This window comes from Aquarana catesbeiana, linkage group LG06 (assembly GCF_042186555.1).
Source record: "Aquarana catesbeiana isolate 2022-GZ linkage group LG06, ASM4218655v1, whole genome shotgun sequence".
Lineage (NCBI taxonomy): Eukaryota > Metazoa > Chordata > Amphibia > Anura > Ranidae > Aquarana > Aquarana catesbeiana.
The window spans coordinates 29,951,728-30,095,906 of record NC_133329.1 but is presented as its reverse complement, the minus strand read 5'-3'; the positions used below and the strand labels follow the sequence as shown (position 1 = coordinate 30,095,906).

Genomic DNA, 144,179 nt, shown 5'->3' with positions numbered 1-144,179 from the left:
GTTAAAGTCTATGGGACACGAACATGAATAATCAAAAGTGCTAATTTTAAAGGCTTATATGCAAGTTATTGTCATAAAAAGTGTTTGGGGACCTGGGTCCCGCCCCAGGGGACATGGATCAATGCAAAAAAAATTTTAAAAACCGCCGTTTTTTCAGGAGCAGTGATTTTAATAATGCTTAAAGTCAAACAATAAAAGTGTAATATCCCTTTAAATTTCGTAGCTGGGGGGTGTCTATAGTATGCCTGTAAAGGGGCGCATGTTTCCTGTGTTTAGAACAGTCTGACAGCAAAATGACATTTCGAAGGAAAAAAGCCATTTAAAACTACTCGCGGCTATTGCATTGCCGGTCCGACAATACACATAGAAGTTCATTGATAAAAACGGCATGGGAATTCCCCACAGGGGAACCCCGAACCAAAATTTAAAAAAAAAATGACGTGGGGGTCCCCCTAAATTCCATACCAGGCCCTTCAGGTCTGGTATGAATATTAAGGGGAACCCGGCCAAAATTTAAAAAAAAAAATGACGTGGGGGCCCCCCTAAATTCCATACCAGACCCTTCAGGTCTGGTACGGATTTTAAGGGGAACCCCGCACAAAAAAAACAGCGTGGGGTCCCCCCAAAAATCCATACCAGACCCTTATCCGAGCACGCAACCTGGCAGGCCGCAGGAAAAGAGGGGGGACAACAGAGTGCCCCCCCTCCTGAACCATACCAGGCCACATGCCCCCAACGTTGGGAGGGTGCTTTGGGGTAGCCCCCCAAAACACCTTGTCCCCATGTTGATGAGGACAAGGGCCTCATCCCCACAACCCTGGCCGGTGGTTGTGGGGGTCTGCGGGCGGGGGGCTTAACGGAATCTGGAAGCCCCCTTTAACAAGGGGACCCCCAGATCCCGGCCCCTCCTGTGTGAAATGGTAAGGAGGTACAAAAGTACCCCTACCATTTCACTAAAAAACTGTCAAAAATGTTAAAAATGACAAGAGACAGTTTTTGACAATTCCTTTATTTAAATGCTTGTTCTTTCTTCTATCTTCTGTCTTCCTTCATCTTCTTCTTCTTCTAGTTCTTCTGGTTCTTCTGGTTCTTCCTCCAGTGTTCTCGTCCAGCATCTCCTCCGCGGCATCTTCTTCCCTTCTTCTCCTCGGGCTGCTCCGCATCCATGGCATGGAGGGAGGCTCCCGCTCTTTTCTTCAGCTTCTTCTCTTCATCTTCTTCTCTTCATCTTCTTGTCTTCATCTTCTTTTCGGGCCGCTCCGCATCCATGATGGCATGGAGGGAGGCTCCCGCTGTATGACGGCATCTCCTCGTCTGACGGTTCTTAAATAACGGGGGCGGGGCCACCTGGTGACCCCGCCCCCCATTATTTAAGAACCGTCAGACGAGGAGACGCCGTCACACAGCGGGAGCCTCCCTCCATGCCGGCATGGATGCGGAGCGACCCGGAGAAGAAAATGAAGAAGAGAAGAAGAGAAGAAAAGAAGAAGATGAAGAAGAAGATGAAGAAGATGAAGAGAAGAGCGGAAGCCTCCCCCCATGCCATGGGTGCGGAGCGGCCCAAGGAGAAGAAGATAGAAGATGCCGCGGAGGAGATGCTGGACGAGAACATCGGAGGAAGAACCAGAAGAGCCAGAAGAACAAGAAGAAGAAGATGAAAGGAAGAAAGAAGAAAGAAGAAGCATTTAAATAAAGGAATTGTCAAAAACTGTCTCTTGTCATTTTTAACATTTTTGACAGTTTCCAGATTCTGATAAGCCCCCTGCCCGCAGACCCCCACAACCACCAGCCAGGGTTGTGGGGATGAGGCCCTTGTCCTCATCAACATGGGGACAAGGTGTTTTGGGGGGCTACCCCAAAGCACCCTCCCAATGTTGAGGGCATGTGTCCTGGTACGGTTCAGGAGGGGGGGGCGCTCTCTCGTCCCCCCTCTTTTCTGTGGCCTGCCAGGTTGCATGCTCGGATAAGGGTCTGGTATGGATTTTTGGGGGGACCCCACGCCGTTTTTTTTTTTTTTTTTTGGCGTGGGGTTCCCCTTAAAATCCATACCAGACCTGAAGGGCCTGGTATGGAATTTAGGGGGACCCCCATGTCATTTTTTTTTTTTAATTTTGGCAGGGGTTCCCCTTAATATCCATACCAGACCTGAAGGGCCTGGTATGGAATTTAGGGGGACCCCCATGTCATTTTTTTTAAATTTTGGTTCGGGGTTCCCCTGTGGGGAATTCCCATGCCGTTTTTATCAATGAACTTCTATGTGAATTGTCGGACCGGCAATGCAATAGCCGCGAGTAGTTTTAAATGTTTTTTTTCCTTCGAAATGTCATTTTGCTGTCAGACTGTTCTAAACACGGGAAACATGCGCCCCTTTACAGGCATACTATAGACACCTACGAAATTTAAAGGGATATTACACTTTTATTGTTTGACTTTAAGCATTATTAAAATCACTGTTCCTGAAAAAACGGCCGTTTTTAAAACTTTATTTTGCATTGATCCATGTCCCCTGGGGCAGGACCCAGGTCCCCAAACACTTTTTATGACAATAACTTGCATATAAGCCTTTAAAATTAGCACTTTTGATTTCTCCCATAGACTTTTAAAGGTTGTTCCGCGGCATTCAAATTTGCCGCGAACACCCCAAATTGTTCGCTGTTCGGCGAACTTGCGAACAGCCAATGTTCGAGTCGAAGCTCATCCCTACTGATTTAGGGATTTTACAGGGGGAATTGGCCAGAATATATAGTAATTTCGGTAGGTAAACCATTTTGAGTAAATGTGCCCTTCCCATAAGATCCAGAGGTAGGTCCATCCATTGTTTAGTTTGTTCCTGTAGGCGAATTAGTAGAGGATATAAATTATTGGCAATATAAGTGGATAAAGGTGACTGTACCAAAACCCCGAGGTATCGAAAAGAAGACACCACCTGCAACTTGGAGTCCGAGTGGATCTGGGAAATTCGCAGCGGAGTCCAGGGGAAAAAGACTAGATTTGTCCCAATTCACCCGGAATCCGGAGAAATCTCCGAACGTATTGATCTCGGCCAACAAGGACTGGAGTGACTCATTGGTATCTCCCAGATACACCAAGGTATCATCCGCATAGAGCGAGATTCGCTCCTCCATGGTGGCAATAGGAAGGCCCTTAATAGATGGGGAGGAACGAATGCGTACTGCTAACGGCTCCATGGCCAGGGCAAATAGGAGTGGGGACAACGGGCACCCTTGCCTTGCACCCCTATTAATTAAGAATTACCCGGTGACCAAGGAGTTGACCCAAACACGGGCCCGAGGGGAAGTATAAAGAAGCCTCGTGGACCAAAACCATACAGCTGCAATACCCGAAAAAGATACGGCCATTCCACGCTATCGAACGCTTTACAAGTGTCCAGGGATACAATGGCTCCTGTAGGAGGGCAATCATGTGGGTATTGAAAATTGTGAAACAATCTACAAATATTCATTCTAAGCCCCCCTGATCACTATTGACCAAGGTTGTAACTACAGCATTGAAACAATTAGCAAGCACTTTGGCCAGGATCTTAACGTCCACATTTATGAGAGATATTGGGCGGTACGACTCGCATTTAAGTGGATCTTCGTGGGGTTTCAGTAAAAGTATGATCAAGGCCTCTCGCATAGTGGGGGGGGACTCCAGTATCTAAAGCTCTGTTATATGTACGTAATAGAAGTGGGCATAGTAAATCCCTAAATTGTGTGTACCATTCGGTAGGGTAACCGTCCAGTCCCAGAGTCTTATGGGTTGGCATTTGTGAAATGGCCACCGCAATCTCTTCAACCAAGATGGGTGCCTCTAACTCATCTCTCCTCTCAGCCGAAAGGGAGGGGAGAGATATGTCAGCAAGGTAGTCATTTAGCTGGGGTTCGGTGTAGTCAGCCCTGGATGTGTATAGGTCTTTATAGAAGTTTAAAAAGGTTTCCATGATATCCTCAGGAACATCACTTATTTGGCCTTGTACAGTAAGGATATGTGGGATAGATACAGGGGAGCGGTCAGGTCTGGTCAGGTATGCTAAGAGGCGTCCAGCCTTGTTACCGTGCTCAAATGATTTCTGTGCAATGTGTAACAGTTGCTTTTGTGTAAGGTCTAGTAAATGGAGTTCATACTCCCTGCGCTTCTGTAGCCATGTTTCTCTCGTGTCAGGGGCCGGGTTGGTGGCATAAACAAATTCAGCCTGCACCATGGCTGTTTCTAGTTCCCTGGTAAGCTGCTGATTATTTTTCCTTATAACCCCAGTGACGGACATAAAAGTGCCCCTCAATGTAGTTTTAAAGGCTTCTCATTCTGTAGAGGGGTCCACTGTTCCCAGGTTGTCCTTCCGATACTCTGTAATACCCTTCCTGCATGTCCCCTGCACCACCTCGTTCTCCAGCCAGTAAAAATTTAGGCGCCAAATGGTAGGGCCCGAGCCTGGGAGGATGACGAGGTCTACAGACAGAGGAGCATGGTCTGAGACACCTCTAGGCAGGTAGGAAACCGCAGAGACAATGGGAAGGGTATCCGCTGGGACAAATTCCATATCAATCTGAGACATGGTGCGGAAGGAGTCCGAGTGACAAGCAAACTGGCTTTCGTCCGGGTGCTTCGAGTACCATAGCTTGGTAAGGTCATAAACCTGCATCCAGTCCAGAAAGAAGGGAAAGGATCTACCCCCACCCCCCCAAGCGGTCCATAGCTGGATCTAATATGGTGTTAAAGTCACCCACATAAAGTAAAGGTCCAGGGGGTCTATTCAACAATTGAAGTGACAATTTGGACAACACTTCCACCGAAAATGGGGGAGGAATGTAAATGTTTACAAGAGTAAGCGTCACAGATGAAATTTGTAGGGTAAGTATAACAAATCTCCCATCTGGGTCTGTCTTGACTTGTATAGTTTCAGCTGGAAGGGATTGGCCAGTAAAATAGGGACTCCCCTGGAGTAGTTTGTGTGGGTAGCATGATAATACTGAGCCAGCCATGGATGCCTAAGGGCCCGCACCTTAGTATCAGTAAGGTGGGTTTCTTGGAGGCATACAATATGTGGACAGCTTTTTTTTAGGACTGAAAAAACTAGGGACCTCTTCTGGGGTGCATTCATACCGCTAGTGTTCCATGACACTATCTTTAGGGGCTTTGTCATTTTAAAGTAGACATTATACCATAATCACAGAGAAATGTAAATACACTCATATCTAATACCTCACAGGCCGTGCCATTCCGTATATATTCAATTGCATCCACAGTATGTTGCAGATATCTATTTCTACATAAGTATGTGCTATTAATAGATAAGACAGAAAAAAACAATGAACTGCTCTGAGCAGCAAACTTAAAAAGTGTAAAAAGTGAAAAAAGGAAAAAAAAAGATGAAATAAAAGGGATAAAAAAAATAGAAAATGAACATTTTTTGAAAAACCCGTATCCCCCACCCCGCTTGGCCATCTCCAACTTAGCGAGCCTTGGATCCCAAAACCCGGAGAACCCCTCTTACCCCGTAAGAAAAAGAAAAAGAGGAATGTTAGTGAGGGTCCAACTATTCTGTGGCCATGCCACTAACCGGTAAGGGGGTAATGTGGAGACCGGTGTGGCTCCCAACTGAAGGTAAGAAAATAAAATTATGTCCTGATCCAGGATGTTTAACCTCTGCAGTCACGTAGAAATTCAGAATTCATTCAGTCTTTCCTTATGGCAAATAAAAGAGATGGTAGGCCAGTTAAGGAGTAATAATAATTCCGGGCGTATGAGAAGGGCCTGGTGTATAGGTAAATTATGTCCTTTAGTGCGCAGGGGAAAAACAAAGTTATTACAGATCTTGTGGCTCACCTAGTATAGGTGGTTGACATCAGTAAGTTGAGTCAAGCACAGGGTAGATAGAAGACTTCAGAGTTGTGGCAGGAAAGCAGTCAGCAAAGGGGTTTAATGAACAGGTGTTGCTATCAGTTACCTCTGCGTCTGGATGCAGGTCCATAGCAATCATTCAGCCACGCCATGGCTTCCTTGGGACTGGTGTAAAAGTAAGCTTTACCATCGTGGATGACGCAAAGCTTGGCGGGAAAAAGCATGGCATATTTCAGTCCCTCTTCACGTAGGCGGTTCTTCACTGCTGAGAAGGAGATAGGCTGGCGCTGAACTTCAGCTGAGAAATCAGTATAGATTGATATATTATTGCCATTATACTTGAGCGGACCTTTCTCTCTTGCTTTTCGCAGGATGGCTACCTTATCCTGGAAATTGAGAATGCGTGCTATAATAGAGCGAGGAGGTGCTCCCTCTGGGGGAGGGCGTGGAGGGGTGCGGTGTGCCCTTTCAATCTCATAAGAGAATGAGGGTGCATCTGTGCCAAAAATGTCCCTCAACCAGGAGTAGAGAAATTTTTTCAGGTTGTGAGTTTGTGCGTTTAGGGAACCCAACAAAGCGGAGATTGTTCCTGCGCGAACGATTCTCCAAATCATCAATTTTTGTGCAAAGTGTGACCAGCTCCCCAGTATTATCACGCATATTAACAGAGAGGGGGTGCACAGTATCCTCTAAGGAACTAATGCGTTCCTCCATGTCCCCGGCCCTATCGCAGAGGTTCTGAACGTCCTGTTTCAGGAGTGAGAAGTCCATCTGTATAGAGGCTATTTGATTAGTGAGTGAGGCCTTGCAATCTTGTATAGCCAGCATAATGGTGGCCAGTGTAGGTTCATCAGGGGGAGAAACCCCTTCCTGGCCATTTTCAGCAAATTGCTGGGGGTCCTGTAGTGACTGGGATTCTTGTGGTAGCTGGGAGTCTGTTTGTGTGTGGAAGATAGCTGGAGTTGAAGCACTCACCCCACCAGCAGAGCTTCGTTCAGCAGAGAAGGATGCCTGCAGCGTGCCTGCCTGAGGAGCATGTGTCCCGGTGCCATCTTGCCTCCGGAACCCCGCCAGCTGGTCTGATGTGGATGGGGACCAAGCCGGTCCGTATTTCACCATATCAGCCAGCCTGCTGAGTGCCCACCGCCATGGGGAACATTTAGAGCCCTTCGGTGAGGAGATAGGACACAGGATGCCTGAAGGATGGTGGTTGAGAGCCAGAGCGGTGTAACTATGTGGCCGCTCGCTCCACCATCAAGCCACGCCCACTCCTAGACCTTCTTAGTTAAAGAGGTCATGGCTATCTGGTGAGCAAGGTCTTACTTAAGCACAATGGGTGTGATTTGGACATCTTATTCAGCGGTGGAGGAACCTATACTTTTTGTATGAATATATTACAAGTTTTATGGTCATGGCACTGAAGATTATGGACTATTTGTCTATATCTTTAGACTTTTTTTCACTGTTAATTATATTTTACTAGTTTATGGGCATTGCACTGAAGTATATGGATTATTGTATTATAGATATTTTTTATACTGTCTAATCATATGTTGGCATAAACACGTCTACAATTTTAGCGCCCCTTATCTACATTACATAGTTCTCCCATTCTATACAGGTGTCACATGTTTAAAACTGGAATTCCATATAAAAAAAACACAATAGCATTTTTTTTCAAAGTTGTACTTTGCCCCTTTTCCTTACTCTTTCGCCTAACCCCACTCAAGTCTTGTGGTTTTCATCTATTACTAACTGCTATAGAACAATAAGTTACACAATAAGAGAGAGAGATAATGACTGTTAAATGAAACGTTCTCCTGTTGTAAAACAAATAGAAACTTTATAAAACACAAAAAAAGACTGAGGAGGCAGAAATGGTTTACACAGAACAGAAAATTCTAAGTAGTTCACCCAAAAGTGAACAAAGACAACCAGGCCGCAATTAGCTGCTCATTATCATATCTGAGAACTCTCTGTCCAATCTTGATACACCAACCTCAAGATTCTTGAGATCATTGTATCTAGGGGTGATTTTAGCCAATATGATTTTGCTGTCAAATTTCTGATTTCACCCTCTTTAATCTTTAATCTGCCATTATGCTGTTATCACATTCATTTTAAATACCTTTCCATTCCATGGCCACTCAAGAGGCATTTAAGTTGCCCTTTGTTAGGTCTGCCCAATTACACAACCTTTTTGTGAGTAGTGTTGGATGAATAGTTCGAACCGAGCGCCCCGCAATGCACTGAATGCAGAACAGTGCATTCTAAGCCTTGATTGGCTAAAGCACTGAAGGCTTTGCCTAATCAGGGCACAGAGCACTGTCAGAGCCATGATTGAAGAAAGTAATGATGACTTTTCCCAATCATGGCTCATTGCTAATAGACCCACCCAACACTATAAAAGGTTCCTTCCCAGAGTTGCCATTTGCAGTGTGATGTTGGAGTGGAGATAGATAGAACATGGCTCTATTCATTAATATAAGCGAGTTAGTGTACTATAGTGTGCTATTGTGGTTCTATTGTGAGTGTAGAGTGTTAGTGTAGTGTGAATATAGTGATAGTACAGTGTCAGTGTATTGTGACCTTCCTTATTTACTTTAGTGTCAGTGGAGTAAGTCAGGGCAGTTTTACTGCAGTATATTGTAGTGTGTCAGTGCACTTTTACCGCAGTATATTGTCATGCATCAGTGCACTTTTACACAATTTCCAGCAGCACACCAACAGCTTTAGAGTATAGCAGGCCCTGTCACCCACATGCCCAGCATCTAAATTCTAGCTTGCGTAAATTGCTGGTTTTACAACCCCTACCTTTCCATCTGGTGGATTCTGCCCCCTTCCATTAATTTGCAGCATGTGCTGTACCACAATGGCCGGTTCCCAGTGGCTATATCTTTGTACGTAAGGCCATTCCAGCTCTGTATCATCATGTGGAAGGAAATGTTGTGGCATTGATGTGCAAGGAAGTCAGCAGCAGGTTCCACATTATTGCTGACTCCACTGTAACACCCTTAACAAAACATATGATCCAAAATCACACTACATGCTATTAAAGTGGTTGTAAACCCTTTACAACCACTGTCACCTACAGGTAAGCCTAGATTAAAGCTTAACTGTAGGTGCTGGTAAAATCTATTACAATTTATATTTACAATTCCCCGTACGATGAGTTGTTCTGCACATGCGCCCATGTATTCAGTGCATGCACACTTAAGAAAGAGCATGCTGTGCCGTTTATAGCTGGGGTCATGCCGTGACTGACGGCTCCCGCGCGTGCACGGGAGTGACGTCAGGTGACTGCGCCATTCACAGAACCGGAGTTCGCTGCCCCGGAAGGAAGAGGGGCGAAGATTGACTGTTCCAGCCAGCGGGGACATTGGGGACATCGCAGGCTTCTGTGTCAGGTAAGTGACACATAATGGGCTACTATGCGATGCATAGTAGCCCATTATGCTTTACCTTTGCAGGGAAACAAAGAGGAAGTAAAGCTTATCAGGGTTTACTTCCTCTTTAACCACACTGGTCCCTTACATGATCCAGTTGGATAAAGGGGACCAACACACCAATGTCCTAGGCTTTGGGCTCATACAAATACTGTATCAAACCGTATTAAGATAGCTCGCGCAAGAGAGGGCAGTCTGGAACTCCTCTCCCCCCCCCCATCCTTCTTCTCTTCTTTCTTTTCTTCTTTTTCCTCTCTTTTCTCTTTTTTTTCTCATTCTATTACATTAATAAATGCGACCTAACCTCCAGATAAAATATATCATAAAAAAAAAAAAATGACCACAGGATTCGATATGACAAGAAGAGACGTATGGGAACCAGTCAATCTAACTTTACACATGATAAGAAACAAATTTCCATGCTGAAATGTTATTAAAATGTATACATGCAACTACTATTTTGGAATCATACGCGGTTCGTAGAAATCCAAAAGTTCAAATGTTATAATGAACAACTTGTTAATTCACAATGTATTTTTGATAAAATGTATTTGTGATACGGCACATTACTGCTGACACATGGTCCAGCAAGCATGGTCAGGGATGCTATATTTAATTCACAGCATACTAAGTAACTTCTTGCAACTAGGAAGGATGCAGGACAGGGCTCAGTGCTTGAGTTTGTTTTGCTGCCACATCTCCGTACAGCTGGTGGTGATGATGCAAGATTTGTCAGCTTCATCCCCTCCTCCTCCTCCATACCCTCCTCTGCTGAATTGTCCTATCAATCACCAGTACCCCCTAAGCGTTCAAGGGGCTATTCAACAAGACAGGCTAAAAGGTGCCATGCATTGCTTCAGTTAGTTTATCTAGGGGACAGGAGCCTCTGTGACTAGAAGGCGCCTTTGTCACATCACTTCAGGGTCCCAGCTTCCGGTTTATTCTCCAGTGGCGGTGGAACACACGCCAACTCCCGGCACAAGCAGGGCAGAGTGCGTCTTCCTTACAGCCCATAAGTGAATCGTTCCTAGTGCCGGGATACAGGCACGAAAAAATGTAAGCAAGCTCATTTATGTTTTATCCTCATTTTACAATAAAAATAGAATTATGCTATTGGTGCTTCCTTGTTTTTCTCATCCCATATGTCAAACTGTGGTGGAGAGGAGAGCACAGTCTGGAATTTTCCTAATTCAACACCAGGTTGCAAGATTGCACACTCAAGAGCATTTAGACCTTCTTTTTAGTTAAAGAGGTCATGGCTATCTGATGAGCAGGTCTTATTACTTGAGCACATTGGGTGTGATTTGCAGTTTGATTAAGCAGTGGAGGAATCTATACTTTTTGTCTGAATATATTATGAGTTTTACGGTCATGGCACTGAAGATTATGGACTATTTGATTTAGACTTTTTTTCACTGTTAATTATATTTTACGAGTTTATGGTCATTGCACTGAAGTTTATGGATTATTGTATTATAGATATTTTTTATACTCTCTAATCATTTGTTGGCATAAACACGTCTACAATTTTAGCGCCCCTTATCTACATTACATAGTTCTCCCATTGTATACAGGTGTCACATGCTTAAAACTGGAATTCCATAACAAAAAAACCACAATAGCATTTTTTTTTCCAAGTTGTACTTTGTACCTTTTCCCTACTCTCTTGCCTAACCCTACTCAAGTCTTATGGTTTTTATCTACTACTAACTGCTATAGAACAATAAGTTACACAATAAGAGAAAGAGATAATGACTGTTGAATGAAACGTTCTCCTGTTGTAAAACAAATAGAAACTTTATAAAACACAAAAAAAGACTGAGGAGGCAGAAATGGTTTACACAGAACAGAAAATTCTAAGTAGTTCACCCAAAAGTGAACAAAGACAACCAGGCCGCAATTAGCTGCTCATTATCATATCTGAGAACTCTCTGTCCAATCTTGATACACCAACCTCAAGATTCTTGAGATCATTGTATCTAGGGGTGATTTTAGCCAATATGATTTTGCTGTCAAATTTCTGATTTCACCCTCTTTAATCTTTAATCTGCCATTATGCTGTTATCACATTCATTTTAAATACCTTTCCATTCCATGGCCACTCAAGAGGCATTTAAGTTGCCCTCTGTTAGGTCTGCCCAATTACACAACCTTTTTGTGAGTAGTGTTGGATGAATAGTTCGAACCGAGCGCCCCGCAATGCACTGAATGCAGAACAGTGCATTCTAAGCCTTGATTGGCTAAAGCACTGAAGGCTTTGCCTAATCAGGGCACAGAGCACTGTCAGAGCCATGATTGAAGAAAGTAATGATGACTTTTCCCAATCATGGCTCATTGCTAATAGACCCACCCAACACTATAAAAGGTTCCTTCCCAGAGTTGCCATTTGCAGTGTGATGTTGGAGTGGAGATAGATAGAACATGGCTCTATTCATTAATATAAGCGAGTTAGTGTACTATAGTGTGCTATTGTGGTTCTATTGTGAGTGTAGAGTGTTAGTGTAGTGTGAATATAGTGATAGTACAGTGTCAGTGTATTGTGACCTTCCTTATTTACTTTAGTGTCAGTGGAGTAAGTCAGGGCAGTTTTACTGCAGTATATTGTAGTGTGTCAGTGCACTTTTACCGCAGTATATTGTCATGCATCAGTGCACTTTTACACAATTTCCAGCAGCACACCAACAGCTTTAGAGTATAGCAGGCCCTGTCACCCACATGCCCAGCATCTAAATTCTAGCTTGCGTAAATTGCTGGTTTTACAACCCCTACCTTTCCATCTGGTGGATTCTGCCCCCTTCCATTAATTTGCAGCATGTGCTGTACCACAATGGCCGGTTCCCAGTGGCTATATCTTTGTACGTAAGGCCATTCCAGCTCTGTATCATCATGTGGAAGGAAATGTTGTGGCATTGATGTGCAAGGAAGTCAGCAGCAGGTTCCACATTATTGCTGACTCCACTGTAACACCCTTAACAAAACATATGATCCAAAATCACACTACATGCTATTAAAGTGGTTGTAAACCCTTTACAACCACTGTCACCTACAGGTAAGCCTAGATTAAAGCTTAACTGTAGGTGCTGGTAAAATCTATTACAATTTATATTTACAATTCCCCGTACGATGAGTTGTTCTGCACATGCGCCCATGTATTCAGTGCATGCACACTTAGGAAAGAGCATGCTGTGCCGTTTATAGCTGGGGTCATGCCGTGACTGACGGCTCCCGCGCGTGCACGGGAGTGACGTCAGGTGACTGCGCCATTCACAGAACCGGAGTTCGCTGCCCCGGAAGGAAGAGGGGCGAAGATTGACTGTTCCAGCCAGCGGGGACATTGGGGACATCGCAGGCTTCTGTGTCAGGTAAGTGACACATAATGGGCTACTATGCGATGCATAGTAGCCCATTATGCTTTACCTTTGCAGGGAAACAAAGAGGAAGTAAAGCTTATCAGGGTTTACTTCCTCTTTAACCACACTGGTCCCTTACATGATCCAGTTGGATAAAGGGGACCAACACACCAATGTCCTATGCTTTGGGCTCATACAAATACTGTATCAAACCGTATTAAGATAGCTCGCGCAAGAGAGGGCAGTCTGGAACTCCTCTCCCCCCCCCCATCCTTCTTCTCTTCTTTCTTTTCTTCTTTTTCCTCTCTTTTCTCTCTTTTTTCTCATTCTATTACATTAATAAATGCGACCTAACCTCCAGATAAAATATATCATAAAAAAAAAAAAAATGACCACAGGATTCGATATGACAAGAAGAGACGTATGGGAACCAGTCAATCTAACTTTACACATGATAAGAAACAAATTTCCATGCTGAAATGTTATTAAAATGTATACATGCAACTACTATTTTGGAATCATACGCGGTTCGTAGAAATCCAAAAGTTCAAATGTTATAATGAACAACTTGTTAATTCACAATGTATTTTTGATAAAATGTATTTGTGATACGGCACATTACTGCTGACACATGGTCCAGCAAGCATGGTCAGGGATGCTATATTTAATTCACAGCATACTAAGTAACTTCTTGCAACTAGGAAGGATGCAGGACAGGGCTCAGTGCTTGAGTTTGTTTTGCTGCCACATCTCCGTACAGCTGGTGGTGATGATGCAAGATTTGTCAGCTTCATCCCCTCCTCCTCCTCCATACCCTCCTCTGCTGAATTGTCCTATCAATCACCAGTACCCCCTAAGCGTTCAAGGGGCTATTCAACAAGACAGGCTAAAAGGTGCCATGCATTGCTTCAGTTAGTTTATCTAGGGGACAGGAGCCTCTGTGACTAGAAGGCGCCTTTGTCACATCACTTCAGGGTCCCAGCTTCCGGTTTATTCTCCAGTGGCGGTGGAACACGCGCCAACTCCCGGCACAAGCAGGGCAGAGTGCGTCTTCCTTACAGCCCATAAGTGAATCGTTCCTAGTGCCGGGATACAGGCACGAAAAAATGTAAGCAAGCTCATTTATGTTTTATCCTCATTTTACAATAAAAATAGAATTATGCTATTGGTGCTTCCTTGTTTTTCTCATCCCATATGTCAAACTGTGGTGGAGAGGAGAGCACAGTCTGGAATTTTCCTAATTCAACACCAGGTTGCAAGATTGCACACTCAAGAGCATTTAGACCTTCTTTTTAGTTAAAAAGGTCATGGCTATCTGATGAGCAGGTCTTATTACTTGAGCACATTGGGTGTGATTTGCAGTTTGATTAAGCAGTGGAGGAATCTATACTTTTTGTCTGAATATATTATGAGTTTTACGGTCATGGCACTGAAGATTATGGACTATTTGATTTAGACTTTTTTTCACTGTTAATTATATTTTACGAGTTTATGGTCATTGCACTGAAGTTTATGGATTATTGTATTATAGATATTTTTTATACTCTCTAATCATTTGTTGGCATAAACACGTCTACAATTTTAGCGCCCCTTATCTACATTACATAGTTCTCCCATTGTATACAAGTGTCACATGCTTAAAACTGGAATTCCATAACAAAAAAACCACAATAGCATTTTTTTTTCCAAGTTGTACTTTGTACCTTTTCCCTACTCTCTTGCCTAACCCTACTCAAGTCTTATGGTTTTTATCTACTACTAACTGCTATAGAACAATAAGTTACACAATAAGAGAAAGAGATAATGACTGTTGAATGAAACGTTCTCCTGTTGTAAAACAAATAGAAACTTTATAAAACACAAAAAAGACTGAGGAGGCAGAAACCGTTTACATTTATGAACAGAAAATTGTGCTGTTCCCAGATCGGAGAGAGAACGACGTGTACTGAATATCATTCACTGTGCAGGAATGGGGACACTCACTGTACTCATCCTTATTGCCACAGGTAAGTAATTCACTTAACAGTGAACAAAGACAACCAGGCCACAATTAGCTGCTCATTATCATATCTGAGAACTCTCTGCCCAATCTTGCTACACCAACCTCAAGATTCTTGAGATCATTGTAACTTCCATGAATTTGCAGCATGTGCTGTACCACAATGGCAGGTTCCCTGTGGCTATATCTTTGTACGTAAGGCCATTCCAGCTCTGTACCATCATGTGGAAGGAAATGTTGTGGCATTGTTGGGCAAGGCAGGCAGCAGCAGGTTCCACATTACTGCTGACTCCACCGTAACACCCTTAACGAAACATATGATCCATAATCACACTACATGCTATTAACCCCACCGGTCCCTTACATGATCCAGTTTGATAAAGGGGACCAACACACCTATGTCCTATGCTTTAGACTCATACAAATACTGTATCAAACTGTATTAACATAGTTCGCTCGGTAGAGGGCAGTCTGGAACTCCTCTTCCCCCCCATCCTTCTTCTCTTTCCCCCCCTCCTTTCTTTTCTTCTTTTTCCTTTCATTTCTCTTTCTTTTCTTATTCTATTGCATTGATAAATGCTTTACAACCACTTTCACCTACAGGTAAGTCTAGATTAACCGCTTCAGCCCCAGAAGAATTTACCCCCTTCCTGACCAGAGCACTTTTTGCGATTCGGCACTGCATTGCTTTAACGGACAATTGCGCGGTCGTGCGATGTGGCTCTCAAACAAAATTGACGTCCTTTTTTCCCACAAATAGAGCTTTCTTTTGGTGGTATTTGATCACCTCTGCGGTTTTTATTTTTTGTGCTATAAACAAAATAAGAGCGTCAATTTTGAAAAAAACGCATTATTTTTTTACTTTTTGCTATAATAAATATCCCCCAAAAATATATAAAAAAACTTTTTTTTTTCCTCAGTTTAGGCTGATACGTATTCTTCTACATATTTTTGGTAAAAAAAAAATCGCAATAAGCGTTTATTGATTGGTTTGCGCAAAAGTTATAGCGTTTACAAAATAGGGGATAGTTTTAAGGCATTTTTAATAATAATTTTTTTTTACTAGTTTTGGCGGCGATCAGCGATTTTTATTGTGACTGCGACATTATGGCGGACACATCGGACATTTGACACATTTTTGGGACCATTGTCATTTATACAAATGCATTGATTCCTGTGTAAATGACACTAGCAGTGAAGGGGTTAACCACTAGGGGGCGGGGAGGGGTTAAATCAGTACTAGGGAGGTGTTTCTAACTGTAGGGAGGTTGGGCTGTGTGTGTCAGTACACTGATCCCTGCTCAGATGACAGGGAGCAGAGATCGAGTGACACTGTCACTAGGCAGAATGGGGAGATGCTGTTTACATCAGCATCTCCCCGTTCCTGCTCTCCGTGAGACGATCGGGGGTATCCCCGCGGCAATCGAGTCCGTGGGACCCGCGACCCGACTCACGGAGCTCCCGCCGGCGGCGCACTTGCAATGACACGGCGGGAAATTCAAATGGACATACCTGTACGCCCATTTGCCCAGCCGTGCCATTCTGCCGACGTACATTGCCGTGCGCCGGTCGGGAAGCGGTTAAGGCTTACCTGTAGGTGCTGGTAATATCTCCTAAACCTACACAGTTTAGGAGAAATTTACAGTTCCCCTATGGTGAGTTGTTCTGCATATGCGCCGATGTATTCGGCACATGCGCACTTTAGAAAGGGCCATCAGGGTTTACTTCCTCATTAACCACACTGGTCCCTTACATGATCCAGTTGGATAAAGGGGACCAACACACCCAGGCCCTATGCTTTAGACTCATACAAATACTGTATCAAATCGTATTAACATAGCTCGCGAGAGAGAGGACAGTCTAGAACTCCTCTCCCCCCCATCCTTCTTCTCTTTCCCCCCTCCTTTCTTTTCTTCTTTTTCCTTTCTTTTCTCTTTATTTTCTCATTCTATTGCATTGATAAATGTGACCTAACCTCCAGAAAAAATATATCATTAAAAAAAAAAAAATAATGATCACAAAATTTGATATAACAAGAAGAGACGTATGGGAACCAGTCAATCTAACTTTTACACATGATAAGAAACAAAATTCCATGTTGAAATGTTATTCAAATGTATACATGCAACTACTATTTTGGAATCATACGCGGTTCGCAGAAATCCAAACGTTCAAATGTTATAATGAACAACTTGTTAATTCACAATGTACTTTTGATAAAATTTATTTGTGAAACGGCACATTACTGCTGACACATGGTCCAGCAAGCATGGTCAGGGATGCTATATTTCATTCACAGCATACTAAGTAACTGCTTGCAACTAGGAAGGATGCAGGACAGGGCTCAGTGCTTGAGTTTGTTTTGCTGCCACCTCTCCATACAGCTGGTGGTGATGATGCAAGATTTGTCAGCTTCATCTCCTCCTCCTCCTCCATACCCTTCTCTGCTGAATTGTCCTATCAATCACCAGTACCCCCTAAGCGTTCAAGGGGCTATTCAACAAGACAAGCTAAAAGGTGCCATGCATTGCTTTAGCTAGTCTGTCTAGGGGACAGGAGCCTCTGTGACCGGAAGGCGCCTCTGTCACATCACTTCGGGGTCCCAGCTTCCGGTTTATTCCCCAGTGGCGGTGGAACGCATGCCGACTCCCAGCGCGAGCAGGGCAGAGTATGGCTTTCTTACAGCCCATACGTGAATCGTTCCTAGTGCCGGGATACAGGAATGAAAAAATGTAAGCAAGCTCATTTATGTTTTATCCTCATTTTACAATAAAAATAGAATTACGCTATTGGTGCTTCCTTGTTTTTCTCATCCCATATGTCAAACTGTGGTGGAGAGGGGAGCACAGTCTGGAATTTTCCTAATTCAACAAAAGGTTGCAAGATTGCACACTCAAGAGCATTTAGACCTTCTTTTAGTTAAAGAGGTCATGGCTATCTGATGAGCAGGTCTTATTACTTGAGCACATTGGGTATGATTTGGACATCTTATTCAGCGGTGGAGGAATCTATACTTTTTGTCTGAATATATTACGAGTTTTATGGTCATGGCACTGAAGATTATGGACTATTTAATTTAGACTTTTTTTCACTGTTAATTATATTTTACGAGTTTATGGTCATTGCACTGAAGTTTATGGATTATTGTATTATAGATATTTTCTATACTGTCTAATCATACGTTGGCATAAACAAGTCTACAATTTTAGCGCCCCTTATCTACATTACATAGTTCTCCCATTGTATACAGGTGTCACGTGCTTAAAACTGGAATTCCATAACAAAAAAATACAATAGCCTTTTTTTTTTCCAAGTTGTACTTTGTACCTTTGCCCTACTCTCTCGCCTAACCCTATCAAGTCTTATGGTTTTTATCTACTACTAACTGCTATAGAACAATAAGTTACACAATAAGAGAAAGAGATAATGACTGTTAAATGAAATGTTCTCCTGTTGTAAAACAAATAGAAACTTTATAAAACACAAAAAAGACTGAGGAGGCAGAAACCATTTACATTTATGAACAGAAAATTGTGCTCTTTACAGATCGGAGAGAGAATGAGGTCTACTGAATATCATTCATTGTGCAGGAATGGGGACACTCACTGTACTCATCCTTAGGCCTCATGCACACAGGCTGTTAAAATAATGTTATGAAAACGCCAGTATCTTTGCAGTGATTTTTTTTTTACTTTTTTCAGCTTTTTTCAATGTTCTTGCAATAGCGTTTTTGAGCGTTTTTGAGCGTTTTTCTGCATTAGCGTTTTTTAGCATTTTTTTTCACATTTTTTTTTTTCAATGGATCAAAAACTAAAAAAACGTTGGTGAATGACGTTTTTGAGTGTTTTTGAGCGTTTATCAGCGTTAGAGCATTTTTACAGCTGAAAAACATCTCTCAGAACCCACTGATCCTGGGTTTTTTTTACAGCTTAAAAACGCCTATGCCATTTGCAGCTCAAAAATGCCTAGGTGGGCATGAAGCCATAGACTAACATAGACAGGCTTTTTTAAGCTGAAAAAAAAGCTCAAAAAGCAGCTGTAAAAACGTCCGCGTGCATGAGGCCTTATTGCCACAGGTAAGTAGTTCACCTAAAAGTACAACCAGGGTGCAATTAGCTGCTCATTATCATATCTGAGAACTCTCTGCCTAATCTTGCTACACCAACCTCAAGATTCTTGAGATCATTGTAACTAGGGGTGATTTTAGCCAAATTGATTTTGCTGTCAAATTTCTGATTTTGTGAGTGTAGAGTGTTAGTGCAGTGTGAATATAGTGTTAGTGCAGCGTCAGTGAAGTGTGACCTTCCCTATTTACTTTAGTGTCAGTGGAGTGAGTCAGGGCAGTTTTACTGCAGTATATTGTAGTGCGTCAGTGCACTTTTACTGCAGTATATTGTCATGCATCAGTGTACTTTTACACAATTGCCAGCAGCACACCACCAGCTTTAGAGTATAGCAGGCCCTGTCATCCACATGCCCAGCATCTAAATTCTAGGTTGCGCAAATTGCTGGCTTTTCAACTCCTGCCTTTCCATCTGGTGGGTTCTGCCCCCTTCCATGAATTTGCAGCATGTGCTGTACCACAATGGCAGGTTCCCAGTCACTATTTCTTTGTAGGTAAGGCCATTTCAGCTCTGTACCATGATGTGGAAGGAAATGTTGTGGCATCGTTGGGCAAGGCAGTCAGCGGCAGGTTCCAAATTACTGCTGAAACATGGTCCAGCAAGCATGGTCAGGGACGCTATATTTCATTGACAGCATACTGAGTAACTGCTTACAACTAGGAAGGATGCAGGACAGGGCTCAGTGCTGGAGTTTGTTTTGCCGCCATGTCTCCATACAGCTGGTGGTGATGATGCAAGATTTGTCAGTTCCATCCCCTCCTCCTTCTCCATACCCTCCTCTGCTGAATTGTCCTATCAACCACCATTACCCCCTAAGTGTTCAAGGGGCTATTCAACAAGTCAGGCTAAAAGGTGCCATGTATTGCTTAAGCTAGTCTGTCTAGGGGACAGGAGCCACACCGGAGCAGAGATTATTTTAGCTCTGCAGGGGCAAGCCCAAAGGTGGTTAATGCCACACCAGCTTGAGCCAGGAATGGTGGTGTGTGATAATGGCACTAACCTCCTGTCTGCCCTACAACAGGGAAAGTTGACACATGTGCCATGCTTGGCACATGTCCTCAGTTTGGTGGTGCAGCATTTCTTAAACATGTACCCAGGGTTGTAAGATCTTCTAAAGCAGGCCAGAAGAGTCTGTAGCCATTTCAGGCAATCATACACAGCCAGTGTTCGGTTGGCTGAAATTCAGCAGAAATTCCAAATGCCCGTAAACCACCTGATTTGTTATATGCCCACCAGATGGAACTCAACTTTGGCAATGCTGCAGCAGATGCACATGCAGCAGATGGCCATCAACAAGTACCAGTATGAGTATGGAACAACGACAGACTCAGGACGGCTCAGCTTTTTTCCCCACACCAAAGGCTGCTGATAAAGGATGCATGCGCTGTACTGTCACCATTTGAGGAGGCGACAAGGATGGTGAGCCGTGACAATGCATGCATCAGTGACACAATCCCTCGAGTGTTCCTGCTGGATCAAACTCTGCATGGCATTATGGACAGGGCACTCGAGGCAGAGCAGCAGGAGAAAGAGGAGGACTTCCTTTCCTCTCAAGACCTGCTTTATGGAGAGACCATTCTTGCCACGCCACAGAACACACAAGAGGAGAGGGAGGAGAAGGAGGAGGATTCTGGCAGTTTTGGAGGTATTGAAGCAGAGGTAGACATACATCAAACCTTAAGAGATGGTTTTCCATCCCCAGAACCCTTGGGAGTAGTACGTGGCTGGGAGGAGGCAGTTCCAGTTACTGTAAACCTCAGTAACCTCGCGGACTCTGCTTCTCATGCCTCCGCAAACTTGCGGTGCATGTGCTCCCTTATGCTTCAAAGCCTGAAAAAAGACCCGTGAATTTGTGGCATCAAGGAGAAGTAACATTATTGGTTGGCAACCCTCCTTGACCACCGTTACAAGAAGAAAGTCTCGGAACTCATCCCATTCCCACAGAGGGAGCAGAGGATGAAATATATTTTATGTAACGCCTTTCCAGACTCTGCTAGGTTACAGTCTCACGGAAAAGCTAGTTTTGATGCTTTTGTTGGTCAAAGAAGTAGCCATGGAGAAGGGGGCCGCTTCAGTATCTCCTTTTTAAAAAATGTTTAGTGCTCAGCACCCAGGGCTGTTAGCTTCCACATCCCATCAGCAGTGTCTGCATAATATGGGGGAGATTATTTAAGGCCAAAAACAACCCAGTATGCAATTAAGGTGCTGAGCTGCCCTGCATCCAGTGTGCTTTTGGAATGGCATTTAGTGCTGCCAGAGATTTTGTGACAGATAAAAAATTGCGTTTGTTCACAGACTCTGTTGATCGGCTGACTTTTATCAAAATTAGTTATTTCTGGATTAGCAGCAGTTATCAAGCCCCTAATGCCGAAGTCGCGATTAAGTGTTTTTGGGATATGGAATGTTTGCAAGACTGTCTAGGCTGCCTAGCTTTGTGAGCATTGATTTTATCGGGAAGAATTTTTATGGTATAGGTTTCATGGGCTCAATTAACACCCAAGGACCCATTTTTCTGCACCTTTTTGACAGGTGCATACCCTTTCAATTATTTACAGCAAGGCCAATTCTTACTTTCATCAAGAGTATCTCCAGAAGGTTAGGGGGTGAAGGCACCACCAACATTCAAAGCCCAATTTTCCCCCCACTGTTTGACCGGGCATATAATAAAATTTTTTTTACAGCAAGGAAAATTCTTTCTTTTATCAAGAGTAACTCTATAGGGTTACGGTGTGAAGGCACCACCAACACCCTAAGCCAAATTTTTCTACACCTGCCACTTCTATCCAAAGTCTGGGAAACAGAAACCAGAACTTATCCAAAAAATCTGTGATGTGACCGGAAGGTGCCTCTGTCACATCATTTCCGAGTCCCAGCTTCCGGTTTATTCTCCAGTGGCAGTGGAACGCACGCCGACTCCCAGCGCAAGCAGGGCATAGTGTGGCTTCTTTACAGCCCATACGCGAATCGTTCCTAGTGCCAGGATACAGACACGAAAAAGTGTAAGCAAGCTCATTTATGTTTTATCCTCATTTTAAAATAAAAATAGAATTACCCTATTGGTGCTTCCTTATTTTTCTCATCCAATATGTCAAACTGTGGTGGAGAGGAGAGCACAGTCTGGAATTTTCCTAATTCAACACCAGGTTGCAAGATTGCACACTCAAGAGCATTTAGACCTTCTTTTTAGTTAAAGAGGTCATGGCTATCTGGTAAGCAGGTCTTATTACTTGAGCACATTGGGTGTGATTTGGACGTTTGATTAAGCGGTGGAGGAATCTATACTTTTTGTCTGAATATATTATGAGTTTTATGGTCATGGCACTGAAGATCATGGACTATTTGATTTAGACTTTTTTTCACTGTTAATTATATTTTACGAGTTTATGGTCATTGCACTGAAGTTTATGGATTTTTGTATTATAGATATTTTTTATACTCTCTAATCATATGTTGACATAAACACATCTACAATTTTAGTGCCCCTTATCTACATTACATAGTTTTCCCATTGTATACAGATGTCACGTGCATAAAACTGGAATTCCATATCAAAAAACCACAATAGCATTTTTTTTTCCAAGTTGTACTTTGTACCTTTGCCCTACTCTCTCGCCTAATCCTACTCAAGTCTTGTGGTTTTTATCTATTACTAACTGGTATAGAACAATAAGTTACACAATAAGAGAGATAATGACTTTTAAATTAAACATTCTCCTGTTGTAAAACAAATAGTAACTTTATAAAACACATAAAAGACTGAGCAGGCAGAAACAGTTTACATTTATGAACAGAATATTGTGCTCTTCACAGATCGGAGAGAGAACGACGTCTACTCAATATCATTCACTGTACAGGGATGGGGAGACTCACTGTACTCATCCTTATTGCCACAGGTAAGTAGTTCACCTAAAAGTGAACAAAGACAACCAGACCACAATTAGCTGCTCATTATCGTATCTGAGAACTCTCTGCCTAATCTTGCTACCCCAACCTCAAGATTCTTGAGATCATTATAACTAGGGGGGATTTTAGCCAATTTGATTTTGCTGTAGCTCAATTTCGCCCATTGAACTACTTAGACAAAATCTACTAAAAATAAGTCAAACAGATGTGTATTTAGATCAGACAGATGTCTGTTTAGAGCAAGGCTTCAGGCTGATCACATGACCAGCAAGGTCCTCTTTTCCTTCAGATCTATACTTTGGTGGGCTGTTTCTAATGACACAGACATAATGAGGACAGAGTCACTTTCTGCATTGCTGCATCCTGAATGAAGGTTGCTATGGTCTCAGTCCTCCAGATAGAATAACGCTGGGTGTCAATTAATCTAAAAAACTAAGAATGGCTTGCACTCTAAAGGGGGGGGGGCAGCACCAGAGAAGTGGTGTGTATTGCAGCCTGAGCTCCTTTTTGCATTCTAAACACTGCCTGGTGGTGGACATTAAAAAAAAAATGTGTTGGGCCTGATGGTGAAAGTACAAGGATGAAATCTGTGTCATCAAAATCTTTTATGCCAGAATGGATCATGGATTTGTAGCACTTGAAAGCTAACATACAAATGAATATAGTTTCATTTTTTGTGTGTATTTTTTATGTATCTATGTTTATGTATTTACAGTATGTATATCATTATTTTATTGTAGAAGATAAATACATTCAAATTACGTTTTTTTTTTTTTTTGCTTGTGGCAGCCGGCAAGGCTTTTGGTGCTGCAGATTCAGTGTGTGGTTCCCCGTTGGTGTCCAGTCGGATAGTTGGCGGTACAGATTCATTGGATGGGGAATGGCCCTGGCAGGTCGCTGTTATAGATAATGTAGTAGATGGAGAATATTTATGTGGAGGCTCCCTGATCTCACCGGAGTGGGTTATGACGGCAGCACATTGCATCAACCAGTGAGTATAACATGTTACATTTATAAACCAATTCTTCTATCAGACACCAATCATTCTGCTTTTGGAAAAATGTTTCTAAAAATCTATGAGTTCAGGGTATTGTATAGTCTACACGTGATATCTATCTATCTATCTATCTATCTATCTATCTATCTATCTATCTATCTATCTATCTATCTATCTATCTGGAACTCATAATCCTTAGTCATTTACATGTGAATAGATTCAGTGTACATATTTTATACTTTTTAATTTACTTTTAATTTACTTTAAAACTGCCAAGTGTGCATCATTGATCCTCATTGATTGGTTTACATCACCAACACTGCCTAGATTTGAAGTCTCTGATGTGCTGAACCTTTAGCCTGAGCCATGGGATCATTTATTGCAGTGTGAAAATGCAGAAAAACACAGTGCCTCTGCTAAGGAGCAGGACTCCCGAACAGGGGAAATGTTCTAACCCAAACTGCGAACCCCATTGAAGTCTACCGGAGCCGAACAGGAAAAAATTGAAAGTGCTAATTTTGAAGGCTTATATGCAAGTAATTGTCCATAAAAGGGGGATGGGGGTCTGTGTACTGCCCTGGGGGACATATATCCATTTTTTTTTTTTCTTGAGAATTTTTTTTAAGTACCATATGCTTAAAATGCAACAAAAGAAATGAAAAATTCCTTTAAATATAGTGCTTGGGGGGGTTCCCCTCATTGTGCCTGTAAAGTGGCACATCTGTAGCATGCATAAAACATGCTACAGCAAAAATGAAATTTCGAAAGAAAAAAAACAAGTCAAATACCATGTAAAATGACTCACAGTTACAATTGTCGGCATCCAGCTATTGAAAAAATAAAGAAAAAATGGCATAGGGTACACCATAGTCCATACCAGGCCCTTTGGGTCTGGTATGGAGTTTAGGGGAACCTCACGCCAAAATGAAAAAAAAATGTTGTGGTCAAAAACATCCAAAAACATCCAAAATCCATACCAGACCCTTATCCGAGCATGCAGCCAGGCAGGTCAGGAAAGGGGAGGGGACGAGCGAGCACCCCCCCCACCCCTCTCCTGAACCATACCAGGCTACATGCCCTCAATATAGGGGGTGGGTACTTTGGAGCAGGGGAGGGCTCTGTCCCTCCTGGTCCAAAGCACGTTGTCTCCATGCTAATGGGGACAAAGGCCTCTTCCTGATAACCCTGGGCTGTGGTTGTTGGAGTCTGCGGGTGGGGGGGCTTATCAGAATCTAGAAGCCCCCTTTAAAAAGGGGGTCCCTAGATCCCCCCCCCCTATGTGAATGGGTATTGTGTACATCATACCCCTACTGATTCACCAAAAAAGTGTCAAAAAGTAATAACCACAATAAACAGTTTTTGACAAGTCCTTCATTTTAAAAATAAAAAAATAAAAAAATAGTGTCCCATGATGTAAATCCACCATCAATCACGACGCCCGCTGGACCCGAAAATATAAAAACTCTGTCTCGTGGGAGGCCTCCCCCCGACTGCCTGCTCTGCGCTTTGACAGTCCTTATATAGGCAAGGGGTGGGGCCACCTGGCTTCATTACCCGGTGGCACCCGGTGGCTACGTCATGCATGACTTCAGAAGGGGGCGGTGCCACTGGTTGACGTAGCCAGGTATTCCCGTCCCTTGCCTATATAAGAACTGTCAAAGCACAGAGCGGGCAGTCGGCGGGAGCCTTCCAGGAAGCGGAGCATTTTTATTCTATATTTTTTCTAGGGACACTAATTTTTATTTTTTAATAAAGGATTTGTCAAAAACAGTTTATTGTGGTTATTACTTTTTGACACTTATTTGGTGAATGGTTAGGGGTACCCATTTACATGGGGGGTGCAGGATCTGGGTTCCCCCTTGTTCTGATAAGATAAGATTCTGATAAGCCCCCCGCCCGCAGACCCCCCCTGCCCCAAAGCACCCACGCCCTAATGTTGAGGGCATGTGGCCTGGTATGATTCAGGGGGGGGGTGCTTGCTTGTCCCCTCCCCTTTCCTCATCTGCCAGGCTGCATGCTCTGATAAGGGTCTAGTATAGATTTTGGGGGGACCCCACGTCGCTTTTTTTTTGGTGTGAGGTGCCCTTAAAATCCATACCAGACCAGAAGGGCCTGGTATGGACGGGAGGGGGGGGCACGCCAATTTTTGCTTAATTTTTTTATTGGCATTTGTTTTTATATTTTTTCAGCTGTCAGCGGGGAAACCCATTGTCAGCTGATGACTCATCAGTTGTTAAGAACTCCGTGGCCGGCTTCCCGGCCCCCGCTCCATAACAATCAGCTTACACTGCGCCCTGATTTGGCAAAGCTTTTCCCAATAAGGATGCAGAATGCAATATGCAGCGCTCAGTGCATTGCAGGGTGTTCGTCGGAGGGAACATCCTCCAAATTCGGGTGTTTGGTGAATGGCAGAAAAGGCAAATGTTCAGCCCAAACTCATGCTTGGGCTGAACCGTTTGCCCATCCCCATGCAGGAAGTATGTGCTTTCATAAACCTGTCCTTCATCAAATGAGGATGCAACAATGATAAACTTCCTTCTACAGACAGAAGTTTGCCAGCCTATAGCATACTCCCAACTTTCTGAGATAAGACAGAGAGATACAATGTAGCACAAAGTATGTATGCAAAGTGAACCAAGAAGAATTAAATGAAAAAAATGAATGGACTTCACCAGTATTTCTTTTCCTTTATGCTGACTTTTCATAACGATAAATGCCCACGATAACTGCCAGCAGTTGCATCTCCTGACCATAGAGACGGTGAAGGAAGATCCGTTCCCTCATCATCTCTATGGTGTATGAAATCAAAAGCGACAAAGATTTTTCAGCTAGTTAATATCAATAAATTTCTATAAAAAAAAAAAAAAAAAAAAACATAGAGATCCCAGTCTCTGAAGGGAGGGGATCGTGTTCTGCTTCAGTATGTCACAGTACATGTTGGCATTCATGGTTCCCTCAATGAACTGTAGCTCCCCAGTGCGGGCAGCACTCATGCAGCTCCAGACCATGACACTCCCACCACCATGTTCGACTGTAGACAAGACACATTTGTCTTTGTATTCCTCACCTGGTTGCCGCCACACACGCTTGACACCATCTGAACCAAATAAGTTTATCTTGGTCTCATCAGACCACAGGAAATGGTTCCAGTAATCCATGTCCTTAGTCTGCTTGTCTTCAGCAAACTGCGGGTTTTCTTGTGCATCATATTTACAAGAGGCTTCCTTCTGGGACGACAGCCATGAAGACCAATTTAATGCAGCATGCGGCGTATGGTCTGAGCACTGACAGGCTGACCCCCCACCACTTCAACCTTTGCAGCATTGCTGGCAGCACTCATACGTCTATTTCCCAAAGACAACCTCTGGATATGACGTTGAGCACGTGCACTCAACTACTTTGGTCAATCCAAGGCGTGGACTGTTCTGAGTGGAACCTGTCCTATTAAACCGCTGTACGGTCTTGGCCAGCGTGCTGCAGCTCAGTTTCAGGGCCTTGGTAATCTTCTTATAGCCTAGGCCAGGGGTAGGCAACCTAGGCCCTCCAGTTGTTTTGAAACTACAAGTCCCATGAGACATTGCAAGACCTTGACAATCACAGAAGGCAGGATGGGATTTGTAGTTTCAACACAGCTGGAGGGCTGCGCTTGCCTATCCCCTGGCTTAGGCCATCTAAAAGAAGAACAACAATTCTTTTTTTCAGATCCTCAGAGAGTTCTTTGCCATGAGGTGCCATGTTGAACTTTCAGTGACCAGTATGAGAGAGTGAGAGCGATAACACCAAATTTAACACACCTGCTCTCCATTCACACCTGAGATATTGTAACACTAACGAGTCACATGACACTGGGTAGGGAAAATGGCTAATTGGGCTCATTTTGGACATTTTCACTTAGGGGTGTACTCACTTTTGTTGCCAGCAGTTTAGACATTAATGGCTGTGTGTTGAGTTATTTTGAGGGGACAGCAAATTTACACTGTTATACAAGCTGTACACTCACTACTTTACATTGTAGACAAGTGTCATTTCTTCAGTGTTGTCACATGAAAAGATAGAATAAAATATTTACAAAAATGTGAGGGGTGCACTGACTTTTGTGAGATACTGTATGTGATAAATGTCAGAATTGGCTTAGTTCTGTTAACCTTTTAGGTCTTATTTGTTTACTCACAATTGTATTTTACTACCGAGGCATCAATAAGTGATTACTATGACTTAGCATCTCAGTAAGCTCTGATGATCCTGTCTAAGTTCTTACCTTCTCTACATACAGTCCATTCATAGAGAACACATTATGAACAAGTTGTATTTCATTCTTTAGATTCTGTAGTTCATTGATAGTAATGATATTGCATTGCCTTCTGCAGCAGATGGATCCTCATTTATACATGTTATGTTCTGTTGTTTTTTTTTTACAGTCCTATCCAGCTATCGAATTATAACGTATATTTGGGCATGTATATGTTGGGTGTGATTGACTCTAATACAGTGATTGCCAATGTAAGCTTTATCATCACTGGTAGCAAAAATTTCAGCGGTGGAGACCCTGGGGACATCGCTCTGTTGCGGCTGGCCACTCCTGTCACCTATACTCAGTACATCATGCCGGTCTGTCTGCCATCTTCCAACACCACCTTCCCCTGTGGTACGGAGTGCTGGGTGACCGGCTGGGGTACAAGATCTTTAAAAGGTGAGTCTGTGAAATAATAAGCAAAAGTGATTTCACTCATTGTCCATACTAAGCAGCCATTTCTGTAATTTACACCCAATGCATCATGTTAAATAGGGATTTGCAGTTTTACTTTGGTTAGATTTGCAGGGGGTTTTTTGAATCCTGTTTAATCCCTCTAAAAGTGCCAGCAGTCTTTTGTAAGTGTGTGTTAGAGAGACCTGGAGTAAATAGGGAGACCAGGAAGAGATAGTTGCTGCTAACAACTATATGTTGTTATGCTACATTGCTTTGAATTACAGTGTGTTGGGCTACATATTATTGTGTACCCCTTTCTGCATGGACCCAACAGTCCTTTCTTTTTTTTTTCTTTTACATGGTAGGGCCTTACCTACCATGAACATAAAAATAAAATAAAAATTGAGCTTCCAGTGTTGTAGCTCGGCGATCTGGGGTCACAGAGACCCCAAATTTGGGGTTTATGTATCCTAAGTCCTACCCCGCCACTGGGCTCATACGACCTATGGTTCTGGAAATACGGGGCTCCTTGCACAGCCTGTCAGAAGCTACATACAGAGCAGCCAGTTTCAAAACAAGCTGACACACTCTGTTTGCAGCAGACTGAGAGGATGAGCTCACAGTGCCTCTCCTCACTTCTTGTCAGAGACACTGAGCTCATTGGACAGCTTGGAGTCTTGGACCAATAGTAAAGTACCATTGGTCCCAGCTGTCCAATAAAAATGCTGCAGTGGAGGCACGTCATAGAAGGGGAATGTGTCTAAAAGACAAATACTCCCTTCCAGCCCAGCCCTCTTAACTACAAGGAAAATGGATTTATGTGTATAAGATTTACCCACAATCCCATGTTTTTCTCACACAGCTAAGAGGGAGCTGATTCTGTTGAAAAGGTACTGGTATATTCAAGCTTAATCATACATTTATATGCTATATGTTATAACATATTAATTTATTTATTTACTGTGAAATTACTGGTTGGAAGTTATAACTTCAAACTTCAGTAATGTGTCCGTTAAGTCACCTGCTTGAGTACAGATTTTGAAAATATAGTAAATTACCTTAAAAACAATATATAATACTCCATTGACCAGGTAAAATTAAATTGGGAACGTAAGGAATCTAAATGAGATGGTGGGATGTTTATTGGCATACCAATGATTTGGAAACATTCACTGTTATGCCGCATACACACCACCGGTTTTGTCGTCGGAATAAACTCTGAAGGTTTCCCTGACGGAACTCTGGCGGAATTCCATTCAATCGGTCTTGCCTACACACGGTCAAACCAAAGTTCGACCGTCCCAAACGAGGTGAATTACAGTACGTACGACGGGACTAGAAAAAGGAAGTTCAATAGCCAGTAGCCAATAGCTTCCGTCTCGTACTTGCTTCAGAGCATGCGTCGTTTTTGGTCTGTCGGAACAGCATACAGACGAGCGGTTTTCCTGATAGGAATTGGTTCCATCGGAAATATTTAGAACAAGTTTCATTTCTAGGTCCGTCAGAATTTTCAAAAAAAAAAAAGTCAGATGAGGCATACACACGATCGGAATAGACGATGAAAAGCTTCCATCTGACTTTTTCTGTCGGACATTCCGCTCGTGTGTACGTGGCTTTAGGCCTTAAAGTGATGAAAATATTTTAAGAGTATGTAATTGGTTTGGTAAAGCTATATTGGGTTGTGTGAGGAATAAAATCATATTGTCTGCATACATGCTCAATTTATAGGTGTTATTATTAGAATGATAACCTTTGATGTCTGGATGTAGTAGTATTGCTGTGGCTATGGGTTCAATCGCTAAAGCGAATAGTAAGGAAGAAAGGGGACATCCCTGACGTGTGCCCTTGCCCAACTTGAAAAAGTCTGAATTACATCCTGGTAATCTTATCCTAGTAGATGGGTTATGATAAAGAGCTTGAAAGGCGTGACAAAATTTGCCTTTGAATCCATATCTTTTTAGTATTATATCCAGGAAATTCCAGGATACACTGTCGAATGCCTTATTAATATTGAGGCTTAGTAATAGGACTGATCTAGAGTTGGTATTTGCATCTTGAATTATGTTTGTTACTAATCTAATATTGTCAGTAATTTGTCTACCTGGTATGAAACCTGATTGATAAGGGGAAAGCAGGGAGGGGATTATTGATGCTAATCTATTGTCTAACAATCTGCAAAATATCTTAAGGTCATTGTTAATTACCGAAATTGGTCTATAATTTTGGGGCAATGTATGGTCTTTGTTTGGTTTTGGGATGAGAGACATATTTGCGAGTAACATTTCTTCTGGGAATTGATCTCCTTTAAGAATATTTAACATTTCTTCTGGGAATTGATCTCCTTTAAGAATGTTGATGTATAATTTTGTTAAATTTGGTATTAGAAGATACCGGAGAATCCGTCTGGGCCAAGAGACAAATTTTTCTTAAGGGATTTTAGCAGTAGTTCTTCTTTTGTGCATGGTGCATTTAGTTTATCTGTTTATGTTTCCCCTATCACTGGACTCACATCCCATAATATGAGACTGATCCACACAATATGTGTTGCACTACACTGGTTGATAGCATTCCACTGGAAATCCTCATCAGTTCCATTAACATACTTGAAAACCAGAATTAACAATATCCATCTTATGGAAAAAATATTCCACACACTACAGAACACTAATCATTTTTATAACAAAAAAATGGGACCCATGGCTTAATTTCTCCAATCTCTTTTTCGACCCTGAATGATATTACTATTAATATATATCAGAAAAACATTATAAGATGTATATATTTACAATATACATAGAGTACAATATTATAATGTTAATTTACTAAAGCAAACTATATCCCTCAAATATCACAAAGTATATTTTGTTCTTTCCTATGTCTAAACTACCTGTATTGTACTTTCCTTTGGCATATGACAAAGCTTTTTGTGCCACATTTTGTACCAAATAAAAATAGTTTGTAAAAAAAAAACACAATATATAATAATTATTTGTATATTACTTACTTTTGGTAATTAACCCCTTGCCACCCAGGCCAATTCTGACACTTCTCTCCTAAATGTAAAAATTATAATTTTTTTGCAAGAAAATTACTCAGAACTCCCGAACATTATATATATTGTTTTAGCAGACACCCTAGGGAATAAAATGGTGGTCATTGCAACTTTTTATGTCACACGGTATTTGCACAGCAATTTTTTTAAATGCGTTTTTTTTGGGGAAAAAAACTGTTTCATGAATAAAAAAAAAAAAAAAACACTAACGTTAGCCTGATTTTTTGTATAATGTGAAAGATGATGTTACGCTGAGTAAACAGATACCTAACATGTCACATTTTAAAATTGTGGAATGGCGCCAAACTTCAGAACTTATAAACCTCCATGGGTAACGCTTTAAATTTTTTTAGAGATTACATGTTTTGAGTTACAGAGGAGGTCTAGTGCTAGAATTATTGCTCTCGCTGTAACGTTCATTGCGTATGTAACCTGCCTGTATCTGGCTCTGATACTAGCCAGTGCCTCACCAGCCACTGACCTCACTGCACATCCCAGGTACTCACACAGTACTCTCTAATTCTTGTTTTTAATAAAACCTGCCAGGCTTCTCCCTCTGAAAATACAGCCTAGTAAAACTGTTTACATACTCTACATCAAGTCTGTATGATATTTCCAGCTACCATCAGGAAATGTGGAAAAGAGTTTCTTTGCTACGAATCCTCATACTGGGCGCTTTTCATTCTTCCATGATACAAGGCGGAGATCTACTCTTAGATGGTGGTAGTAAATCCCTGCATGATTTTCTCCCAGTATCAAGGAAGGGTGAGATATCACCCATGAAGCCTCCCCAAAAATGTGTTCCTCCAACACTCTTACTCAATCCCCTTGCATCCCTCCTACATCCTCATGGCATACCACATGCAGGTGGGCAAGGATTAATATTATTATTATTATACACGTTTTATATAGTGCCAACAGTTTACGCAGTGCTTTACAATGTAGAGGGGGACAGCACAATTACAGTACAGTTCAATACAGAAGGGACAGGAGGGCCCTGCTCGTAGAGCTTACATTCTAATGCGAGGGGGGTGGTGGTACAAAAGGTAATAGCTGCGGGGGATTAATTGATGGGGTGATTTGATGGGGGCAAGGATTGCCTTTTGTACAAAATTAATGGTGCTGGAGGCTTGGTACCTGCCATTTTGATGTAGCACAGGTGACAAAAATATGCATATACAGTAAGCACCTGAAAAAAATATTGATGCTATGAACTCTTAAGGAGGAAGGAGAGGAAAATGTGGTGCTGGTGTAAGAGTTGAAAAAGGACAAATTAGATGTTAAAAAAACATGGATTGCTATTCACCCTAGATGAGGAAGGGGAGGAGTAAAATTCTGCATAAGGAATCCATAGAATTGGCTGGAGAGGAGGCATGCATTAGCAACACTTGTAGGCAAGTTTGGTTTGAGCATGAATTTGGGTCGAACATTGGCTGTTCGCCCATTTGATGAACACCTAAATTGTTGGGGCGTTCGACCAGCCAAGCGCCCCTCAATGCACTTGCCGCCACACAGTGCATTGGAAGCCCTGATTGATTGAACCAATGAAGGATTTGCACATTCAGGACACAGAACATTGTCAGAGCCATGATTGGAAAAAGTAATGATGACTGTGCCCAATCATGGCTAATTTCTCATAGACCCACCCCTCTATTTAAAAGGATCCTTCCCACAGCAGCTATTTGCTGTGTGGTATTGGAGTGGAGAGAGATAAAACAGGGCTCTGTTCATTGCTACTAGCAAGTTAGTGCGCTATAGTGAGATTAATAAATTGAGGCACAATCCCACAGTATATTGACATGCATTAGTGCATGTTTACTGCAGTACATTGACGTGTGTTAGTGCACGTTTACTGCAGGATATTGTTGTGCGTTAGTGCACATTTACTGCAGTATATTATTGTGTGTTAATGCACATTTACTGCAGTATATTAATGTGCGTTAGTGCACATTTACTACAGTATATTGTTGTGCATTGGTGCACATTTACTGCAGTATATTGTTGTGTGAATTAGTGCACATGTACTGCAGTATATTGATGTGCGTTGGTGCACATTTACTGCAGTATATTAATGTGCGTTAGTGCACATTTACTACAGTATATTGTTGTGCGTTAGTGCACATTTACTGCAGTATATTGTTGTGTGCGTTAGTGCACATGTACTGCAGTATATTGATGTGCGTTAGTGCACGTTTATTGCAGTATATTGATGTGCGTTAGTGCACGTTTACTGCAGTATATTGATGTGCATTAGTGCATGTGTACTGCAGTATATTTATGTTCGTTAGTGCACATTTACTGCAGTATGAAACGTTGCTCAACAAGGACAGCTTTACAAGTGAAGAAATAAAAGGTACAAATTAAAAAAAGTTTAAAACATGTAAACAATATGTAAAATAATTGTATTCTACAGTCACAAACAAAACTTTCAGTCTATGACAGCTGAAAACTCCTCCAAACTGCCTCTGCATGCTTACCCATCATAGAAAAATTTGGCCATATAAAGCTCCACTCCATATCATGCTGCCTGCCATTCCCCTGAGCAATGGGCAGCCTTTTTTTTTCTCCTCCTCAATGCCAGAACCTCAATGCCCATGTGGTACTATGGCTCACACTACTTCATCGCACAATGCTTAAAGTGAAACTTAACTTAAAGTGCAAATTTCCTTTTAATAAGATACCTGGGGGTTTCAAATATTTTACATATTGCTCCACAATCACACCTTAGATGCTGGCTCGTTCATCTCCACCAAAGCAATTAATTGTGCCAGCAACCGGAATCCTGCACACTGAGATGCAAAATGATATTCCTTCTTTATTACCCACTTCAGCTCTGGAAGGTTTTACCCCCTTCCTGACGAGGTCATTTTTTGTGATACTGCACTGCGTTGCTTTAACTGACACTGCACCCAAATAAGATCAATGTCCTTTTTTTCCCCCACAAATAGAACTTTTGGTGGTGAACACCTCTGGTGTTTTTATTTTTTTGTGCTATAAAAAAAAAAGAAGGACAATTAAAAAAAAAAAAAAAATATATATATATATATATATATATATATATATATATATATATATATATATATTTTTTTTTTTTTTTTTACTTTCTACTATAAAACACATCCAATAAAAAAATGTAAAAAATCGAATTTCTTCATCAATTTAGGTCAATATGTATTCTGCTACATATGCTAATAAGCGTATATTGATTGGTTTGTGCAAAAGTTATAACGTCTACAATCTCTGGGATAGATTTATGGACTTTTTATTTTTTTATTGTTTTTAACTAGTAATGGCGATGATCAGCAATTTTTAGCAGGACTGTGACATTTTGGTGGACAAATCTGACACTAAATGACACTTTTTGGGGACCAGTGACACCAATACAGTGATCAGTGCTAAAAAAATTGCACTGTCACTGTATAAATGACACTTACAGGGGCGATCAAAGGGTTAACTGTGTACCCTGGGAGTGCTTTCTAACTGTGTGGGGGGTGGCTTAACCAAAGAAAGACAGAGATCTGTGTTCCTACTTAGCAGGAACACAAGATCTCCATCTTTCTATCTAGCAGAACGGTGATCTGCCTTGTTTAAATAGGCAGACTGCCGTTCTGCCTCTCTCCGAAAGACCGCCGGACCCGCTTATTGGCTCCCGAATGCTGGGCTCCGGTGGCACATGCGCGCGCCCTCCAGAGTTGAAGAAAGAAATTACGTACAGGTAAGTGATTTTGCGTTTAGGGGCCACCATGCCGGATTATATGTACATGGGGCGGTACTTAAACGGTTAAAATAGCTAACAGAAACCAGTTCTGTTCCAACATATTTTGTTCTAGGCACAATATTTTTGCAAAGGATGACAAAGCCACTACCCATACAATTTGTCCTAGGAGCTTCCTATAATAAAGACCGGTCAGTGCAGGGTGACTGGTTCTGTCTTGCCCCCTCCTATAGTTTTCTGCAGGAAGCCTGAAGTGGGTGGAGCCTGCAGGGTCCCTCCCACAGCTCTGCACAGGCTATGTATGGCACAGTGATGATGTCACTTCTACTTCTTCAAGATAATATCTGGGTTTGCAAAGACATTTGGTACACAAAGTGGATTGCTATCCTTTGTGGCAACTGAGGAATATATTTAGTTAAATCTTTTTGTGCCCATAATGCAGCTCTAAAGGTGATCTATCTATGTATAACTTTGCTATAGCTATGACCTTGTAATCATTTTCTTGTCTGTTTCATCACCAGGGGATGTCATTCAAAATGGGGTCCTCCAGGAGGCCATGGTTCCCCTAATAGATCACAATACATGTCAAAAATTGTATGACCATGCAGGAAATGACTTCACTATCCAGTATGATCAAATCTGTGCTGGCTACAAGAATGGGCAAAGGGATGTCTGCCAGGTTAGTGACACCAAGAACATTCTAGCATGGCTTGCCTTTATGTCTGGATCTCTTCATAGAAAGCAGAAGCAATGCATAATAAAATGTTCTTTTTTTACCTGGAATGGATTGGAAAGTTTGAGATGCTCTTATTATTGTCTTTGTCCTGGGTGGGGACATTTCTCCTCACTTCCTGCCCTGTATTGATTTTTTTTTTTGTAACTGCATTGTCTCCCTTTATTTTTTAAGTGTTGTACAAACTGTCACAGGAAAGGTCCAATGATGCATCTGTCCCTGCGGCTTCTAAGACCGAGAACTGAGCAATCAAAGACCACTGATCACTCAGTGAGATATTGGGGGTCTATAAACAAACAATCAAACAAACAATTGTAGACATTAAATGCAGACTTCCTAAAGCCTGTTTACTATTCTATATTCCAGAGGGAAGCAGATCACATGTTTTGAAGGACACATTTTAAAATTATGTTAAAGGCTCATTTTTTATTATTTGTGTTAACAAACATGTTATATTTACCTGCTCTGTGCAATGGTTTTGCACAGAGAAGCCAACGTACTCCTCTTCTTGGGTCCCCTGCAGGTGATACTGGCTCCAAGCTGCTTGTTATGGGGGTTACTCGTGCTAACTTGCTCCTAAGCCCCACTCTGTATGCCCATAGGACACACAAAACAGGACTCAGCTCTGTCCCCTGCTCCCTCCTCACTGGCTCTGATTGATAGCAGTGGAATCCAATGGCTGCTGCTGCTGTATCTGCGCAAATGAGGAGCGAGAAACCCAAGAAACTCTTGGCTCTCATGCACATTGCTGGATTGAGATTGGGTTCAGGTATGTAATTAGGGGTGGCTGGGGGAGAATCTGCATGCAGAAGGTTTCTTTACCTTACTGCATACATTGTAGTAATGTAAAAAACCATCTGCCTTTACAACAACTTTAACCCTTTATCATATAGGCTGCATTTTTTGGAAGAAGAGAGAGAAATCAAATTACGCCTTGAAATCTAAAATGTTTCTTTTCTTTGGAAGACTAAAAATGGAAAACAAATATGAGACTTTTATAGCACAAATATTAAGCCTCTATGGGCAGCTTGCAGTTTAGATTCAATGGAACAGGCATTTAGCAACTTTTTGGGGTTCGGGTTCAGGTTTTTAGATACTGAAGATGAAAATAGCATACAGGTTTGCACCACGGCTAAAAAGTCTTTTTAAACAGGTGGCAATTTTTGAGAGCTTGAGCAGGAATTTAGCATCTGAAAAAAATTGTGTCTTTTTTTGGACACTGATAATGGAAATAGCATACAGGTTTGCACCACAGCAAGATAGCCTGTTTGGACCAGGAGCTTCGAGTGCTCTCCAAGGTAAGCTGGGTTCTACAAGAATCCCACCCAAAGTGACTCCCATCCCACATTACTTTTTTATAACTTGAGAGACATAATTGTCTGGTAAGCCTTTGCTGTGCAAGGTGGTGGAGTCACTTGGAGGTGGATTTACAGTGACTGAATTTTGAACATTCATATGCACATTTGGCTTCTGGGAATATTCACAAGTGTGGACATTCATTGTTTTATTTTTATTTATTTATTTTTTTCTGATATTTATCAGTATCTTGAAGCCCCCAAATACCAGTCCTTACCTGTGTAAATAAGTATGGAGTACACAGGGGTCACAAAAAAAGGATTAAAACCTAAAAATCTAAAATCTAAAAGTTTGAGTAGTTCTTTATAAAAAATTTAAATCTCAGAAAAAGTACCAGGGACAATATGATGTCCCAGCACATGCGGCTAATCTTGACAGTATCACTAGCCAAATGATATCTCTTGAGCTCTTATCATCTATATCAGGGAAGAGGTGGGGACAACAGTGATGTCATTGCCCAAATATGTAACTATGTAAAGAATCAATAAGGCTGTAAATGATCTTCATTTTATTATCAGATGAATGCCAACACATATGGGGGATAAAGAATCCCTCTTCTTCAGGGCTTGGATCTGAGAGAAGGTGACTAACTCAGCAAAAGTTCACTCCTAGTCTTGCAGCAGTACAAAAGTCTCTCTTTTAAGACTTGTACACACGATCAAATTTTTGTCCGAAGGGCGTGGGCCAGGAACTTGTCTTGCATACAAACGGCAAGGAATTGTCGGCCAACAAACACGAACGTAGTGATGTACTACGCGATTTTTCAGCTCTTTAGCGCCACACTTTGGGCATCTTCTGCTAATGTTGTGTTGGGTGAGCATTGCTTCCGAGCATGCACTTTTGTACTTTGGACTTTTGTCTGACGGACTTGTGTACACATGATAGGAAAATCTGGCAACAGACCGTTGTCCGTGGAAAATTTATAAGCCTGCCATCCAACATTTGTCTGCAGAAAGTCTGACAACAATTGTCTGATGGAGCGTCGGATTTTAGGCCAACAGTCTGTCATCACACAAATCCGATCATGTGTACGAAGCTTTAGACTTCCAGCAGTAGCACACTTTAAGGCCTCATGCACACTGGACGTCTTTTGACGTTTTTACAGAAGCTGTTTTTGGCTGTAGATGTTTTTTTTCTACAGTCATTAAACTCTCCATCATGTTATCCTATGTGTCCATGCATACATAGGCTGTTATCAGTAGTTTTGGGCAATGGTGTTTTTGAGCAGTAAAAACAAAAACCCCCAAAACTAGTGGGTTCTGAGAGACTTTTTTTAGCTGTAAAAACGCTCTAACGCTGATAAACGTTGATAAACACTCAAAAAACGCAGCTCACCAGTGTTTTTAGATGTTTTTGATCCATTGAAAAAATACATAAATAAATACATTTTCACAAAAAAAACGCTAAAAGACGCTAATGCAGAAAAATGCTAAAACCGCTAATAAACGCTAATAAACACTAAAAAAACCCTATTGTAAAAACTTTGAAAAACTCACAGCAAAGCTACTGGCGTTTTTAGGTTGGCTCATTCATGGTCTTTCGTCTTGTTTTTTGGTTTAGGTACATTTTAAAACAAAAAAAGAAAAAATATTTTTTAATAACTTTAATTTGGTCTTGACCAAAATTAATAAAGAGAAAATTACATGCTGCACATTCACCAACTTTGCCAAATTAAACATATGTTGATTGCCTATTTTTTTCAGTTCTGGAAAAATGTAGATTCAGTATATGTTCACTAGGTGACCTAGTTTGTTTGAATACCCGTTTACGAAAATGTACAAATTGAATGACATTTTTTAAATTATTCTGAAGAAACAGTTGATAGGTAGACTCTAGTGTAGCTAATGGCTGTTGCTGTCTTCCAGGGTGACTCAGGAGGACCACTGGTGTGTAAGGTCCGAGAAGTCTGGTACCAAGTTGGAATCGTAAGCTGGGGAAATGGCTGTGCTGAACCATATTCCCCTGGGGTGTACACTTCGGTGATGGACTACCAAAATTGGATCAGTAGCCACCTGAACGCAACCTTCAGTGATGTCCAAGATATCCCACCACCAACACTAAAATGTGGAGGAGACCTCAATGGCCATGGAGGAAGCATCCATCACTCCCACCTTCACTTTATGGTTATAGCTATTCTTCTGTCCTTTTATCTATAACCAGTTAGAGCCGGTTCACACAGGGGCAGCACTACGACTTGCAGCGCGACTGCCCTAGGCGACCTGCACTCGACTGCAGCGGCGGCTTGCAAAATTACTTCTGTATAGAAGTCAATGCAAGTCGCCTGAAGTCGCCGTAAAAGTAGTACAGGAACCTTTTTCTAAGTCAGAGCGACTTGAGTCGTTTCTATTAGAACGGTTCCATAGTACAGAACGGAACGCAACTTGTCAGGCGGCTAAGTCGCCTGACAAGTCGCCCTGTGTGAACTGGGTCTTACTGTTCACCTTTACGATCGGTAGACTGCAATAGAAGGTTTATTGGACCACAGCGAGTACATCCAAACTGCATTCTAAAGTAAAAGGAATGAACACAGGTTGAGATTAGTTATGGATGTTATTTTTTACTTGTTTTTAATGGGTATGAATAAAATGGATTGTTTTATTTTTGGAAATGTGCTGATGGTCCGGGTATTACTGTTACAAATAAATATATTAATTTCCCAATAAACGTAGTCACAGCCAAAAAAATTACACTGTGTCTATGTTTGACTTCCATTGTGGATGTAAGTAACTTGGTGTTTTACACTCCAAGGATATACTTGTTTCCTTTTCCCTTCGAATGATGAGCCTTTTAACCACTTGAGTCTGGAACAAGTTTTTAATGTTTCACACATGTAAAAATCAGACATTTTTTTTTTTTAGAAAACTACTTAGAACAGGATTTATTTGTAAAATATAAATGATGGGGTCGTGTGACATAAATAGATCCCAAACATGTCAAGACTCAAAAATGTGTGTCCGTGAAAATGGCGGCAAACTATGGTGCCTACAATTTTTTATAGGTGACACGTTCAAAGTCTTTACAGGTTATCATTTTATAGTTAACCATGAATTATGGCCTTAGAATTATTGCTCTTGCTCTGGTGTTCGTGATGACTCCTCACATGTGTGGTAAAATAACTGACGCTAACACCGACCCTGATAGATGGGTGACCTGTCCCTACACTACCCACACGCGAATATGTGCCAAACCCAAGGGCCAGGCTCTGAAATAGCCCCTCACGTGTGGTAAAATTACTGTTTGCACATACGTGCAGGACCTACATGCATTTTTGCACTTGCATGTATATTGAAATTGAAATGTTTATTTATTTTTTGTTATTAAAAGGAGAAGTACAGCCAAAGCTGGTTTGGCTGTACTTCTCCTGTGGATCTCAGGAGTGCAGTTCGTTTAGCACTCCTGTGACCCCTTTTCAGCAGAGAGCGGGCTGAAGTTCCGCTCTCTGCTGACATCACAGAAGTCGGTCCAGGCTCCTCGTCACCACGACCACGGAGTCAGGATCCGCCAGATCCCTGGACTGACACCCGGCTCAGCTTCTCAGCGGGCTGCTGAGAGCCTGAGCCGGCCGCCCCCCACACCTCCACACAGGGGCGGATCCAGAGCCTAGTCTCGGGAGGGGCACTGGCAGAAAATACACTAACTGACCATTATACTACACTAACTGACCACTATACTACACTAACTGACCCCCATACTACACTAACTGACCCCCATACTACACTAACTGACCCCCATACTACACTAACTGACCCCCATACTACACTAACTGACCACTATACTACACTAACTGACCCCCATACTACACTAACTGACCCCCATACTACACTAACTGACCCCCATACTATACTAACTGACCCCTATACTACACTAACTGACCACTATACTACACTAACTGACCCCCATACTACACTAACTGACCACTATACTAGATTAACTGACCCCCATACTATACTAACTGACCCCCATACTACACTAACTGACCCCCATACTACACTAACTGACCCCCATACTACACTAACTGACCACTATACTACACTAACTGACCCTCATACTACACTAACTGACCACTATACTAGATTAACTGACCCCCATGCTACACTAACTGACCCCCATACTACACTAACTGACCCCCATGCTACACTAACTGACCCCCATGCTACACTAACTGACCCCCATGCTACACTAACTGACCCCCATGCTACACTAACTGACCCCCATGCTACACTAACTGACCCCCATGCTACACTAACTGACCCCCATACTACACTAACTGACCCCCATACTACACTAACTGACCACTATACTACACTAACTGACCCCCATACTACACTAACTGACCCCCATACTACACTAACTGACCACTATACTACACTAACTGACCCCCATACTACACTAACTGACCCCCATACTACACTAACTGACCACTATACTACACTAACTGACCCCCATACTATACTAACTGACCCCTATACTACACTAACTGACCACTATACTACACTAACTGACCCCCATACTACACTAACTGACCACTATACTAGATTAACTGACCCCCATGCTACACTAACTGACCCCCATGCTACACTAACTGACCCCCATGCTACACTAACTGACCCCCATGCTACACTAACTGACCCCCATGCTACACTAACTGACCCCCATGCTACACTAACTGACCCCCATGCTACACTAACTGACCCTCATACTACACTAACTGACCCCCATACTACACTAACTGACAACTATACTACACTAACTGACCCCCATACTACACTAACTGACCCCCATGCTACACTAACTGACCCCCATGCTACACTAACTGACCCCCATGCTACACTAACTGACCCCCATGCTACACTAACTGACCCCCATGCTACACTAACTGACCCCCATACTACACTAACTGACCACTATACTACACTAACTGACCCCCATACTACACTAACTGACCCCCATACTACACTAACTGACCACTATACTACACTAACTGACCCCCATACTATACTAACTTACCCCTATACTACACTAACTGACCACTATACTACACTAACTGACCCCCATACTACACTAACTGACCACTATACTAGATTAACTGACCCCCATGCTACACTAACTGACCCCCATACTACACTAACTGACCCCCACACTACACTAACTGACCACTATACTACACTAACTGACCCCCATACTACACTAACTGACCCCCATGCTACACTAACTGACCCCCATGCTACACTAACTGACCCCCATGCTACACTAACTGACCCCCATACTACACTAACTGACCCCCATACTACACTAACTGACCACTATACTACACTAACTGACCCCCATACTACACTAACTGACCCCCATACTACACTAACTGACCCCCACACTACACTAACTGACCACTATACTACACTAACTGACCCCCATACTATACTAACTGACCCCTATACTACACTAACTGACCACTATACTACACTAACTGACCCCCATACTACACTAACTGACCACTATACTAGATTAACTGACCCCCATACTATACTAACTGACCCCCATGCTACACTAACTGACCCCCATACTACACTAACTGACCACTATACTACACTAACTGACCCCCATACTATACTAACTGACCCCCATACTACACTAACTGACCCCCATACTACACTAACTGACCACTATACTACACTAACTGACCCCCATACTATACTAACTGACCCCTATACTACACTAACTGACCCCCATACTACACTAACTGACCACTATACTACACTAACTGACCCCCATACTATACTAACTGACCACTATACTACACTAACTGACCCCCATACTACACTAACTGACCACTATACTAGATTAACTGACCCCCATGCTACACTAACTGACCCCCATACTACACTAACTGACCCCCATACTACACTAACTGACCCCCATGCTACACTAACTGACCCCCATGCTACACTAACTGACCCCCATGCTACACTAACTGACCCCCATGCTACACTAACTGACCCCCATGCTACACTAACTGACCCCCATACTACACTAACTGACCACTATACTACACTAACTGACCCCCATACTACACTAACTGACCCCCATACTACACTAACTGACCACTATACTACACTAACTGACCCCCATACTATACTAACTGACCCCTATACTACACTAACTGACCACTATACTACACTAACTGACCCCCATACTACACTAACTGACCACTATACTAGATTAACTGACCCCCATGCTACACTAACTGACCCCCATACTACACTAACTGACCCCCACACTACACTAACTGACCACTATACTACACTAACTGACCCCCATACTACACTAACTGACCCCCATGCTACACTAACTGACCCCCATGCTACACTAACTAACCCCCATGCTACACTAACTGATCCCCATACTACACTAACTGACCCCCATACTACACTAACTGACCACTATACTACACTAACTGACCCCCATACTACACTAACTGACCCCCATACTACACTAACTGACCCCCACACTACACTAACTGACCACTATACTACACTAACTGACCCCCATACTATACTAACTGACCCCTATACTACACTAACTGACCACTATACTACACTAACTGACCCCCATACTACACTAACTGACCACTATACTAGATTAACTGACCCCCATACTATACTAACTGACCCCCATGCTACACTAACTGACCCCCATACTACACTAACTGACCACTATACTACACTAACTGACCCCCATACTATACTAACTGACCCCCATACTACACTAACTGACCCCCATACTACACTAACTGACCACTATACTACACTAACTGACCCCCATACTATACTAACTGACCCCTATACTACACTAACTGACCCCCATACTACACTAACTGACCACTATACTACACTAACTGACCCCCATACTATACTAACTGACCACTATACTACACTAACTGACCCCCATACTACACTAACTGACCACTATACTAGATTAACTGACCCCCATGCTACACTAACTGACCCCCATACTACACTAACTGACCCCCATACTACACTAACTGACCCCCATGCTACACTAACTGACCCCCATACTACACTAACTGACCCCCATACTACACTAACTGACCACTATACTAGATTAACTGACCCCCATGCTACACTAACTGACCCCCATACTACACTAACTGACCACTATACTACACTAACTGACCCCCATACTACACTAACTGACCACTATACTACACTAACTGACCACTATACTACACTAACTGACCCCCATACTACACTAACTGACCACTATACTAGATTAACTGACCCCCATACTACACTAACTGACCCCCATGCTACACTAACTGACCCCCATGCTACACTAACTGACCCCCATGCTACACTAACTGACCCCCATGCTACACTAACTGACCCCCATGCTACACTAACTGACCCCCATGCTACACTAACTGACTTTCTCTCTCCCCCCCCCGGGCCAGTAACAGGACTGTCACGAGGGAGTCTCACTCACCTTCGTGTCTGCCTGGCCTGACAGTCCGGAGGAGGAGAAGACAGCGGCGGCTCACAATGCTTCTCTCCCCCGCGCTATAGCTGCCATGTTTAGTGTCCGGCGCAGCGCTCTGTGATTGGGTGTATGGCGGTCATGTGCGGAGGCGGGACTTCAGGAGCAATCACGGACAGGCCAGCTCTAGCCTCACGTGACCCCCATATGCCCAATTACAGGGCGCCAGACACTGAACATGGCGGTCGGAGCCCGGGGACACAGGAAGATAAAATTAGGAGGAGGCAGCCAGTGACACATACTGGCGCCCCCCTAAATGTCACTCCCAGGGCCACGGCACCCCCCACGCTAGGAGCTCACTCACCTGCCTACTCCCGCTGACTGGCCCGCCCGCACACTCGTCCCTGGGCCCTGACTGGCCTGTTCATTGCACTCATTTCTCGGAGGGGGCAATTGCCCCCCCCCCTGGATCCGCCCCTGCCTCCACAGCATAGCGCTCCAATGAGCGAGAAAGAGGGCAGAGCAAGTAAACTGTGACTGACAGTCTGCAGCTCTCTGCTCATGGAGCTGTGAGAACCGGCCGATCTGCGGTGTTCGATCGCTCGGTTCTCAGTGTAGAGGCTCAGTGGGGACAGATGCAGCATTGAACCGATGCTGCATCCACCTAGGTAAGTATGGATCTAAAAAAAAAAAAAAAACATACTTCTCTTTTACCGAGACATGTGCAATTCATATAATTTGTGTTTAGCGAATTTCGACAAATTCGTTCATTCGGAAATATCCGAATTAACAAAAACCTGTTTAACGATTTTTTCAGATTATTCATAAATTCAAATATTTAAAAATTAGTTAATTCGTAAATTCTAAATTCAAAAACCTGAAAACCCGAAAACTTGAAAATCTGAAATAATAACTAACTAATAATAACTTAACTATTACTAACTATTAAATTATAGGTATTAGAAATTAGAAAATTAGAAAATAAGAAAGAAAATCCAAAAATGTGAAAGAAAAATTAAATAACTAATAATAACTATTAAATTATAGGTATTGGAATTTCCTTTCAAATTTGTCTGTTAGTGAACGTAACAAATTTGAATTTATCCGAAATAACGAATGCGCATCTAAGGAAATGGAAAGGAACAAATTATTAATAAATAATAAAAATACAACTTTTTATTATTATTGTTATTTATTATTATTATTAATTTGTTACTAACTAACTAATAATAACTAATAAATTATAGGTATTGGAATTTCCTTTCAAACTTGGCTGTTAGTGAATGTACTGAATATGAATTTATCCGAAGTTACAAATTATCTGAAATAACGCAATGCCGTAACAAATTAATAACAATAATAATGAATAACAATAATAATAAAAAGTTGTATTAGTATTATTTATTATTAATGTGTTCCTTTCCATTTGTTTACATGCGCATTTGTTTTTTCGGATAATTCGTAACTTCGGATAAATTCGTATTTGTTAGTTTCACTAACAGCCAAATTTGAAAGGAAATTCCAATACCGATAATTTAATAGTTATTATTAGTTAGTTAGTAACAAATTAATAATAATAATAAATAACAATAATAATAAAAAGTTGTATTTTTATTATTTATTAATAATTTGTTCCTTTCTATTTCTTTAGATGAGCATTCGTTATTTTGGATAATTCGTAACTTCGGATAAATTCAAATTTGTTACGTTCACTAACAGCCAAATTTGAAAGGAAATTCCAATACCTATAATTTAATAGTTATTATTAGTTAGTTAGTTATTCTTTCAAATTTCCGGATTTTCTTTCTTATTTTCTCATTTCCGAATTTCCGAATTTTGGAATTTTGGAATTTCCGAATTTTCTAATATACGAATAACAAATGACTCAGAAACAAAAAAAAACCCGAACAAATTTTTTGGCAGTGAACATGTCTATTTTTAACTTTATTACTATCTTAAGGGGGGGGGGTGAAAAAGCCCCCTATGTGATGGCATTAACAGGTGATAGGCACTTTTTACAGAGACATTGGGGGTCTTTTAGACTTCCAATGTCTCCCCTGTCCTTCAATGCAGCTAATCACACACACATCATGAGAGTCCACTGAGATAGAAATGTCTTGGCAAATTGTCTTGGCAGACCTATATCACTGCATGATGTGATTGATGATGGAATAACACTTATTCTTTTTTTTTATAATAAATTTGTTAAGGTCTGTATAAGTATTTATTTTCATTGTATTTTTTATTAAAGTGTAACATGTACCTCTTACTCATTCACATAGGGGGAGATATCTGGGGCCCCCTAAAATAAAGGTGACTTCCATAATCCAATAATTCATTTCCAAAGAAATCTGCATTAATTGGGTCAGAGATATCCCTTGTCCCCTCAAGGTGCCCTGCCATGTTGAAGGTATGTGGCTTGGTACAGTTCAGGAGTGAGGGACACACATTCACTGCTCCTCCAGGCTGCATGCTCTGATAAAGGTCTGCTATGGATTTTGGGGTGTCGCAATTGAATTTTCAGCGCTGTCGCAATTTGAATGACAATTGCGCGGTCATACAACACTGTACCCAAACAAATTTTTTATCATTTTGTTCCCACAAATAGAGCGTTATTTTGGTGGTATTTGATCACCTCTGCGATTTTTATTTTTTGCGCAACAAATAAAAAAAGAATGAAAAGTTTTTCTTTGTTTAAATTTTTTGTAATTAAGTACGTTTTCTTCTTCAATGATGGGCACTGATATGGCTGCACTGACGGGCACTGATAAGGCGGCACTGTGGGCACCAATGAGGTGGCACTGATGAGGTGGCACTGATGGGCACTGATGATGGGCACTGATAGGCAGCACTGATAGGTGGCACTGATGGGCACTGATAGGTGGCACTGATGGGCACTGATAGATGGCACTGATAGGTGGCACTGGTATGCGGCACTGATGGGCACTCATAGGTGGCACTGAAGGGCACTCATAGGCGGCACTGATGGGCACACAAAGGCGGCACTGATGGGTACTTATGGGTGGCACTGATGCATACTTATGGGTGGCACTGATAGATGGCATGGATGGGCACTGATGGGCACTGATAGGTGGGCACTAATGGGCATAGATGGGCAGTAATAGGTGGCACTGATGGACACTGATGGGTGGCACTGATGACACTGATGGGTGGCATTGCTGGGCATCCCTGTTTTGCAATGTAAATATGAGGTGCCAGTCAGTGCCCATTTGTGGGCACTGATTGGCATATTTTGGGCATTTTTTTTTACATGTGGATGGCCATGGGGGATGTACCTGGCCAGCCACAATCTTGGGGCTTCCCTGGTGATCCTGCGGGCCTCCCTGGTGGTCTAGTGTGGGCATCTGAGGGGGGCTGTGCTGATAAACAATCAGCGCAGACCCCCCCTGTCAGGAGAGCCACTGATCTGTCAGAGGCGAGTGAGGAAAAGCCGATCAACGGCTCTTCCTGTTTACATTGTGATCAGCCGTGATTGGACACGGCTGATCACATGGTAAAGAGCCTCTGCCGGAGGCTCTTTACCAAGATCGGTGTAGCAGTGGCGCGGCGGCTGTTATCCTGAAGGATGTCACATGACGCCCAGTCATAATAACTGAACCACCGCCCGGCCGTCATTCTGCTATAGGCCGGGCAGGAAGTGGTTAAAGTATAAGTAATGCCAAAGCTCTTTGGCTATATTTCTCCTGGGGTTCACAGGACTGCAGTTCTTTCTGATCCATTTTCAGCCTTAGCCCGCTGTTGGCTGATGTCACAGAGCCAGTCCAGGTTCCATCCAGAAGCCAGGACCAGAAACTGGCTCAGCCTCTAAATGATCCGCTGAGAGCCCGAGCAAGCCGCTCCCACCCCCTCCACAGCTCAGTGCTCCAGTGAGCGCAGGAGGGGTAAAGCAGGGAGCAGATGGCTGACAGTCACCAGCTCTCTGCTCACAGAACACTGAGAATTGAACGTTCTCAGTGGTCTTTGATCGCTCATTTCTCAGTCTTGGAGCTGGCAGGGGACAGATGCATCATTGGATCAATGCTGCATCCACCTAGGGGAGTATGATTTTTTTTTTTTGATTAACCCATACTTCTCTTTTACCTTCCATACCAGACTCTCATCAAGGACAAAGGTCCGGTATAGATGTTGAGGGAAATCGCCAGCTGCTTTTTTTATAAACAGAACAAAGCAGACAGGAAATGTCATTTAGCAGCAATAGTATGGCTTAGGGCATTCCTAGGCATGTTATTTAAAGGCATTGTGTATTTTTTGAATTGCCCTTTAAAGCGTAATTCCAGTCAAATTCTTTCTTGTCAAAAACATTTTATTTAGTACAATAAAATATACCATACAGATATATTATATAACGTATAATGACAAATACAATGTTGTTCAGGGTTAAGAAATTTGGTCAGAGTACAAAACAATAGATAGAAAGTTATATATATGATGTATTATCATCAACCTGTTAGAAGGTGGTCACTAAAATGTGAAAATTTCCTGCACAAACTAGAGTTGGTGGGGTGTCTATAAGTTCTAAAGCTATAATCTGTGATTTGAGGAGCTTCAAAACCGTAAGAGAGATAGAAAGACAGAATAGAAAGAAGGAGAGTGAGGAGCAAGGAGGGGTCCATCAGGGTGATCAAAAAGTCTCAACGAGGTATAGTATGATCAATGGAATTTCAAATCTTCTACCACGGCACAAGTCATTAAAGGATGACGGTAGGTAATGTTTAATCCAAGGCTGCCATTTTTTATGAAATTTGGGAACTTGGTTATTGTCAATAACCACCATCTTAGCGTGTATCATAGCATTTTTCATTCTTTGTTTTGTTTCAGAATTCCAGTCAAATTCTAAGCTTAACCACTTCAGCCCCCGGACCATTTGGCAGGCCAAAGACCAGAGCACTTTTTGCGATTCGGCACTACGTCATTTTAACTGACAATTGCGTGGTCGTATGACATTGCTTCCAAACAAAATTGACGTCCTTTTTTTCCTCATAAATAGAGCTTTCTTTTGGTGGTATTTTATCACCTCTGCATTTTTTATTTTTTGCGCTATAAACAAAAAAATAGCGACAATTTAAAAAAAAAAAACACATTATCTTTTACTTTTTGCTATAATAAATATCCCCCCCAAAAAATATAAAAAAACATTTTTTTTCCTCAGTTTAGGCCGATACGTATTCTTCTACATATTTTTGGTAAAAAAAAAATCGCAATAAGCGTTTATTGATTGGTTTGCGCAAAAGTTATAGCGTCTACAAAATAGGGGATAGTTTTATGGCATTTTTATACATTTTTTTTTTTACTAGTAATGGCGGCGAACAACGATTTTTATCGTGACTACGACATTATGGCGGACAGATCGGAAACTTTTGGCGTTATTTTGGGACCATTCACATTTATACAGCGATCAGTGCTTTAAAAATGCATTGATTACTGTGTAAATGTGACTGACAGTGAAGGGTTAACCACTAGGGGCTTTGTAGGGGTTAAGTGTGTCCTAGGGAGTGATTCTAACTGTGGGGGGGATGGGCTATGTGTGACACGACACTGATCATTGCTCCCGATCACAGGGAGCAGTGATCAGTGTCATGTCACTTGGCATAATGGGGAAATGCTTGTTTACATTAGCATTTCCCCGTTCTTACTCTCCGTGAGACGATCACCCGCGATCACACTCACGGAGCTCGCGGCGGGCATGTGCACTGCAAGCCGCTTCTTAAAGGGCAACGTAACATACAGGTACGTTGATCTGCCTGTATGTGCCCTTCTGCCGACGTATATCAGCGTGAGCCGGTCGGCAAGCAGTTAAAACCTACTCCCACCCCAATTCTAAGGCTATTCTACACTGAAGCTGGCGCTGGGACCCAATCATGTGACCGGACCAGAGTGACATAAGAATAGCTAAGTATACAGATCTTTTCTTTCACAGAGTAGTTACTATAGGACTTAGAATGGGGGTGGAAGTAGTTTTAGGCTTAGTTAGAATTTCACCGGACTTCTACTTTAAGTCTTATTAAAAAAGCTGCTCCCACTGAATGGTATCTTCTAAAAAATATTTTTACATGACATATCCCCTATGGGTGTGCAGAACTTCCCATGCCTTTTGTTTAACGATCCCTTGGGCCTATCAGCCTTGAAAATGGGCATAACTGATTTTCAAGATTCAACCCCTCCCCCCATTGATCTCAGTGTGGTTTGCATTCATTTCAGTTTGATGGATGTTCCATGAATGGAACCCAAGCACATAAGTTCATCATTGCTGACAGGACAGATTTATTGTAATAATTGTATGATGAATCCAGTATGCTTGAGGAGGCTGTGACCCCTGTCATTAGACTACTTAACTACTTCAGCCCCGGAAGGATTTGCCCCCTTCCTGACCAGGCCATTTTTTGCGAGACGGAGCTGTGTCGCTTTAACTGACAATTGCGCAGTCATGAGACATTGTACCCAAACAAAATTGATGTCCTTTTTCCCCCCACAAATAGAGCTTTCTTTTGGTGGTATTTGATCACCTCTGCGTTTTTTTTTTTTTGCGCTATAAACAAAAAAAAAACAAAACAATTTTGAAAAAAGAAAAAACAATATTTGTAACATTTTGCTATAATAGATATCCAGAAAAAAAATGTAAAAAAACAAATTTCTTCATCAGTTTAGTCCGATACGTATTCTTCTACATATTTTTGGTAAAAAATCTCATTAAGTGTATATTGATTGGTTTGCACAAAAGTGATAGCGTCTACAAAATAGGGGATATAATTATGGCATTGTTATTAATTTTTTTTAAATTTTACTAGTAATGGCGGTGATCAGCAATTTTTAGCGGGACTGCGACATTGCAGCAGACAGATCGGACACTTTAGACACTTTTTTGGGACCGGTGACATTTATACAGCGATCAGAGCTAAAAATAGCCACTGATTACTGTATGTGTCACTGGCAGGGAAGGGGTTAACACTAGGGGGCGATCAAGGGGTTAAGTGTTCCCTAGGGAGGTGTTTCTAACTGTGGGGGCAGTGTAGTGACTAGAGGAGGAGACAGATCACTGTTCCTAATCACTAGGAACAGCATATCTGTCTATCCTCTCCTGACAGAGCCCAAAAAAAACCCATCATGTCACGCTTCAAAATTGCACCCGCTCGTGGAATGGCGTCAAACTTTTACCCTTAAAAATCTCCATAGGCGACTTTTAAAAAATTCTACAGGTTGCATGTTTTGCGTTACAGAGGAGGTCTAGGGCTAGAATTATTTCTCTCGCACTACCGGTCGCGGCGACACCTCACATGTGTGGTTTGACCACCGTTTTCATATGCGGGCGCTACCCACGTATGTGTTCGCTTCTGTGTGCAAGCTCGTCGGGACAGGGCGCTTTTAAAATTTTTTTTTTTCTTATTTATTTTACTTTATTTTTTCACTGTTTTTTTTTTTTTTTTAAATTTGGGTCACTTTTATTCCTATTACAAGGAATGTAAACATTCCTTGTAATAGAAAAAAGCATGACAGGTCCTCTTAAATATGAGATCTGGGGTCAAAAAGTCCTCAGATCTCATATTTACACTTTAATGCAAAAAAAAAAAAAAAAGTCGTTTGAAAAAATGACACAAAAAAAATTTGTGCCTTTAAGACAAATGGGCGTCACTTATGGTATGGAGACAGGTTGGGGGCCATCTTAGCCTCACTCGTCTCCATACCTAAGAAGTGAGAGGACCCGATCGCCTCTGCCGCTACCGACGGCTCTGGTAAGTGGCGGAGGGCGCGGGACAGCGGCGGCAGGGGGGGTGGCACCTCTCACGCCGCCGATAACGGTGATCTCGCGGCAAACCCACTGCAGAGACCACCATTATCGTGTACAGAACTGCCCTAAAAATGGATACCTCGGTTGTGGCAGCAGCTGCTGCCGTTACCGAGATATCCATCTTCAAAGTAATGACGTATATATACAGTGGCCGGTCGGTATTCTGCCACACCTAAGTTGGCCTCCAGAGTCACATGGTCAACCAGCATCCAATCGTATTGCTGAGCCAGTGACTAAGGAAACCACAGAGGAACCATGTTCCTCATCGCTTTCTCTTCCTCTGCAGGAGTCTGCACCTGCCTACACGTTCACTGTCATATCCTCTACACTTCCCTCCTGTATATACTGCTCACTGTCATATTCTCTACACTCCTGTCCTGCACATACTGCCCACTGTCATACCCTCCACACTCCACTCCTCTATATACTGCTCACTGTCATACCCTCTACACACCTTTCCTGTATATACTGCTCACTGTCATACCCTCCACACTCCTCTCCTGTATATACTGCTCACTGTCATACCCTCTACACACCTTTCCTGTATATACTGCTCACTGTCATACCCTCCACACTCCTCTCCTGTATATACTGCTCACAGTCATACCCTCCACACTCCTCTCCTGTATAAACTGCTCACTGTCATACCCTCCACACTCCTCTCCTGTATATACTGCTCACTGTCATACCCTCCACACACCTCTCCTGTATATACTGCTCACTGTCATACCATCCACATTCCTCTCTTGTATATACTGTCCATTGTCATACCCTCTACACTCCTCTCCTGTATATACTGCCCACTGTCATACCATCCACATTCCTCTCTTGTATATACTGTCCATTGTCATACCCTCTACACTCCTCTCCTGTATATACTGCCCACTGCCATACCCTCTACACTCCTCTCCTGTATATACTGCTCACTGTCATACCATACACATTCCTCTCTTGTATATACTGTCCATTGTCATACCCTCTACACTCCTCTCCTGTATATACTGCCCACTGCCATACCCTCCACACTCCTCTCCTGTATAAACTGCTCACTGTCATACCCTCCACACTCCTCTCCCGTATATACTGCTCACTGTCATACCCTCTACACTCCTCTCCTGTATATACTTCTCACTGTCATATCCTCTACACTCCTGTCCTGCACATACTGCCTGCTATCATATCCTTGGATCCCCTCTACTGCACATTCAGCACATCAAACTCCCTGCCATCCTTGTCTGTTTGCTCACATGAAGAAGTCCTTTTCCAGGTGGATATGAGATAGCAGAGAGGAGAGTGTCCTGTTCTATGCTCCCCAATAGTAATTGTGCACCTTCACTTTCTGTACCATACTAGGCCACATGCCTTTCAACATTGGGAAGGGGGAACCATGCAAGAAAGTTAGTAAATGATTACCCTTTAGGGCATCTACAGATGTTCTTTCAGAGTAAATAGAGGTGGTCTTTTTAACATTGTCTTTTAAATGTTTTGTTTTTATTATACAATAAAATTGGATTGGTTTAATAATTTGGCTACAAATCAGCCAATCAATACTCGCCATCTTCTTCCGGCTTCTCGCCCCAGCCAATCAGGACAGGAGGCTGAAGTCCAAGAACCAGGAAAAAAGACCGGGTCAACACAGAAGCCACTGTGCCGGGCACCAGGGGAGCCGTGACCGCTGGAGGACTCCATCAGTAGGGTGAGTGCGGACCTGGAGGGGCCCGCTTGTGCCCCCCCAAAATCCTCCAGCACCAGCCGCCACTGGTTGAGTCCATAACTAGTATTTTTGTCTTTGTTTTTCTAACAGCATCCAGTAATGTAAACCCTCATCAAATAAAACCCATTTCACTCTGTGAGTGGGCACAACATGGTGCCGTGGCAGAAATCACTCTGAGTGCCAGTGCAGAGAAACAGGAATATACTGTAACTGAAGTTTGGTAATACAGAACAGGCCCAGCGGTAAGGCAACCCAACCGGAAACAATCACAGCATGTAACAGCGATGTGTCCGAAAAAGTAGGCCTCAGGTGTGTCAACAGCATCTGTCTCAAAGAGTGGAATGTTGCCTGGCCAGTCCATTTCCAAGGCTGGAGGCTTCCAGATAGGATGGTGTGCCCCTGCACTTTCCCTACTTCTCTGGAACCTTTCTAAGACGCTAAGCACTTTCATTGTCAGACTGGTGACCTGTCCCTACTCTAGCCACACGTGAAATGCATGCCAAGCCTGGGAGCCAGAGTCTTAAATAGACTCTGCCTGACCCAATACGGCTGCCTGAGTCACATGGAGCTCCAGCATCCAATTGGATAGCTGCTCCCTGTGAGCCAGGAAACTGTATAGGACCGAAGGCCTCTTGAATTGCTTTCCCTCTGCAATGTTGCTGCGGTTGAGCACCACCTGCAGTAGAGAAAGCAGACCGCCCCTGCCTACAAAATGACAGATCCTGGCACTAGGCCAGGGATCCTTCATGACATCATAACCATATTTGGTTAAAGTCATCTACCGGGATCCCTAGTTGCCTGTTCAAATTTCATTGTCTAAATACAGACTTTTTCAAAATTATCTTTATAATCAGGAAACCATTTGTCAACGACCACCTATAACATCCATGGCCCACTCACCTTCCTCAGTGAGGCGTGTTAGTGATGTGCAATGTGTCAGCTAGCACAGAAAAAAGGTTGCAGGTGGAATGCCAGACCAAGACTTGACTAACTGGAATGTTATTGTCAATGCGGGGCTGGAGGCACGACTGAGGGCCACTCCTACTGATGCGTGCAAGCCAAAAATGTATTCTACAATGACGTTATCTGAAAGAAAACCAGAGCTTTTCTATCCAAACTACATTATTAAGCAGAATGCGGAAGCTGAAAAGGTTTACATTCATGAACACAAAATTGCACTCTTTCTAGATCAGAGAGAGAGAGAGAGACAGATCTGCTGAATATCTTTCTCTCTGCCGGGATGGGAACGCTGATCGTACTCATCCTAATAACCACAGGTAAGTAGCTCACCTAAACGTCTGCACTCACCCAAGGTCTCACAGAGGGCTGCCAAAAACAAAAAGTTAAACAAAGAAAATTGAGGCCACAGACAGCTGCCCATTTAATATCTGGGAACGCTCTGTGTAAACTGTTTTGCTGACCAGAAGATTCCTGAGATAATTGTAATCAGGGGGGAGCGGAGTGATTTCAGATAAAATAATTTTGCTGCAAAATTACTGATTCTGCTGTTGGTGAAGTTTTGCCGAAGTTGTAATTTGTCCCACTAAGCTGCTCAGGCAAAAGTTGGTGGAAGGTAAGATATTCTACTCCTTTCTTTTATTTAAAAGATTTGAAGATCCAGGAGATCATTGTAACTTGAGATGAACAAAGTGATTTAGCTAGACTGAATTACTATAGAATTACCAATTTCGCTCATGATATTATTCCAAAGTGGGAACTCTCAATTTCGTGTCTTGAGCCGCTTAGATAATTCTTGCTAGAAAGTAAGATAATACTCTTTCCATTTATGTAGACTGTGCCTCTCTTCTGTAATGTTTTTTTTTTTTACATTGTTGTTTTGTATTTTTTTTTGGCATAAGGAGATGTACAGGATAGTTAAACTTCACATTTTAAATTGACTCCAATGTGTTTCGCTAGAGTGAAAATTTCAGAGAAACAAGTCATTTTCACTGAACTCTAAAGTCTCGCACACACGGTACGATTGTTGGCCAACCGAGCGTCTGATTTTTGTCAAAAGGGCGTGTGCCAGGATCTTGTCTTGCATACTAAAGGTACACAACTGTCATGCCACAAACACGAACGTAGTGACCTACTACGAGGAGTTTCAGCTCTTGAGCTCCACCCTTTGGGCACCTTCTGCTACTTTTGTGTTTGGTGAGCATTGATTCTGAGCATGCGTGTTTCTTTCGACTTTTGTGTGACGGATTTGTGTACTGACCATCCGAAAATCAGACGTGGAGCCGTTGTCCGCCGAAAATTTAGTAGCCTGCCATCCAACATTTGTTGGCCGAAAATTGGAAAACAATTGTCTAAAGGAGCGTACTAACGGTAAGAATTTAGGACAACAGTCTGTCAACAGACAATCCCCTGCCAACAATCGAACCGTGTGTACGAGGCTTAAATTACACCCCTTTAAAGGCTGCGTGGGGGGATGTTAAAGCGGAGTTCCACCCACTTTTACATGGTGAACTTAAACTGAAGACCACCCCTCCACCCCTCGTTTTTTGGATAACTATTTTTAATTATTTTTTGTTGCCTATCTTTTTAGAAAGAATAAATTTACTTCCGTCCTAGTGCAGCTGCAGAACAGTTTGTCACATCCTCTTCTGCGGCGAGCCCTCCTTCTCCCCCCCTCTGCCTTCTGGGACCTGTGTGTGTCCCAGAAGACGAGGTAGCCAATCACAAAGCGCTGCGCAACTCGCGCATGCACAGTAGGGAACCGGTTTTGAAGCCTGAAGGCTCCATTGCTGGTTTCCCTTAGTTGGAATGGCGGCAGTGGACGAATCAGCTTAGGGGGGCCAACATCACCGCCTCCCTGAACAGGTAAGTGTTCTTATTAAAAGTCAGCAGCTAAAGTACATGTAGCTGCTGACTTTAAAAAAAAAAAAAAATTTGCAGCTGGAACTCTGCTTTACATTAAAATAGGAGGAAAGCTTTATAAACTTGCATAAGGTTTTATACATTTTTTTAGGATTTCTTGGAAGCACTTTTCTGAGAAGAGATTCCAAATTTTTATTCAGTCTCAGAACATGGGGTACATGTCACAGATCTGCACGTTTGCTGCTGTCTCCTCTATTCCAAAAGACCAACAGGCATGTTTGTACATGTAGTTCCATAGCTTTAAAGTGGAGCTCCACCCAAAAGGGGAGGCTCCTCTTATCTGCCTCCTCCCCCTCTGCTGCCACATTTGGCACCTTTCGGGGGGGGGCAGGTAACTGGTTTTGACAGATACCTGCTCCCACTTCTGGTTGATTTTGCTGTGGCCCCAATGGCGGGGCCATTCACAAAGTAGAGTACGCTTCACACATGCACAGTAGGGAAGTGGCAGTGAAGTCTTGCCTTCCCTTAGCCAAGATGGCGGCAGCAGCACTTGGGAGCTGATTGGATTAGTGGACAGGTAAGTGACCTAATATTAAAAGTCAGCCACTACAGTATTTGTAGCGGCTGACCTTTAATTTTTTTTCTGAAGGAGCCTGGAGCTCCGCTTTAACTTGCAAGGTTCTGCTTTTACCTGTTATCTCACAAGACTTGTGTTCAAGACTGGTTATCCACCTGCTGTTGTTCCAATTAGCTACACACCCAGTCCTACAAGGCCATCTCTCTTTCTATTTAGGCATGACTTATTGCCTCAGTCATTGCCTGAGCAACAGTTAGGCTAGTGCGACTTGTCATGCAACTTTGGACACATAAAGTCGCATGACAAGTCACAGCCCATTGATTTAAATGGCACCTGTTCCAATCTATGCGACTTAAAGTTGCAACGACTTTGAAAAGGTTCCTGCACTACTTCGATGTGACTTTTGATGCAACTTTGATGCAGAGACTGTAAAGTTGGATAAAACTGCACTCAAAGCTGCATCAATGTCGGACTCTAAATTGGGAGACTCTAGGGTCACAAAAGTGAAAATGTAGCCTTATGCCCCGTACACACGGTCGGACATTGATAGGACATTCCGACAACAAAATCCATGGATTATTTCCGACGGATGTTGGCTCAAACTTGTCTTGCATACACACGGTCACACAAAGTTGTCGGAAAATCCGATCATTCTGAACGCGGTGACGTAAAACACGTAGGTCGGGACTATAAACGGGGCAGTAGCCAATAGCTTTCGTCTCTTAATTTATTCAGAGCATGCGTGGCACTTTGTGCGTCGGATTTGTGTACACACAATCGGAAATTCCGACAATGGATTTTGTTGTCGGAAAATTTTATATCCTGCTCTCAAACTTTGTGTGTCAGAAAATCCGATGGAAAATGTGTGATGGAGCCCACACACGGTCAGAATTTCCAACAACAAGGTCCTATCACACATTTTCCGTCGGAAAATCCGACCGTGTGTACGGGGCATTAGGCTGAGTTCACATATGTCTGGGCACGATTTCCTTGTGGTTTTTCAAAGGAGTCTGGTGTGGTTTTGTTTACCTGTTCAGGTGAGAATTTTTAAAGTGCATGACACATGAATTGGGACCTTAACTGGACTGAAAATCATACAGGACTCTTTTTAGAAATAGACTGTGGCTGTTCTGGACATATGTTCATAGAAAGCTGGTTTGGTTCACATGTCATGAGAATTGGCTGCAGTTCAAAACAAATGAGCCTTATGCCGCGTACACACGGTCGGACTTTTCGTCTACAAAAGTCCGACAGCCTGTCCAACAGACTTCCGACGTACCTTCGGCGGACTTGCGGCAGACTTTCTTACGAACGGACTTGCCTACACACGACCACACAAAAGTCCGACGGATTCGTACGTGATGACGTACACCGGACTAAAATAAGGAAGTTCATAGCCAGTAGCCAATAGCTGCCCTAGCATGGGTTTTTGTCCGTCGGACTAGCACACAGACGAGCGGATTTCGGGGTCCGTCGTACTTACGACGTAAAGATTTGAAGCATGTTTCAAATCTAAAGTCCGTCGGATTTGAGGCTAAAAAAGTCCGTTGAAAGTCCGGAGAAGCCCACACACGATCGGATTACCAGCCAGCTTTAGTCCGTCAGCGTCCGTTGGACTTTTGTAGACGAAAAGTCCGACCGTGTGTACGCGGCATTAGTGTTCCTAGTGCCAGGTCCACAAGAAGATTCCAAGTGGCCCCTTTGTTTCGTAGGGGAGATTCCCTAGTGTAAATGATTGCTAGTTTACCCCCAGTTCTTCCTTATGTCCCTGGCTTCCTGAAAAGATTTGCTAATGTGCCCCCCCAGTGTTTCTTCCCGCCCTAGTTTCCTGAGAAGTCCCCCGATGATCTTCCTAGTGACTTTGTAGCTGTATATAGTGGCAGGTGGTGGGTTCTTCTTTTGGGGGGGGCGGCAAACAAACAACCCCCGGCATGGCACTGAAACAGCACACACCCCCGCCTGTGGGTGGTCCGTCACTTACCCGCTTGTGTGGCGGGACTGTGGTGTCCTCTCCTGCTCTCCTGAAGTGCGAGCAGTGGCTGCGGTGTCTGCTCCTCCAGCTTTCAGCTTCCTCTGCCGTGTCTCCTCTTCCGCCAAAGCACTAGGCGTCCAATGGGATCACCTGATGCTTTGGCCAATCGGGAAACAGGTCTCACAGACCTGTCTCTTGATTGGCGAGGAGGAACTTTAGTGTGATAATAACGAAAATTAATTTGCTATGGTCACACAACTGGGTGGCCTTGGAGCGCAATGCTTTGCATTCTGAGGCCACCCTTTTTTGAAGCCTATTAGAGCATCTGGCTCTATTCAGGTGCTTCAAAAAAACACTCACCCCACATTGGAAACCATGGCCCGGATATGTAGATCAGGGGTCGGGCGCATGGATAGGGGAGGCAGCGCCCATGCTCTCTCTATGGACGGGCCGCCACTGGCTGTATCCATCGTATTGCTAGTGTCTGTTTGTAAGCATCTCCTAGTATGACCTCTGTACCCACAGTGTCTTCTAGCCTGTCCCCTGTGACTTTCATTGTGTCTCTTCTTGCATACGTTGTGTCCTTTGAGCATTCCAGTTTTCTTTGTCCACCTCTGCCAGCCTTCAGCCTTCTAGCCCCTCTGTGATAACCTGTGTATTCCTTTACGCTATGTGTTAGCATTACCTGTGTCTGGTCTGCAGTCTAATTCAGAGTCCCCCGATGTATTTCTAATCTGTTTCCTGTTAAGTATCCTCCAGTGTATTTCTAGTTCTTGGTGTCCCCGTCCACATCTACATGTTTCTAGAGATTCCTGTTTTGTCTCCATGTATTCACTCCTAGTTATCCTGTGTGTCTCTGTGCACCTGTCAGCTATAGCGTGCACAGGTGCGTTCCCTGAGCAAACCACACAATGTGCAAGCTGCATGGAGGCTTCCCAAACCCAGGTGAAAATTAAAAATAGCCCCAGTAAGCAAGTGGTTAAAAATGGAAAGAAATCCTCACGCGGCAGTACAAAAGTAACAAAAAATGATGCTACGCTGCAAAAAAATAAAAAAAACTCTAGAGGTGCTAACTTGCAATCGTGGGGAAACCCCTCAAGAGGCAGAAAATGTAAATAAGATAGTAGATAAATCCAAAAACAGTATACAGATATACTATAAAAAAAAGTGTGAACATACAGTATCTCACAAAAGTGAGTACACCCCTCACATTTTTGTAAATATTTTATTCTATATTTTCATGTGACAACACTGAAGAAATGACACATTGCTACAATGTAATGTAGTGAGTGTACAGCTTGTATAACAGTGTAAATTTGCTGTCCCCTCAAAATAACTCAACACAAAGCCATTAATGTCTAAACCGCTGGCAACAAAAGTCAGTACACCCCTAAGTGAAAATATCCAAATTGGGCCCAATTAGCCATTTTCCCTCCCCAGTGTTATGTGACTCATTAGTGTTACAAGGTCTCAGGTGTGAATGGGGAGCAGGTGTGTTAAATTTGGTGTTATCGCTCTCACTCTCTCATACTGGTCACTGGAAGTTCAACATGGCACCTCATGGCAAAGAACTCTCTGGGGATCTGAAAGTAAGAATTGTTGCTCTACATAAAGATGGCCTAGGCTATAAGAAGATTGCCAATACCCTGAAACACAGCACAGTGACCAAGACCATACAGCAGTTTAACAAGACAGGTTCCACTCAGAACAGGCCTCGCCATGGTCGACCAAAGAAGTTGAGGTCACGTGCTCAGTGTCACATCCAGAGGTTGTCTTTGGGAAATAGACATATGAGTGCTGCCAGCATTGCTGCAGAGGTTAAAGAGGTCAGCCTGTCAGTGCTAAGACCATACGCCGCACACTGCATCAAATTGGTCTGCATGGCTGTCATTCCAGAAGGAAGCCTCTTCTAAAGATGATGCACAAGAAAGTCCGCAAACAGTTTGCTGAAGACAAGCAGACTAAGGACATGGATTACTGGAACCATGTCTTGTGGTCTGATAAGACCAAGATAAACTTATTTGGTTCAGATGGTGACAAACATGTGTGGCGGCAACCAGGTGAGGAGTACAAAGACAAGTGTGTGTTGCCTACAGTCAAGCATTGTGGTGGGAGTGTCATGGTCTGGGGCTGCATGAGTGCTGCCGACACTGGGGAGCTACAGATCATTGAGGGAACCATGAATGCCAACATGTACTGTGACATACTGAAGCAGAGCATGATCTCCTCCCTTCAGAGACTGGACCGCAGGGCAGTATTTCAACATAACGACCCCAAACACACCTCCAAGATGACCACTGCCTTGTTAAAGAAGCTAAGGGTAAAGGTGATGGGCTGGCCAAGCATGTCTCCAGACCTAAACCCTATTGAGCATCTGTGGGGCATCCTCAAATGGAAGGTGGAGGAGTGCAAGGTCTCTAACATCCACCAGCTCCGTGATGTCATCATGGAGGAGTGGAAGAGGACTCCAGTGGCAACCTGTGAAGCTCTGGTGACCTCCATGCCCAAGAAGGTTAAGGCAGTGCTGGAAAATAATGGTGGGCACACAAAATATTGACACTTTGGGCCCAATTAGGACATTTTCACTTAGGGGTCATTACAACAAAGAGGGCGGCCTCTGTAGAAAACCATAGGTATAAAGATTAATAACGGTATGTACCATCATCCAAGATTTTAGTGGAATAGAGGTTTTTTGGGAACCTGGTCCCCTATCAAGGTTCACCAAGGGCAAGGGAGCAAGTGGACTATGTCGGTACAGTATAGAAAACATACAAATTGAATATGTAAACAGTCGTAAAATTTTACAAAAAGTTTTAATAATACAAAAAGCAAAGCAATAAAGTTAAAACAAAGGTGACTTGGTCAAACATAGTACTTCAACTAGTTTCGCGGGGTGCACCGCTTCAGCAGGAAATACATCTGCAAATGGACACACAGTCAATGACAATAAGGTCACATATAAATATAAGATTCAATATAAATAATACAATTAAATGGAAAAGGGGAGAAAAAGTTTTTTATGACAATAGACAGCTGCTTACCCAGATCCCAGTGCAGCTAGAGCACAGGGCGTACCCAGAGGAGCCACACTAACATACTGACCATTCCCTGATTTCTGGTCATTCTCAATGCTAATATGAAGTGAAGTCTGTGTTTCTTATATTGGGTAGGGTCAGGTGATTATGTAGTTAAAAAAAAAAAAGTAGGTTAAAAAAAAAAAAAAAAAAAACAGATGACATTTGCAGCAAAGGTGCCCAAGGGAGAGTTGTCTTTGGCTTAGACCCAGGACATCGTTGTGTGAAAGTCAACGTATACGTGACTTTTGGATTTTAGTTTGCTTGTAAATTTTTATATTTGTTTTATATACAGCTTTGTAAAGTTTCCACCCAGTGGCCGGTCTGTATATTAGGAAATATATCACAAAATCCTCCTGAACCAATTCTGACATTATAGGACAGGCACAATAAAGCACAGTCACTTCCTAGTAGGGGTAAGTGGAGTCATTTCAGCAAAACTGATTTAGTTATTTGTGAAATTGTAATTTAAATTTTTGGGCTTCTTGGGTGAAATAGTTGATCCAGAGAAAATCCGATTGCCTCTTGGGGGAATCAGGACAGAATTTTTTTTCCCCTACTATAGCAAATTGTAACTATGAAATATGCTTCATTGGCACGTTTCCCTCTTCTTTTCAAAATATATACAGCTATGCCATATTTAGAGTCATGTAGCTAATTTCATTTGGTGTTCTTTTTTTGTGTCCTGTTTATGTGTGCATGTATTTGATTGCCTTTGTGTACTGTTGACTTTTTTTTGCTTTCCAAAAAAATACATTAACCACTTCCCACCAGGCCTATAGCAAAATGACGGCCGGGTGGTGGTTCAGTTATCCTGACTGGGCGTCATATGATGTCCAGCAGGATAACAGCTGCCACGCGCCTGTGCATCGCGGCAATCGGTGGTGCGGTGTGTCAGTCTGACACACCGCTACACCGATCTCGGTAAAGAGCCTCCGACGGAGGCTCTTTACCATGTGATCAGCCGTGTCCAATCACGGATGATCACGTTGTAAACAGGAAGATCCATTGATCGCCTTTTCCTCACTCTCATCTGACAGATGCGAGTAGAGGAGAGCCGATCGGCTGCTCTCCTGACAGGGGGGGTTACGCTGATTGTCTATCAGCGCAGCCCCCCCTCGGATGCCCACACTGGACCACCAGGGAAGCCGTCAGGACCACCAGGGAACCCTTCAACATGTGGATGGCCAGGTACATCCCCCATGGCCATCCACATGTGCCAAAATATGCCCAACATATGCCAATCAGTGCCCACAAATGGGCACTGGCTGGCACCATTATAGTACTAACAAAAACAGTGATGCCCAGCAATGCCACCCACCAGTGTAATCAGTGCCACTCATCAGTGTTCCTTAGTGCCACCTATCAGTGCCCATCCGTGCCCATCAGTGCCCACCTATCAGTGACCATCAGTGCCTATCCGTGCCACCCATAAGTACCCATCATTGCCACCCATAAGTACCCATTAGTGCCGCATACCAGTGCCACCTATCAGTGCCCATCAGTGCTGCCTATCAGTGCCCATCATCAGTGCTTATCAGTGCCACCTCATTGGTGCCACCTCATCGGTGCCCATTGGTGCCGCCTTATCAGTGCCCGTCAGTACAGCCATATCAGTGCCCATCATTGAAGAAGAAAACATACTTATTTACAAAAATTTTTAACAGATACAAATAAAAACTTTTTTTTTTTCTAAATTTTGGGTCTTTTTTTATTCGTTGCACAAAAAATAAAAATCGCAGAGGTGATCAAATACCACCAAAAGAAAGCTCTATTTGTGGGAACAAAATGATAAAAAATGTGTTTTGTTTGTTTGTCATTCAAATTGCGACAGCGCTGAAAGCTGAAAATTGGCGTGGGCAGGAAGGTGTATAAGTGCCCTGTATTGAAGTGGTTAAAAAATGCTGGTAATGAGATTCAATTTTTTGTAAAAAAAAAACAGGTCTAGGATAGTTGAAAATAGGCTTCTGTAACCCTCAGGAACCATTGAACCTTTTTCACTGCCAGATTTATACTTGTGTTTCTTTATGACACGGGTTTAAAAAAAGCATTTTTATGCCTGAAGATTATGTAAAATCCCCCAACACATATTTTCTGAAAGCAGAGATGCAGAACAATAAAAGGGTGGCAGTTCCAATTTTTTTTTGTATCTCATGATATTATGTTAATGGTTTCTCAAGCAATAAAAGTTTCGTAAAAATACATTAAAGGTAGTTTTATGCCACAGAATTCTGATATACTGTATTTCCGCATTTTTGGTCAAATATAAAAGTTTGTGGTGAGTAAATACCCAACATGTTAAGCCTTAAAATTGTGTAAAATATTTGGTACCCTAAATTGTCCATGGGTGATGCTTTAAAAGCCCCTACGAGTCATTAGTTTAGAGTTAACGATCAAAAATGACCCTAAAATGATTGCTTTCACTCCAGCGGGATATAAAGCACGTGTCTCACTCTGGCATGTGCTCCAATATGTAACAATCAATGTTTTTGTGTATAGACACCTCCTGTGTAGAAGCCCCTGATGTGAGCACAATATGGAAAGTGTAGCACAATTCTCTTTCTTCCTTTTGTGCATAGGTGCCCCTCACACTTATGTGTGTATGTGGGGGTCAGCGGAGCCTAAAATTGTTGGTGGGGTTATAGGTGTCTGGGTGTTTCGTTTTTTTTTTTTTTTTTTTTAAGGCATTTTTTTTATTTTTCACTAAATTTTATTTTTTATCGCATATGAGACAAAAATGTCTGATATATTATTTTGCTCTGGCAAATTATTTTTATTGAGCCGTCAGGCATCTTTTAGACCCCTGAAGTCTCAACTGGCCTTCACTGAAGATAATGGAGCACAGATCATGCTCCGTTAGCTTCTTCCCTGGCCACAGAAAAGCGACCAGAAATACCCGACAGTGGTGTAATAGATCTCGTTCACATCTATGCGAGGGCTGTGTTTACCCATGCAGATGACGTTCATTCGGGGGGCCATCACCTGGACCCACATAGATGCCAAATTAGGAGCAGAGGTTGTGTCCATGCAGCCCCTATAGAGAATATATTTGCCAGCACACCTCAGATCTTCAGACCAAATGTTTTTTTTTTTTTTTTTAGCATGATCACATCACAAGCAAGAAAGTGGAATGTTTCTGAGTCATGCAGGATCCCTTCGTCAAGCATCACATGCCTGACAAAGGGGTCCTGGTGTGGCTCTGAAATGTTGAACTTTCTTGCATGTGATGTGATCATGCTGAAAAAAAAAAAAACATTTGGATCCCAGCAAAAACACTTTTTGAGGATCAGTGACACTAATACAGTGATCAGTGCTAAAAAAATATGCACTGTTATTGTACTAATGACACTGGCACAAAAGGGGTTAACATCAAGTGCGATTGAAGGGTTAAGACCCCTTTCACACTGAGTCGCTTTACAGGCGCTATATCGCTAAAAATAGCGTCTGCAAATCGCCTGTAAAACGCCTCTCCTCTTACGCCAATGTGAAAGCCCGAGTGGCAGGACGCCAAAAAAAGTCCTGCAAGCAGCATCTTTGAGGCGCTGTAGGAGAGGTGCATACACCGCTCCTACAGCGCCGGCAGGGCCGCCGAAGCGCCGGATACACCCCGCTGCAGCGCCCTGCTAGCGGACGAAAAGCACCGCTAAAACAACAATAAAGCCCCGCTAAAAATATCGCTTTATCGCCGACGCCCCCAACAACCCAGTGTGCAAGTGCCCTTAGTGTGTCCCTAGGAACACAGGATCACTCTGTTTATTTCTTGTCTTGTTTACATAGGCAGACCACCCTTCTATCTCTGTGGGGAGTGATGATTGGCTGATGATCGCTGATTGGCTCCCCCTCTGTCCAATCAGGGCTGTATGATACATTAAACACAGTTCTGTAAGTAACACCTTATTTTCTGGCAGTGAACCTCCCGAGACTCTGGATCCGCCCCTGTATGTAAACCTAATAAAAGCTCTTTAACAAGATATATACAAGTACAATAATATAAAACAAATAGAGTTATTATAGGCTGGCTGGTATTTCAAGCTTGTCACAGTTTTGAATGTAAAAAGTTGTCAAATGGTCAACAGCTCAATGACAGCTTACAGCTGATAATGCTGAGTAAACATGGTAAAAACCTTGAAGTGAGACATAGGAAAGCCAGATAATGATCTGCACATCACAGGTAACTGGAGACATTTATAAGCCAAAGCTAATTGCTGTGTAAATACAACAAAGGGAAGCTGGAAAAGGCTTATCTATATATACTGTACCAACAAAAGCCTGTGTGTTATCTGTTGTGTATTTCACAGCTCAATGCCTACACCTGGCACGGTGACAAGCTTAACATCTCAGCCAGCCTATTCAGTCCTTCTGTCTCGTTCTAAGGAATCCCTCGTACTGATTTATTGATGCCGCCCAACACATTTGGGCGCCATTTTTCTATTCCATTTGAATTGGTGTAAAAGCTCACAGTACAGTACCTCTCCTCCTCCACACTAATGAAGGGGCGTGGACCCCAAAACATGTTGGTTTAGTGGAGTTACGGCATCACCCTACACACAGAATCATCAAGATCTTCATGATCCAGCTTAGGACATTTCTTCAGTCGCTATCCTCATGGTTTCTCCAGTGTCCACCCCAGACTTTCCAACTTCCAAAGCTTGGGCTAGCACCAAATCAAAAGACCAGAAGGACAGGGGGTACCACGTCCTATCACTAAAGATCTAATTGAAGAAAAAAAACATACATGGACTTTCTCAGTAGCCCATAAACACATACAAAAATGTATTCCAAAATATAATTTTTTTAACACTAATCAAGCTAACAATCACAAATACATTATTAAAAGATCGGCCTCTACACTCATTGAGAGTATTTCTCTTGGCAACTGTATAGGTATAGATCTGATACACCCCATCCTGGGGCGAGGTACAGTACAAGGGAACACAAATGTCAACCATATTATGATCCTCTTCATGTTTCGCGGTGTGGCAGGCAAGTATGGCAGGAAGAACCCACACTGAAATCAAACGCAGAACCCGGGCAAGATCCCACTCTGGGGGTGGATGTGGTCTGCACTCTCCTTTCAGTGAGATTGAATAAGCCTTGGTTTACTGGTTGGTACTTTATCCTATATGCAGGGGTGTCCTGCTTGATGGATCTGCCCTATTTTAATTTATCTTCAAGATTCTGAATACATACTCTCACATTCACCACCGGGGAGAGATCTTGCCCAGGTTCCGCTTGTGATTTCTGTGGGGGGGTTTCTGCCAATCAAACAGTGGTTAAACCTTATGGCTTAGCCTGGCATTTACAAATTTACTGATGTTTTGTGTATTTGGTTTTCTGTTGTTATTATTATTAATGTTTTATTATGTCTGTTTTTATCAACTATTAACTGCTTGCAGACCGTATAACACATATATATGCAGTGTTAATTTAGTCGACTAAAACAACTGAAACATTTTAGTCGACTAAATGAATACTATTTTAGTCGTCTAAAATACGACTAAAACTAAAACAAAAACAATTGAGATGACTAAAATACGATTAAAACTAAAAGCCATTTTAATCAAAAGACTAAAATGAGACTAAAACTAAAATGCCATTTTAGTCTAAAGATTGCGACTAAAACTAAATTGCAATTACTGAAATCTACTGGAGATTTTAGTCGACTAAAACGTAGGACATTTTAGTCGACTAAAATGTACTGGAGATTTAGTTGACTAAATTCGACTAAAACTAAACAAAATTGCAGAAGACTAAAATGGGACTAAAACTAAAATGCCATTTTAGTCCTAAGACTAAAATTAACACTGTATGTATGGCGGCAAGACGGCTCTTCTGTGTTAGATCATGTACTAGGTGCGTGATCCAGCACTTTCAGGTAAGGGGTACACGCTGCCGGCAACTCTGCTTTGCTGTGATTAGACACAGCAGATGCTGATCAGTAGGTGCCGGTCAATGGATTACTGCTGCCACCCGCTGATCGTCTAGAAGACACAAAGGACAGAACCCTACCTATGTAAACAAGGGAAAGATCAGTCCTGTCAGCAGGGAAAAAAATTTAATTTTTTGGACTTTGCAGGGAATCAAATTCACCACTTTCCTTAGTGAAAGCAGCACACAGTTTACACCAAAACACTGGCTAGGCACACATTTAACCCTTTTGATCACCATAGATGTTTAATCCCTTCCCAGTCAGTGTCATTAGTACAGTGACTGCAGATTTTTAGCACTGATCTCTGTATTAGGTTGGATTCACATCTATGCATTTTTAGTGCTTTTTGCATTTTGCAGATTTGCACTACAGTCCATTCAACATGGTTTCCTATGGAACACGTTCTGTAGTGGAAATCTGCAAAATGCAAAAAGCACTAATAATGCATAGGTGTGAATCAGGCCTTAGTGTCACTGGTTCCCAAAAAGTGTCAGTTAGTGTCAGAATGTTCTCCGCAATATCTCAGTTCCTCTATAAGTCACTGATCTCCGCTATTACTATTAAAAATTTCAGTATATGTCCCATAGTTTGTAGACACTTTAACTTTTGCGCAAACCAATTAACATACTTTTACTGGGATTTTTTTTATTTTTTATCAAAAACATGTAGCAGAATACATTGGCGAAAATTTATGATGAAATTAATTTTTTTTTTATTGGATATGAGCAGAAAGTAAAAAAAAATATATATAGATATATATATATATATATCTATATATATAGATAGATATAGATATCTATCTATTAGGGATGAGCTTCGTGTTCGAGTCGAACCCATGTTCGACTCGAACATCGGCTGTTCGATCGTTCGCCGAATTGCGAACGTTATGGGCCGTTCGCGCTAAATTCGTGTGGCGCGTCACGGCCCATAATTCACTGCGGCATCGCAGTGCATTGCTGGCTGATGATTGGCCAAGCATGCACTATGACCCGCATGCTTGGCCAATCACAGCGCTGTCAGTAGAGAGAGCTGTAATTGGCCAAAGCCAGGGTGGCTTTGGCCAATTATGGCTCAGGGGATTTAGTACACACCCCACACTATATAAGGCCGCCTGCACGGCGGCCCTGTGTAGTGTGTGTTCCGGTGTGCTGAGAGATAGAGAGAGAGAGAGACAGTGTCATTTGATTTGAGTTAGATAGATTAGGCAGAACAGTCAGTCAGTTAGCTGCACTTACAGTGTATTGTGTATATATATGCATCCCAGGTGTTGCATATATATATATACACTGTATTCAGTTTAGCTAGATCCGTTCCTGTTATCTTCTATCTAGACTATTTACATTTAATGCAGTGCGTCCTGCTCACAGTGTTCAGCTAGATCCGTTCCTGCTATTTACATTTAGTGCAGTGCGTCCTGCTCACAGTGTTCAGCTAGATCCGTTCCTGTTATCTTCTAGACTATTTACATTTAGTGCAGTGCGTCCTGCTCACAGTGTTCAGCTAGATCCGTTCCTGCAATTTACATTTAGTGCAGTGCGTCCTGCTCACAGTGTTCAGCTAGATCCGTTCCTGCTATTTACATTTAGTGCAGTGCGTCCTGCTCACAGTGTTCAGCTAGATCCGTTCCTGCTATTTACATTTAGTGCAGTGCGTCCTGCTCACAGTGTTCAGCTAGATCCGTTCCTGCTATTTACATTTAGTGCAGTGCGTCCTGCTCACAGTGTTCAGCTAGATCCGTTCCTGTTATCTTCTAGACTATTTACATTTAGTGCAGTGCGTCCTGCTCACAGTGTTCAGCTAGATCCGTTCCTGCAATTTACATTTAGTGCAGTGCGTCCTGCTCACAGTGTTCAGCTAGATCCGTTCCTGTTAAATTCCTACTGACCGGCAGGCTTGTCTGGTTACAGTATATAAAGCTACCTGAAGAAAATTACAGGTGTTCTATTTGATCCTATTAGTACCACGGTCAGGCAGCTAGACTATTTACATTTAGTACAGTGCGTCCTGCTCACAGTGTTCAGCTAGATCCGTTCCTGTTATCTTCCTACTGACAGGCAGGCTTGTCTGGTTACAGTATATAAAGCTACCTGAAGAAAATTACAGGTGTTCTATTTGATCCTATTAGTACCACGGTCAGGCAGCTAGACTATTTACATTTAGTACAGTGCGTCCTGCTCACAGTTTACAGCTAGATCCGTTCCTGTTATCTTCCTACTGACAGGCAGGCTTGTCTGGTTACAGTATATAAAGCTACCTGAAGAAAATTACAGGTGTTCTATTTGATCCTATTAGTACCACGGTCAGGCAGCTAGACTATTTACATTTAGTACAGTGCGTCCTGCTCACAGTGTTCAGCTAGATCCGTTCCTGTTATCTTCCTACTGACAGGCAGGCTTGTCTGGTTACAGTATATAAAGCTACTTGAAGAAAATTACAGGTGTTCTATCCCAGCTTAGTGCAGCTACAGGCCATTAGTATGTCTGGAAGGCCAAGAAGGAGAGGCAGACAGTCACAAGCCAATAAGAGAGGGCAAGCAGGCTCTGTGTCTAGTGCTGGTCGTGGAGACGGTGCATCCTCATCAGCACGTGGCCATGGGACACGCTTGGCCTTTTTTTCGGCAGCTGGCCATGTTGAGCCGCAACATGCGGAAGACTTGGTCGAGTGGATGACCAAGCCGTCCTCATCCTCCTCATCCTCTCTCACCCATGCCCAGGGTGCTTTGTCTGGCAAAGCAGCGGCCTCTTCCCTCAGCTCAATGTCATCAGTGACTCCTTCCCTAGCTCCACCATGTCCTCATGAGGATTCCCTCGAACTGTTTGACCACAGTGTTGGGTACATGCTCCAGGAGGATGCCCAGCGTTTGGAAGGCTCTGATGACGATACTGAGCTCGATGAAGGCAGTAACATGAGCGCGGACAGAGGGGGTGCCCAAGAAGGACAGCAATCTGGCAGTCATGCTCCCCCTGCTGCAGCATACTGCCAGGTTTGCTCCAGTGATGAGGAGGGAGGGGATGATGAGGTCACTGACTCAACGTGGGTGCCTGATAGGAGAGAGGAGGAGGAGGAGGAGGAGGAGGAGGAGGAGGCGGCAGCACATCACCAACGAGGCAGGATGCCCTCCAGGGGCTAGCCTAAGGGCAGCACATTGACTGCATCACACCCCAAAGCTCCACATGTGCAGGGCGCTGCAGATTCTGCGCGTTATTCAAAAAGTTCTTTGGTGTGGGCCTTTTTTGAGACGAGTGCATCAGATCGCACCGCTGCTATTTGCAACATATGTCTCAAGCGTATCTCGCGTGGCCAAAATATCTCCCGCTTGGGTACCACATGCTTGACCAGACATATGTTGACCTGCCATGCAGTTCGTTGGCAAGCGTATCTAAAAGACCCACACCAAAGAACAAAGAGGATCTCTCCTTGCTCCTCATCAGCTGAGATTTCCAACCCCACTAGACCTTCAGTCCTCTCTGAGACCTGCAGTGAGAGGAATGAAGGTGTAGAATTAGGTGTGTCACAGCCAAGTACTTGTGGGCAATCTGCTTTTGGTACACCGACGTCAGATTGTACCAGGCAAATTTCCCTGCCCCAGCTGCTGCACCGCCGAAAGAAGTTTGCTCCCAGCCATCCACATGCCCAGCGGTTGAATGCTAGCTTGGCAAAATTGCTAGCACTTCAACTGCTGCCTTTTCAGTTGGTAGACTCTGCCCCCTTCCGTGAGTTTGTGGAATGTGCGGTTCCTCAGTGGCAGGTACCCAAACGCCACTTTTTCTCACGGAAGGCGATTCCGGCTCTCTACCGGCATGTGGAAGGCAATGTCCATGCCTCGCTGGACAGGGCGGTCAGCGGTAAGGTGCATATTACCGCTGACTCATGGTCCAGCAGGCATGGACAGGGACGTTACCTAAGTTTCACGGCGCATTGGGTGACTCTGCTGGCAGCTGGGAAGGATGCAGGACAAGGTGCAGTAGTGTTGGAGGTTGTTCCGCCACCACGCCTCCAAAATGCTGATTGTGACACACATCTCTCCTCCACCCCCTCCTCTTCTTCTTCCTCCATGGCCTCTTCCTCGGAACCAGCGGTGCTCCGTAGGCGTTCAAGGGGCTACGCAAGTACGCAGGCCAAAAGATGCCATGCGGTGCTTGAGCTGGTGTGCTTGGGGGACAGGAGCCACACTGGGGCAGAGGTTCTGTCAGCTCTGCAGGGGCAGGTTCAGAGGTGGTTGACGCCACGCCAACTTAAGGCAGGAATGGTGGTTTGCGACAATGGCACCAACCTCCTCTCTGCCCTCCGACAGGGACAAATGACCCATGTGCCCTGTTTGGCTCACGTCCTTAACTTGGTGGTGCAGCGGTTCTTGGGCAGGTACCCGGGCTTACAGGATGTCCTGAGGCAGGCCAGGAAAGTCTGTGTGCATTTCCGCCGGTCATATAATGCCAGTGCTCGGCTGACGGACCTCCAAAAGGAGTTTAACCTGCCCAAGAACCGCCTAATCTGTGACATGCCCACCAGGTGGAACTCAACGTTGGCCATGCTGCAGCGGCTGCACACGCAGCAGAGGGCCATCAATGAGTACCTGTGCGACTATGGCACCAGGACAGGGTCAGGGGAGCTTGGTTTTTTTTCCCCACGCCAGTGGGCCATGATCAGGGATGCATGCACTGTCCTGTCACCATTCGAGGAGGCCACGAGGATGGTGAGCAGTGACAGTGCATGCATCAGTGACACTGTCCCCCTTGTCCACCTGTTGGAGCACACGCTGCGTGGAATAATGGACAGGGCACTTGAGGCAGAACAGAGGCAGGAAGAGGAGGACTTCCTTAGCTCTCAAGGCCCCCTTTATCCAGACAGTGTTCCTGCGTGCCCGCCGATCACACAGGAAGAGGACGAGGAGGAAGAGGAGGAGGAGGAAGATTGTGTCAGTATGGAGGTGGAGCCTGGCACTCAGCATCAGCAGCAGTCTTTAAGGGATCAGTCCCAAGAAACACATGGACTTGTACGTGGCTGGGAGGAGGTGGCTGCGGACCATGTCGTTCTTAGTGACCCAGAGGACTCCGGACCGAATGCCTCAGCAAACCTACGCTGCATGGCCTCCCTGATCCTGCAAAGCCTGCGTAAGGATCCTCGTATTCGTGGTATCAAGGAGAAGGACCAATACTGGCTGGCAACCCTCCTTGATCCACGTTACAAGGGTAAGGTTGCGGACCTTATCTTGCCATCGCAGAGGGAGCAGAGGATGAAACATCTTCGGGAGGCCTTGCAGAAAGGTCTGTGCAACGCGTTCCCAGAGACTGGGAGGTTACAAACTCCTGTTTCTGGACAACGTGTTGCTGAGGCTTTGGTCAGTCAAAGAAGGAGCGGTGGAGAAGGTGGCCGTCTGACCGATGCGTTCAGACAATTTTTTGGTCCGCAGCCCCAAGGTATGATCGGTTCCAGCAACCATCGCCAGCGTCTGTTTTACATGGTGCAGGAATACCTAGGGGCAAGATCAGACTTGGACACCTTTCCCACCGAAAATCCTCTGGGTTACTGGGTCTTGAGGATGGATCACTGGCCAGAGCTTGCACAGTATGCAATTGAGCTACTGGCCTGTCCTGCATCCAGCGTTCTTTCGGAACGCACATTCAGTGCTGCTGGAGGCGTGGTAACCGATCACAGGGTGCGTCTGTCCACCGACTCGGTCGATCGGCTGACCTTCATAAAAATGAATGAGTCTTGGATCACCACCAGCTACCAAGCACCTGATGCTGATGTAACCGAATAATTTTTTTTGAAATCTCAGATCCCTTCAAAGACTGCCTATGCTGATGCTGAGTGACTATCCCTGAGTAATTATCCTCTTCCTCCTCAATCATCACGCTGATAGCTTGTAAGAACATTTTTGGTTCTGGGCGCCACCACCAGTGCCTAAGGCACAATTTTTCAGCCCCTGTTTAACAGGGGCGTGTAATTACAATTTTTGATGTAATACTTTGCAGCAGGGCTCGTTCCTGCGTTCCAACTAGAGTGTCTGTGAGGGGTTGCAGTGTTGTGGCACCAGCACCAGTGCCTAAGGCCCAATTTTTCTGCCCCTGTCTAACAGGGGCGTGTAATTACAATTTTTGATGCAATACTTTGCAGCAGGGCTCGTTCCTGCGTTCCAACTAGAGTGTCTGTGAGGGGTTGCAGTGTTGTGGCACCAGCACCAGTGCCTAAGGCCCAATTTTTCTGCCCCTGTCTAACAGGGGCGTGTAATTACAATTTTTGAAGCAATAATTTGCAGCAGGGCTCGTTCCTGCGTTCCAACTAGAGTGTCTGTGAGGGGTTGCAGTGTTGTGGCACCAGCACCAGTGCCTAAGGCCTAATTTTTCAGCTCCTGTTCAACAGGGGCATGTAATTACAATTCTTGATCTAATATTTCACAGCAGGGCCCTGTGAGGGCTTACAGTGTTGTGGCCACAGCAACACCTAAGGCCCAAATTTCTGCTGAGTATATAGGGCAGGACCCTACTTTCAAACATCTAACTTACAAACGACTCCTACTTGCAAACGGAAGGAGACAACAGGAAGTGAGATGAAATCTACCCCTAGGAAGGGAAATTCTCTCCTGTAAGAGTTAATATGGGAAAACAAGTTCTCCTTTCCACTAATGCTTTCCAATCCTTGTTCCACAAAAAAACCCAAATTTTCAAAAAACATTTTTCATTGGGACAAAAAAGTGAGGTGAAATCTTCTGAAGAGGAGGAAAGACAGCAAAACAAATGTCACAGGGGTGATAACCCTTCCCTATGTTTTCCAAAAAGCTTAGAAAAGATTTTTTGGCTGGAGCTAAACACGTTAAAAATGTTCAAAATTACAAACAGATTCTACTTAACAACAAACCTACAGTCCCTGTCTTGTTTGCACCGCCTGTATACTGCTGTTCAGAGTATATAGGGCCTGGTGGCCCCACACCTTTCCTTATTTTAATTTGGGTGCGGGGTTCCCCTTAATATCCATACAAGACCCAAAGGGACTGGTAATGGACTGGGGGGTACCCATGCCGTTTGTCTCACTGATTTTCATCCATATTGCCATGACCCGACATGACATTAAACCCGCAAGCAGTTTTAAATGAGATTTTTTCCTTTAAAAATGACATTTGGTGCAGGGACTGTTCTAAACATGGGAAACACGCGTCACTTTACAGGCATACTATAGACACCCCCCAGGTACGATATTTAAAGGAATATTTCACTTTTTTTTTTTTTACTTTAAGCATCATTAAAATCACTGCTCCCGAAAAAACGGACGTTTTTAAAAGTTTTTTTTGCATTGATACATGTCCCCTGGGGTAGGACCCGGGTCCCCAAACCCTTTTTAGGACAATACCATGCAAATTAGCCTTTAAAATGAGCACTTTTGATTTCGAACGTTCGAGTCCCATAGACGTCAATGGGGTTCTAACGTTCGTGCGAACTTTCGGTCCGTTCGCGGGTTCTGGTGCGAACCGAACCGGGGGGTGTTCGGCTCATCCCTATTATCTATATATAGATAGATATCTATATCTATCTATATATTTTTATATATATATAGATAGATATCTATCTATCTATCTATCTATCTATCTATTAGGGATGAGCTTCGAGTTCGAGTCGAACTCATGTTCGACTCGAACATTAGCTGTTCGCAAGTTCGCCGAACACCAAACAATTTGGGGTGTTCGCGGCAAATTCGAATGCCGCGGAACACCCTTTAAAAGTCTATGGGAGAAATCAAAAGTGCTAATTTTAAAGGCTTATATACAAGTTATTGTCATAAAAAGTGTTTGGGGACCTGGGTCCTGCCCCAGGGGACATGGATCAATGCAAAAAAAAGTTTTAAAAACGGCCGTTTTTTCAGGAGCAGTGATTTTAATAATGCTTAAAGTCAATCAATAAAAGTGTAATATCCCTTTAAATTTCGTACCTGGAGTGTGTCTATAGTATGCCTGTAAAGGGGCGCATGTTTCCCGTGTTTAGAACAGTCTGACAGCAAAATGACATTTGGAAGGAAAAAACACATTTAAAACTACCCGCGGCTATTGCATTGCCGACAATACACTTAGAAGTTCATTGATAAAAACGGCATGGGAATTCCCCCCAGGGAAACCCCGAACCAAAATTAAAAAAAAAAAAAATGACGTGGGGGGTCCCCCTAAATTCCATACCAGGCCCTTCAGGTCTGGTATGGATATTAAGGGGAACCCCGGCCAAAATTAAAAAAAAAAAATGACGTGGGGTTCCCCCTAAATTCCATACCAGACCCTTCAGGTCTGGTATGGATTTTAAGGGGAACCCCGCACCAAAAAAAAAAAAAAAAAAACGGCGTGGGGTTCCCCCAAAAATCCATACCAGACCCTTATCCGAGCACGCAACCTGGCAGGCCGCAGGAAAAGAGGGGGGGACGAGAGTGCGCCCCCCCCCCTGAACCGTACCAGGCCACATGCCCTCAACATTGGGAGGGTGCTTTGGGGTAGCCCCCCAAAACACCTTGTCCCCATGTTGATGAGGACAAGGGCCTCATCCCCACAACCGTGGCCGGTGGTTGTGGGGGTCTGCGGGCGGGGGGCTTATCGGAATCTGGAAGCCCCCTTTAAGAAGAGGATGAAGAAGAAGATGAAGAGAAGAGCGGGAGCCTCCCCTCATGCCATGGGTGCGGAGCGGCCCGAGGAGAAGAAGATAGAAGACGCCGCGGAGAAGATGCTGGATGAGAACGCCGGAGGAAGAACCAGAAGAGTCAGAAGAACCAGAAGAAGAAGAAGATGAAGGAAGATAGAAGAAGCATTTAAATAAAGGAATTGTCAAAAACTGTCTCTTGTCATTTTTAACTATTTTGACAGTTTTTTAGTGAAATGGTAGGGGTAAGTACCCCCTTACCATTTCACACAGGGGGGGGGCCGGGATCTGGGGGTCCCCTTGTTAAAGGGGGCTTCCAGATTCCGATAAGCCCCCCGCCCGCAGACCCCCACAACCACCGGCCACGGTTGTGGGGATGAGGCCCTTGTCCTCATCAACATGGGGACAAGGTGTTTTGGGGGGCTACCCCAAAGCACCCTCCCAATGTTGAGGGCATGTGGCCTGGTACGGTTCAGGAGGGGGGGGGCCGCACTCTCGTCCCCCCCTCTTTTCCTGCGGCCTGCCAGGTTGCGTGCTCGGATAAGGGTCTGGTATGGATTTTTGGGGGGACCCCACGCCGTTTTTTTTTTTTTTTTTGGCGCGGGGTTCCCCTTAAAATCCATACCAGACCTGAAGGGTCTGGTATGGAATTTAGGGGGAACCCCACGTCATTTTTTTTTTAAATTTTGGCCGGGGTTCCCCTTAATATTCATACCAGACCTGAAGGGCCTGGTATGGAATTTAGGGGGACCCCCCACGTCATTTTTTTTTTTTTTTAATTTTGGTTCGGGGTTTCCCTGGGGGGAATTCCCATGCCGTTTTTATCAATGAACTTCTATGTGTATTGTCGGAAATGCAATAGCCGCGGGTAGTTTTAAATGTGTTTTTTCCTTCCAAATGTCATTTTGCTGTCAGACTGTTCTAAACACGGGAAACATGCGCCCCTTTACAGGCATACTATAGACACCCCCCAGGTACGAAATTTAAAGGGATATTACACTTTTATTGTTTGACTTTAAGCATTATTAAAATCACTGCTCCTGAAAAAACGGCCGTTTTTAAAACTTTTTTTTGCATTGATCCATGTCCCCTGGGGCAGGACCCAGGTCCCCAAACACTTTTTATGACAATAACTTGCATATAAGCCTTTAAAATTAGCACTTTTGATTATTCATGTTCGTGTCCCATAGACTTTAACGGTGTTCGCGTGTTCGAGCGAACTTTTTTCCTGTTCGCATGTTCTGGTGCGAACCGAACAGGGGGGTGTTCGGCTCATCCCTACTATCTATCTATATATTTTTTTTTTTTTTTAATTGTCAGTCTTTTTTTGTTTATAGCGCAAAAAAATAAAACACAAAGTGATCAAATACCACCAAAAGAACGTTTTTGCCAGTTAAAGTAAAGCAGTGCCGTATGTCACAAAAAAATAACCTGGTCATGAAGGGGGGCTAATCTTCCAGAGGTCAAGTGGTTAAACTACACCTCCATCTCCACATCCTGAAGAAGCAGGTTGGAGTTTGGGTTTCCTTGCCTTGTACCTTGCCCCGGGATTGGGGTATTAGATCTATACCTCTATAGTTGCCAAGGAAAATGCTCTCTATGATTGTAGAGGCTGATCTTTTAATATTATATTTGTGTTTTTTAACAAGATTTGTTTAATAAAATTTATATTTTGGAATGATTTGTTGTATGTGTCCATGAGGTACCAAGAAAGTCCAGGTATGTTTGTTCTTCAAATTAGATCTGACTTCCAGGTGCGGCCGGACCAGAGTCTTGTAGAGCGGGAGAATTATCGTTTTATCTCTGGAGTTGATCCCCCTTTTAATGCATGCCAATATTCTGTTTGCTTTATTAGCAGCAGCTTGGCATTGCAATGCCTTGCTGAGCCTATCATCTACTAGGACCCCCAGGTCCTTTTCCATCCTAGATCCCCCCAGAGGTTCTCCCCCCAGTGTATAGATTGCATTCATATTTTTGCCCCCAAATGCATTATTTTACATTTTTCTACATTGAACCTCATTTGCCATGTAGTTAATGAAGTTCATTTTAATTTATTAATATTAACACGCAAGAATGAGCAATCTATAATTTTAATGGTTGGGCTTATTTTAACAGTGAGAAACAGAATAACAACAAAAAAATCCAGAATTTCAAAAAAGTTATTAATTGACTTGCATTTTAATGAGTGAAACAAGTATTTGATCCCCTATCAATCAGCACGATTTCTGGCTCCCAGGTGTCTTCTATACAGGTAAAGAGCTGAGATTTGGAGTGCTATCTTAAAGGAAGTGCTCCCAATCTCAGCTTGTTACCTGTATAAAAGACACCTATCCACAGAAGCAACCAATCAATCAGATTCCAATCAGGGGCGGATTCAGAGTCTAGTCTCGGGAGGGGCGCTACCACAAAATAAGGTGTTGCTTACAGAACTGTATTTAACGTATCATGAGGGGAAGCCAATCAGCAATGTCCGCTGGCCACCCACGATCACTCCCCACAGAGATAGAACGGTGGTCTGCCTATGTAAACAAGGCAGACCGCCATTCTGTCAGAGATAAACTGTCATGGTTATGCAGTAATGTTTGTTTGTCAGCTTACCTCTCCATGTGTTCAGCTTCAGAGGCCAGCCACTCTCACCTGGCTGCTTAAGTAGTCTCCCCTCAAAGCATGGCTCCACCCCAACCCCTATCAGGGAACTCTATATTAACCTGTGCACTGCAAGCCAGCTCTGCTGATCAATATTTTTGTGTTTGGCTTTCATGTGCGACTTGCTGTGTCGTCTACGTCTGATTCCAGTTACCGATCTTGGCTTGTTCTTGACTATCCTTACCTGCTTGTTACCCTGATCTTTGGCTATCTCCTGACTATTCTTACCTAATTGTTACCCTGATCTTTGGCTATCTCCTGACTATTCTTACCTAATTGTTACCCTGATCTTTGGCTATCTCCTGACTAGGGATGAGCCGAACACTCCCCCAGTTCGGTTCGCACCAGATCTTGCGAACAGACCAAAACTTTGCACGAACATTAGAACGCCATTGAAGTCTGTGGGACTTGAACGTTTGAAATCAAAAATGCTCATTTTAAAGGCTTATATTCATGTTATTGTCATAAAAAGTGTTTGGGGACCCGGGTCCTGCCCCAGGGGACATGGATCAATGCAAAAAAAAGTTTTAAAAACGGCAGTTTTTTCAGGAGCAGTGATTTTAATAATGCTTAAAGTGAAACAATAAAGTGTAATATCCCTTTAAATTTCATACCTGGGGGGTGTCTATAGTATGCCTGTAAAGGGGCGCATGTTTCCTGTGTTTAGAACAGTCTGACAGCAAAATCACATTTCACAGGAAAAAAAGTCATTTAAAACTACTCGCGGCTATTAATGAATTGCCGGTCCAACAATACACATAAAAGCTAATTGATAAAAAGGGCATGGGATTTCCCCACAGGGGAACACCGAACCAAAATTTTTTAAAAAACTGGCGTGGGGTCCCCCCAAAAATCCATACCAGACCCTTATTCGAGTAGGGACAGGACAACTTCACTGCATCAAAGGGACAATGGACAGGGCCATGTACCGTCAAATCTTGGGTAAGAACCTTCTTCCCTCAGCCAGGGCATTGAACATGGGTCGTGGATGAATATTCCAGCATGACAATGACCCAAAACACACGGCCAAGGCAAGAAGCACATTAAGGTCCTGGAGTGGCCTAGCCAGTCTCCAGACCTTAATCCCATAGTAAATATGTGGAGGGAGCTGAAGGTTCGAGTTACAAAACGTCAGCCTCGAAAACCTTAATGACTTGGAGAGGATCTGCAAAGAGGAGTGGAACAAAATCCCTCCTGAGATGTGTGCAAACCTGGTGGCCAACTACAAGAAACGTCTGACCTCTGTGATTGCCAACAAGGGTTTTGCCACCAAGTACTAAGTCATTATTTCACTCAACAAAATGCAAATCAATTCATAACTTTTTTGAAATACGTTTTTCTGGATTTTTTTTGTTGTTATTCTGTCTCTCACTGTTAAAATAAACCGACCGATAAAATTATAGACTGATCATTTCTTTGTCAGCGGGCAAACATACAAAATCAGCAGGAGGGCAAATACTTTTTCCCCTCACTGTACATATACAATCACAGGCTATAGCCTAAATTTGCAAAGCTTTAGCACAAGGAAGGATACATCCTAGCCATGTGACTGTAATTTTTTTTTTTTTTTTTTAAAGGTAAATTTTTATTTGGTTTTGTGGTACAAAACAAACGTACAAACACAAATACACACATTTCGAGCAAACATTGCTCATTACAATACAGAGTGTCAGACAATGGTATATATTTGGCATACATGTTTTCATATTGCACAGCTGCATATGTCTATTCAGTTTTCATCAAACTTGGTATCATTGACTGGAGTTTCTTTATTGGCTTTATATGGTAGGTGTAATAGTGTTTTCAGAGCTAATCCACAAACCCCATATTTTGTAAAATTTTTTAGGGCATCCTCTGGCTTCGTATGTTAATTTGTATAATGGTATAGCCTGATTAACCATGTTCAGCCAGAATGCTATCGTAGGTGGGGATTGTGATTTCCAATGAATAGTAATAGATTTTTTGGCATAAAATAATACAATTCTCAGGAAAGTTTGCTTGTTTTTAGATATACTCTCATCGTCCACATATCCTAGTAGGCATCTCAGGGGGTTGCAGACATTAGGCAATTGGGTCAGGGAACTGACAAAAGCAGTAACCCCTGACCAGAACCGCCTGATCTCGGTGCATTCCCACATCAAGGGGAAGAAGGTGGCCTCCACAATGCTGCATCTGGAGCACATTGCCGATGGTAGTTTTTTAAGTTTAAATAATAAGGATGGCGTAAAGTATGCTCTGTATAATAGTTTGGTTTGTATGACCCTATCCCTGGAGGAGATGACAGAGGGGACCTGGAGGGGAAGTATGTCCTGCCAGATATCCTCCGTCAGCTCAGGGATATCAGCTTTCCACTTAGTGAGCATGTTACTGAGTCTGTGCGTTGTGGTGTGCAGTAGAGTTTTATAGTATGTGGAGATCAGTTTGTCATGGGAAGGATCTATTAGTAATTGCTCTAGCGGAGATAATCGGACAGTTACATTACGCAACCCAAACTGGGTGGTTGCTGTGTGGCGTATTTGCAGGTAATGAAAATAGGCTGTGCGTGGCAGCTGGTAGTCCTGGCGAAATTCCTCAAATGACCTAAACATATTATTTGAGAATAAATGCATTATGGTTTTTACCCCTTTTTTCGACCAGTATTCCCCATCTGTCCTACGGGCGAATTCCTGTAGATTTGGGTTCCCCCATAATGGAGTATTCGGAGAGTAGGTACGGTGCTCAGTATCTGGCAGCATTTTAGTTAATTTGAGAATTCGTAGAGTCATTTCAAGGATTTTTGTGCTTTCCCTCCCTCTAAGAGATAGACGGTGAACCAGATATTGTAAGGGTTCGTACGAAGTGAGTATGGCTGCTTCTAGGGACGTAGCCGCATTGTTGGCTTCAGGGAAGAACCACCAATGGGCATGAACAAGTTGTGCGGCTATATAGTATGTCTGGAGACATGGTAGTGCCAATCCTCCCTCCAACACCGGCAGTTGAAGAGTATTTTTTGCAATTCTCACTGCTCCCCCCTTCCAAATGAAAGCGATAAGGATAGAATCAATCTCCTTGAATTTAGTTTTAGTGATATATACTGGTGAATTGCATAGGAGGTATAAGAAACGTGGGAGGAATATCATTTTAAAGATATTTATCCTACCTAAGATCGTTAAGGGGAGATTGGTCCATGTCTTCAGTGTGGTCTTCATTCTGTTAATAAGTGGGTCTAGATTATATTTGCTATAGGAGGACAGAGGATGTTGGATCATGACCCCCAGGTATCTGAAAGAGTCAACTATTTGTAACGGGCAGGAGGAAGGGGGTGTAAACACCGCTTCCTGATCTATTTTAAACATGAGGGATTTGTCCCAATTGACTTGAAACCCTGAGAAGAGGCCGAACTGTCGAATAATTTCCAGCAGGGTTGGGAGAATGTGACTAATTTTAAATGTAAATAGACTCAACTAAAAATAACAGTCACCATTTTTTTAAAGTATCCTTTTCCCAGTGTGTTAGCTTTGTGAACTGACCCTTGTACATGATGTTATATATAGTTTTCAGAGACCTTATAGTGATTCTAAAGGTTTTTTTTTTTTTTTTTAAATAACACACATGTTATACTTACCTGCTCTGTGTAATATTTTTGCACAGAACAGCCCCGATCCTCTTTTTTTGGGGGGTCCTGGCTCCTCCCCCCCTGCTGAGTGCCCCCTGTAGCAAGTCTCTTGCTATAGGGGCATACAACAAGGCTTGTTCCATGGCCATGCTCCTGTGAATGGACATTGTCCATTCACACACAAAGTGAGGCTTGGCCCCACCCCCTGCTCTCTCCTCATTGGTTCACTGGCTTTGATTGACAGCAGCAGGAGTCATTAGCTGTGTGCACCAATGAGGAGAGGGAGACCCGGGAGAGACGCTGCTCTTGTGCACATCACTGGATCGAGATGGGGCTCAGGTAAGTATAGGGGGGGGGGGCTGCACCCAGAACGTTTTTTACCTTAATGCATTCTATGGCCTTCTGCCTTCAGAGCCACTTTAGCTCACATTGATTTGATTATTTCCATTCAAAAAGATTATAGATTCTTTTGAATATATCCTTTACATGGTGAATATTTTGACACAACTTTACATAAAAGGTTGAGGATTATCAATTGCAATGATGATAACTTTGAAATCCAACTTTGGGCTCCATGCCCTCTCTTTGCTCCTGGAATTCCCTTCCAGCAGTAGTTTTTTTTTTAACTTACCTTTTTATAGGTGTCCTCAGGCCGATCACAGGATGCTAAGGAAATCTTGTGACAAAGAAAAAAAAATGACTGCTGGTGAACAGCACCAGATAAGAGTGGTGTATTGCAGCCTGAGCTCCTTTTGTATTTCAAACATTGCCTGGGGGACATTCAAAAAAATGTTGAGCTTGATGTTGAATATACACTAAGTTCCCAAAAGTATTGGGACACCTGCCTTTACACACACACAAACTTTAATAGCATCCCAGTCTTAGTCCGTAGGGTTCAATATTGAGTTGACCCACCCTTGGCAGTTATAACAGCTTCAACTCTTCTGGGAAGGCTGTCCACAAGGTTTAGGAGTGTGTCTATGGGAATGTTTGACCATTCTTCCAGAAGCACATTTGTGAGGTCAGGCACTGATGTTGGAGGAGAAGGCCTGGCTCGCAGTCTCTGCTCTAATTCATCCGAAAGGTGTTCTATCGGGTTGAGGTCAGGGCTCTGTGCAGGCTAGTCAAGTTCTTCCACCCCAAACTCGCTCATCCATGTCTTTATGCACTGTGGGCAGTCATGTTGGAACAGGAGGGGGCCATCCCCAAACTGTTCCCACAAAGTTGGGAGCATAAAATCATCCAAAATGTCTTGGTATGCTGACCCCTTAAGAGTTCCCTTTACTGGAACTAAGAGGCGAAGCCCAACCACTGAAATATAACCCCCCCACACCATAATCTCCCCTCCACCAAATGATTTGGACCAGTGCACAAAGCAAGGTCCACAAAGACATGGTTGAGCAAGTTTGGGGTAGAGAAACTTGACTGTCTTACACAGAGTCCTGACCTCAGCCAGATAGAATTTTTTTAGGATGAATAAGAGAGGAGACTGCAAGCCAGGCCTTCTCGTCCAACATCGGTGCTTGACCTCACAAATGCGCTTCTGGAAGAATGGTCAAAGATTCCCATAGACACACTCCTAAACCTTGTGGACAGCCTTCCTAGAAGAGTTGAAGCTGTTATAGCTGCAAAAGGTGGGCCAACTCAATATTAAACCCTACGGACTAAGACTGGGATGCCATTAAAGTTTGTGCGTGTGTAAAGGCAGGCGTCCCAATACTTTTGGCAATATAGTATACAATATTGAATAAATGTTGCCCCGGATGATGTCCTAGGGTACAAAACGTGTTGGGCTGAGCCTACGCATGTGACACTGTCATGCCACCCCAGACTTGAAACCTTTGCTGTACAGCCTGGAAATTGTGTATTTTTGCACATATTCATTTTTATCATGTGAGTAGGAACTATACCGTGTATGTATATTAAAGCTTTTAGTGGATTTACACTATGTGGTTTCCTTCACTTTGGCTCCTTGTGGATGTCTGCAAGATATGGTCCTTACTGATTTCATACACCTTGGAGAGCGAGTCAGGCTGATAAACTGCAACCAAGTGATGCAAACTGGATTGCCCCCTAAGTGTTTACAACAGGAGAATTGGACTCTCTAGTGTAGTCATTCCAATCTGGTAAGGTTGCATTTTGCCTATTAATCATGGTTCACGTGCGTGGTGATTACAGCAATGGATTAGCACGACTGTTGTTCAATTCCATCCATGGTGTTGGTCGCCAAGGCACACACTTTAGACTCTAAAGTCTTCACAGATTCATATTTTCTTCACTGTCTATTGGGACTTTTTGTTGAATTAGTATTTATTATCACTGCTTTAGCGCAGCAACATGCATGTTATAAACTCAATATTAAACCCTACCGACTAGGACGTCATTAAAGTTCATGTGCGTGTAGAGACAGGCGTCCCAATACTTTTGGTAATTCAGTGTACGTATGGTTTACTTAACACATGTCAAATGTGAAAAATTGTGCTTAGGCGTTAAGATTTGCTTAGGTCTCATGCCGTGTACACACGGCTGGACTTTTCGACCAAACTTGTCCGACGGAACGAATCCGTCGGACAATTCGACCGTGTGTGGGCTTCATCGGACCTGCAGCGGACCTTTTCTGTCGAAAATGTGACGGACTTTAGAACATGTTTCAAATCTTGCCGACGGATTCGAGTCCGGTGGAAAAATCCGTTCGTCTGTATGCTAGTCCGACGGACGAAAACCGGCGCTAGGGCAGCTATTGGCTACTGGCTATAAACTTCCTTATTCTAGTCCGGTCATATGTCATCACGGTCGAATCCGTCAGACTTTGGTGTGAATGTGTATAGACAAGTCCGATTCAACGGAAATCTATTCGAAAATCCGTCGAAAGTCCGTTGAAAGTCCGTCGAAAAGTCCGACGTGATTCAGTCCGCCGAAATTCCGGTGGTGTGTACACAGCATTAGGCACGAAGGGGTAAAACATTGCTTGGGGGACATAAAAAAAAATGTTGGGTTTGATGTTAAATATATGTGGTTGAAATTTGTGTCATCAGAATCAACCCTGAGGGTTTTTATATCAAGATCATACCAAAAATATGGTTTCATTTTTTGTGTGTATTATTTATGTATATATTTTATTGTGGAAGCTGTATTAATGTAAAATATTTTTCTTCTGTCAGCCGGCAATGCTTTCAGTGCTTCAGATTTTTCAGTATGCGGTTCCCCCTTGGTATCCAGTCGGATAGTTGGTGGTACAGATGCGTTGGATGGGGAATGGCCCTGGCAGGTCGCTCTTATAGATAAAGAAGCAAATGGAGAATATTTATGTGGGGGCTCCCTGATCTCACCAGAGTGGGTTATGACCGCAGCACATTGCATCCAAAAGTGAGTTTATTATGTTTATAAATTTACATAAATGTTTCCAAGAATCAGTCATTGGCATGTAGACTGATACATTGTCCATCTATTATAAATGTCTACTGTCAAGGGTCAAAGATGTCAAGGGCACATCATTGATCATCACTGATTGGTTTACATCACAAAAGAGCCCCTGAAGATAGATAGATAGATAGATAGATAGATAGATAGATAGATAGATAGATAGATAGATAGATAGATAGATAGATACTCCTCCCTAACTGTCATGGACCGACCTCCAGCCTGAGACTGGACAGTGAAAGAGTAGCAGCTCATCTCTCTCCTCCTATCAGAATGATCCATGTCAGCACATGAACTGATTGGCTGGCTCCTTGTGCTGCTTCTCCGTTCCCCAGAGTTCTGCTGTACAGGGCCTGTAAAAGGCTAAAACAAAGTAAGATTCAGGAGCTTACACTGCTTGCATTAAAAAAAATGCATGTTGGGGCAGGAGGCGGAGCCTAGCAGAGCAGACATACATTGTTAGAGCTCCACACCGCTGAGGAGAGAAGAGAAGGACAAAGCGGAGCCTGCAGGCTCAAAAGGTATCCATTTGAACCTTTTTGCCCCAGGGAACAAACTGTGAAAGTTTGGGCAGGAAATATGGTACTGGGAGGAAACCGTGGCAGAAATAAAAATCACCTCACAAAGAGCTCACAGGCACTCACTGCAGCTGAAGCAGCTCCAGTCACCTCACAAGATACAGCATCAGGGCGCTCTCACAGACAGAAAATTTCACAGCAAGACTCTCCATTTGAGTCAGATACAGAACAAATCCTCTCACAAACTTTTCCACAAGCCTCCTCAGTATCCCCAGTAATATTATTACAATTTGAAAAGATGCTTCATAAGGCTTTAAAACAAACCTCAGACCAAATAACAAAAAGCCTAACCAAAGAAATAAGAGAGCTGGGAAACCGCACCGCAGCCTTAGAAATAAAAATGGATGAAATTGAAATTACAACCCAAGAAAATATAACAGAATTGGAACAATTAAAAAAAGAGAATTTAATACTTCAAACTAAGCTCGAAGATTACGAAAATAGAGCCAGACGTTCAAACTTGCGCATACCTGAAACTGTGACAGACCTGCAATCTACTATTACTGCTCTATTACAAGAACTAAAGCCAGATATCCCTATTGAACGTTTAGAACTGGACAGAGTACACAGAGCCCTCACAGTCAAAAAGAAAGATGGACCCCCACGTGATATAATCACAAAATTTCATTATTACAGAACGAAAGAACAAATACTAATTGCTGCAAGAGAAAAAAAGGAACTTAATTTTCAAGGACACAATTATCAAATTTTTGCTGACCTATCCCAACTTACTATTACTAAAAGACGATCCATGAAACCCCAACTGATGGAACTGCAACGCCACAACATTATGTATCAATGGGGCTTCCCCTTTTCAGTCAGATTTAACTACCAAGGTACAATTTACAGAAGCAGATCAGCAGATGAACTACAACAAACCCTTTTAAAATTAAATCTGACAGAACCCACAAGCAGCAACACTTCCACACGCAGAAGAATGGCATCATCTTCACCTTCAGGCAGCACCCAGAAAATTTCAGAACAAAATGGGAATCATCATTCTCACAAAAGAGGCCGTTATGCCACATCATCCATGGACCAAGAAGATTCAATGGACTGACATCCTAATTCCTGATATCTCTTCATTTATTATACTAAGAGATGGTTCTCTATAAAAAATCTATATTTATAACTGAATGTAACTGCACACACTGTGTGGGATCATGTTACATTCCAGTTATATTTCTTATTACTTCTGATTCATATAGCCTTAGAATATATAAGTGAAATAAGGAAATTCTTGTTCAGTTATATATTATCAGGTAATAACAATAGATTTATTACTTTTTAGGACAAATATGTTCAATAATCCAGAAGTAATGGAAGCTTTTTCTTTCTTTTCTTAAAACAAATATATTATTACCTAACTAGTTCCTAGAATTATGTTTTTGTTTATTCTAATCTGAAGCACTGCAACCTCAATTTTATGAGTTAACATATCTAAACAGTTACATATGAATAAAATATGTAATTGTTTACTCTAAAAGGGTTTAAATCCCAAAATAATTCAAACTATCTTCATCAATACCAAAGTTATTAACAGTACCTTTCTAACTGAATTATTTAGCCTAGGGCAAGACTAACCATATACAACCACCCTGGAATAAATAATTTCAACAAAAAGTATATTCTGCACTCCAATTAATGAAACATCATTTTGATGTCTTTTGACATAGCACTTCTCTCCTGTAAGCGGAAGATCCGTGTACCCCCATTAGCCCTCCTCATTCTCCCAACCATATTATGTGGGAGTGTGACGAAGGCACTTATTCCCCTGAGAGAGATATTTATTCTCTTTCACGGGTAAATTGTGATTACTTGCAAAAAATAATTTATACAATGTATCATCTAATCTCATATGTTTTTTGTTTACTCTTTACTCCAGAATTCACTGGTTTCTTTTCTATCTATTCATCTCTTCAGTCCACACAGGTTGATCTGCGCAGTCAGCTCTGCATAACAAAAAGTAAGTCAAAACTATTTGATCTATTGCCATGGCACCACTGAATATACTTTCCCTGAATGTTCAGGGAATAAATGTCCCTCAAAAAAGGACCAAAGCCTTCCGTACTTTCCATAACAAGAAGGCTCACATAGTATGCCTCCAAGAAACACACTTCACCAAAGATTCTACTCCAAAATATATTTCTCCTTTTTATCAACAAATTTACACGGCTTCTGCCTGTACCAAGCAAAGGGGAACTCTAATTGCATTTCACCGATCCACACCATTCACCTTATCATCAGAAATTAAAGACCCAGAAGGTAGATACCTGATACTCATGGGTTATATAATGGATACAGCGATCACAGTGATTTCCTACTACGCTCCTAACAAACAACCTACACCATTCCTTTCACATATATTACAAGTGATTAATACACACAAAATAGGAACAGTGATAATGTGTGGGGATTCGAACCAGGTCCTCCTCCCATTTCTAGATAAATCACCTTTTACACCATCCAAAATAACCTCTAGATTACCTTTTTCTCAACTTCTTTCCAAATACAATCTGGTAGATTCATGGAGAGAAAGTAACCCAATGAAAAAGAAATTCACTTATTTCTCGCACCCTCATCAAACCTTCACCAGAATAGATCATATTTTTCTAACAATAGGAATGATACCAGAAATTATTGCATCAGATATAATTCCGATTCCGTGGTCTGACCATAATGCAGTATACACTACTATAGCCTCAGCCATACCAAAAGCGCATGACCCAACGTGGTACTTACCGGACATAATGCTCAAACATCCACTACATCAGATGGCCATTGAACAAGCTTTAAAGGAATACATATCAATTAATAATACAACAGACATCTCCCCAATAACACTGTGGGAAGCTCATAAGCCTGTCTTGCGTGGTACAATACAAAGACAAATGGAACTATTTAAACGGGAACGCAAAAATCTAGCAAAAAAACTAGAACTCAATTTTAATGCAGCATACATATCATTCCAAGATAATCCATCTCAGAGTACAAAATCTCATCTGGAAAAATCTAGATTGGAATACGATCTATTTCTCACTGAGTCAGTTGATAAATCCCTCAAACGCTCCAAACACAATTACTACTAGGGATGAGCCGAACACCCCCCTGTTCGGTTCGCACCAGAACATGCGAACAGGAAAAAAGTTTGTTCGAACACACGAACACCGTTAAAGTCTATGGGACACGAACATGAATAAACAAAAGTGCTAATTTTAAAGGCTTATATGCAAGTTATTGTCATAAAAAGTGTTTGGGGACCTGGGTCCTGCCCCAGGGGACATGGATCAATGCAAAAAAAAGTTTTAAAAATGGCCATTTTTTCAGGAGCAGTGATTTTAATAATGCTTAAAGTCAAACAATAAAAGTGTAATATCCCTTTAAATTTCGTACCTGGGGGGTGTCTATAGTATGCCTGTAAAGGGGCGCATGTTTCCTGTGTTTAGAACAGTCTGACAGCAAAATGACATTTTGAAGGAAAAAACTCATTTAAAACTACCCGCGGCTATTGCATTGCCGACAATACACTTAGAAGTTCATTGATAAAAACGGCATGGGAATTCCCCAAAGGGGAACCCCGAACCAAAATTAAAAAAAAAAATGAGGTGGGAGTCCCCCTAAATTCCATACCAGGCCCTTCAGGTCTGATATGGATATTAAGGGGAACCCCGGCCAAAATTAAAAAAAAAAATGACGTGGGGTTCCCCCTAAATTCCATACCAGACCCTTCAGGTCTGGTATGGATTTTAAGGGGAACCCCGCGCCAAAAAAAAAAAAAAAAAACGGCGTGGGGTCCCCCCAACAATCCATACCAGACCCTTATCCGAGCACGCAACCTGGCAGGCCGCAGGAAAAGAGGGGGGGACGAGAGTGCGGCCCCCCCTCCCTCCTGAACCGTACCAGGCCACATGCCCTCAACATTGGGAGGGTGCTTTGGGGTAGCCCCCCAAAACACCTTGTCCCCATGTTGATGAGGACAAGGGCCTCATCCCCACAACCCTGGCCGGTGGTTGTGGGGGTCTGCGGGCGGGGGGCTTATCGGAATCTGGAAGCTCCCTTTAACAAGGTGACCCCCAGATCCCGGCCCCCCCCTGTGTGAAATGGTAAGGGGGGTACAAAAGTACCCCTACCATTTCACAAAAAAAGTGTCAAAAATGTTAAAAATGACAAGAGACAGTTTTTGACAATTCCTTTATTTAAATGCTTCTTCTTTCTTCTATCTTCCTTCATCTTCTGGTTCTTCTGGCTCTTCTGGTTCTTCCTCCGGCGTTCTCGTCCAGCATCTCCTCCGCGGCGTCTCCTATCTTCTTCTCCTCGGGCCGCTCCGCACCCATGGCATGGGGGGAGGCTCCCGCTCTTCTCTTCTTCTTTTCTTCTCTTCTTCATTTTCTTCTCCGGGCCGCTCCGCAATCCATGCTGGCATGGAGGGAGGCTCCCGCTGTGTGACGGCGCTCCTCGTCTGACAGTTCTTAAATAATGGGGGGGCGGGGCCACCCGGTGACCCCGCCCCACTCTGACGCACGGTGACTTGACGGGACTTCCCTGTGACGTCACGGGGAATGCCACAGGGAAGTCCCGTCATGTCCCGTGCGTCAGAGGGGGGCGGGGTCACTGGGTGGCCCCGCCCCCCGTTATTTAAGAACTGTCAGACGAGGAGCGCCGTCACACAGCGGGAGCCTCCCTCCATGCCAGCATGGATTGCGGAGCGGCCCGGAGAAGAAAATGAAGAAGAGAAGAAAAGAAGAAGAGAAGAGCGGGAGCCTCCCCCCATGCCATGGGTGCGGAGCGGCCCGAGGAGAAGAAGATAGAAGACGCCGCGGAGGAGATGCTGGACGAGAACGCCGGAGGAAGAACCAGAAGAGCCAAAAGAACCAGAAGATGAAGGAAGATAGAAGAAAGAAGAAGCATTTAAATAAAGGAATTGTCAAAAACTGTCTCTTGTCATTTTTAACATTTTTGACACTTTTTTCGTGAAATGGTAGGGGTATTTTTGTACCCCCTTACCATTTCACACAGGGGGGGGGCCGGGATCTGGGGGTCACCTTGTTAAAGGGGGCTTCCAGATTCCGATAAGCCCCCTGCCCGCAGACCCCCACAACCACCGGCCAGGGTTGTGGGGATGAGGCCCTTGTCCTCTTCAACATGGGGACAAGGTGTTTTGGGGGGCTACCCCAAAGCACCCTCCCAATGTTGAGGGCATGTGGCCTGGTACGGTTCAGGAGGGAGGGGGGGCCGCACTCTCGTCCCCCCCTCTTTTCCTGCGGCCTGCCAGGTTGCGTGCTCGGATAAGGGTCTGGTATGGATTTTTGGGGGGACCCCACGCCGTTTTTTTTTTTTTTTTTTTGGCGCGGGGTTCCCCTTAAAATCCATACCAGACCTGAAGGGTCTGGTATGGAATTTAGGGGGAACCCCACGTCTTTTTTTTTTTTAATTTTGGCCGGGGTTCCCCTTAATATCCATATCAGACCTGAAGGGCCTGGTATGGAATTTAGGGGGACTCCCACGTCATTTTTTTTTTTTAATTTTGGTTCGGGGTTCCCCTTTGGGGAATTCCCATGCCGTTTTTATCAATGAACTTCTAAGTGTATTGTCGGCAATGCAATAGCCGCGGGTAGTTTTAAATGAGTTTTTTCCTTCAAAATGTCATTTTGCTGTCAGACTGTTCTAAACACAGGAAACATGCGCCCCTTTACAGGCATACTATAGACACCCCCCAGGTACGAAATTTAAAGGGATATTACACTTTTATTGTTTGACTTTAAGCATTATTAAAATCACTGCTCCTGAAAAAACGGACGTTTTTAAAACTTTTTTTTGCATTGATCCATGTCCTCTGGGGCAGGACCCAGGTCCCCAAACACTTTTTATGACAATAACTTGCATATTAGCCTTTAAAATTAGCACTTTTGATTTCTCCCATAGACTTTTAAAGGGTGTTCCGCGGCATTCGAATTTGCCGCGAACACCCCAAATTGTTCGCTGTTCGGCGAACTTGCGAACAGCCAATGTTCGAGTCGAACATGAGTTCGACTCGAACTCGAAGCTCATCCCTAATTACTACATGAATACAAACAAACCAGGTACATATTTGGCTCGGGCATTAAATTCAACTAACAAATCTTTCAAACCAATACGTTTGAAATTATCAAAAAATTATCAAAAACAATTATCAAAAAATGTTCATAAATTTCACTCACATCTCGCAACTTTATACAAGACAAACAATGAATTTAATCCTACAGAAGCTGAATCCTTCTTCTCAAAAATAACCTTACCTGAGTTATCTCAGAATCAAAAAAGCAGTTTGGATGAGCCTATAACTATAGATGAAGTTGCTAACGCCATAAAAGACCTAAAACTTAACAAAAGACCAGGCCCAGACGGCTACTCGGCTTTATACTATAAAACATTCTCAGAAATACTCTCTCCCATTCTCACTGAAACTTTTAACAAACTTCTAGATGGACATTCTTTTCGGCAAGAAACACTAATGGCGATTGTTTGTATGATCCCAAAACCCCTTTCTGATGATACTTCCTGTGTGAATTATCGGCCTCTCTCTCTGTTAAACCTCGATATTAAATTATTAGCAAAAATAATAGCAAAACGCCTCAATAGCATTATAGGAAAATTAATACATAGAGATCAAGTAGGCTTCATGCCAAATAGACAGGCAGGCGATAATATACGCAGGGCAGTGTTATTGGCACATATTGCTAAAAAACGGAAAATCCCTTTATGTTTTCTATCTCTCGATATTAAGAGGGCATTTGACACAGTATCCTGGCAATATATGCAATATTCATTACAAAAATGGGGTTTTGGACCCCACTTTTTAACATGGATCAAAGCATTATATAATAAACCCAAAGCCTATATAAAATATGCTGGATACAAATCTGAAGCCTTTAATATCGAAAGAGGTACCCGACAGGGTTGCCCATTATCTCCCTTATTATTTGCCCTTATACTCGAACCCATGGCCCAATACATCAGAACAAACCAAACTATAACTGGCATTGAAGTAGGAGGTATTACACACAAATTATGTATATTTGCAGACGATATATTACTTTTTCTATCATCACCACAGGTCTCTGGTCCTAACTTAATACCAGCTCTTGATGTATTTGCAGCCCTATCCGGCCTTATGATTAATCCTAAGAAATGCCTAGTGCTTAATATTTCACTCACAAACATGGAATTGATCCCGGCTAGGGCTGCACTCCCATTCACATGGGCAGAAAAATCAATCCCATATCTTGGAATTCATTTAACAGCATCTCATTCTGACTTATTCTCAACCAATTACCCTCCTGTATTAAGACAGATCACAAATCTAATAAAACAATGGTCGCAACTTCCTTTATCCTGGATAGGGAAGATTAATGCAATCAAAATGACTATTCTACCCAAATTGCTTTATCTATTCAGAGTCCTCCCTATTCCAATTCCTTCCTATTTTTTGAGAATAGTACAAAAAAGAGCAACTTCGTTTATATGGGGCTCTTCTAAACCACGTATACCTATACACACACTACATCTTCCCAAAAATAAAGGAGGCCTGGGATACCCTAATTTTATTAACTACTACAGAGCAGCACATTTGGCCAGCCTGTCCAAATACCATGCAAAACAGGAAATCCCATTATGGGTATTTATAGAGGCTTCAGAAAATGACCCTCTATTAATATCAAATTTATCATGGCTTGATCCTAAAGACCGCTTTAAAATTCATAATCCCATAACTAAACACTTCTTATCTCTCTGGGATAAACTAAAAACCAAATATCAGTTACAATCTCCACACAATCCTCTCCTTTCTTTTATCAGAAATCCGGCCTTTTATCCGGCATGGATCTACCCAAATTCTTTTAAAGCTTGGACAACATCAGGCATTCAGACACTAAATGACTTCATAGCATCTAAATCATTCCTTTCATTCCCATCGCTTAGAGAAAAATATGATCTACCAAACTCTGAGATATTTAGATATCTCCAAATCAAAAATTTCTATACACCATTCCTAAAGGGGGATACACCATTATCCCAATTATCCATTTTTGAATCAATCTGTACAAAAGATCCATTTGCTAAAGGTACAATTTCATCACTTTATAATCAATTATATGGAGTAGCAAATCTTAATAGACCCTCTTACGTTCAGAGGTGGGAGGAGGACCTGGGACGAACTTTAGAAGACACGGACTGGTCTAACATATGGCTCACATCTAAGTCATCTTCACCCAACATCTTAGCACTGGAGACAAATTATAAAGTCCTAACTCGCTGGTACCTTGTACCCGCTAGAGTGGCAAAATATTCACCTAATACCTCAACTCTTTGTTTTCGAGGATGCCCAGAAATAGGCACATATTTACACATATGGTGGACGTGCCCAGTAATCCAAACCTTCTGGAAGGAAGTCTTCGTGATTGCATCTAAAATATTTAAAAAAATAATACAACCAGATCCATATTTAACTTTACTTAATCTAAAACCGGAATGGTTAACACTCTCTCAATTCAAACTTATGATCCAACTAATAACGGCTGCAAAACAAACAGTGGCCAAGGCATGGAAATCTCCTACATTGGTACTAGCAGAAACAATTCACAGAATGAATAATACAATGTCCCATGCTAAGATGGTAGCCATCGATCAAAATCAAATTCCAAAATTTGAAAAACTTTGGCATCCTTGGATAAAACAACAGTTCCTGTCAAACTTCAATGACTCTGTCCTGTTGCCATGGTAACAGATTAAATGACTTACAGAGACACCCATTCTAAGGCTTCAAAGAGAACTAAAAAGAATAATAAACTGACGAGCGGGACAACCTTGTGGACCATATCTCTACCTTTCAACCCTTTTTCTTCTTTCTCTTTCCTTTTCTCCACCTTACGATTAAAGCTCATTATCAGAATTTATTTGACCTATATACACTCTACTTGTAAACAATATGTATAGTAGGTATAAATCATTTAAATACCTACAAAAGTAACTAAGGAAATGATATATATCTTTAATTTAGGTTTACGTGAACCCAATGTTTAATATTTGAAATTTCATGATATTTTCCTATATAAACCCTACTGTAAAACAATGAGCTTACTTTATAGATCCTTGTAAACTTACTTTATGTATCTTTATAACATTGTATACTCAATAAACTTCTTTTGACAAGGAAAAAAAATGCATGTAATGATGTATTAATGAAGACAGACGTGTGTTATTTTATAGCTTTCATCTCTACATTGTTTAAATATTTTTATGTTGTTCTTTTCAACCTTTTAGGTCTCGCCCACTTCTGAGCCATCAATAGAGATTACTGCAACTTAGCCTCACAGTAAACTGATGATCCTGCCTAAGTTCATACTATTGGGCTTGTGTACATACAGTCCATTCATAGAGAACACATAATGAACAAGTTGTATTTCATTCATTAGGTTCTGAAGTTCATTGATAGTAATGATATTGTACTTCCTTCTGCAGCAGATGGGTCCTCATTTATACATGTTATGTTCTGTTTTCTTTCTGCAGACCTATCCAGGTATCGAATTATAAAATATATTTAGGCATGTACAAGCTAGGTGTGATCAGCTCTCATACAGTTGTTGCCAATGTAAGGAATATCATTGTCAATAGAAATTTTACAAGTGATGGAGATCCTGGGGACATCGCCCTGGTACAGCTGGCCACACCTGTCACCTATACTCAGTACATCATGCCAATCTGTCTGCCATCTTCCACCACCACCTTCCCCTGTGGTACGGAGTGCTGGGTGACCGGCTGGGGTACAAGATCTTATGGAGGTGAGTCCATGAAATTATAAGCAAAAGTAACTTCACTCATTGTCCATACTAAGAAATCAGGCCTGTCACTTACACCTAATATGTCATGTTACATATGAATGGCCAATTCATATGGAGTTTGTTCATTTCTGTTAGAAATCCATTAAACCAGAACTCAGCAGTGAATCCTTTTGAAGTCTATGAAAAAGAGGGAAGGGGGGCAAGGGGGGAGAAGGTCTTTTTAACGTGACTTTAAGGGTAGTATGGAAAAAGCACCAATCCTTTCAATTACAAGCATGGGAGTGGGGGTGAACATCAAACATGAGCTTAACCCAAACCGTCGTGGTTTGGGAATGAATCACCTTCACTGCTATAACAACAAGTTACCAATATTTCATTTCCTGGCATCTAAACTGTGGTCTTGTGGCTTAGAAGGGTCAATAATGAGAGTTGTATTATGTTCCAGCCCCTTCTCTATAAAATCAGGGTCCCCAGCAGCAATTTGTCTGTGTGTGTTGGAGAGATCTGGAGTAGATAGGAAAAGTTGACAGAATGCTACTCTACTACATTAGTGTTTTTAGGGTTGGGGTTTGTGGTTTAGGTCTATTTTGTTTGAGATAGACTATATTTTATCTTAATATAATTTTGCTTGGCTCTTTATCTCAGGAATAGCAGTTTGACCTTGTTCTGACACAGGCAAAGCTGCACTTTGTTTGCAACACATCACTGCATACTATTGTTAAGTACACCAAAGCACCACATCCTTAATACCCATTTTACCATAGCTGCTGATAAAGTTGGGTAATCCCCCGTATTCATAATGTCAGGCAGCCTTGAAGGGAGAGGCAGAGGATCTTTATGCACAGCTAGAAGAGGGTAATCGGGTTCTGCAGCTGCAAATAAAATAATGCACCAAAATCAGATGATTCACTCTATAAAGTGAGGACCCCATGGACTTTTGGGTGTACAGGCTGGACCACCAGTCTATACTCACACAGTACTCTCTAATTTTTACATACTGTACATCATATCTGTATAAAATGTTCCAGCTTTTTTTCTGTGAAATAATGCACTACCATATAATATTATACTAAAGCTACTAACTTGGTGTGCATTCAGTTTCTGTAATAATTCTGGCTTTTTTCCTGTAAAATAATCAATTCTAACTTCAATGTATTGATAAAAGCTTGCCTTGTGTCTCTCCCTGAAACTGTTGCCTATTTAACTGTGCATGATGTCTTTAAAATATTTATGGTTAATTTCTCTGAAATAATGCTCTCTCCCTCTCTCTCTTTTTTTTCATGATAAAATTTGCCTGATCTCTCCCTATTAAATTGTGGCCTAACAAAGCTGTTTATATACTGTGCATTGGCTGCACAGTAATTATTACTATTGCTAGATTTCATTGAGTTTGTACAATAATGCTGCGTACACACGAGCGGACTTTTCGACCGGACTGGTCTGACAGACCGAGTCCGGCGGACAATTAGACCGTGTGTGGGCTTCATTGGACCTGCAGCAGACTTTTTCGGTCGAAAATCTGACTGACTTTAGATTTGGAACATGTTTCAAATCTTTACGTCGGAACTCCGCCGGACCCAGTTCCTATTGAAAAGTCTGCTCATCTGTAACGCTAGTCTGAGGGACGAAAACAGATGCTAGGGTAGCTATTGGCTACTGGCTATCAACTTCCTTATTTTTGTCCGGTCGTACGTCATCACATACGAATCCGTCGGACTTTGGTGTGATCGTGTGTAGGCAAGTCCATTCGTTGGGAAAGTCCATTGGAAGTCTGTCGAAAGTCCGTCGAATAGTCCGTCGGACCAGTCCAGTCGAAAAGTCTGCCCGTGTGTATGCGGCATCAGTCTGACTCTTGTCTCTCAAAAAAAACACACATTTTACAATAAAACATGTCTTGTTTCCACCTCTTAAATTACAGCCTGATGTATCTGTTTGCATACTGTGCATCAACTGCACAATTATTCAACTGATATATACTTGGAAGGCTCACAATATTGGGGCCAAGGAGTACACATTTTACGCACATCCCCATAACAGCTATGCTAGGCTGGACTACATTTTTTTTAACCCCTATAGTCCTAGCTAACTCTACCGCTGCGTCTATCCATAACTGTGCATGGTCTGACCACCAAATTATCTCCTTGTCATTGAGTTTATCAAGCTTGCACCCACTCCATACACTTGGAGACTGAATGAAGCTCTACTCTTGGATGCAGCCATGGAGGCAGAGGTTTCAAAAGTGCTGGTTGAGTACTTTGAGTTAAACTCCTCTCAGGAGACCCCTGTTACCACAAAATGGGGTGCACATAAGGCAGTTTTAAGGGTTAAATTAATTAGCTTAGCGTCTGCCCGGAATAGAGCTGATCAACAAAATAATGGTATCCCTCACGCGAGAACTAGATCAACTGTATAAGAAATCCATGGATCTCCACTCTGAGTCTATCAGACAACTCTATTGAGCAGAAGCTCTTAGAACTAGATTCCTTATTATCTGCCAAGGTAGAAAAAGCTCTGAGATGGTCTAAGGCAAAATTTTGTTGCATAGTAATACTGCCTCAACTATGTTTGCTAGAAAGCTGAACCAGTCACTTCTTCCCCCGTTTATAATTTATACACCCCTATGGGTTTAAATATCTCCAATCCGCAGAAAATTTTTTGTAAATTTTTACTCATCCCTTCTAGCGCACCCCAAAGTGAATCCTCAGCGGACACACTCTCTTGGTTTGCCTCAATCAAGATTCCTTCCCTTACCCCTTCACAATTGGAGACTCTAAACTCCCCAATTACTTTGCCAGAGGTCTCCAAGGTTATTAAATCCCTAAAAAGGGGCTCTGCCCCAGGTCCAGATGGATTTTCCTCTCTGTTCCACAAAAAATGTTCCTCCCAACTGTCTCCAAGACTGGTTCAGCTTTTTAATCATATTATTCAAGGTCATAGGTTCCCTGAGGAGATGCTTTTAGCTAACATGTCTCTTATCCCAAAGCCTAAGAAAGACCATGGCTTGCCCCAAAACTATAGGCCTATCTCGGTGATCAAAAATGACCTAAGATCTTTTGCAGAATCCTAGCTGATCGCCTAGCAGCTATTATTCCTTCTCTGCTCTCACCATATCAGTCAGGTTTCATTCCCAACCTCCTTATTATGGACAACATTCGCATGGCAGCAAATATTATACAAGATGCAAATCTATTCTCTAAAAAATTGTTGCTGCTCAGCCTTGACATCCACAAGGCCTTTGATAGTGTGACTATGTGTCTCTCCTTTTACAGTGCTATGGATTTCAGGGTGAATTATTAAGAGCAATCCAGGCCCTATATCACAACGTCAGAACTCGCATTAGAATTCCAGGTTGCAATTCTGATTTTTTTTCCAGCTCGGTAGGGGTACCCGACCGGGTTGTCCTTTGTTACCTCTAATTTTTGCATTGGCTATTGAGCCCCTTGCCACTGCTATCTTATGACATCTGGATATTTCGGGATAAATTAAGGAACCTTTGAGTGTTAATCTTTGTATGTACGCAGATGATGTGTTATTATTTCTCTCAAATCCTACTGTTTCTTTGCCAAATCTACCTAAGGACTTAGCAAAATTTGCTAATCTTTTGGGTCTCTCTGTGAATGTGTCCATTTTACCACTTCTGAGCTGGAGATGATTAAAGCATCCTTTCCTTTTATTTGGTCAACATCTTCCCTTTCTTACCTAGGAATCACACTTTCCGTAAACTATAAATAATTAACAGTAACTACCCCCCTCATTGGCCAAAATTAGACAATTACTCAAAACTTGGCCTGCCTATCACATTTCCTTTTTGGGAGGATCAACAGCGATAAACATGTCAATTCTTCCCAAACTCCTTTACTTATTTTGAGCCCTACCTATTTTTATTACCAAGTCCTATCTCTTTAAGATCCAAGCTGAATTGAACAACTTTATCTGGCAAGGTAAATCTCCATGGTTTGCCAGGGCAGTTCTATATCGTTCCCGTAGATTAGGAGGTTTGGGAGTCCTTCAGATATGGTTGTATTATATTGCAAGTAGATTCTTGCAATTATCCCAATGGAACATTATAGAACCTCATGTTCCTTGGCTCAAGTTTGAACAGGAATCTATCTCTCCATATTACCTTCCAGGTTTATTATGGTCTTCTAAGATCCCGGTTTCGGACATGCTTAGCTGTAATGTAGTGGTTTCCCAATCACTTAAATTATGGGATCTTTATAGACATAAATTATCACTTATCTATAAGGCATCCCCCTTCATTCTTAGGGGATACCAGGCTTACTGCAGTCTTTGAGGATTCAAAGGCATTTCAATGGTGGGTAAACCAATGTCTGACTACGGTAATGGATCTTCATTTTTACTCACTGTTTATATCCTTTTCTCAACTGCTGACCCAAAAGAATTTCTCTGCACAGGAATTATATTATTACAAACAGATACAACATTTTTTTAAACCCATTATTCCCTGGTCCAGGCAGATTCCCATACCTCTTTTGCTTTTCCAGTCTGAGTGCTGACGCTGCAGAGAGCAGACCTCTGTGCAGCAGCTCCAGCCATCCGGCCATCCAGCCACCTAGAACTCATCCCGGACTCCCCCAGCAGAACTGTACTTGGACCCCCCTACCTATCCCTACCTATCCATCGCGCCGTCCACACCATCCAGGCGCCGTGTTCCAGCCCGCCGGCTGCACAGGCCCATCCTGCCGGACACTCTGCGGCTCTGGCCTAGCTCTGGCCAGGGCCAAACCGCCGCCTCACCTCCCACAGCCGATCGGCAGCCTGACCCCTGCGACCGGATCCATCCTCTATCACCATCCATCATCAGCTGGACCTGGAACATAGCATCGGAACATAGCACCCGGACAGCCCGCGGCTCGGGCTGAGCCGGCGGCCATCTTGGTCCTCCCTAGCATCCAGACAGCCCGCGGCTCAGGCCTAGCCGGCGGCCATCTTGGTCCTCCCTCTTGAGGCCACAGCACTCCACCCGCCCTCGGAGAGCATCCAGGCAGGACCCATCATCCCACGGACCCCCCTCACTGCCACGATCCCAGAAGTATCCTATTACAGCCCCCACCAGGGCACCCACCACAGCCGCCGTCCAATCGCCCCATCTCTAGCCGCTAGACTCGGGGGACAGACCGCAGCTGCGGCCTAGCTCTGGCCAGCCGGCCACCTCTTATCCCTCCCACACTTTGTTTCAGCTGGCCCCGTGCCCCCTACGCCTGTAACACCCCCTCCTCACTACTGGACCTCACTGCAGGGGCACAAGTTGACATCGGAGGCCAGGATATCCATGGCTCTGGCCCTGCCCGGCGTCCATTTTTAGACCCTCTCGAACACGGCTGCATCACCAGTACCAGAACCAGTAAGTAGTGCCCAGATCCCCCTTCACCCCTTCCACAGCCCCCATCTCTCCTCCCCCCGTCTTTTTCTTCTGGACAGTCCCGGATCAGGTAAGCCCACCGGGGTACCCCAGCAGTTGATCCAGGGTCCTCGAGTTCGACCTCCCCTCGGGGGGTCAGGAATGAATTTTTTCCTCCGCTGCAGCAATTGGCAAGCTCAGCTCGAGGTTTTTCGCCTTCCTCTGGATCAACAGGAGGGTGGTAGGTCAGCAGGCGCCCCCTTCATCACTTCCTCCAGAACTTTCCGCACCATCATCCGGACCGTCAACAACACCATCCCCGTAGCAGTGGCAGCCATCTGATCCCTCCATCCCCCAGCAAGCCCATCATCGCTACATCAATACCATCATCAGGTCACCCTTCCTTCAGCAACTTTGTCATTCTTACAATGTGCAACTTGAAATACTCAGTGGACACCCTCCACAGGCTAAGAAACACCGCCTCAACTTTACCGACTGCCGTTCAAAAAAGACTAAAAAAAGAACAATTACTAAGGACCAACCTACAATCAACCATCAAATACAGGGAGACACCAATCCAACCACAACAACTAGCATGCGCCCTGATCAACACCAGATCCGCAGTCAAGCACAAACTGGAAATCCACGACTTCATCATCGAAAACAACATAGATTGCCTCTTCATCACGTAAAGCTGGCTTACACCCGACTGCAACACCATCCTAACTGAATTGGTGCCTGAGAACCACAGTATCCTAACTGAGCATAGAATAGGAAAAAAAGGAGGAGGCCTATTAGTGATCTTCAAATCGCACCTTGTGTTCACCAAACCAGCTTTACAGAACTCAGTGCCTTTCATGGAGACACTCTCCCTTCATCTTCAAACAACACCCCAAGACACCATCCACATACTACTATGCTACAGACCACCAGGACTGAAGACCAATCTCCTTACACCACTCACTGAATTCATTTCAATACACACCCTGAAAAACAAAAACTTTCTGGCACTTGGGGACTTTAACCTCTGGGCAAACTTTACCCAGGACCCTATCGCTACCGCCTGCATTAACCAACTGGAAGAATTAGGTCTTTAGCAGCTGATAAATGCTCCCACGCACAGTTCAGGACACACTCTGGACCTCATTTTCAAACAAAATATGGACATCAACATATCCCACAACATACCACTACCATGGATGGACCACCATGCTATCAAATTTAAAATCACCACTAACACCACCCTCCAAAAACGGAAACACGTAACAACAAACACACTGGAACAGATCTCAGAAAACCACATTATCAAACAAAATACCATTGCTAAATTTAAACCTCTCTACGGAACAAACATTCAACTCCCTAAACAAGGCATTACTACAAACAGCAGACTCAGTGGCGCCAAAACGTAGAACACTCATCCGCAAAAAAAACTTGAGATGGTTTAATGGCACTCTCACCCTACTCAAGCAAGAACGCAGAAGAGCTGAAAGAGCATGGAGAAGAAATCCTACCAAGGAAAACCATACAAACTACAAAGCACTCACTGTGAAATACCACAAAGCAATCTTCAAAGCCAAAAAAGAACATTTCTCGAACACCATCTCAACTGCCTTAAACCGGCCGCAGGAACTTTTCAAAATAGTCGCCCAGTCGATGAACCCAACCTGCTTAGGACCCCCAGCAAAGGAAACTCAAGAATTTTGCAATGAGTTATCAAATTTTATCATCGACAAAATTGACAGCATTCGGAAAAAAAAATCAACACAAAAAATCAACCAACCTCACTCAACCAAAGCAAAAAGAGGATATCGACACAAACATCACACAATCACCGAATTTCTCTCTGACCCCAATCACCACTGACACCACCAAAAACATCATCAGAAGCCTTCGAGACAGCCCATCACCAAACGACATTATTCCCACAAAACTCCTGAAAGAGTGTTTCGACATCTTGGCTCCTACTATAACACACCTCATAAATCAATCATTCAAAGAAGGGATTGTTCCGACCACCCTCAAGCAAGGCATCGCCAAACCCCTGCTAAAGAAACCCAACCTCGACCCTAAGGACCCTAACTACCCAGTGGCGTAGCGTGGGGGGTGCAGGGGGTGCCATGGCCCCGGGCACGACATTTAGGGGGGCGCCAGTATGTGTCACTGGCTGCCTCCTCCTAATTTCAAATTCCTGTGTCCCCCGCCATCCGGCCGCCATGTTAAGTGTCCGGCGCCCTGTGATTGGGTGTTTGGGGGTCATGTGAGGCATAGGGCTGGCCTGTCCTCGATCACTCCTGAAGTCCCGCCTCCGCACATGACCCCATACGCCCAATCACAGGGCGCCGGACACTGAACATGGCAGCAGGCAGAGCGCAGGGGAGAGAAGAATGTGAGCCGCTGCTGCCTTCTCCTCCTCATCCGGATTGATGCAGGCCAGGATAAGAAGGTGAGTGAGACTCCCTCATGAGAGTCTTGTTACTGGCCGGGGGGGCGAGAGAGACTGTAGGCAGGACAGTATAGTGTAGTATAGTGGTCAGTATAGTGTAGTATAGTGGTCAGTATAGTGTAGTATAGTGGCCAGTATAGTGTAGTATAGTGGCCAGTATAGTGTAGTTTAGTATGGAGGTCAGTGTAGTGTAGTGGACAGTATAGTGTAGTGGACAGTGTAGTATAGTGTGGTGGTCAGTGTAGTGTAGTGGACAGTGTAGTATAGTGTGGTGGTCAGTGTAGTGTAGCATAGTGGTCAGTGTAGTGTAGTATAGTGGTCAGTATAGTGTAGTGGACAGTGTAGTATAGTGTGGTGGTCAGTGTAGTGTAGCATAGTGGTCAGTGTAGTGTAGTATAGTGGTCAGTATAGTGGTCAGTATAGTGTAGTATAGTGGTCAGTATAGTGTAGTATAGTGGCCAGTATAGTGTAGTATAGTGGACAGTATAGTGGTTAGCATAGTGGTCAGTATAGTGTAGTTTAGTATGGAGGTCAGTGTAGTGTAGTATAGTGGTCAGTATAGTGTAGTGGACAGTGTAGTATAGTGTGGTGGTCAGTGTAGTGTAGCATAGTGGTCAGTGTAGTGTAGCATAGTGGTCAGTGTAGTGTAGTATGGTGGTCAGTATAGTGGACAGTGTAGTATAGTGGACAGTGTAGTGTAGTATGGTGGTCAGTATAGTGTTGTGTAGTATAGTGGTCAGTGTAGTGTAGTATGGTGGTCAGTATAGTGTAGTATAGTCGTCAGTATAGTGGTTAGTGTAGTATAGTATAGTGGTTAATATAGTGGTCAGTATAGTGTAGTTTAGTATGGAGGTCAGTGTAGTATAGTGGACAGTGTAGTATGGTGGTCAGTATAGTGTACTATGGTGGTCAGTATAGTGTAGTATAGTGGTCAGTGTAGTATAGTGGTCAGTGTATTATAGTGGACAGTATAATGTAGTATGGTGGACAGTGTAGTGTAGTGGACAGTGTAGTATAGTGGTCAGTGTAGTGTAGTATAGTGGATAGTGTAGTATAGTGGACAGTGTAGTGTAGTATAGTGGTCAGTGTAGTGTAGTATAGTGGTCAGTGTAGTGTAGTGGTGTCACGTACCTGACGGTAGAGCCTGATGTGCAGGGAACAGCCTCTCTTGCTCCTCTGATTCTGGCCCCCTGATAGAGTAGACAGGAGGAGCAGAAGTGCAGAGTCGCACAAGTGCCAAACAGTTCCTCTTCACTGTAATGTGGAACAGCGGCAGGTGGCACGGTGCTGGAGCAGGGTTCTCCAATGAGCGGAAGATGCAGGTCGGGCAAGCCGGGTCAAACACTGGCAGGAACGTCAGGAACAGAAGCGGAGGCAGGTGCGTAGTCTGGATGCAGGCAGGGTCGGCAACGGGCTGGCAGCGTGGTAGTAGAAGGAGCAGGCAGATGCGGAGTCAGAACAAGCTGGGTCAGATGCAGGCAGCAGGTAGCAGAGTCAGAGGCAAGCCGGGTCGGTAAACAGGTGCAGGTATCACGGGTAAAGCAGGCAGGAACACACGGGAACGCTGTAGTACGGACAGCACTGGATGCAAGCACAGACCAGGTTTAAATAGCCCCTTGGTAATGTGCACACAGGTGAACCGAATGTGTTCTGACAGAGGCTGAGGTCACAGGTCGACTTCTCCGTCGGCCATCTTGAGTACTGGCTAGTCTTCCCTGACAAGCTGAGGTCACAGGCCGACTTCTCCTTCAGGCATCTTGAGTACTGGCTGGTCTTCCCTGACAAGTGGACAGTGTAGTATAGTGGACAGTGTAGTGTAGTATAGTGGACAGTGTAGTATAGTGGTCAGTGTAGTATGGTGGTCAGTATAGTGTATTATAGTGGACAGTATAGTATAGTGGACAGTGTAGTGTGGTGTAGTGGTCAGTGTAGTGGACAGTATAGTGGACAGTATAGTATAGTGGTCAGTATAGTGGACAGTGTAGTATAGTGGCCAGTATAGTGTAGTATAGTGGTCAGTGTAGTATGGTGGTCAGGATAGTGTAGTATAGTAGTCAGTGTAGTGTAGTATAGTGGACAGTGTAGTATAGTGGTCAGTGTAGTGTAGTATAGTGGTCAGTATAGTGTAGTATAGTGGACAGTGTAGTATGGTGGTCAGTATAGTGTAGTATAGTGGTCAGTGTAGTGTAGTATAGTGGACAGTGTAGTATGGTGGTCAGTATAGTGTAGTATAGTGGTCAGTGTAGTGTAGTATAGTGGACAGTGTAGTATAGTGGTCAGTGTAGTGTAGTATAGTGGTCAGTGTAGTATGGTGGTCAGTATAGTGTAGTATAGTGGTCAGTGTAGTGTAGTATAGTGGTCAGTGTAGTGTAGTATAGTGGACAGTGTAGTATATTGGTCAGTGTAGTGTAGTATAGTGGACAGTGTAGTATAGTGGACAGTGTAGTATGGTGGTCAGTATAGTGGTCAGTGTAGTATAGTGGACAGTGTAGTGTAGTATAGTGGTCAGTGTAGTGTAGTATAGTGGTCAGTATAGTGTAGTATAGTGGACAGTGTAGTATGGTGGTCAGTATAGTGTAGTATAGTGGTCAGTGTAGTATAGTGGACAGTGTAATGTAGTGGTCAGTGTAGTGGACAGTATAGTGGTCAGTATAGTGGTCAGTGTAATATAGTGGACAGTATAGTATAGTGGTCAGTATAGTGGACAGTATAGTATAGTGGTCAGTGAAGTGGACAATGTAGTGTAGTGGACAGTGTAGCTCTCAGTGTAGTGGACAGTGTAGTGTGTAGTGGTCAGTATAGGAATCATGTAGGTCAGTACTATTGTATTTGAAGTGTTTCGGGGAGTGCTAAAAGTCTGCAGGTTAGGGGGCGCAAATTACTTGCCTTGCCCTGGGTGCTGACAACCCGTGCTATGCCACTGTAACTACCGCAGACCGATAACCAGCCTCAACACAATCTCCAAGATTATGGAGAAAGTAGTAGTACAACAGCTACAACGCCAACTGGAGACACACAAACTCCTGGACCCTCTGCAATCAGGCTTCCACCCAGGCCATGGCACAGAAACGGCACTTCTCAAAATATGGGACGACGCCCTCGAAGCAGCAGATGACGGAGAATCATGTCTCCTGGTACTGTTAGATCTCAGTGCAGCATTTGATACAGTAGACCACAATACTCTACTCGTCCGCCTCACAGAAGTAGCAGGAGCCACAGATTCTGGTCTACAATGGTTCGCATCCTTCTTAGAGAATCATTATCAGACAGTGAAACTAGGAGCATTCACCTTGGAAACCTGCGCAATCTCCTGTGGAGTCCCTCAAGGTTCCCCCTTGTCACCAGTGCTCTTCAACATCTACATCGGCCACTCTTCAAAATCATCAGAAAATCGGACCTCTGCCATTCTGTCAGAGCTGGGCTCAGCCCATCCTTCACTGAGCTGGCCGCTCAGCTGTCGGATAATTGCTAGCTCCTATGTCTCCACAGTGACTCACCTGTTGATGATATCCTGCTCGTCAGTCCTGCCTACTTAAGCCGTCCAGTCCAGATGATCGCTGCCTTCGCCTTGGTCACATCTCTAGAGGTGCTCTCCTGTGTTCCTGTTAAAGACTTGCTTGGCTGACATTCCTTCTGGCTCTAGATCCTGCTTGCTGTTCCACTATGCTGTTCTCTGGCTCCCTGACGTTTTGGCTTGTCTGACTATCCATTCCATTCCTGAACTCTGGCTATGTTTTGACTACGTTTACTCTGTTTACTTTTTTTTTATTATTATTAAACAAGTGTGATTTAACTTTACTTCTGCCTCAGTCTGATTCATGGTTTCTGACAGTAGGCGAAGGCCATGAATTCAGAAGATGCAGTCAATCCACTTGTTGGTAATATTTTTTCCAGATTGGATGAGCAGGATCACCGTATGGATCAGTTTGCAATGGCGTTACAAATGCTCCTGAGTCACACGGCTCACCTGGAATCTCTCACTCTGGCTGCTCCAGTACAACCTGTGTAGTATAGTGGTGAGTGTAGTGTAGTATAGTGGACAGTGTAGTATAGTAGTCAGTATAGTGTAGTATAGTGGACAGTGTAGTATATTGGTCAGTGTAGTGTAGTATAGTGGTCAGTGTAGTATGGTGGTCAGTATAGTGTGTTGCAGGCTGTCCCAGCTGCTGCTCCTTCGAGTATTACTCCTATAAGAGGTATGTCTGGTTCCACTCCACTTCCCCAGTGATTTGGGGGTGATCCAGTCCAATGCAGAGGGTTTCTCAACCAGGTTGAGATATACTTTGAGATGCTGCCCCAGGTGTTTCCCACAGATAGAAGCAAAGTAGGTTTTGTGATATCTTTGCTTTCTGAGAGAGCCTTGGCCTGGGAAAACACTCTATGGGAGATGCAAAAACCTGCTGTCTTGAGTTACCCTGACTTTGTGGCTTCTTTTAAAAGGGTATTTGACGTTCCCGCCTGCTCCACTTCTGCTGCCAAGTGTCTCATGTCCATCAAACAGAGTACAAGAACTGTTGCTGATTATGCCATTAAATTCTGTACTCTGGCAGCAGAGGCTGTGTGGAACAATGAGGCCCTCGTGGCTGCTTTTTCTCATGGTCTCTCGGATACCATCAAGGATGAGATAGCAGCCCGAAATATACCCACTGTGCTGGAGAAGTTGATCATGTTTGCCATCTTCATTGACTCCAGATTCAGAGAAAGACTCTCTTTTAAGGAGTGCTTGCGGAAGCCTCCTTAACTATGCCTCCTGGTACCGAGTCGGTCAGTGAAGATGAACCCATGCACTTGGGCTTCACGCATCTCTCTGCAGATGAGAGAACCCTTAGGAGGAGGAAGATATTGTGCCTTTATTGTGGCCAGGCAGGTCACTTTTTGAAGTCTTGTCCTACCTATCCAGGGAACGCCCGAACCTTGAGGTCCTCACCTAAATTTCTGCTGGTTATTGGTTATCCTTGGTTACAGAGGCACAACCCCTCTTTTGGCTGGCTCCATGCTGTGGTTCTCTCCTGGTCAACACAATGCAGTAAGACATGCTTCCAGAAGGTAGCCAAGGTCCTGTGCAATTGACCTTCAACCTGGTGCCATACCCCCTCCTGGCTGGGTTTACCCTTTGCCAGTCTTGGAGGATAAGGCCATGGAGGAGTATGTTGCAGGCGCACTTTCTCGAGGTTTCATCCACAAATCCTCGTCTCCTGCTGGTGCTGGTTTATTCTTTGTGAAGAAGAAGAGTGGTGAACTGAGACCATGTATTGATTATAGGGGTCTCAATCGTTTCACGATTAAGAATGCCTATCCGATTCTGTTGATTATGGAGTTATTTGACTGCCTCAAGGGAGCAACGGTTTTCATGAAGCTTGATGAGGGGCATATAATCTTGTGAGGATTAAGGAGGGTGAGAAGTGGAAAACTGCTTTTAATACCAGAACAGGCCATTATGAGTACCTTGTAATGCCTTTTAAAAAAATGGAAAAAGGTCCCCCGAGCGGGGTTTTTAGGCAGCTAACCATAGATATGAACAAGGCATTAAATAAAATATTAAAGTGCTTTATTGAAGGGTAATGAATGAATGTAACAACATATAAATATAAATTGGGAGCTCCAGTGGGAAAATACCCATACCAAATACATATAATAGCAAACATAGGTTATACACAGCATATGATAAGGCTATTGCATAACAATACTGACGCGTTTCGACCCATGAATTTTGGGGTCCCTTCAGAGGATGAGTTTGCTACAGAAAAAAGAAAAATTTATAACAGTATGTCCAGCTTATTTAAAAGAATTACAGCATAGGCAAGTTTGTTTAGCAACACTTTGCACATAATTACCACTGAGTTTGGATGTACCCCTCGATCAGAGCCTCCCCACACAGCAGCCAGACCATCCAGTGTGCCCGCACGTAGCAGCACCTCAGGAAGAAGGGGGAACAGGAATCCACTTGATATGGCTTGCAAGGAGTCACACGTATAATTGCCCCCCCACCAACACACCACTGGGGGGTGGGGCTGGAACCTACGAAAATTGTCAGAGCACTTCCTCCTTGGACGGCCAGACTCTTTTCCTCAACAGTAGGAGTGAGTAAGAACTTATGATACATCTGATTATCAATGCTTTGTCAAAGTGTTGCTAAACAAACTTGCCTATGCTGTAATTCTTTTAAATAAGCTGGACATACTGTTATAAATTTTTCTTTTTTCTGTAGCAAACTCATCCTCTGAAGAGACCCCAAAATTCATGGGTCGAAACGCGTCAGTATTGTTATGCAATAGCCTTATCATATGCTGTGTATAACCTATGTTTGCTATTATATGTATTTGGTATGGGTATTTTCCCACTGGAGCTCCCAATTTATATCTATATGTTGTTACATTCATTCATTACCCTTCAATAAAGCACTTTAATATTTTATTTAATGCCTTGTTCATATCTATGGTTAGCTGCCTAAAAACCCCGCTCGAGGGACCTTTTTCCATTTTTTTGTTCATATTGGGGTGAGCAGCATTGACTCCTTAATGTGTCTTCCCTCTTTGCTATACAAATTTGGGTGGTTAAACACCCCTTCCCCCATTTGACACATGGGAGGTAGACATGAGCTGTGCACTGTCTGTTCTCCTGTATATATCCCTCTGTGTTAATCCTAGACACCACATTAGATTATATCCATATATTTTCCAAAAATGTGTTAAATCGCATGTTAAATCGCACATTAGGATTTTAAGTAGACTCTCAATAAGAGGACTAAATTGGAATTATATTTCTTCCCTTGAGCTCACTAAATCAGTTACGCTCTTGTATTGTGAGTCTGTATTATTATTATACTTAATCGAGTCTATAATCCATAGCCTTGTTCGTGGTTGCGAATAGAGTAAAATCGCATCGCAACCGTGAGCAATGAGGGATCCACTGGATCCGATGCAAATTTCCTTATCTGGGTTGTTATACACTTACTATTTTGTGTATCTGGGAGATATTTTTGTGTATTTGAGAGTTATGTCCTTTCAAACAAATCTATTTAAACGTTGAAATTATGTTGCCATTTCTGGGTGGCTGTGGTTCTTACATACTTTTGGGAATATTGTTAGAATTGTCAGTGCGCAGTTTCTAATGTTTACCTTGTATTATTAATAAGTAATTATGTAGAAAACTTTTGTCATTTGTTGTTTTTCACAAATCGCATATGTGAGCTCGTTTGTGTGCCTCTCGATCGGCGCCTCCCCGCTTGCAGCTTGCGCCATCGGGGCCCCTGTGATGCCTGCACTGTCGCATGCTCCCTGGGTCGGGGATCATGTTCCCTGATATGTCTTCCCGGCAGGGTGGGGAGCTCAGTCACCTGCGCTCCCCTTGTCTCTCCCCTTGGATGGCCGGATTCCCGGGTCGGCCGCCCACGGGTGTGATTACCCTGCCGGCGGCATCCCTCATCACCTTCGGACATTGCGTGCGGTGTGCGCGCATGTGCGGGTCGCATGTGCGTGCGGCCTCATGGTGTCACGTATTTTACGGCGAAGGTGACGACAGATGTCGGGGCTTCGCCTTGATGGATGCCGAGGGAGCCACACGAGGCCTGCCAATGGCGGCCATAGTCTCCCTCTACACTCCGGGGTTAAGGGGCGGAAGAAACGATACCTGTTGTTAATTTCAGTACTAATTAAGGACACTATTTAATGAGGGTGGATTTGGGTGTGATCCCTCCACTTCCTCCTTGGACGGCCAGACTCTTTTCCTCAACAGTAGGAGTGAGTAAGAACTTATGATACATCTGATTATCAATGCTTTGTCAGACCCCATAGAATAATATTTTACTTATATTTAATTTTGATTTATGTGCACACCAGCTCTGGATGCCGTAGACTTAGATACTTGGCAATATCATGCACTTTTTCCTCAAATTCACACATCACATTCACTGTGCACATCCTTCACTTCTCTTCCTATCACTGCCATTGTCAGCATTTAAGGACAAGGTCATCCCTGACATATTCTATATTAGTTATACCAATATAGTCACTTTACTCATTTTATTATCCTTCACATGATCAATTCAAGTTGCAATAGATTATTACAACCCTTTCTGACCGCCCAACAGTTAAATCTAACTACTAACCTATATGGGTATATTCAGGAGCTAACGCTCTGACAATTTTCGTAGGTTCCGGCCCCACCCCCCAGCGGTGTGTTGTTGGGGGGGCAATTATACGTGTGACTCCTTGCAAGCCATATCAAGTGGATTCCTGTTCCCCCTTCTTCCTGAGGTGCTGCTACGTGCGGGCACACTGGATGGTCTGGCTGCTGTGTGGGGAGGCTCTGATCGAGGGGTACATCCAAACTCAGTGGTAATTATGTGCAAAGTGTTGCTAAACAAACTTGCCTATGCTGTAATTCTTTTAAATAAGCTGGACATACTGTTATAAATTTTTCTTTTTTCTGTAGCAAACTCATCCTCTGAAGAGACCCCAAAATTCATGGGTCGAAGCGCGTCAGGATTGTTATGCAATAGCCTTATCATATGCTGTGTATAACCTATGTTTGCTATTATATGTATTTGGTATGGGTATTTTCCCACTGGAGCTCCCAATTTATATTTATATGTTGTTACATTCATTCATTACCCTTCAATAAAGCACTTTAATATTTTATTTAATGCCTTGTTCATATCTATGGTTAGCTGCCTAAAAACCCCGCTCGGGGGACCTTTTTCCATTTTTTTGTTCATATTGGGGTGAGCAGCATTGACTCCTTAATGTGTCTTCCCTCTTTGCTTGTAATGCCTTTTGGCCTTGGTAACGCCTCTGCAGTCTTCCAGGGGTTTATTAACGATGTCCTCTGAGATTTGTTGCAGTTATGTGTGGTGATTTATCTCGAAGATATCTTCATATTTTCCAAGTCCCTGAAGAGCCACCACACTGATGTCTGTCGTGCGCTTCAAAAACTAAGAAAGAACAATCTCTATTGTAAATTGGAGAAGTGTGAATTCCATTGTGAACAGGTTAAATTCCTGGGTTATGTCTAGGGATGGGCTTTATGTTCGGGTCGAACATGAGTTCAACTTGAACATTGGCTGTTCACCAGTTCGCCGAACAGCGAACAATTTGGGGTATTCGCGGTACATTCGAAATCCGCGAAACACCCTTTAAAAGTCTATGGGAGAGATCTCTCTTCCGGGTTCCCAGGGACACAGTTTGCAGTGCACCGAGGTGCTGTGTGATGAGAAGAGATGGATGACCAAGGCTGCCCGAGGTGTAAGACCACCAAATATTGCAACCCCTCCCTGAAACTGATGGTGAATGTGTGCGGACATACTCTGTGTGAAAGTTGTGTCGAGTTACTTTTTGTTCGAGGGTCTGGTACTTGCCAGGAATGCAACACTCCCCTCCGGAAAAGTAACTTTAGAGTGCAGCTCTTTGAAGACCCCACAATTGATAAAGAAGTGGAGATCCGCAAAAAGATCATAAAAATATTTAATAAGCGTGAAGAAGAATTTCCATCTCTGAGAGAATACGATTTTTTGGAAGACATTGAAGAAATAGTGTTCAACTTGACCAACAATGTTGATCTTGACAACACCAAAAAAAGATTGATATGTACCAAAAGCTGAACAAAGATACCATCGTAAGAAACAAAATAAAATTGACTAGGGAGCAGGAAGAGCTAGAAGAGGCCCTGGAAGTTGAGAAGCAAGACAATGAGCAGAGAAGGCTTCTTATACAGAAGGAAGAACTATTTCAGCAAAATATGAAAAGGAAGAATAAGCAGGACTTGTTGGATCAGCTGGAGACATCTCGGCTTCCTCCATCAATTCTGTTGGCCCAGCACAAAGGGAAAACCACTCAGATTGAGATGCAGTTGGAAAAGGCTAAACCAGCAGTAACATTTTCAACTGGCATTAAAATGGGTCATCATATTTCATCTGTTCCAATTCCAAAGCTGGAAGAATCTTTGTATCGTTATCAGCCTATTCATATAGAAATGTACGGTCCAGAGGTCCCTTGTATAGAAATACTGGGAAGGCAGGGGTATCTAAACCATGTACGAGCTACTTCCCCTCAGGATCTCGCTGGAGGCTACACTTCCTCTCTCGCATGCCATAGGGCACTGCAGGACTCCTTCAGCGGACTCTTCTGGCAGGCGTATTAACGTGCATACCCCAGTCTGGACAAGAACGGACGTTGGCACAAGACCAGCAGCTAACACAAGTGAATCTGGTAAAATTACTGCCATCTGCAGCTATACCTAGGCTCGGAGTGCTCTTTAATAAAGACAGCTGTGTTCCAGGGGAATTTTTTTTTCTTCACGACAGAAAACAGCCTTCAAACCAATACATTTTTTTTCCTGGTCCTCAGAGCAACTGAAACAACAAGTCATGTCTGATGGAAGAAATGAATAACTCCATTTAAATCATTGGGATTTCTCTAAGAAGTTGTAAATTTTCTGTTTACTTTTAAATAAAGCCAACTTTTATTTAAAAAAAAAAGTCTATGGGAGAAATCAAAAGTGCTCATTTTAAAGGCTTATATGCATGGTATTATCATAAAAAGTGTTTGGGGACCTGGGTCCTGCCCCAGGGGACATGTATCAATAGAAAAAGAACTTTTGAAAACTGCAGTTTTTTCAGGAGCAGTGATTTTAATAATGCTTAAAGTCAAACAATAAAAGTGTAATATCCCTTTAAATTTCGTACCTGGGGGGTGTCTATAGTATGCCTGTAAAGGGGCGCATATTTCCCGTGTTTAGAACAGTCTGACAGCAAAATGACATTTCAAAGGAAAAAAAGTCATTTAAAACCTTCAGGTCTGGTATGGATATTAAGTGGAACCCCCCCAGCCAAAATTTAAAAACAAAATGGCGTGGGGTCCCCCTAAATTCCATACCAGGTCCTTCGGGTCTTTGGGGGGCTACCTCAAAGCACCCTCCCAATGTTGAGGGCATGTGGCCTGGTATGGTTCAGGAGGGGGGGCGCTCTCTCGCCCCCCCCTCTTTTCCTGCGGCCTGCCAGATTGCGTGCTCAGATAAGGGTCTGGTATGGATTTTTGGGGGGCACCCCACGCCATTTTTTTAAAATTTTGGCGTGGGGTTCCCCTGTAAATCCATACCAAACCTAAAAGGTCTGGTATGGATTTTCAGGGGGACCCCCACGCCATTTTGTAAACTTTGGTGCGGGGTTCCCCTTGATATCCATATCAGACCTGAAGGGCCTGGTATGGAATTTAGGGGTACCCCCACGCATTTTTTTTTAATCTTGGTTTGGAGTTCCCCTGTGGGGAAATCCCATGCCGTTTTATCAATGAACCTTTATGTGTATTGTCAGACCGACAATTCATTATTAGCCGCAAGTAGTTTTAAATGACTTTTTTTCCTTTGAAATGTAATTTTGCTGTCAGACTGTTCTAAACATGCGCCCCTTTACAGGCATACTATAGACAACCCCCAGGTACGAAAGTTAAAGGAATATTACACTTTTATTGTTTCACTTTAAGCATTATTAAAATCACTGCTCTCGAAAAAACGGCCACTTTTAAAACTTCTTTTTGCATTGATACATGTCCCTTGGGGCAGGACCCAGATCCCCATAAATTTTTATGACAATAACTTGCATATAAGCCTTTTAAATGAGCACTTTTGTTTATTCATGTTCGTGTCCCATAGACTTTAACGGTGTTTGTGCATTCGAACAAAGTTTTTGCCTGTTCGAAAGTTCTGCTGCGAACTAAACCGGGGGTTGTTCGGCTCATCCCTAGTTATGTCATTTCCACCCAGACCCAGAGCAACTTTCAGCAGTCCTACAGTGGCCCCGACCCATGGGTTTATGTCCTCTGCAGCGTTTTCTTCGCTTTGCCAACTATTATCGGAAGTTTATTCATAACTTTTTGTCTCTGGTCAATGACTGATATGGCCAGAAAGGACGGTAACCCACAGAGTTGGTCTCCGGAGTCCATTGAGAATCCTGATCCTATGTTACCTTTTATCCTTGAGGTTGATGCTTCTGAGACTGGAGTTGGAGCCCTTCTGTCTCAACGTGCTACCTCTGAGAGCGCTATGCATCCTTGTGGCTACTTTTCCAAGAAATTGTCACCTGCGAAGTGCAATTACGAGATTGGTGACAGACAGCTGTTAGCAATCTTTTTAGCCCTGAAAGAAGGGAGACATCTCCTCAAAGGTACCAATGTGCCAGTTCTCATTCTTACTGACCATAAGAATTTCACATTCTTGTCTGAGGCTAAACGCCTCTCTCCCAGAAGGGTGCGATGGGCTATTTTCTTGTCTAGTTTCAAATACATTGTCTTATTCCCGGTTCTAAGAATGTAAGGGCTGACGCTTTGTCACGACAATTTTCCTCCACTTCCAAGATGGAGTCGGTTCCGATTCCTGTGATTCCTCCTGATCGTATTCTGGCCATGGTTCGCACCAGTCTCACTTCTCCTTTGGGTGACAAAATTCTTGCTGCTCAGGTCCATGCTCCTCCTGATAAACCTTGCTTTGTCCCAGAGAGTCTCCATACTGCTGTGCTCCAGACTTACCATTCTCCCAAGGCTGCTGGCCACCCTGGGAAGAATCATCTCTTTTGGGCCATTTGTCAACAATTTTGGTGGCCTAGTCTACGTGCTGAGGTAACCGCCTTCGTAGCTGCCTGTTCCGTATGTGCTCAGAGTAAGACTCTACGACACCTTCCGGTGGGCCTCCTACAACCCATACCCAATGGAGAGAGGCCCTGGACCCACCTGTCTATGGATTTCATTGTGGAGTTACCCAATTCCCAGGGCAGCATAGTTATCCTTATGGTGGTTGACCGCTTCTCGAAAATGTCTCATTGTATTCCACTTAAGAAGTTGCTCACTTCTAAGGACTGGCTTCCATTTTTGCTCGGGAGATCTTTTGCTTACATGGGCTACCCTAAGTGATTGTCCTGGACAGGGGTAGCCAGTTTGGGTCCTGGTTCTGGTGAGCCTTTTGTGCACAGTTGGGAATTCAGCTTGCTTTCTCCTCTGCCTATCACCCACAGTCTAATGGGGCTGCAGAATGAGTCAATCAGTCCTTGGAGCAATTCCTACGTTGCTATATTTCTGACCATCATAACAACTGGTCAGACCTCTTACCGTGGGCGGAGTTCGCTCACAATAGTGCCTTGAATTCTGCCTCCTGATTTCCCTGTTAGGGTGTTAGAGGAGCATCTCTGTGGTCTTCGTTCCACTTGGACACAAGTCCAGGAGGCTTTGCGACATGCTAATGATAGGTACAGACTCCATAGTAACCGCAGATGCCTTCCTACCAGGTTGGGGGCCAGGTCTGGCTGTCATCTCGCAACCTCTGACTTTGTGTTCTCTTTCTGAAGTTCGCACCTTGGTTTATTGGGCCTTTCCATATTCTTCGCAGGATTAACTCAGTGGCTTACGCATTAGACCTTCCTTCTAATATGCGTATCTTAAACGCATTCCATGTCTCCTTATTAAATCCTTTGGTCTGCAACCGCTTTACCGCCTCGGTGCCTCATCCTCACTCTGTACAGGTTGAGAACCATGAGGAGTATGAAGTACAGTCCATTGTTGACTCCCGTAGGTTCCGTGGGTGCATACAGTACCTGGGGCTTTGGAAAGGGTACGGTCCGGAGGAAAGCTCTTGGGTCTCATCCTCGGATGTACATGCCCCTGTCCTCCTCCGTGATTTCCATAGATGTTTTCCCCTCAAGCCTAGTGGTCTTCCAAGGGGGAGGGGTCATTGGGGAGGGAGTACTGTTAGGGCTGGGCTCAGCCCTTCCTTCTCTGAGCAGTCCTGCCTCCTTATGCCGTCCAGTCCAGATGATCTCTGTCTTTGTCTTGGTCAAATCTCTAGAGAGGCTCTGCTGTGTTCCTGTTAAAAGCTTGGCTGACATTCCTTCTGGCTCCAGATCCTGTTTGCTGTTCTCTGGCTCCCTGATGTTTTGGCTTGTCTGACTATCTGTTCCGGTTCCTGAACTCTGGCTATGTTTTGACTACGTTTACTCTGTTTATCATTTTTTAATATTATTAAACAAGTGTGATTTAACTGTACTTCTGTCTCAGTCTGATTAATGGTTTCTGAAACATTCACTGTGCAGGCTCTTAAGGTTTGGCATGGTATGCCAGACCTTCAGAGCGCATGCACCGGTGAGGTCACCTGCTGCATGCACTCTAAATATCTCCTAAACCGCTCAAGTTTAGGAGATATTCACAGTACCTACAGGTAAGCCTTATTACAAGCTTACCTGTAGGTAAAAGATAAAAAAGGGGATCTATGTACAATGTACAGTATGTATAGCTTTGCTAAGAATGACCTTGTTGTGAATGACCATTTTCTTGTCTATGTTTTATTACCAGGGGACGTAATTAAAAATGGGGTCCTTCAGGAGGTCATGGTTCCCCTGATAGACCGCAATACATGTCAAGTAATGTATAGCAATGGACAAGTTACCGAGAAAATTCAGTATGATCAGATTTGTGCCGGCTACATGGATGGGGGAAAAGACTCCTGCCAGGTGGGTAACACCAAGAGTATTCCAGCATGGCTCACCTTTAGGTCTGGATCTCTTCACAGGAAGCAGAAGAAATGCATGGCTTCCGCTATTTCCTAGATCTAGCCAATTTTTTTTTTTTACTTGGAATGGATTGGAAAGATTGAGTCGTTCTGTCACATTTTTAATTGCTGTCTTTGTCCTCTTGTCTTCTTGTCCTCTTGCACTTCCTGCCATTGTATTGGATTTCATCCTAACTGTATTGTCTCCCTTTTTTTTTAAATGCTGAACAAACCATTACAGAAAGATATAGTAAATCACTAAAATAATATATATCAGCGGTGTAGGGAAAGGTGACAACCTTTCACAGTGTCCTCAATGTTGTCAGTTACCTTATCCCCTTTTACATATTTCTAGTCCTGGTGTCACTTGGACAGGAAGTGAGGGGGAGTTGACCACTTTGGGCACAGACAACCATAAAATCTTGAAGGAAAAATAGGAGCACCACACCCAAAAGTTAAAGTCCAAAAAGTATTTATTTTATTGAAATAATCCAATTAAATCCGCAAGACAATCCATCAACCCATTTTGGGAGATCAAGAATGCCTCCCTTATCAGAGCTAAAATATATTTTTTATATATACTTTTATATTCTGTATATATTGTGGGTGATTGGCTTCAAGTAGGGAGAGCTTGCAGAGAGGTAATCCAAATAAAAAAGTGTATTACTTTAAGTCCTCCCTGCACATATCTCTATAAAAGAAAAATCAAGAGATAAACAACAAAATATATTTAGCCTCCTGGCTTGTAGATTTGCTGAATTGAGGAGAGTAAGGGGGATATGATCACCATGTATAAATACATAAGGGGGGATATGATCACCATGTATAAATACATAAGGGGGGATATGATCACCATATATAAATACATAAGGGGGGATATGATCACCATGTATAAATACATAAGGGGGGATATGATCTTCATGTATAAATATATAAGGGGGATATGATCACCATGTGTAAATACATAAGGGGGATATGATCACCATGTATAAATATATAAGGGGGGATATGATCAGAGGCGGCTCTAGGCTTTGTGAGGCCTTAGGCAAAACTTAGACATGAGGCCCTACTCACACCAGTAATGGAAAAAAATGTAAGCGATACAAATTAACTGTATAAACTGCATATATTAAGAACCTTAAAGTGCTGGTGTTAGTTTCCTCTATCTCAACGCTGGCATCAGTGTACCTTCTCAGCACTGGCATCCGTGTGCTCTCAGTGCTGGTGTTGGGGCACTCTATCTCAGTACAGTGTGTCTTGATGCTGGAGTCAGTGACCTCTATCTCAACGCTGGTGTCAGTGCTGGCATGCTCTCAGTGCTGGTGTCAGTGTTCTCTATCTCAATGCTGGTGTCATGGCATTCTTTCTCAGTGCACAGAGATGGGGTCCCTGTCCCCAAGTAAGAAGGGGTCCCTGTCCACAGGGGAGATGATAGGGGCCCTGTCCGCAAGTAAGAAGGGGTTCCTGTCCGCAGGGGAGATGGGGTTTCCCATTCTCAGGGAAGATGGTGGGGGCCCTGTCCCCAGAGAAGAAGGGGTCCCAATTGCCAGGGGAGATGATGGGGCCTTGTCCCCAAGTGAGAAGGGGTCCCTGTCCACAGGGGAGATGGGGTTCCCACGCCCAGGGAAAATGGTGGGGGCCCTGTCCCCAGGGAAGAAGGGGTCCCTGTTGCCAGGGGAGATGATGGGGGGCCCTGTCCCCAAGTGAGAAGGAGGTCCCTGTCCCCAGTGGAGATGATGGGTGCCATGCCCCAGACTGAGAAGGGGGTCCCTGCCCCCAAATGAGAAGGGGGTCCCTGTCCTTAAGTGAGATTGGTTTCCCGTCTCCAAGAAAGATGGTGGTGGCCCTGTCCCCAAAGAAGGGGTCCTTGACCACAGGGGAGATGGGGTTCCTGTCCCCAGAGAAGATGGTGGGGGCCCTGTCCCCAGAGTATAAGGGGTCCCAGTTGCCAGGGGAGATGATGGGGGCCTTGTCCCCAGGGGAGATGATGGGGGCCCCTGTCCCCAGAGGAGATGATGGGGTTCCCGCCCCCAGGGAAGATGGTGGGGGCCCTTTCCCCAGGGGAGATGATGATGGGGGCCCTGTCCCCAGGGGAGATGATGGGGAGGCCCTGTCCTCAAGGGGTATGGGAGCCCTGTCCCCAGGGGAGATGATGATGAGGGCCCTGTCCCCAGGGGAGAAGATGGGGCCCCTGTCCCCAGGGGAGAAGATGGGGCCCCTGTCCCCAGGGGAGATGATGGGGGGGCCCTGTCCCCAGGGGAGATGATGGGGGGGCCCTGTCCCCAGGGGAGATGATGGGGGGGCTTGTCCCCAGGGGAGATGATGGGGAGCCCTGTCCTCAGAGTATGGGGCCCCTGTCCCCAGGGGAGATGATGGGGGGCTCTATACCCAGGGGAGATGATGGGGGGCCCCTGTCCCCAGGGGAGATGATGATGGGGCCCTGTCCTCAAGCAAGATGGGGTCCCTGTTCCCAGGTGAGATGATGGAGGGCCCTATCCTCAGGGGAGATGAGGGGCCCTGAACCCAGGGGAGATGATGGGCCCTGAACCCAGGGGAGATGATGGGGGTCCTATCCCCAGGGGAGATGATGGGGGGGCCCTATCCCCAGGGGAGGAGGGGTGGGATAAGGGATGGTGTGTGGGGGATATGGGGTCAGCTCACTTACCATATCCAAGCTGCAGGGCACTCATCCATGGTTGCTTGGCTGGACTCCCTCCAGCAGCAGCACAGACAGGGTGATCAGCATATCTCCAAGCCAAGGCGTGTATGATGGGGGGGAGGAGGTGGGGGCTGGCAGACAATAGGGCTGCTGCACATGTGTCCTTAAACTTTCTTAGCGCGAGGGAAGTGTGCAGAGCATGATCTCCATGTATAAATACATAAGGGGGAATATGATCAGCGTGTATAAATACATAAGGGGGATATGATCACCATGTATAAATACATAAGGGGGGATATGATCTCCATGTATAAATACATAAGGGGGGATATGATCACCATGTGTAAATACATAAGGGGGATATGATCTCATTGTATAAATACATAACGGGGGATATGATCACCATGTATAAATACATAACAGGGGATATGATCACCGTGTATAAATACATAACGGGGGATATGATCACCATGTATAAATACATAAGGGGGATATGATCACCATGTATAAATACATAAGGGGGGATATGATCTCCATGTATAAATACATAAGGGGGATATGACCACCATGTATAAATACATATGGGGGTGTCATGTACCAGGTGTGACCAGAAGTGCGTGGTTAGCTACAGAGGAACATCAAACACATGTAAGCAAAAATATAAATGATTTATTAAAGTAAGTGAATAATATAAGTACAACCATCTCCAATATGCAATAACCAACCAAAAGACAGAGACCCACAAATAGGGATGAGCTCCGGCGTGTTCGCATGGCGCACGTGCCGAGCCCGCCAGGAAGTCGGCACGGGGCAGCGCTAATCACAAGCAGTGAGACATTTCCCGATGTGCGGCTGCAGAGATCGGGAAATGTCTCACTGCTTGTGATTAGCGCTGCGCCGTGCCGACTTCCTGGCGGGCTCGGCACGTGCGCCATGCGAACACGCCGGAGCTCATCCCTACCCACAAATAACCAGGGCCGGATTTCCCACAAGGCCATCGAGGCCAGGCCTCGGGGCGGCAGTGGTACAGGGGCGGCGCCGCGGCCGCCCACAGACTATTTTTTTTTTTACTCGGAGGATGGGGCACGGCCGCAGAGGGGTGTGTCATCAGAAAGCCACTACACTGTGGCATTCTGGGAGCTGTAGTCCAGGCGAGCGCCCTGTGATTGGCCGAACAGGGTCATGTGCGGGCGGCCGTCATGGGCACATTTGATTGGCCCAGGGGAGCTGGTCACTGTGGAGGCGGGGCTGGTCTGTGGGTGATCGCGACCACTTGCTGCGGCAATCCCGCCTCTCTGCCTGGTGTGCTGTATGTCTTCTGAGGTCTCTATCATCTACCCCCGCACAGTCAGTGTACCCTCTCTCTATGCCCCGCCCCTCTCAGTCAGCCTGTCCCTCTCTCTATGCCCCGCCCCTCTCGGTCAGCCCGCCCCTCTCTGTCAGTGCCCTCCCCTCTGTCAACCCCCCTCTATCAGCCCACCCTTCTGTCAGCCCCTCCTCTCTGTCAGTGCCCCCCTCTCAGTGCCCTCCCCTCTCTGTCAGTGCCCCCCCTCTCTCTGTCAGTGCCCCCCTCTCAGTGCCCCCCTCTCTCTGTCAGTGCCCCCCTCTCTGTCAGTGCCCCCCTCTCTGTCAGTGCCCCCCTCTCTCTGTCAGTGCCCCCCTCTCTGTCAGTGCCCCCCTCTCTCTGTCAGTGCTCCCCTCTCTGTCAGTGCCCCCCTCTCTCTGTCAGTGCCCCCCTCTCAGTGCCCTCCCCTCTCTGTCAGTGCCCCCCCTCTCTCTGTCAGTGCCCCCCTCTCAGTGCCCTCCCCTCTCTGTCAGTGCCCCCCTCTCTCTGTCAGTGCCCCCCTCTCTGTCAGTGCCCCCCTCTCTCTGTCAGTGCCCCCCTCTCTCTGTCAGTGCTCCCCCCTCTCTGTCAGTGCCCCCCCTCTCTCTGTCAGTGCCCTCCCCTCTCTGTCAGTGCCCTCCCTCTCTGTCAGTGCCCCCTCTCTCTGTCAGTGCCCCCCTCTCTCTCTGTCAGTGCCCCCCCTCTCTGTCAGTGCCCCCCTCTCTCTGTCAGTGCCCCCCTCTCTGTCAGTGCCCCCCCTCTCTGTCAGTGCCCCCCTCTCTCTGTCAGTGCCCCCTCTCTCTGTCAGTGCCCCCCTCTCTGTCAGTGCCCCCCCTCTCTCTGTCAGTGCCCCCCCTCTCTGTCAGTGCCCCCCCTCTCTGTCAGTGCCCCCCCTCTCTGTCAGTGCCCCCCCTCTCTGTCAGTGCCCCCCCTCTCTGTCAGTGCCCCCCTCTCTCTGTCAGTGCCCCCCCTCTCTGTCAGTGCCCCCCTCTCTCTGTCAGTGCCCCCCTCTCTCTGTCAGTGCCCTCCCCTCTCTGTCAGTGCCCCCCCTCTCTGTCAGTGCCCCCCTCTCTCTGTCAGTGCCCTCTCTCTCTCTGTCAGTGCCCTCCCCTCTCTCTGTCAGTGCCCCCCCTCTGCCCCCCCTCTCTGTCAGTGCCCCCCTCTCTCTGTCAGTGCCCCCCCTCTCTGTCAGTGCCCCCCTCTCTGTCAGTGCCCCCCCTCTCTGTCAGTGCCCCCCCTCTGTCAGTGCCCCCCCTCTCTGTCAGTGCCCCCCTCTCTCTGTCAGTGCCCCCCTCTCTCTGTCAGTGCCCTCCCCTCTCTGTCAGTGCCCCCCCTCTCTGTCAGTGCCCCCCTCTCTCTGTCAGTGCCCCCCTCTCTCTGTCAGTGCCCTCCCCTCTCTGTCAGTGCCCCCCCTCTGTCAGTGCCCCCCCTCTCTGTCAGTGCCCCCCTCTCTCTGTCAGTGCCCCCCCTCTCTGTCAGTGCCCCCCTCTCTCTGTCAGTGCCCCCCCTCTCTGTCAGTGCCCCCCTCTCTCTGTCAGTGCCCCCCTCTCTCTCTGTCAGTGCCCCCCCTCTCTGTCAGTGCCCCCCTCTCTCTGTCAGTGCCCCCCTCTCTGTCAGTGCCCCCCCTCTCTGTCAGTGCCCCCCTCTCTCTGTCAGTGCCCCCCTCTCTCTGTCAGTGCCCTCCCCTCTCTGTCAGTGCCCCCCCTCTCTGTCAGTGCCCCCCCTCTCTGTCAGTGCCCCCCTCTCTGTCAGTGCCCCCCCTCTCTGTCAGTGCCCCCCCTCTGTCAGTGCCCCCCCTCTCTGTCAGTGCCCCCCTCTCTCTGTCAGTGCCCCCCCTCTCTGTCAGTGCCCCCCTCTCTCTGTCAGTGCCCCCCTCTCTCTGTCAGTGCCCTCCCCTCTCTGTCAGTGCCCCCCCTCTCTGTCAGTGCCCCCCTCTCTCTGTCAGTGCCCCCCTCTCTCTGTCAGTGCCCTCCCCTCTCTGTCAGTGCCCCCCCTCTGTCAGTGCCCCCCCTCTCTGTCAGTGCCCCCCTCTCTCTGTCAGTGCCCCCCCTCTCTGTCAGTGCCCCCCTCTCTGTCAGTGCCCCCCCTCTCTGTCAGTGCCCCCCCTCTGTCAGTGCCCCCCCTCTCTGTCAGTGCCCCCCTCTCTCTGTCAGTGCCCCCCCTCTCTGTCAGTGCCCCCCTCTCTCTGTCAGTGCCCTCCCCTCTCTGTCAGTGCCCCCCCTCTCTGTCAGTGCCCCCCTCTCTCTGTCAGTGCCCCCCTCTCTCTGTCAGTGCCCTCCCCTCTCTGTCAGTGCCCCCCCTCTGTCAGTGCCCCCCCTCTCTGTCAGTGCCCCCCTCTCTCTGTCAGTGCCCCCCCTCTCTGTCAGTGCCCCCCTCTCTCTGTCAGTGCCCCCCCTCTCTGTCAGTGCCCCCCTCTCTCTGTCAGTGCCCCCCTCTCTCTCTGTCAGTGCCCCCCCTCTCTGTCAGTGCCCCCCTCTCTCTGTCAGTGCCCCCCTCTCTGTCAGTGCCCCCCCTCTCTGTCAGTGCCCCCCTCTCTCTGTCAGTGCCCCCCTCTCTCTGTCAGTGCCCTCCCCTCTCTGTCAGTGCCCCCCCTCTCTGTCAGTGCCCCCCCTCTCTGTCAGTGCCCCCCTCTCTGTCAGTGCCCCCCCTCTCTGTCAGTGCCCCCCCTCTGTCAGTGCCCCCCTCTCTCTGTCAGTGCCCCCCCTCTCTGTCAGTGCCCCCCTCTCTCTGTCAGTGCCCCCCTCTCTCTGTCAGTGCCCCCCCTCTCTGTCAGTGCCCCCCTCTCTGTCAGTGCCCCCCCTCTCTGTCAGTGCCCCCCCTCTCTGTCAGTGCCCCCCCTCTCTGTCAGTGCCCCCCTCTCTCTGTCAGTGCCCCCCCTCTCTGTCAGTGCCCCCCTCTCTCTGTCAGTGCCCCCCTCTCTCTGTCAGTGCCCCCCCCTCTCTGTCAGTGCCCTCCCCTCTCTGTCAGTGCCCTCCCCTCTCTCTGTCAGTGCCCTCCCCTCTCTCTGTCAGAGCCCTCCCCTCTCTCTGTCAGAGCCCTCCCCTCTCTCTGTCAGAGCCCTCCCCTCTCTCTGTCAGAGCCCTCCCCTCTCTCTGTCAGAGCCCTCCCCTCTCTCTGTCAGTGCCCTCCCCTCTCTGTCAGTGCCCTCTCCTCTCCTCTCTGTCAGTGCCCTCTCCTCTCTGTCAGTGCCCACCCCCTCTCTGTCAGTGCCCTCTCCTCTCCTCTCTGTCAGTGCCCTCTCCTCTCCTCTCTGTCAGTGCCCTCTCCTCTCCTCTCTGTCAGTGCCCTCTCCTCTCTGTCAGTGCCCTCCCCTCTCTGTCAGTGCCCACCCCCTCTCTGTCAGTGCCCCCCATCTCTGTCAGTGCCCCCCCCCTCTGTCAGCCCCCCCTCTCTGTCAGCCGCAGCAGAGTGCACCATGCCAGCCAGCCACCCACTGACCTACAGCAGGGAGCCAGGCCAGCCTCCCGCAGCAGTGTGCACCGTGCCAGCCACCCACCCACCCACTGACCCACAGCAGAAAACCAGCCAGCCACAACAGGAGCCACCCACGGTGACCCACCCACACCAGGGAGCCAGAGGACAGAGGACGTGGGAGTCACTGGAACCAGCCACAGAGGACGTGGGAGTCAGCCACCAACAGGAGCCAGCCAGCCACAAACAGCAGCCAGCCATAAAGGACGCGGGAGCCAGCCAGCCACAAAGGACACAGGAGCCAGCCAGCCACAAAGGACACAGGAGCCAGCCAGCTACCAACAGGAGCCAGCCACAGAGGACGCGGGAGCCAGCCAGCCACAGAGGACGCGGGAGCCAGCCAGCCGCAGAGGACGCGGGAGCCAGCCAGCCGCAGAGGACGCGGGAGCCAACCAGCCACAGAGGACGCGGGAGCCAGCCAGCCACAGAGGACGCGGGAGCCAGCCAGCCACAGAGGACGCGGGAGCCAACCAGCCACAGAGGACGCGGGAGCCAACCAGCCACAGAGGACGCGGGAGCCAGCCAGCCACAGAGGACGCGGGAGTCAGCAACATCTGCAGTACCCATAGTTAAGGTAAGAGGAGCGCTACACAGTGCCAATTTTATTTTTACTTTGTGAGAGGTTGGTGCAGGGGTGAGAGTCATGGCACAAGGAGTGTGTCCCATGAGGAACAGAGTGAATGAAGGTGTTCACTGTACACTCTGTTAGATAGAGGCCCCCTCCAGGTCCCATTATTCTCCTTTTCAGTCTCTAATGGGACCTGGTGGGGACTCTTTCTAACAGATTCTATAATGGACACTGAATGGGCCTCTGTTAGAGAGACCCCCCTCCAGGTCCCATTAGACTCCTTTTGAAGTCTCCAATGGGTCCTGGAGGGGGTCTCTCTCTAACAGAGACTTTCTAATGGACACTGTTAGAGAGAGACCCCCCTCCAGGTCCCATTAGACTCTGTTGTAGTCTCTAATGGGGCCTGGAAGGGACACTTTCTAACAGCAGGGAGCCAGGCCAGCTACCTGCAGCAGGGTGCACTGTGCCTGCCAGCCACCCACCCACTGACCCACAGCAGGGAGCCTACTGGCCGCTAGCCATGGCATGTGTGTTCCGCTGGCCTGTGGGTCTTGCTGGCCATGGCCAGCTCCCAGCAGGATCAAGAGGCCATGACCAGCTCACAGCAGGACCCACAGTGTTGAGGGCTATTTTTAGACTACTAGGTGGGCACTGGCCTGGGGCAGGGTAAATAGGGTGTATGGGGGGGTAGATGGTATGTGGGGTTCAGCTGCGGGTGTCAGGGTCTCTCACCTCAGCGATGGCAGCTGCCTGTGCCAGCTCAGCAGGTCCCTGCGCTGATAGGCACTGGTGAGGCTGCCCCGATGGGCACTGGTGGTGAGCTGATTTGGTGGTTCAGTGGGCCACTTGACTGGACTTGCCCCCCAGGCATAAGGCTGCCAGCCCTGCCCTGTCGGCCGCCCCCCCCTCCGCACTAACATAGCAGCATGGCAGGTCCATGCCTTCTCTAATATCACTGCACTGCCCCCTCCCCACACTGCCTTTCTTATTCACACAAAACATGAAGCGCGGCCGCTCTGGACAACGGGCAGGACTTTTTAAGTTAAGAAGTGGGTGATTGGTTGCTAGCCAGCAATAAATCACTCACTTTTAACGTGAAAAGTCCCGCTCGTTGTCCAGAGCGGCCAGGCTCCATGTCTTGTGTGAATAAGGTAGGGTTCTTTGGGGAGGGGGGAGTGCTGTGCTGTAAAGAAGTTTGATATTAAGGGAGGACTGTGATGGGGGTCAGTCTGTGATTTGGGGGGTCAGTCTGTGATTTGGGGGGTCAGTCTGTGATTTGGGGGGTCAGTCTTTGATAGGGAGTCTGTGATGGGTCAGGACCAGTTTGTGATGGGGGTCAGTCTGTGATGGGGGGGCAGTCTATGATGGGGGCTCTGCTATGGGTCAGGTCAGTCTGTGATGGGGGGGTCAGTCTGTAATGAGGGGTCTGTGATTTGGGGGGTCAGTCTGTGATGGGAGAGGTCAGTCTGTGATGGGTCAGTCTGTAATGGGGGTCTGTGATGGTGGTCAGTCTGTAATGAGGGGCCTGTGATTTGGGGGGTCAGTCTGTGATGGGGGGGTCAGCCTGTGATGGGTCAGTCTGTAATGAGGGTCTGTGATGGGGGTTTGTGATGAGGCAGGGGGGATGTGACGTAAGGGGGGGGGCTAAGGACACTGATGTAAAAGGGGGTATGTGATGTAAAGGGGGGACTGAGGACACTGATGCAAAAGGGGGTCTGTGATGTGATGTGAAGGGGGGACTGAAGACACTGATGTAAAAGGGTGTCTGTGATTTCTGCACTGGCAAAACACAGGTCTCTGCAAGGGCAATGGAAAACAATTGTTTTCTATGTGTCCTGTTCACACTGCAACAGCGCCACTGCGTGCTGAGCAGTGTGGTGCAAAATGCATACTGTTTCTATGCACTGCAACTGAGCTGTGGTGCATAAAAATGAATGAAATGTATTTGCATAAAGAACTATTTACGATCATCTTTGGGTCAAGAAAGACTGAACAGTTTAGCTTTACTTGCCATTGAGTCAGAACTTTTAAATACTTTGTCCTACGAAGATATTATCGATGAGTTTGCCAAAAGAAAAGTTAGAACCAAAAAATTGTAGGGAGTTTCTTACTGCTCTAATCTTTAAAAGGTATTTTCTGCATTACAGAGTATTTTCAGTCTGTACAATTAAAGCCAGTTATTTTCAGTGTTCTCATGTGTGGAGATATGTTTTTAATTGATCTATTGTAGCAGTCATTGATAAAGGACGAGAATGGTGGTGTGTGTGTGGGGGGGGGGGGGGGGCGGCATTGAAGGACCCGGCCTTGGGGCGGCAAAGGGAGTAAATCCGGGCCTGCAAATAACAGACAGATAAGTACAATAAATGGGAAATACCAGGATCATGAACAATAGCCAGGCCAGGGTCATACACAGCAGATCATCAGATGGACAGGGGATGTTCCAGAAACATAAACGTAAGCCAGGCCAAGGTCATACACAGGGAGATCAGCAGATGGGGTAAGGAACACAGGACAGGGAGAGGATGGATGGATGGATCAGACTGCAGGCAGGGATGCAAGGTAACAGGTGGGACAGGATAGGGATCAGGACAGGGAGACAGGATCAGATACACGGGTCACAGGTTCAGGGCACAGGAACAGAATCAGGATCAGATCACAATCTAGCAGGTCAGGGCACACGGACGAAACCAAGGCAAACATGTGAGTGCTTGCCGGGTATTTATAGGCCTGTGATTGGCCTCAAGTGACACCTGATTGTAAGAGGTACTGTCTGCTCCACACTGCCAGGATCCATCCGATGGTGGACGCCATTTCTGCAGCCCAAAGATGACATAACATCAGCAGGGAAAAGCTCTCCTGACAGTTCCAAACTGCCAGGAGACATCTGCTGGTGGACCTCAGTACTGCACGCCAAATGATAGATATTACAAGAGGATGGAACATTTCCTGACAGGGGAATATGATCACCATGTATATATGCACAAGGGGGGATATGATCACCATGTATAAATACATAAGGGGGATATGATCTCCATTAGGGTTGTCCCGATACCGATACTAGTATCGGTATCGGCACCGATACCGAGCATTTGCCCAAGTACTTGTACTCGGGCAAATGCTCCTGATGCTTCCCCCGATACCTAGAGGACAGCTGTGATCGGCGCGTGGGGGAGTTACAAGATTCTCCCCCAGCGGCTTTCACCAGCTTTAGTGACATACAGCGGTGATCGCTCACAGCTGACTGTCACTGCATCCTCCTCCATGCCCCTCCTTTCCTCTGTGCCTCTCCGCTGTCCCCTGCATTCCTCTCTCCTTATCTGTCCCCCTCTGTTCTCCCCTTCTGTTCCTCTCTCCTTATCTGTCCCCTCCGTTCTCCCCCTCAGTTCCTCCGTCCCCCTCCTCCTTCCTTTTCTGTATGGATAGAGTCAGCTGACTCTGTCCATACACATAACTGAAACATTGTAATCTCTTGTGATTACGATGTGTCAGTTTATGAATGGAGAGGAGCCGCTGTCTTCTCTTCATTCATTCTCAGTGCAGCTGAGGCTGCAGAGAAAGGGACTGGGGAATCTCTATCCTCTGTCTCTTTCTCTGTCTCAAGGGGGAGATATCAGAGGTCTGTTAAGACCCCTGATATCTCACCAAAGCCCCCAAAAGGGCTGATTAAAAAAAAAAAAAAACAATAAAGAATAAAAAAATATTATTGTAAAAAATAAAAATTGTAAAAAAAAAAAAAAAAACACACACACATACAATGTCCCCCCCCCCCCCAAAAAAAAAAAATAGCAAAAAAAAACTGTCACATGACGTTAAAAAAAATATATCGGTAATCGGTATCGGCGAGTACTTGAAAAAAGTATCGGTACTTGTACTCGGTCCTGAAAAAGTGGTATCGGGACAACCCTAATCTCCATGTATAAATACATAAGGGGGGGATATGATCACCATGTATAAATACATAAAGGGAGATATGATCACCATGTATAAATACATAAAGGGAGATATGATCACCATGTATAAATACATAAGGGGGATATGATCACCATGTATAAATATATAAGGGGGGATATGATCACCATATATAAATATATAAGGGGGGATATGATCACCATATATAAATACATAAGGGGGGATATGATCACCATATATAAATATATAAGGGGGGATATGATCACCATGTATAAATACATAAAGGGAGATATGATCACCATGTATAAATACATAAGGGGGATATGATCACCATGTATAAATATATAAGGGGGGATATGATCACCATATATAAATATATAAGGGGGGATATGATCACCATATATAAATACATAAGGGGGATATGATCACCATGTATAAATACATAAGGGGGATATGATCACCATGTATAAATACATAAGGGGGGATATGATCTCCATATATAAATACATAAGGGGGATATGATCACCATGTATAAATATATAAGGGGGGATATGATCACCATGTATAAATATATAAGGGGGGATATGATCACCATGTATAAATATATAAGGAGGGATATGATCACCATATATAAATACATAAGGGGGATATGATCTCCATGTATAAATACATAAGGGGGATATGATCTCCATGTATAAATATATAAGGGGGGATATGATCACCATATATAAATACATAAGGGAGGGATATGATCTCCATGTATAAATACATAAGGAGGGATATGATCACCATATATAAATACATAAGGGGGATATGATCACCATATATAAATACATAAGAGGGATATGATCTCCATATATAAATACATAAGGGGGATATGATCACCATGTATACATACATAAGGGGGATATGATCACCATGTATAAATACATAAGGGGGGATATGATCTCCATGTATAAATACATAAGGGGGATATGATGACCATGTATAAATACATAAGGGGGGTATGATCACCATATATAAATACATAAGGGAGGGATATGATCTCCATGTATAAATACATAAGGGGGATATGATCTCCATGTATAAATACATAAGGGGGAATATGATCTCCATGTATAAATACATAAGGGGGGATATGATCTCCATATATAAATACGTAAGGGGGATATGATCACCATGTATGAATACATAAGGGGGGATATGATCACCATATATAAATACATAAGGGGGATATGATCACCATATATAAATACATAAGAGGGATATGATCTCCATATATAAATACATAAGGGGGAATATGATCTCCATGTATAAATACATAAGGGGGGATATGATCTCCATATATAAATACATAAGGGGGATATGATCTCCATGTATAAATACATAAGGGGGATATGATCTCTATGTATAAATACATAAGGGGGATATGATCACCATATATAAATACATAAGGGGGGATATGATCACCATATATAAATACATAAGGGGGGGATATGATCTCCATGTATAAATATATAAGGGGGGATATGAGCACCATGTATGAATACATAAGGGGGATATGATCACCATGTATAAATACATAAGGGGGATATGATCACCATGTTTAAATACATAAGGGGGATATGATCACCATGTATAAATACATAAGGGGGATATGATCTCCATGTATAAATACATAAGGGGGATATGATCACCATGTTTAAATACATAAGGGGGATATGATCTCCATGTATAAATACATAAGGGGGGATATGATCACCATGTATAAATACATAAGGGGGGATATGATCACCATGTATAAATATATAAGGGGGATATGATCTCCATGTATAAATACATAAAGGGAATATAATCACCATGTATAAATACATAAGGGGGGGGTATGATCTCCATGTATAAATATATAAGGGGGATATGATCTCCATGTATAAATACATAAGGGGGATATGATCACCATATATAAATACATAAGGGGGATATGATCACCATGTATAAATACATAAGGGGGGATATGATCTCCATGTATAAATATATAAGGGGGATATGATCACCATATATAAATACATAAGGGGGATATGATCTCCATGTATAAATACATAAGGGGGATATGATCTCCATGTATAAATACATAAGGGGGGATATGATCACCATGTAAAAATACATAACGGGGGATATGATCACCATGTATAAATAAATTAAATAAAGTAGAAAAAGTGAGCGCTGACAAGATATTTAATTAGCAGCTAGCACACATAAAGGTGAATATACAACCTCCAACATTCAACAAAATGGCAAATAAAGGTGCAGCGCTTCACAGTATTTAATAAATGTCCATGTGTTAAGTTGATAGCTAGTCCCTATTGTAAACAAACTGTATAGGAGTCTTCAAATTGCCACCACCTTAAGCCTGTGCATGCTCAGGATCCTTTTTCTGTTTGGTAGAGTAAGATTCAAGTTGTGCGCCTATGTCTTTGATTAAAATGAGTGCCCGAGGAGGAAACAGATGAACCTAAAGATAAATCAGATGCATTTTCATTCTCCATCATATTATGTTTCTCAATAACAGATCTAATAGCTGATGGTGATGGTAGCTGATTGTTGTTACTGTCTTCCAGGGTGACTCAGGAGGACCTCTGGTGTGTAAGGTACAGGGAGTCTGGTACGAAGTTGGAATCGTAAGCTGGGGAGAAGGCTGCGCCAAAAAAAATTACCCTGGGGTGTACACCCTGGTTATGGCCCACCAAAACTGGATCAGCACCTATCTGAACACAACCTTCAGTAATGTCCTAAACATCTCCACACCAACACTGAAATGTGCAGGTGCCTTCAAAAGCAATGGAGGAAGCATCCATTTCTTACACCTTTACTGGGTTATCTTGGTTATAACTACTCTTCTGTCCTTCTATCTATAACCAGTTACTGTTCACCCACATAATCAGTAAACTGCGATAAAGGGTTTAATGAATGAGTACATCCAAATGTCCTACTAGAGCAAGAGAAATAAACACATCTTAATATTAGTAGTGGGTGTTCTTTTTTAGTAGTTTTTGATTTGTATTGTATACAGAAAATGGATTGTTTTAGGCCGGGTTTGCACTATAACCTGCTGCGGATTGCACAGGAGCACTGTGCGTCCCTGTTCCCCGTTTCAGGGGCAAATCAGGGCAGATTCTATGCCTGAATTCGGCCCTGAAACTAAGCCAAAGATGCAGAGCGTTTTTGTGCAGTGCGCTCCGCAGCCGCCCTGGAGATATGTGAACCGGCTCCATAGGGAGCCAGTCACATTCTCCTGCTATGCGAAACGCGCATCTAATTCGCATAGGTGTGAACCCGGCCTTATTCTTGGAACCTGGCTGATGGTTGGATACTACTTTTGCTAATAATACATTGTAGCAATTTCCCAATACAAAATGGCAACAGCCAAAAAGTTACAAAGTGTTTCTTTGACTACAATAGTGGATATAAGTACCTTAGTGATTTACACTTTAGGGGTACAGTTGTTTTCTTCTCCCTTAGAGTGACAAGCCTTTTAACTACTTTCTCTCCAGGGCAATTTTTTATTGTACAAACGTTAAAATCTGCATTATATGCTAAACAATTACTTACTTACAAACATTGTATATTTTCTGAAAGCATTGGCCCTGGAGAATAAAATGGTGGCCATTGCAAATTTTTATGCCACTCCACACTATTTTTGTGCAGCCATTTTTGAAATACATACCAACATTTTGGGTGAAATTTACAGTTTAGAGTTAACTGTAGACCCTAGAATTATTGCTTCGACTCTGACATTCACGGAGATACTGCTGTTTACATACATGTGTGGGACCTATGTCACATTTGCATTTGAGTGTATATGTGGGGGGATCTAGTGGCGGACAGGGGTGGTTTTTAATGTTTATATATATATATATATATATATTATTTTTTTTTTTTTTTTTTTTTATTAAAATGTATTTTTTTTAACGCTTCTTTATTTTTTTTCATTTGATTTTATTTCTCATACAAGGGGTCTAAAAAGCCTCCTATGTGATAGCATGGGCAGGTGACAGATACTCTTTACGGAGACATCAGGGGTATTTTTTAACCCCAATGTCTCCCCTGTCCTCCAATGCAGCTAATCAAGTACAGATCATGCTTGATTAGCTGAATCCTTGGCTACAGACAGCTCTAAAAATGGAAGTGAAAAAATCATGCAAACTCCATGCAAAGGAAAAAAAATAGGTCCCTCCAAGACAGGGCCATCTTCACTATTGATTGGACCATGGGCAAACATTTTCTTGGGCCCCCTCTATGCAGTTTCGCTCTCCACCTGCTCTGAGACATACAATAAATAGCAGCTAGACTCAAAATCCATTTACTGAATAAGATCAGGCAGCGATTGCGATTAGTTGCCAGAGATTACAGTGTATCATTACCGCTCACTGACTGGTTGTTAGAGGATACAGCACAGATTACGGCTCACTGATTAGTTGCTAGAGGTTACAGCACATCATTTCTGCTTGTTGATTGGTTGCTAGAGAATACTATACACCAATACTGCTCACTGATTGGTTGCTAGGGGTTACTGCACATCATTACTGCTTACTGATTGGTTGCTAGAGGTTACAGCACATCATCTCCTCACTGCCTGCACGCCATGGACTGGGGAGGTGAGGGAACTCATAATTAGACAGAAAACTTCTAGGGATCCTAGAACTCCTGGGATCAGTGGCAGTGCTGGGGGAAGGGGAGGGTGTGATCAATGGCAATGCAGATTTTTTTACCGACTACCAATATAAAGAGGAGTTTCAACACTGGCCACCAATGTAATAGGGGTTTACACTGACCTCTAATGTAATAGAAGCATTCTCAGTAACCACCAATGTAAGGAGGAATTTACACTGACCACTAATGTAATAGAAGCGTGTATGGTAAAGCAGGGAGAAGGGGATTATAGCAGTGCCAAAAACAATTTAGAACACAATTATTATAAAAAATCACATCTTTATTAATATACAATTCTTAAAAATATATAGCTGAATAAATTATATGCAGATAAAAATAGACAAGGAGCACTTTACAGTTTTATATATTGACCGACACCAGAGATGTTGAAAGGTAGTCGATGGTCAATTTATCCCTACTAGTTTCGCCAATACATTGGCTTCATCAGGGGAATAAACAAGTAGTAGAAAAGAGTAAAGACACTGAAAAAAAGGGAAAAAAATCAATCATAAGGCACAAATATCATAGCACATATTAAGTGAGCTGTTATTTATTGTTTCTAATCCTCACACTAAGTTGGAATCATGGTTAGATTATCTAAATGACAATGATCTAAACTTAAAATTTACTGGAAAGTTCGATCTGCACACAATTGATTTTTTGGATGTCACGTTCACTGGATCAGGCAACACAATTGTCTCTAATCTATTTAGGAAGCCTAGTGCAGGAAACACAATTTTAAGGGTGGACCCTAGTCACCCGGGCCACACTATTCGGAGTGTCCCGGTTGGCCAATTTCTTTTTTTTTTAAATTGTTTATTTATTAAGTATATTCAAGTATACATAAACAGAGTATTCATTCTCTTAGAAAAGACATTGATAGCAGCATATTTTCAATGAGGTAAAACATTTTTTGGTAGCTTATTATATATCAAGAAGAAATAACACAAGGTGTCAAATGATTTTCAGATAATACATACACATAATGGTAGAAATAAGAGGGTCCGTTGGTGAAATAAAGCAATGGCATGGTTTGTGGCCCTGCTACAGTTAATCATTATGAGAAACTGTCTTTATATCTAATTGACTCTGGACTGTCTGGGAGTTCTCTATGTTGTATTCAGAGGAATCCCAGTGTCCCCATATAGCCTCGAATTTGGGAAGGGAGTCGTCAATTATGAAAAAAGAAAAGTGTGTGAGTGTGGCGCTGTCCCAAAGTTGCAGAAGAAATGTCTGCATATATACAGTTTTATCAACGGGAGCGTCCCGTAGAAGTCCGAGTGACGAAATGTACGTAGGGCGTGGCCTTTGACTGAACGCCTTGCTGACATCTCCCTGCAAAGCTGACGCTTAGGAACATCTTTGTAAGCATTGTACACCGCTCATTTTTTCCATTACAATGTGAGTACCCTTTTTATCTGACCTAATAAATAGTGGTTTTAAACGGTTTCACACTATGGAATCCTTTCTTCTTATGTCCTTATGATATCATCCTGGTCCTGGTCTTGCCAAGTACTGCTGCACAGTGGCACATACTGTGACTACTCGTTACCCCTGCAGGGGATATACAGCTGGTGAGTCTCTGCACAATCACAACGCGAGACACCAGCACTGGATTAACACCTGTTGTATGCTTTGAGGAATCCCACAAAGGACGCCTTTTTTCACTTATAGTGCACCGGGGACATACCCATATGAACTGTTTACTATCATAGAACCATTTGCATGGCACGTGTGTTTAGCACTTTTCAGAGTGACCTCTTCATAGGGCACTTGTCACTTTGTTATTTGCAACGTTTGTAGAACAACATTTTAATATTTATTTATTTAGCACTAGACACTTTAGAATTTTTTGCATGTCACGTGTGATGTATTTATTGCAACTTTGTGTTTTCTAGTGTTTAGACACAGACCGCTTCATGCTCTTAGCAGTGGTTAATACTGTTTTTTCCTTTTGAGGGAATATAGCACTAGACACCTTGGATGCGATTTATTGCACTCATTATGCTTCTCATGTTTAAATCACCAGTCACTTTAACCCACAGGAGTGGTAATAACTGCCATACATATTTCACTTAAAGGAATACACACGTGACACTTTTGATAAAACTGTATATATGCAGACATTTCTTCTGCAACTTTGGGACAGCGCCACACTCACACACTTTTCTTTTTTCACTTTTTCGGCTCATTCCACCCCCTGTGGAGTCAGCGTATGTGAGGGCAGCAGTCTATCAATTTAGGAATATACTTCCCACCTAGGCTTCTAATTACACCCATTAGCGCGGACTCCCTATTTCCTCTGTTACACCTTATAGTCGTCAATTATGGCTGTGATACGTTCCATCCTGCGAATGTCTGTAATTACTGACAAAAATTGTGCAAAAGTAGGGGGGGTGTTAGCTAACCAACATTGGGGTATAACCCGTTTGGCCGCTAATAAGATGAAAGCCATCAGTTTCCCAAGTGTTTTTGGCATCTTAGGGAGGGGCAAGCCCAACAAGAGATGTATAGGTTGATAGGGTATAGGGAATTTTAGAATTTTCCCCAGCAGGGCATGGATCTGTGACCAGTATGGCATTATCAAGGGACATTCCCAAAATATATGGAAGTGGGTGCCCAGAGATGAGCCACATCTCCAGCATTGACCGGATGTAGTCAGTCTCTGTCTTAGAAGAAATTCCGGGGTTCTGTACCAGAACATCAGTATTTTATAGGATGTTTCTTTCTGAGTTACACACCTGGATGTCTTAGATGCATTTTCCCAGATATTCTTCCATTCACTTATTTGAATAGGTCTGTTTAAAATATGGGACCATTTGCGCATATATGTGTGGGTCTGTTCTGTGATAGGAGAGGCACCATGCAGAATTTTGTAAATGGTGGATATTAGATGAGAGTCATGAGGGCCTCTGGAGCACACCACTTCAAATTCAGTAGGGATAGTTAGGGTCAGTTGTGGCAATTTGGTGGAGAGAAAATGTTGGATTTGTAGAAAGGAGTAAAAGAGGTTTTTTGGGATGTTATATTTAGATTGTAGGTCAGTAAAAGTGAGGAGTTTGCGGGTAACTGGATTAACCAGGTGGCGTAGTTGGAAAATACCGGCTTTCATCCAGGGCAACATGGCATCATAAGAGAGACTATCGGGGATTTCCGGATTAAAGGTAATATTTGTTAAAGGAGAGCATGGGGATGAGAGTTTATATTTATCAGAGCAGCTTTTCCATATTGAGAGGGTAAATAGCATCGGATTTAGGCTGATTTTACGTAACTGAGAGATGAATTTATCCGAAGATGGCCATAACATATAGCATGGATGTGCGGGGACCGTGATGCCCATTTCTATCTCAGACCATCTGTTAGGAGCGTATCTGGATGTCCAAGAGGTTATTGTTCTTAGATGGGAGGCATAATAGTATTTGATTATGTCGGGTGCCCCCAAACCTCCACCGGCTCGGGATGCAAAGAGTACCGAGCTAGCTATCCTATGAGATTTATGATTCCAAATAAAATTTAGGAAATTTCGTTGGATTGACTTTAATTGGGACATTGGAACCTTGACTGGGAGGGTCTCAAAGAGATATAAGAGTTTAGGGAGCACCGACATTTTGAGGACATTTATCCTTCCGAGAAGGGACAAGGGGAGGTTCGTCCATGACTTTAATAATTTGTTGATTTCTATAAACATAGGAGGAAAATTGGCCTGAAAAAGAGTGGAGTAGGAGGAGGTCAGATAAACCCCAAGATATTTCAAGGAGTGGGTGCACCAACGATATTTGAAATTTCCCTGTAAAGTTGAAAGCATATCTGTGGAAAGGTTAATAGGGAGGGCTTCAGTTTTGGTCGGGTTTATTTTAAAACCTGAAATGCTGCCAAATTGATCTAGAATTGCATGAAGAGAGGGGAGTGATATATGGGGATGGGTCAATGTTAATAGAATGTCGTCAGCAAATAGGGACAGCTTGTATTCCTGATGTCTCAGCGCCACTCCCCCTATGTCAGGGTGGGAACGAATAGCTTCGGGCAGAGGTTCCAGGCTTAAAATAAAAAGTAAGGGGGATAGAGGGCATCCCTGACGTGTACCATTACTTAGGGAGAATAGCGGAGAGACATGGGAAGACAACTGTACCTGGGATGTGGGCGTGGAGTAAAGCGCTCTTAAAGCGTGTATAAAGGGACCTGAAATTCCATATCTAGTCAAAATGGCGAACATAAAAGACCAGTTTAGGCGATCAAAAGCCTTCTGAGCATCTAAACTAAGGACTATTGCAGGTTTCTTAGTTTTAGTCAGTAGATCAATAAGATCGATAGTTCTTCTAGTGTTGTCTCCTGCGTGTCTAGTGGGAACAAAACCGACCTGGTCTCTATGTATAAGTGAGGGAAGAAGTAGGGACAGTCTGTTGGCTAAAATTTTTGTGAAAATCTTATAATCAGAGTTCAGGAGGGCAATGGGGCGATAGTTGTCTGGTAGTGATAAGTCCTTATCCGGTTTCGGAATAACTGTAATAAAGGCATGAAGGAATTGGGAGTGCGGAACTTTCCCTGACATCAGAGAAGTAAATAAACTTATCATATGGGGCATTAAAACTGGTAGGAAGCTTTTAAAATATGAATAAGGAAGCCCGTCGGGTCCTGGGGACTTGTGGGTCGGAAGCTGTTTAATAACCTCTGTAATTTCTTCAGCAGAAATGGGAGCATTGAGCCCTGAGCGTTTCTCGGTAGAGAGTGTAGGAAGATTTAGAGTTTTGATAAAGTCATCAAACTTTTCTTGGGTGAATGTAAAATTTTGGTCTGTTGCTAGGCAGTTATAGAGTTTTTGGTAATAATCACCAAAGACTTTGGACATGTGTTGGGGGCAGTATGTAGGTTCACCGTTGGGTTGTAATAGTAAATCAGGGATTGAGGTTGTGGGTCTAGGTTTTAATTTGTTAACTAGCATTCTATGGGGTCTGTTAGCGAATTCGTAAAACTTTTGTTTGGACCACAGCAAGGATTTAGCAAGTGTGTTCAGATCAAGAGATTTGATGCGGTTACGTAACGATACCACTGATCTAAGGCGTTCCACCGTAGGGGAGCCGACAAGGGATTCCTCTGCTTTGGATAAGTCATGTAAGAGCGATGATCTTTGGAGAGCTCGGTCTTTTTTAAGACGAGAGCTTGAGGAGATGCACTCTCCCCTGAAAAAGGCCTTATGAGCCTCCCATAGGGTGGACGCCTCAGAAACCGAACCCTCGTTAAGTTCAAAAAATTCTGTCAGTTTTTTCTGGAGATGAATATGAATATCAGGTATTTTAAGAAGGGTCTCGTTAAGACGCCAGTGGCACGACCTAGATGTAGGTTTGGTCAGGAGGAGATCAAGGGTTATGGGGGCATGATCCGACCATGTGATCGTATTTATTTCAGAATGGACTACATATGACAGTAAGGGTGCTGAGACAAAGAAGTGATCTAGTCTTGTATATAGCTTGTGTGGGGGTGAATAGAATGTAAACTGTTTGGCTGTAGGGTGTTTTATCCTCCAAGTATCAAAGAGGTTGTGAGCTCTGATAAGTTTTCTAAAGGATGTAGCCATCTTTTGAACCTGGGGAGGTGGGGTGTGTGTAAAAAGGGCAAGTCTATCTTTAGTCGGAGACATGCATAAATTGAAATCCCCCCCAATGACCATGAATGGTTGAGAGAAGGATTGCAATTTTTCAAAAAACATTTCAAGGAAACCAATCTGTCCTGTGTTAGGTGCATATACATTGGCAAGGGTGAATGAAACATTTTCATGATCACAGCTCAGGAGAACAAAACGGCCTTGAGGGTCTAAGTATGTCGACCTGACACGGAGATTAGAATTACGTTTCAATAATATGGCTACTCCAGCCTTTCCCGAAGGGTCTGATGCTATATAAGCGGTAGGATAGTGCTTGGAGGCAAATTTAAAAGATCCCTCAGCTTTAAAATGTGTCTCCTGAACCATGATCACTTCTGCTTTGGATGTCTTAAACTCCTTCAACGCCAACCAACGTTTGCGGATGGAACCTAGACCCTTGACATTACATGACAGTATACTTACAGCCATAGCTCAGGTATATGAGTAAAGCAAATATTACATTTAGAGGATAAGGAAGGAACGTGTACCATGATGTATAAAACATAATAATAGATGTGTCATAGGAAATCATATGACAGTATTGTATAATTTTTAAAACATAACTGTATTTTGAACGTGGGTTTGAAAAAAAAAAACCCATATGTATGAGAAAATCAATCGAAGCAAGGGGTTGGGAAGTAGAAAACAAAAACAGAAAGAGCAATAATGAAAAAAAAAAGAGATCCAGGTTAGGACCAAAAAGGGTCTCTAGTGAAAAAAAAAGAAAAAAAAACATATACCAGTTAGGTATTAGGCCTGAGGCATGTAGAAGCCTCAGGAAATCACGGTCTCGAGTCAAGACCATGTTAACAGGGGGTGTGTCAGCCTACAAAATTAGATTTGTGGGCCTCCGCCCGATCCGAACATAAAAAAAAAAAGAAAAAGAAAAAACATGGAACCCCCAACTTGGAGGTTGTGTGCTGAGTTGTAACAAACAAGTATGCAAATAAACATGTAAGGCACTTCGGATATGGAGGTTCGACTCTGAGCACAGAGTCTCAGAACACATAGGTCAAAAAGAAAAAAAAAAAAAAAAAATAACATTTGACCCATGTGTAAAGAGGAATCAAAGGGATATGTCACATGACGTTTTCAAGTAGGTCCTTTAAATGGAGCCGCTCTTTGAGGTGTGACTGGTGTCTTCTTTGACTTCTGGCGTACCGGGGTCCATATTTTCCCAGGCGTGGACATCTGCCGGGAAGGCGGAATTTGTATCTGCAGGTCTTCATCTGGTATAGGAGGGAGACCTAGGTTTTTGATAAAAGTTTCGCATTCTTGTAGGTCTCGCATGGAGTGTTGTGATCCATCTTTCATGACTGACAATCGGAACGGGAAACCCCAACGATAAGGGACTTGGTATTGTTGCAGATGGGAGGTAACTGGGCGTAGAGCGCGGCGTTTAGCCAAAGTGATGGGCGATAGATCATTGAAAATTTGTAGTTTTGCGCCTTTGAATTCGACCTTCGATCTGTTTCGGGTAGCAATGGTCAAGGCCTCCTTGCTCTCATAAAAGTGGAAACGAGCGATTATGTCCCTGGGATTAGCACCCTGAGGGGGTTTAGGAGCCAGTGATCTGTGTGCTCTATCCAGGCGCCATTCTATGTCAGGGATATGAGGTACCAACTTGACAAACAGAGCAAGGAGATATGATCGAATTTCTTTATCTGGAATGGATTCTGGGACTCCACGGAAGCGTAAGTTCTGACGGCGTTCTCGATTTTCAAGGTCTTCTTGCTGTGTTTGTAGTAGCGAGACTGCATTTTTCAGGCCTGCGTTTTCTTCTTCTAGGACATGGACATATTGAACCATGTCGTTGAATTTGGTTTCCAGATGGTCCGTACGTTCACCAAGTTGATCTATTTCACCCCTAAGCTCATGGGCTAGCTTATTTACTTCTTTGGTGATATTATGGGTGATGTTGTGAAGCAGAGTCTGTAACTTGGTATCTAAAACGTCTACTGTTACAGGTAGTAATGTTGCTGGGGAGACAGGTGGCTGTGGACGTTGTGAAGAGTCTTCCATAAAGAGAGAGGGATCTACTAATGGGAAATTGTCCGTTTGGTTCATAACTGTCTCCGGGGTATTTGAGGCCGGGGAGTGGGGCCTCCGTAGGTATTTTTCCATTGAGTGGGTTCGCCGAAGTGCGGCCTGTGAAACTTGTTTTGAGTATACGGTGCGTTGGTCTCCAATTTTACCCATGCACTAATTGAGAAGTAACTGTGGGGTACCTTGAAAAGTTAGTGCGTCTCCCGGGTCTTGAAAATAATAGCGTTGCGGAACGGGAGGTTCGGATCTGTAGGCGGAGGTTAAGGCTTA

General features: G+C 44.0%; 3 protein-coding genes across 3 annotated transcripts; all 3 read left to right on the top strand.

Moving 5' to 3' along the window:
• Nucleotides 1-22,526: 22,526 nt before the first annotated feature.
• LOC141148255 (serine protease 33-like) lies at nt 22,527-39,876 on the top strand. Its single transcript, XM_073635522.1, has 5 exons — nt 22,527-22,653; nt 23,453-23,654; nt 28,079-28,350; nt 35,636-35,793; nt 39,069-39,876. Exons 1-5 carry the CDS (start codon nt 22,617-22,619, stop codon nt 39,357-39,359), a joined length of 960 nt encoding a protein of 319 aa, XP_073491623.1. The 5' UTR covers nt 22,527-22,616; the 3' UTR covers nt 39,360-39,876.
• A 15,448-nt stretch (nt 39,877-55,324) lies between these two features.
• Nucleotides 55,325-134,635, top strand: LOC141148253 (serine protease 33-like). The gene is made up of 5 exons (XM_073635519.1): nt 55,325-55,489; nt 86,599-86,803; nt 96,979-97,250; nt 119,389-119,546; nt 134,134-134,635. Exons 1-5 carry the CDS (start codon nt 55,453-55,455, stop codon nt 134,428-134,430), a joined length of 969 nt encoding a protein of 322 aa, XP_073491620.1. The 5' UTR covers nt 55,325-55,452; the 3' UTR covers nt 134,431-134,635.
• On the top strand, nt 114,210-115,338 carry LOC141148256 (CDK-activating kinase assembly factor MAT1-like). Its single transcript, XM_073635523.1, is given in 2 exon segments — nt 114,210-114,633; nt 114,636-115,338. Coding segments are annotated over 2 exon segments (918 nt in total). The 5' UTR covers nt 114,210-114,275; the 3' UTR covers nt 115,196-115,338.
• Nucleotides 134,636-144,179: the final 9,544 nt, after the last annotated feature.

What these genes read in the sequence shown, in the direction of transcription:
- LOC141148253 (XM_073635519.1), top strand. Translation starts at nt 55,453, where the DNA reads ATGGGAACGCTGATCGTACTCATCCTAATAACCACAG. An exon ending in GCAGCACATTGCATCCAAAA is followed by an intron (nt 86,804 to 96,978) that starts GTGAGTTTATTA and finishes TTCTTTCTGCAG; the next exon opens with ACCTATCCAGGTATCGAATT. An exon ending in GGGTACAAGATCTTATGGAG is followed by an intron (nt 97,251 to 119,388) that starts GTGAGTCCATGA and finishes TTTTATTACCAG; the next exon opens with GGGACGTAATTAAAAATGGG.
- LOC141148255 (XM_073635522.1), top strand. Translation starts at nt 22,617, where the DNA reads ATGGGGAGACTCACTGTACTCATCCTTATTGCCACAG. An exon ending in ACTCATCCTTATTGCCACAG is followed by an intron (nt 22,654 to 23,452) that starts GTAAGTAGTTCA and finishes TGCTTGTGGCAG; the next exon opens with CCGGCAAGGCTTTTGGTGCT. An exon ending in GGCAAAGGGATGTCTGCCAG is followed by an intron (nt 35,794 to 39,068) that starts GTTAGTGACACC and finishes GCTGTCTTCCAG; the next exon opens with GGTGACTCAGGAGGACCACT.